The 144,179-nt window shown below is 43.7% G+C and overlaps 1 protein-coding gene across 5 annotated transcripts; it reads right to left on the bottom strand.

Annotated features, from left to right (window-relative positions):
- Positions 1-35,316: 35,316 nt before the first annotated feature.
- Positions 35,317-104,177, bottom strand: gabrg2 (gamma-aminobutyric acid type A receptor subunit gamma2; the record flags this gene model as incomplete). Of its 5 annotated transcripts, none has more annotated exons than XM_079508473.1 (9): positions 104,078-104,177; positions 89,727-89,794; positions 82,524-82,744; positions 80,721-80,803; positions 76,143-76,280; positions 49,790-49,939; positions 41,902-42,107; positions 38,585-38,608; positions 35,317-35,595 (listed from the first exon to the last, which is right to left on the bottom strand). In XM_079508473.1, the coding sequence occupies exons 2-9, from the start codon at positions 89,766-89,768 to the stop codon at positions 35,317-35,319; spliced, it is 1,143 nt and encodes a 380-aa protein (XP_079364599.1). In that variant the 5' UTR covers positions 89,769-89,794; positions 104,078-104,177. The 5 variants fall into 5 exon arrangements, with proteins under 5 accessions (XP_079364599.1, XP_079364602.1, XP_079364601.1 ...); XM_079508476.1 differs by having other exon boundaries at positions 49,790-49,942; XM_079508475.1 differs by lacking the exon at positions 38,585-38,608.
- Between the last annotated feature and the right edge of the window lie 40,002 nt (positions 104,178-144,179).

Below are 144,179 nucleotides of genomic sequence, written 5' to 3' on the forward strand. Positions count from 1 at the left end.
GGTCGGGACTTCTGCCCGCCCTGGCATGATGATCACCCCTCCCCCCGAGGTGATAAGAGATCCCATCATGCCCTGCGGGTCATTCCATGTCAACCAGATTGGCTTCTGCTTAGTTAAGTCAGAAGGGTAGTCTTTCGGGCGATTCACCTCGCTCAGTCGTTTTAATAACTGGGGTTACTAAAGTAACCTATAGTTATTATAAACTCCTTCACTCAGTGAATCGCCCTATGGGGAAATATAAACTCCCGTATAGCTACCTACCAGTTGAACAAGTCCCAACCAACGTCACAGGTTTTCACCTGTGACGGCCAACCCAACCCACCTCTTACCTGGAAGCGACGTCTAAAACGGCATGAGCCATTGCAGACGGCACCACATCCAAGTTATAGTACGTGGCGAAGGTCGAAGGGGACGACCAGCTCGCCGCTGTACAGACATCCTGAATGGGGACACCCTTAGCGAGCGCCCAGGATGCAGACATACCCCTAGTAGAGTGGGCCCTCAAGCCCTCTGGGGGCTCCACCCCTCTCTCGGCGTATGCCAAACGAATGGCTTCCACAATCCACTGTGAAAGTCTCACCTTCGTTATCGGTTTCCCTTTACTTTGGGAAGCCCATGACACGAACAGCTGATCCCCATTCCTGAAAGGAGCAGTTCTGTCCACATAGTGTCTCAACGCCCTGACCGGGCAAAGGCAATTCAGCCTCCTATCCTCCACCGAGGAGAAAGGTGGCGGGTGAAATGCCGCCAGATCGACCGGGGCGCAGCCAGAGGGAAAATTCTTAGGCAAGAACGCGAGGCTCGGCCTAATAGAGACTCTAGAGTCGTTCCCGCTGAATCTCATGCAGCTCGGGTTGACCGAAAGTGCATGTATGTCGCTGGCCCGCTTTGCAGTCGTCAAGGCGACCAGCAGAGCAGTCTTTAGCGTGAGGAACTTCAAGTCCACTGTCCCTAGTGGCTCGAAGGGGCCCTTTGAAAGGGCGTCTAGTACCAGAGTCAGGTCCCAGGACGGGACCAGAGACCTGGAAACTGGACAGGCCCGCCTAACGCCCGCCATGAAACGACGGACTAGTAGGTGTTCACCTACAGTCTTACCGTCTATACCCACATGGTACGCCGAAATGGCCGCCAGGTTGACCTTCACTGAGGATTGGCCTAGGCCTCTGTCCAGGAATTCCTGCAAGAAGGTCAGAATGTGCCGCACCGAAGCCTGAAACGGGATAGCCCGTACAGGTCTGGCCGCACACCAACGTTCGAACACGGTCCAGGCCGTGTTGTATCGTTGTCTAGTCGACGGGGCTCTCGCCCCTAGAATCGTCGTGATGACGTTCGGGGGCAGGCCTTCGGCGTCCAGGTTCCGCCCCTCACGGGCCAGACCCAGAGGTCTAGGTCCTGTGGACGTGGATGGAAGATCTCCTGCCCCGCTTGAGTGAGCAGGTCCCTCCGTAGCGGGAGCTGCCAGGGCTGGTCGTACAAGAGTGGGACTATGTCCGACCTCCAAGACCCCCAAGCGGGGGCCACCAGTAGCATGCATAGGCCCTGAGTCCTTACCCTGGCTAGGGCGGGGGGGATCAGGGGCAGGGGAGGGAACGCGTAAAGTAGGCCCCTCGGCCAAGGGTGAGCTAACGCATCCATGCCCAGGGTCGGGGACCCTGTCAGGGAGAAGAAGTACCGACACTTCGTGTTCTCTTCTGACGCGAACAGGTCCGCCACCGGCACGCCGTACCTGGCCCATATCTGAGCTGCTACTTCCGTGTGCAGTGACCATTCGTGGTAGCGGAGTGGGCCTCTGGACAGCAGGTCGGCTCCTGCGTTCAGGAGTCCCGGGACATGACAGGCTGTGACTGACAGCAGATGCTCGTGGCACCATGTCAGGAGCCTGTGTGCCAACGTATGCAGGCGTAGGGATTTGAGCCCTCCCTGCTTGTTGATATAGCACATTGTCGTGGTGTTGTCGGTTCGAACCAGAACGTGGCACCCCTGGATAAACGGTTTGAAGTGCCGCAGGGCAAGGAAGACCGCCAGGAGCTCCAGATAGTTGATGTGTGCACGTCTCATGGCTCCGTGCCACACACCTCTGGCCGTCCTGCCGTCGTGGGTGGCCCCCCACCCCGACATGCTGGCATCCGTGGTGACGATCTTCCTGGTAAGGGTCAGTCCCAGGGGAACGCCCTCCATCAGGACGTATCTGTTCGACCACCACTTCAGGGCGAGTACACAGCCTGCAGACACTGTCACTCGCCGTGATAGGCACCTGGTGGGCACACCTAGGGACCTTATCCATCTCTGGAAAGGTCTCATGTGTAGCCTGCCCAGCCGTACTAGGGAGATGGCCGATGCCATGAGCCCGGCCATCCTTAGGCAGGTTCGGAAGGGGACTCTCTGTCCCGTCCTGAACAGCGCCACGCACTGTAGGAAAGCGTCCATCCTCGCTTGGCTCAGTCGAGCCGTGTAGGAGACTGAATCCAGTGCTATGCCTATGAAGTCTATCGACCTTGCGGGGACCAGAACACTCTTCTCGTGATTGATGGTGAACCCAAAGGAGGTCATGTGGAGCACCACTTGAGTGGTGTTCCGCGCTGCCTCCTGTGCAGAGTCTGCGCTCAGCAGCCAGTCGTCGATGTAGCTCGCTACGCGGAGACCCAGACGCCGCAGCGGGGCAATCGCCGCCTCGGTGCATTTCACAAAAACCCTGGGGCTCAGGGACATCCCAAAGGGAAGGACAGTGTACTCGTACACTCTCCCCTTGAAACCGAACCTCAGGAATTTCCTGTGAGGTGGGTAAATGGGGATGTGAAAATAGGCGTCTTTCAGGTCTATCGACGTGAACCAGTCGTTCGGACGTATGGAACGTACGAGGGACTTGGCCGTCAGCATTTTGAAGTTGAAGGTTTTGAGGTACCGATTGAGAGCCCGTAGGTCCAGGATCGGACGTAGCCCCCCCCCCTTTTTCTTGACCAGGAAGTAGCGGGAGTAAAAACCGCTGCGACTCTGAGTCAATGGTACCTCTCTGATGGCCTTCTTCTCCAGCAGGGACTGAACCTCGGTCTGGAGCACTTCCGCTGCTGGCCCACGAGCTTCGGAGAAGAGGACTTCTGCGAAAGCGGGGGGTCTCATAGCAAACTGGAGCCTGTAGCCCTTCGCTATGGTGCGTAGAACCCAAGGGGACGCTCCGCACAGTTCCCACTGCGGTCGGCATCGAGCTAGAGGGTTCTCCGCGGCCATGGGGGCCTCCACTGTGGCGGTGGAGCTCCCTGGACGAGAGACAAAACGGGCATGACCCGTCCGGCTCGTGACGAGTGTGCCCGTCGAGACGGGCGCACTCGGCACCGGAAACAGGTCCTGTCTCGTTGCGTTGGAAGACCCGGGGGTCTTCTTCCACAACGAGCTCATGCCCCCCCGATATTGATGTTGTTTTTGTTTGTCTTTTTTGGGCAAAGCCTTTATTGCAAAAACAGAACATTGTGCATTGTAAAAACAAAGTGCATTTGTGCGAACAACATTTTGAGGCATGTAGAGCCTCATCCGCTTCGGGGGCGGCCCGGGTGTGAGGTCCGAGACCACTACATCCTGGCGGGAGCCCGGAGCATAAGGGGGGCTGAGGAGACGGCTGGCCGCGTCTCCCCGAGGCCAGGCGTCGGTCACTTGCGCTGCCCAGAGCCGCGGCCACGCCCGCGCCCGCGGTTGGTAGCCGCCGGAGGGTCGTCACGGCGGCGATCCTCGCGCTTGTGGGGACGTGTCTTGTTGCGGCCTGAGGAGGGCTTGGAAGAGTCCTGTGGGGCGTCCCTGACCTGACGTGGTTTGAAGCCGGGGCGCTCGCTCGGTTTCCCGGGCGGACGCTGAGGCTGGCGTGGAGGCTGGCGTGGAGGTTGGCGTGGCGGAGGCTGACGTGTAGGCGGCTGCTGGATGTCCCTGAAGGCGTCAACCTTCTTCTGGCTGTCCGCCAGGAGAGCCAGCACCTCCATGTAGCCTTCGAAGAGGCCCCCCGGCAGGATGGCCAGCTTCCGGAGCTTGCCTCTCACCTCGTCTTGTAGGTCAGGTGAAGCGTTGAGCCATCTTTCGCGCTCCTGTAAGATGGCGGACGTCATGGCCCTCCCCACCTGCTGTGTGACAGCACGGTTGAGGAGCACAGATTCATTATGTAGGCGGCGAATCTCCGCCATCTGCTCTGCGTCGGGAGCATTTCCCACCTGTAGGAGCAGTGCCGTCATGGACCCCTGCAGCAGCGACCCTGCGTTAAGGTGCTTGCCAGCGCAAGCAAGGTTGGCAAACGCCTTCTCATCGAGCAGGGAGGCCTCCCTGTCGATCTTGAGGGGTAGAGCAGGGGTCTTGGTCAGCGGAGTGATGCGGGGCGCGTTCGGGTTGAGCAGGAAAGCGGCCAGGGTTTTGTCTATGACCGGCATCCCGGACAAAGCCACCGAGGCCATGTCCTCCGTCTCGAGGGACAGGCCCTCACGGCTCCGAGGCATCGGAACGGGCTTCAGCGGATCTTCCCACTGGGCTGTAAGGAAGGATTTAAAGCCTTTAGCTAGGGGGAGGATGGTACGAGGAGTAGGTTCTGGGGTGGTGTCCACCAGACCCTGCCACTTCTCGTCCTCGTCCACGGTGAGCTGTTGCTCTGCCGGCCAGGCGCGGTCGCACCTGATGCATGCCAGCTTGTAGATGGTGAGGAGGGAGGTTTCATCCATCTGCAGGGGAGGAGCATCGGCTGCTCTGGCCTGATCCGGGTTGCCCCCTGGGGCAGCCTGATCTCCATCCGTGAAGGTCACACGGAGGGGGGAGGACGCAAGGCGGGCGGACAGGTTGTCCACACGGCAGTCGCCCTCGCAGTCCAGCTCCGGGGAGTCGTCGTCGCACTCGTAGACGGCCTCCTCATAGACGACTTCATCGAGGACCATGTAGTCCGAAGGGGAGCCCTGGAGATTGAAGTCCAGCGGGTCCACGTCGTCCATGTCATCGGCCCAAGCGTCGTGCTGCCGTTCCAAGGAAGCCTCATAGTCAGGGTAGCAGTCGGTCCTGCTGGCCCTGGCTGCGGTGTAAGGTGCGGCAGGCTGGCGGAGCCTCGGAGGGGGTCGCTGGCCTGCTGCCGGTGGGGCTTCGTTGTAGCGGGCAGCTGAATAGGCAGGCCGGGCCTGTCTTGCGGCAGGCTGCGGCGCCGCACCGAAGGGGTTGAAGAAGGAGGCTGGAGCCCGTTTTTCAGCGGGCTTAGGAACCTTCTTAGGAGGAGCGTAGTTGTGCCCATCCCCCTGGCTCCAGGTGCAGGCTGCGGTCGGTCTGGTGGCGGTGGATGAAGGCTTAGGACGAGCCCCTGGCTGGGGGCGCTGGGTCAAAGCGGAGAATTGTGTTCTCAGATCAAAACCCGGGTCGTCCAAGTTGGCATCGCCGTCGGCGATGCGGGCCTCAACCCGCTGAAGACGCCGTTGCTTCCGCCGGAAGGAAAGGGGAAGACAGCATGGACAGAAGCCTGGAGCAAGGATGGCCTGGCGAAGATGTTCGGGGCCCAGGCAGAAAGCACAGCTTGTGTGGAGGTCATCTACAGCCAGAAGGTTGGAGCATGACCTGTGGAGACAGACCCTCTGTGGAGTAGCTACAAGGCTACTAGCCTTGGCGCTAGTGGGTGCTGGGTTCTTGTTAGTGGCCATGCTAACTAGAGTGGAGTTCTCACAGAACACTCAAGATAGCAGAAAAACAAAAACAAACCAGCAACAGGCTCTTGTTATCTAGAGTGGAGTTTTCACAGAGCACTCGAATTAACAGAGAAAGTACTGTAACCAAGGTTCTAGTAGTTAGAGAAAGTACTGTAACCAAGGTCCTAGCAGTTACTAGCCGCGGGTCGTCGTGTTGTGGGGTTATTGTTTACACTAATAAGCCCCGTGACGAGGCCTCGTCTTTCGGCGACGGCCTGTCAAAATGCGCTCCGGTTTTTTTACCGCGGGAACGTGTAAAAAGACCGGAGGTGGAGAGTAGCGTCAGCGGCGAGTTAGCTAGCGTCTTTCGGCGTCGAGTTAACAAGGCAGGCCGCGTCAGCGGTGTGTGTGTTAGCGGCGCGGAGCGTCAGCGGCGAGTTAGCTAGCGTCTTTCGGCGTCAAGCTAACGAGGCAAGGCCGCGTCTAAGGCTTGTTGTGTAAGCGAGCGCTAGCTAGCAGCAACCCGGTCTTACGGCGCGGGAGGAGGCTAACGTTGTATGTTAGCGAGGCTAAGTGGCGTCTCTCGGCGCGGCACCAGCGAGCTAAAGCTAGACGAAGAGGACCGCTAGCAAGAGCTAATAACCGGAGGGAAGAAGCTAGCTTAGCGGGCTAGCTTAGCGGGCTAACAAACTTTACACTTGCACAAAAACCTCGACGCTTTTCAGCAACCGGTAAACACTTACGTGATCTTTTGCAAGAGACGTGAAGAGGGCTACCAGAGAGTTTGCAGACGCTGTGAAATCTCTGAGTACAAGCCGAGGGCCCGTCTTGGTGAGATACAGGTTCAACAGGTACAATAACAAACACAGGTAGCGTGGCTTAACGTGCGTTCAGCAAGCAGAAGACAATCGGAATGACCCGCAGGGCATGATGGGATCTCTTATCACCTCGGGGGGAGGGGTGATCATCATGCCAGGGCGGGCAGAAGTCCCGACCAATGAATTGTTCGTGAAGTATATGGTTTAATTCTGTGTGTTCGTGCCAGAGATGGCACTCCCCATAGGGCGATTCACTGAGTGAAGGAGTTTATAATAACTCCTTATATGGTCAGCACACTCTATAGTAGGGAGAATTATCCAGAAAAAAAGAAAAAATAAGCTCCCAAACCCTTTTTCGACAACGTTTCGACCTTATATCTCATCAAAACGTTGCGCCATTAAATAAAGTTTTGGGAGCATTAAAGCAGTGTGCGGATGTTTTACCTTCTTCTTCTCTTTTCACACTAGCAGGAATTGTCTGGTTATCAAGGTGTTGATTTCAGATCAACGAATCCGTGAGGGATTGTTCGTCGTTTGAATGTCTCAAACGACCATTGCATTTGTATGAACCAGGCTACTCCTGTGGTTGTGGCACACATTTGGATCGGAAAATGTGAGCAGGGTGACTACTGTATGTTTTTTCCAATACTTACCTCGTCATTGGTTGTGTGTGTGTGTGTGTGTGGGGTGTCGTACATGCGCCCACTTAAGCCTGATTTATACTTAAGTCATGTGAGAGTGTCCGATGTTAGAAATAAATAGCAGATCTACAAGCAGATGTGTTACGCATTGTGAGCTTGTAGATCTGCAATCTTCTTCAGAGGACACCTTCAAATACGACACAGTATAAATTAGACATTACAGTCGTCACGCGTTTGGTTCCTCCATATCAGTGTTTATCCCTTCGCTGACTGCGCTAATGGGCCTAGGGGGCCTATAATCACAACTATGATTGGAATCCTGACGTCGGAGAAGGGGAAAAGCAAGAATATGGTGGTGTGACAGCATTTGATCATTCTTGGTTTCTTGTTTGTCATTCTTTAACAAATCAAGCAAAAACTGTGAGACAAACAGCAGGCACAGAACGCTTCAGCCCGTCTGTCTAATCTAACAAGGTATAGGTCACTGATTACATTAAATAAATGTTGACAGTACGCTAACAGAATATCTTGTTTGTTGAGCGAAGTGATTTCAGGCTACTGTGACGTTCAGTTGGACCGTATTCAACATTTTATGGACACAAAGTTCCTATTTCGATCACAATGGTATGAGCGCTATACTGTAGCTATTTTCATCTCCACAGTTGCCCTGATCTTTTGTTCACTCTTTGCAAGGCCACTCGCTATGTTGGCAAAATGTATACAGTAATTACACTCGGGGGCAACTTTCTTCATCTGCAACACTTGACCATCGAGAGAGAGGGAGAGAAACAACAGAATGTAATTTTCCCTCTGCAAGCTATGACACGTAGGGCTGTAAACAACCAGAAGATGAATTGTGTGTGACTAAAAGTGAACAGATTAATTCAGTACAGAGCATGACGGCAGCTTCAATGCCATTCTGTGTTCTTCATTTCTACCACATGGCGAGCATTCTATAGGAGGATCGGCCTGTGTGTGAATGTGTCAGCCTGTCAGTTGTAATTGGAGCTAATATAGCAAACCGCCGAACTGATCAGCACCAAAGCTCTTGTGCACACCGCCAGTAGGCCAACTTAATACTGCCACGTGTCGTTTCTGTCACGTTAAACATTTTTAGCTTATATTAATGGTAGTCAGTTGGGCTCAAATCAGGCTGAAACATTGCCCAAATTTAGAGTCATACTTCACAGATATGTCATAGGCATCATCACAGGCTAGCCACATGAAGTCTGACAACAACATGAAGCCACTGTTCCCATGTGGATCTGGAGATCCATTACCTTTTTCAGACCATTTTCCAAAGTATATATATTGTGGTGACTGGTACACACACCCAGGAGACAGAAGGACGTTTGCCTATTCCAAGGCTTTTAATCACAGAATTCAGTTAACAGAATAGTACTTTCAGATTCACTTGCATGGCATGTCACAGTAGGGAGTTACAACACAGATACTTCAGTTCCTTTGTTCGCCCACTTGATGGTGCTGGCGGGGCGCCACTGGACCTCGTCTCGGGACTGCGATCAAAGGTGCGTATATGACTTCACACAGGTTGGCATGACATTTACTCTCTCGGCAAGGAATGTGAATGGGTGAGTACAACTTAGGCCAGACACGCTCTCCGCAGAGCTGCCGGTTGCAAACGGGAACGCAGTTACGTGATCAAACAGTCTGTGCAGCTCTCGGCCTCTATATATAAGCACGGGAAGTATAGTGGATACTCAGCATTGGATGAGTGCGTCACTCCGCTTCCTCTGCTGTGTACTAAGGGGTTTACTCCGGTTCCATCCCGTGCATGTTTAGGTATGTGCTGTACTAAGGGATTTACTCCGTTTCCATCCTTATGTGCTCCTCTTTCCTCGTCCTCTTCACCAGTCAGTAAGGGGACTGTCCGTCAGATAGGCGCTCACTGAGTGCGCCGTAGAAGCCTATAGTCGGACACAGGACAGGACACAATCAGTATAATATCTATTCACGTTTACACACAGAATGGGTAGTGAATCGTGGTGCTCGACTTACCGCCCAACTCGCCCGATAGCGTGCTGCTTCACCCCTGGAGACTGGATCTGTACTGAGGCAGAGAGAGCTGCCTTTTGTACTGTCCCGCCCTTCTGACAGAACGCAGGTGACGCGCATTCCAGCTGATCGAGAATGTGACGCGGGACATACCTGCCCTCTAGGACCCGCCCTAGAGGTTGGTGCGCTCTTCTCTCTCTCTGCCTCTGCTGGCCTCCAGGGGTGCGCTTACCTGTTGGGCGGTGTTCTGCCATCGAGACACCACATATCCCCCCCCTTAAGCGCTTGGCTGGTGCGGGTCCCCCCCCCCCGTCCTCCTCGTACCGTCTAGACAGGGCGTCGGCGTGGGGGATGCTCCGCCCTGGCTTGTGTTCCACCTTGAACTTGTAAGCCTGTAGTTCAAGGAACCAGCGCGTTACGCGAGCGTTAGTGTCTTTGTTGGTGGACATCCATCTGAGGGGGGCGTGGTCGGTGAAGAGTGTGAAGGTCCTTCCCCAGAGATAGTATTTTAAGTGGTGCACTGCCCACTTCACAGCTAGACACTCTTTCTCTACGGTTGCGTAATTTTTCTCGTGGGGTAGGAGTTTACGGCTTATGAACGTGATCGGGTGCTCCTCGCCGTTAAAGTCTTGCGCAAGGACAGCCCCGAGCCCTGTCCCCGACGCGTCAGTGTGCAGGAGGAAGGGTTTTGTGAAGTCTGGCGCTTTTAAGACCGGCTCCGCACACAGAGCGGCTTTAAGCTGTTGGAACGCCTCCTCCGTCTCGGGCGTCCACTTCACAGTGTTAGGGAAATTTTTCCGTGTCAGCTCATGGAGTGGCCCTGCGATAGTAGAAAAGTTGTCAATAAACTTTTGGTAGTATGCCATCAAACCAAGAAACGACTTCACCTGTTTCTTGTTGGTGGGGCGGGGCCAGTCACGTATCCTCTCCACTTTCTTGTGCTGTGGCTTAATATAGCCGCGACCGATGGTGTGGCCGAGATAGTCAGTCTCGGTCAGTCCAACCTGGCATTTTTTTGCATTCGCGGTGAGCGCCGCTTTGCGCAGGGCACCTAGGACTGCCTCCAGATGCTCGAGGTGTTGGCCCCAGGTCTCGCTGTGGATGATGATGTCATCCAAGTAGGCGGCGCTATACTCACGGTGGGGTCTCAGTACCCTGTCCATGAGCCGCTGAAAGGTGGCCGGGGCTCCGTGGACACCAAAGGGAAGCACGGTGTATTGAAATAATCCGTCCGGCGTGGAGAAAGCGGTTTTCGCTTTGGTGCGGTCTGTGAGTCTCACTTGCCAGTATCCTTTGGTCAGATCCAGCGTTGAGACGAACCGGGCCGGCCCCAGCCGTTCCACCAACTCGTCGGACCGCGGCATGGGATACGTGTCGAAGAGGGAGACGTCATTCAGCTTCCTAAAGTCATTGCAGAACCGGAGCGAGCCGTCCGGTTTGGGCACGATGACGATAGGGCTAGACCACGGGCTATGGGATTCTTCGATCACTCCGAGCGTCAGCATCTTCTTGACCTCGTCTCTAATCGCCAGCCGGCGGGCCTCTGGTATGCGATACGGCCGCTGTCGAATCACCTTCCCCGGCTCGGTGATGATGTCGTGGCGGATCACATTCGTGCGGCCGGGGATCTCTGAGAAACGATCTCGATAGCGAGCCAGGAGCTCCTTCACATCCTGGATCTGGTTGGGGGACAAATCCCCCCCGATCGGTACCTCCTCCACATTCTGAGGGGAGACAATAGTTAGTAGAGCAGAGGGGGGGGCGGCTTCGGGCTGGTGCCACCGCTTTAATAGGTTCACATGATAAATAACCTCATTCTTGCGGCGTCCGGGTCGGCACACCTTGTAGTTGACCGGGCCAATCTTTTCCACAATTTCATATGGCCCCTGCCACTTGGCCAGGAATTTACATTCAACGGTGGGGATCAGAACCAGCACTTTGTCACCCACCTGGAATTCTCTCGGCGTGGCTCGTCGATTATAGACCCGGCTCTGCTCTTGTTGTGCCTTTTCCATGTGCTCACGGACGAGCGGCCATATCCTCCTGGCGCGCGCTTGCATCTGTTCCACATGATCTATTACGCTCCGATGTGGAGAAGGCTCGCTCTCCCAGGCCTCTCGAGCCAGGTCCAACAGGCCGCGCGGCTGCCGTCCATAGAGCAGCTCGAAGGGGGAGAAACCTGTGGATGCCTGGGGGACTTCACGGATAGCGAACATCACATAGGGAATCAAGCGGTCCCAATCCTTTCCATCAATATCAGGCAACTTTTTTAGCATCTTTTTGAGCGTCTGATTAAACCGCTCGACGAGCCCGTCAGTCTCAGGATGATACACCGAGGTTTTAATCCTTTTGATATTTAGCCACTTGTACAGGAGCGTGATCACTTGCGCCATAAAGCAAGTGCCCTGATCCGAAATCGCCGCATCTGGAATTCCCACCCGGCTGACTAACATGAGTAGCTCATGCGCCACTGCTTTGGCTGTTGCAGCGCGCAGGGGAATGGCCTCGGGGTATCGGGTGGCGTAATCTACAATTACGAGAATATATCTGTGTCCCCGATTAGTTTTGGGCAAGGGTCCCACCACATCCATGGCGATGCGTGAGAATGGAATGTCAATAATGGGCAGGGGGATGAGTGGGTTGCGTTGGAACGGGCGGGGCGCCACTAGCTGGCACTCTGGGCAGCTTCTACAAAAATCCTCTATCGCTTTTTTTGCTCCCGGCCAATAGAACCGTGCCATCACTCGCTCGTATGTTTTCTGGACCCCCAAGTGGGCTCCCAACTGGTGGGTGTGTGCCAGGAATAGGACGCGGCTCACATACTGCTTCGGCACAAGCAGCTGTTCTACAATCTCCCCGCCTCGATTTTTTGTTCCCCGGTATAACATTCCTCGTTTTACACAAAAGTAAGGATAGTGTAGCTCACTCACCCCCTCCTCGAGCTGGCCATCGATAGCTGTCACTTGTCCGCGGGCGCCGCGGAGGTTCGAGTCCTCCCACTGTAGGGTGGCAAACTCGCCACGGGTCGCCGCCTCTCGGGGCTCGGCGTCCGGGAACTCGGCGAAGGGGTCCGGGCTCTCCGAGGCCGGGGGTCCGCGCGTCGGCACATCTGGCTCCTCTGCGAGGCTGTCAGGCGGGCTTGAGCCAGAGGAGGGGGAAGGCGCTCGATCGTCCTCTCTGGCCGAGCCGCCGCTGGGGTTCTATCTGCCGCGGCCGCGGAATGCCGGGTAGGCGGGCCGTGCTGCGGTGGTTTGGCGGCGGCGGCGGGGTCTGTGTGAGCGGCGGGGCCGCGCCGCTCGTTGGCCGGGTTTCCAGTAGCGCTCGAAGAGAGCGCAGTCATAGCCTAATAGGAGAGGCACCGGTAGGTCGGGGACGACGCCGGCGGCCACCGTCGTGTCGCCGCGGGGCGTCTGTACCCGCACGTTGGCCGTGGGGTAGTGGCGTACGTCTCCATGGACACAGGTGACCGGGATGGTGACAGAGGAGAGCGCTCCCGCCAGGTCGGCGCGCACGAGCGTGACCGCGCTGCCTGAGTCCAGTATGGCCTGGGCGTCTGTGCCGTCGATTTTCACCGGTATAGAGAATTGTTGTCCTGGTTCGCTCTGGGTGTGCAGAGCGGTACGGGGGGCCTCTGACGTCACGCTCGCCATGGAAGCATCCCGGTCTCTCTCTGGGCAGGCCCAAGCGATATGGTCTATTTTTCCGCACACATAGCATTTGCGGGGTTTCTCTCCGCCTCGGGAGGAGCGCTCCGAGCCCCCGTCTCGGCGCTCGGTCTGCTGCTGCTGCTGGCCTCGGTTCGAGCGCCGGTCACGGCTGGGACGTTCTTCGGTGGCCGGTTTGCTGGAGGTCTCCCCGCGGGGAGTCTTCATCAGGTCGCAGGTGACCTGCCAGTTGTCGATCAGATCAATCAGTCTATCAACGGAGCCGGGGCTCACTTGTGAGGCGTACCTCCGTGCTTCGGCCGGCAGCGCACGGATACACTTGTCGATGACCACTCTCTCCACGGGTGGCACGTCTCCTTCTCCGAGTAGCCAGCTGCCCGTGAGACGCATCAGCGAGGCGACCTGGCTCCGGGCGGGCTGGCTGGCGGCGAAGGACCAGTTGTGGAACTTTTGGGCACGCGCCGGCAGGCTGTTGCCCTGGCTGGCGAGTATGGCGGCTTTTAATCTCTGGTAGTCACGGGATTCGGCGATGGAGAGGTCGCTGCACACTTGTTGGGGCTCGCCGGTCAGGAATCCGGATAGTATGGTCCCCCAGTCCATGACCGGCCACCTCTCTCGGGCTGCGATCCGCTCAAACAGCTCGAGATAGGCCACGATATTGTCGTGGGGCGTCAGTTTGGAGAGGACATCCCCCGGCGGCCGAGACGCTGCATGGTCCCGTCTTAGGCTCCGTGCCATCTCTTGCACCGCTGCCTGTAGCTCGGCCTGATTCTGTATCAGCGCGGCGATGGCGTTATTCTGCTCCATCATGCTTGGGTTTTATTTAGCGTGGACCAGTCAATGCCCGGATTCTCCACCAATTGTGGTGACTGGTACACACACCCAGGAGACAGAAGGACGTTTGCCTATTCCAAGGCTTTTAATCACAGAATTCAGTTAACAGAATAGTACTTTCAGATTCACTTGCATGGCATGTCACAGTAGGGAGTTACAACACAGATACTTCAGTTCCTTTGTTCGCCCACTTGATGGTGCTGGCGGGGCGCCACTGGACCTCGTCTCGGGACTGCGATCAAAGGTGCGTATATGACTTCACACAGGTTGGCATGACATTTACTCTCTCGGCAAGGAATGTGAATGGGTGAGTACAACTTAGGCCAGACACGCTCTCCGCAGAGCTGCCGGTTGCAAACGGGAACGCAGGTACGTGATCAAACAGTCTGTGCAGCTCTCGGCCTCTATATATAAGCACGGGAAGTATAGTGGATACTCAGCATTGGATGAGTGCGTCACTCCGCTTCCTCTGCTGTGTACTAAGGGGTTTACTCCGGTTCCATCCCGTGCATGTTTAGGTATGTGCTGTACTAAGGGATTTACTCCGTTTCCATCCTTATGTGCTCCTCTTTCCTCGTCCTCTTCACCAGTCAGTAAGGGGACTGTCCGTCAGATAGGCGCTCACTGAGTGCGCCGTAGAAGCCTATAGTCGGACACAGGACAGGACACAATCAGTATAATATCTATTCACGTTTACACATAGAATGGGTAGTGAATCGTGGTGCTCGACTTACCGCCCAACTCGCCCGATAGCGTGCTGCTTCACCCCTGGAGACTGGATCTGTACTGAGGCAGAGAGAGCTGCCTTTTGTACTGTCCCGCCCTTCTGACAGAACGCAGGTGACGCGCATTCCAGCTGATCGAGAATGTGACGCGGGACATACCTGCCCTCTAGGACCCGCCCTAGAGGTTGGTGCGCTCTTCTCTCTCTCTGCCTCTGCTGGCCTCCAGGGGTGCGCTTACCTGTTGGGCGGTGTTCTGCCATCGAGACACCACAATATATATATATATATTTTTTTTTTACATTTTAGAACAAATGTCCATTTAACAATGAGGTGCCCACTCTTCCAGTTACCCTGTCACCCATTACTTTGAGTTCTAGCTACGACAGATTGTGCACAGGCTGTGGCCGGTTGGCATGTTCCCTTCAACATTCAGTTGAACTCCGTTTCTGGCAGTAGAAACAGAGTGGAGATCCTGCATCAAGCTCAATGCCAAGTAAACCAAAGTATTGGCATTTAACATGGAGCACAAAACCATTGCCACTGCCAACGGGACGCAGTGCGGAAGGTAATCAAGGACTTCAAATACGACTTTGCCTCGACTGCTTCGCAGGATGTTCGAAGGTCCGGAGGGCATTTGCCTGGAATGCCTTGCACAGGATGAGAATAGTGTGGAAATCTGTCATGGGAGATGTCCTCAGGAGGTGGCTGTTCGTGGCTACAGAGTTGTCAGTAGGGTTTGTGGCATAGACGTTCACAACACAATATTTCTTTTTTTTGTCATTTGTTTTTGTTTTTTATCTGCAAGCAGCTTTAGGTGAAAGATGTTTCTCCTAGTTAAAGACAGCATAAATTCATAAAATAACAAAATAGGGAGTGCAAAAATGCTCTATAAATGCATCCTAAATCCTAGAGGAATTCATGTCATAAAAATAAGCATAACCAGATACTGTAAGAAGAGTTCATCTCATGTATTTTGATGCATAGGAATGCATGCCTCCCCAAGTGCATATACTATCTACTACTAGGAAGACTGTAGTTCAAAAGTCTGATTGCCTGGGGAAAGAAACTGTTCTGCATGCTTTGCGTCCTGCCACTGATGCTCCTGTATCGTTTCCCAGACGGCATAAGAGAGATTAGGCTGAGAGGGCGGGTGGGCGGTATCCTTAATAGTCACTCTCCTCATGCATCGTTGTTGGTAATTGTCTGCCAGGGATGTCAGCGAGGTGACCAATGATCTTTGTCTGATCCTTCAGACAACTTTTTGTGATTTGGCAATACAATACAATTTAATTGAATTATCTGTATTTTTTTAACATTATTATAAAATGTCATTACATTTTCACATACAGTAGGCCTACACTCGCTGTACACCACCAGCCCCTACATATGAATTATGTCTGTCCAACGTACGTACACATCTCCTATCCCTGTACGAGGTACAGTAATCAGGATGCAAACATATCCTCGTGTCACTGCTGGCCCTGTGCTCCATCAATCTTGTCAAAGCTCATCATCACCATACTGTAGTTTATCGCGAAGCCAAACTGTGAAATTACCATCGCCTCAACTTCTCAGCCTTTGATTATCTCCGATAGTCACTCTACACCGAGCGTGAAATGATGCACGGAGCCTCAGCTTTCACTCAGCCTGATTTCATTACTCATAAATATCAATGAGACATGAATAGTATAGGACCACAACGCACGGTGAAGGCAGGCAAACAGTTTTGTATGGATGCTACCTCATGCCACCTGATTCCAAGTGCAGAGGTATGGAAATCAATGAGAAACTGAAGAGCTCATTTCCAAAATCTCAAGTATGCACACATAAAAAAAAGCATCATTCCGACAGAGAATTTACCCATAATTTTCCAAAAGGTTGTAAGGGTATCTTGTTTTTTGCATGATTTTTGTATGACAAAGTGTCACTTTCAAAAATGTATTTCAAAGCAAAGCAATTCAGATTCATAGATGACAGCCATCCAATCTTTTCTCAACATCACAAAGAAGATGCACCCTGATGTCTCATCATCTGGAAGAAAGTTTCCCAAAAGGTTTCTTTGGCAAGCTTTAGTCACCAATTAACTAACTTCACCTCTTTTGCAAATCTTATTTTAATGATGTTTAGGACACAACACTTTCCTGGGGTTTTTAAGTGTGTAATATGTGTTTTTAGATATTTTTGTCATGACGCCATGTTCATTACCAAAATGTGGTCTCACTTCCTTCCTAGACTTCAAGTCACACATCCACGCAGCTTACCCCCTCTCCACAAGAAGGAGTTGTGTACCAAAAGCATTATGGTCATTGTAGGAATTCAGCAATCCAGTCAAACCCTAGGCAAACACACAGATTTACTACATACTATTAACATTGAGTGACTGCAGTTCAGTTTCTTCCAGCAGTGAAATGTCCCTTTTAGCTGACCTACAGTACCGTACATCCTTATCTACTGTATGGTTACCTAAAGCAACAGTGTTCTCTAATTTTCTATATAGTCACAGTGGAGAAGTCAGTCAGTCTGAGAGATTATAGAGATTAACACATCTTTATACCTGGGGCTGTGTCCCCTTGAGGGGCCAGCCTACGAATGGGGAACCAAAAATGCTTGTGTGTCCATGCATGGTGTTCTGCTAGGACATGGAGGAAACAGGGATTATCCCTCTTAAGAATGTTCGATAACTATCACCAAGTTTCAAAGTCCAGGCTAGTCGGCTCTGGAAAGACAACAGTGAACACTAATAGGAGAGTACTGGAGGTACACTAGGAGGCACTGCCAGTTTAGTTTTCCTCAAAGCAATACCGGTTCCTTATTCGCAGAGAGCTGTGATCCTGAGCCTTTAATGTACATGTACAGTAGCTGGCAGCTTATCAATGCATCCTATTTTGAATCAAGAGCCTATATACTGTAGCTCTCTTCTTTATTCTCAAAAGGGATTGTCTGTGTCTCTGTCTCCTTTGAGTGAAGGGAGGTTTAGCATGCTGGGAAGTCTCAATGTTCTCTAACCTTCTGTCAAAGCTGCTGTAAAATGATGAGTAATGTCTGCAGTGTGAAACTTAAAATGAATGTGGGGAAGAAACACCCTGTTTTCACTTTGTAATGAATGAATGGAGTGGATCTAATAAGTGATTAGCAACCTATGAGTCAACTGACTTATATAATTATAGGTACTAGACCTGTACGTGCCCGTCGGCTACCGGCCTACTTGAGAACGATGCAACTTGGCCTGTGTGTGAAGAGGGCAAACTGACTGACTGTGACTGTGGTTAAGTAAGCTAATCAATTCACCCCTTTGTCAGCCTTCTGATTGGTCCCTGACTGACTAACCAGCAGGCTCTTTCTGCCTGGTTCCGCCTTGTTTATGTTGTATTTGGTAAAACATTCTTGGAAAAAACTAAAAACAAACATGATATGCCCAGACACCAAGTGTAAAATAAGAATTGAACGCACATAATATCAATACGAAGCAACTGAAAAACACCTTATTTCAATGATAGTGGATGGAGAGACTCGAGTCCGGGCACTGCACTCCTTGCGGGGGTGTGGAACGTGTGTGTCGAATATGAAGTCGGTGGGGCAAACAGTTCTCGAGTTACGTGCATTACAACCGTACATACACGCACGCACGCACGCACGCACGCAGAGACGTGGCGCATTTATAGTAGGATTATAGTGGCATATAGGGTAGCAATGTCAGTTGGTCCAATTATTTTTCTCCCGCACAACATTTCTTGAAACTCTGGATTGCCATGGGATTTGCTGACTTGTTGTGCATCTTCATAGGATTTTGGTGAAACCATGTGGCTTCATAGCACTCACTACCCTTAGGCCACTTGCACACAAGCTATATATCTCACAATCTAATGGACAACTTGCTGTGGAATCTGCAACTCATGCTCCCCAGATGAACCAGGAGGAATCATTTGACTCTGTGACCTTTCATCTAGCACCACCCTTGGGCCAAAATATTTTACAAGATATCTTATATAATCCAATAGGCAGACTGCAGGATGAACCCTAGGGATTTTGGTGACCCCATGACCTCTTCTCCTTCAACACACTTTGCCCAATTCCCACTTCACAATTCTGCTCCAATTGAGAGTTGTGTCCTCTAAGCCTGCATATATTCTTTGATACATTTTTTGTTTGATAGCTACATCAAACAAAAATCATTGACAGCTTCTCTTATTTGGCTCAAGGTGACTTCATAGATGACCTGTTGGACCAATAGAACAAAAGAAAAATGTTGGTACTGCTGCCATGCAGGATTCAGGCATACGAAGAACATAATACCAACACCCCAAACATCAACAGTTAGTGATCAACATAATACCCAACACCCCAAACATCAACAGTTAGTGATCAACATAATACCCAACACCCCAAGCATCAACAGTTAGTGATCAACATAATACCCAACACCCCAAGCATCAACAGTTAGTGATCAACATAATACCCAACACCCCAAGCATCAACAGTTAGTGATCAACATAATACCCAACACCCCAAACATCAACAGTTAGTGATCAACATAATACCCAACACCCCAAGCATCAACAGTTAGTGATCAACATAATACCCAACACCCCAAACATCAACAGTTAGTGATCAACATAATACCCAACACCCCAAGCATCAACAGTTAGTGATCAACATAATACCCAACACCCCAAACATCAACAGTTAGTGATCAACATAATACCCAACACCCCAAGCATCAACAGTTAGTGATCAACATAATACCCAACACCCCAAGCATCAACAGTTAGTGATCAACATAATACCAACACCCCAAACATCAACAGTTAGTGATCAACATAATACCCAACACCCCAAACATCAACAGTTAGTGATCAACATAATACCCAACACCCCAAGCATCAACAGTTAGTGATCAACATAATACCCAACACCCCAAGCATCAACAGTTAGTGATCAACATAATACCCAACACCCCAAGCATCAACAGTTAGTGATCAACATAATACCCAACACCCCAAGCATCAACAGTTAGTGATCAACATAATACCCAACACACCAAGCATCAACAGTTAGTGATCAACATAATACCCAACACCCCAAGCATCAACAGTTGACTTCACTGACTGATGTCATGTTGTAGAAGATACAAAATAATGTGTCCTTGGAGATAATTAACTTCCACTTGAGGAGGAATCTGCAGTGGTAGTCATTGTCAATGAGCTTTGGTGGCAGCAGGCAGCAGCTATGTTTGAAACAACACTCACAACACAAAAGCAGTGGCTTAAAGGTTAAAGGTGTGTCCGGCTTGTGGATGACTGCCAGTGTGATCTGCTGGCCTGGCTGGATAGAAAAGTGAATGATCAATAACCACCATTGAACTGCCCTTGAGCAAGTCACTTAACCCCAACTGCTCCATTGGACCTGCTCCAGTGGTCAATAATGGTGGAAAAATACATTTTTGTCTCGAGAAATTCACCAAGCTTTAGCAAGGTCGACACAAATCACATTCAGTGCGTGCTTGCGTGCGTCACCCTTTTATCCAGAATGGGTTATTGTGAATGAGCAGATGCAATTATGGTGCATTGTCAAAAGGACACGTTGAGGGGCCACTGGGCTGTTGTGAGCCTGAAACCCAGTTATAGTATAACTTTGAAAGAAACAAGACAGCCCTGCCATTTGTAAACATGAGTCTATGTACAGCCAGACAAGTATAAACTTCTAACCATCAAGATTCACTGAACCTTTTCATATCTTGTACACTCTCATGGGCTATGTCTGCAATTTAGTTTTTTGGCAAAAAAGGGGGAAAAAAACTGTCCAGCATGCTAAACTCAGACTTTCTTAAACACGCATATGTAAGCTACTTGTATTTCAGTGGCATTTCTGATAGGTGCAAGTGCACAGAATCTGAATTCGCTAATCTTGCTATTATTGAACCTGAGCCACTGGAGATTCAATTAACTGCAAAAAATGAAAGGCTTTTTCAACCCGAGCGGCGGCACAGCATTTCTCTTTGAACTTTCCGCATGAAAAATGCTAATTGTGCAGGAAAAAAAAACACATGTAAATTGAGCATCATAATCATGATATCTAGCACATAGATTCTATTTTACTATACTGTACAAAGAACCTGCACGTCACAGAGACCGCTTTGTGCTCTATGCACCCAAAAAGCTGGTCCCAGCAGAGGTGCAGAGTCTGCAGACTGACATGTTTGATGTGGATGCATTAAACCGTGCCAAATAAATAAACATTCACATCCATCACCACCGCCCAAGCAAGTGGTAAAAGTTGTGATGTATACCAATGCATAATTCAGTCTTTGGGATCATTTTCAAGAAACAAGGCAGAACGTGACCTGAATGCGGGAACTTGCAGGGTGTTGAAAGCAGCTGTGAGCGTTAAAGCTGCGTGGCAAATAGATGTCAGTGATCCCCAAAGACACTAAAGTCTCTGCTAATTACTGAAGTTATTTCTCTGTGTGAATTCACCATTTATTTATTTTTTGTACAGTACGTCATTCTCTTTGTCCATTTCTTTTGCTTTTATTTCATTAAATTCATCTGTAATGTCACTACTTACTAACCAAAGTTTGTTTGGTTAAATGAGGTGTTAACTAAGCATAAACTTGTGTTTCATATTCCAAAAACACATTTAACCCATTTAGACCTGACCTCGAAATTTAAAAAGTTTCACGATTTTTAAAAAATAGCAGATCTACAAGCTCATAGCGCGCCACCGAGTGGCGCGCTATGAGCTTGTAGATCTGCTATTTTTCAATAGCTAAATTACAACATAATGTTTAAAACACCAAAAGGGGTTCCCGCCCAAAATGGGTTAAGAGCAAATAATATAAGCATTGTTTAACACTTTAACCATGTCGGGCATGTTGTTGTAGGCAAAGATTAGATTCTCTTACATGTACAGTATAAGTCCATTATGTTATCTATGCATCGTACGTACCAGTGTTTTTCAGCAGAACTAACATGTCATGATGTTTTTCACGCTGGTAGGTCTGCAATTTGACACGAATGTTCTCCCCGGAATAGGAACGCTACGGTTAAATATTCAGTGAGAGCTTTTCAGATATGAGTTTTCACAGCTAGAGGGGGAAGCGTTTTCGTGATTGTGTGCGGTTTCTCACCATTACCAGCTTTCACAAAGCCCCCAACAGACAATCCCCACCCGCACCCCACTACCCCCAAAAGCCAGATGATTTCAGTTTCAACATCAGATTCCTATCTATGTTGTCAAGCACGGCAGACAACAGGTTCCATTTAGCGTCACTAAATGATGCTAACTTAACAGATACCTCCACAGAAGGGGTCTTCAATGTTTTTCAGGCCAAGGACCCCTTAGCTGAGAGAGAGAGATGAAGCAAGGACCCCCATTACATATTGTATCCAATTTTGCTGCAGAATATACTTTTTCATAAATGTAATAGATAGCTTCATAGACTTATATGTTGGATTCACATTCATGTGTATTTTCAGAGAGTTAACCTTTTTAGCCCTCAATATTTAGTCAACTTGACTGTTGGCTCTGCACTTGGTCTGCTCAGCTCTTTTTAATCCCTCTACATAAACTCTCCCAAAATAGCTGTTCTACTGTACAAGCTCACAGGGAGGCGCTGTGAGCTTGTAGATCTAATGTTCCCCATTATACAAAGATTTGGGAACCCCTGTAGTTACTCTGACAACCCCTAGGGCCTAGAGGTCCCGGACCCAGTGTTGAAGACCCCTGATCTACAGTGCCATCCTTTGTGGTTTTCTTATGTTCATGGTATGCCTTCATAGGTCATGGCTGACATTTGAAAAGTGGAATCATGGATTGAGAAGTTCAAACGCCATTATTTAACACCAATGAAGACATTGAAAAAAATGTTCAACCCTTAATTGGTTGTTTGAAAGCAATTCCTGCCAAGAATAGCTTGTAAGATCACACAATTCAGTTTGACTTTTCATCAATTTACAGTACAGTTCACTTTTATGTGGCTTAAATGTATCATACTGTACATGAATGCCAGGCCATTAATGTCTCACTGGAGTATTTCCAGTTGTCAGTTGCTGTAGCGTGGAGCGTTTTGCGAGGAGCTGTTGCCTGTTGTTTGACAGGCAGCCAGTGGAGGTTGTTGGGGGGCATACGTTAGTCCGACATACGATTAGCTGCATTCAACCCCCCTACCCATGTGATTTGTGATTTTTTTTTATTGATTTCTTCTGTTGTTGTTGTGATTTTGTGCATTATTGACAATGTATTTTATTCTATTGTGTGCTTCCTTGCTATGTCTTTATATATGTTTCTCTGTTAAAGCACTTTGTGACTGGTTCTTAAAAGGTGCTATACAATTAATAAAGCTTTATTATTATTATTATTATTATGGCTCAGACATGCATTGCCGGTTAAGATACATATGTGGCTAGTTAAGACTCACCCGTGACTTCCGTGTGTGGTTAGGGTTTTGGGTATAGGGTGTTGGGCTATTGCTGGTTGGTACATCGGACCAAGGATATGCACCTGAGGTCGTGAAGGACTGGTGTGATGTGATGTGATCTCTACAGCGAGTGGTGGTGAGCAGGCGGGAAGCTGAGTTTTGAACAAGTATATTGAGGGTTTTGGAGGTGATGCCATGGACGATGCTGTTGCAGTAGTTTAACCAGGATGAAATGAAGGCGCCGATGGGGTTTCGGCAGCAGAGGGTGTCACGGAGAGCCGGAGACGGGCAATTCTCCTACGGTGAAAGAATACTGTTTTGGTGATGTGGTTTATGTGGGGGAGGAATGAGAGAGTAGGGACGGAAATTACACCTAGGTTGTGGATGTGGGTGGAGGTTGTGACAAGGGTCCTGGGTGGAGCGAGTGAGGGAGTTTGAAAACTTTTTTACTAGTTATTTTGTAGATTTTGATTATTATTATTACAAAACATACATTCACCACTTCAACCCTATATACATTTCAGCCATGACGCATTGTGAGCTTGTAGATCTGCTATTTCCAAACGATTTTTATACAATGTATACATTGTATAAAAACTAGTTCATTATGAACAATGTTGTGGTAACTAAGGTATTTGAAGAGGGATATACTGTATATATTTGAGTCATGGCCCCTGTGTCTCTCAGCCTGCTACACAACGGGTGCTTTAAGCTGGCCGGTTTAGATGAACTCAGTGGGGAACCAGGTGCCCTTCCCGCATCGGAGACAGATGTTCAGAGACAGAGACCCATGCAACTATGGCGAGTTTTATCATTTCGATGAAGAAGCATAAATACAAACTATACTTCACATGAACAATATTGTGTAACTAAAAGAAAGTGGGTGAAGCCGGGAAGGGCACCTGGTTCCCCACTGAGTTCATCTAAACCGGCCAGCTTAAAGCACCCGTTGTGTAGCAGGCTGAGAGACACCGGGGCCATGACTCAAATATATACAGTATATCCCTCTTCAAATACCTTAGTTACCACAACATTGTTCATAATGAACTAGTTTGTTTGTGCTTATTCATTGTAATGATCGCCCTGGTTGTCCGCGCAGCCACACTGCTCTGCAGGGTTGAAACATGAAGTCTAGCCATCAGAATGTGAGCCTCTGTCCCTGCAGTGGCTGCTCTCACAGCCCCCGCATCGGAGACAGATGTTCAGAGACAGAGACCCATGCAACTATGGCGAGTTTTATCATTTCGATGAAGAAGCATAAATACAAACTATACTTCACATGAACAATATTGTGTAACTAAAAGATTTGGCGGGGGATATAATCAAGTTTGCGCCAGCCAGCCCCTGCATTTCTCCGTCTTGACATGCCTTTTCTCCCGGGCAGAATCCAGGCTTACACCCCGGGGACACCTGGCGCTAAATAGCGATAGTGAGTCTCATAATTGCAATAAACAAACTATTTCACATGAACAATGTTCATGAAACTACAATATTTGAGTGGAAATATATATTTCATATGCACAGAGTTAGAAATAAAGGGCATTTTCATGTAAAGTCAATTCCTGGTTTAGTGCAAGGATAGTAGTGCGGGGCTGTGAGCTAGGGGAGACCAGTCATTTCATTGGTCAGATTTGCATTCCCAAAGTTACATCATCAAAATATTAGCTCATCAGATAGCCGGAAGGATTACACCCCTTGCATATCATATAGCCACTTTAAATGCAAGAAAGCTTGACAGGATGTCAACATACTCAACCAGGCACCGTGTCTAGCATTACATTAGAGTGCTCACTCAGGCAGCTTTTCTATTTTTTCAATCAATGAGGCCATAACTATACAACCTAATAGGCCCAATTTGTTACAGGTTATGAAATGTAACTTCAACAGTAATAGCCATTCACATCTAAGTTCGAAAATGATTTCATGTATCATCTCTGTTCAAGGACACATCAACAACGCTATGACAGCCATTGCCTGAATGCTAACACACCGTAGCCAAAAAAGCAAGCCATGTGCAGACTGCATTATTAATACAGGGCACCTTGTACTTCCAACTCCCCACTCTCTGAAGCCTGTACACCTCAGCAGATGAAAGGGCTAGCTTTGATGGCGTGACGTTGCGCTATGTTTCAGATGGTTGTGTAATAATCGGAGGGTTTCACACAGCCATTTCTGTCCCTTGGCAGCTGCCACCCTGCACAGTGGAGCGAAAGGGGCCAGGTGCCAGGTAAAGGGTCTGTGTCAGCCAACTGCTACACTGTAGCGAGTACCCTGCTGGAGCAGAGATAGTTACAATTGAATCATTGACCTGTCAAACGATCCTAAAAGCTGTACACGACAAACTTCTTTCAAGCAAAAATGTGATTTATACCATGCTCCAGTGGTAGAATTGTATCTGGCCTAATAGTAATGTACTGGGCAGGTTTCCCAGAAGGCCCTTAGCATTGAATTCAACTGTTTTTACCTCCTTCCCTTCCTCTTATTACACAACTGAACTGAGATGTTATACAACTGATCATACTGCTCCTCTGTGTGCTCTAAGCTCCATCACAGTCTTCTCTTACATCCACAGCACGTATCATCACTTATCCATACATATTATATACAGTAACACACGGCAATATATTATTATCACCTCAAATCATACACATCAAATTCCGTGCTCCGCAAGTGCTCTCTTTCTGTCTCTCTCTCTCTCTCTCTCTCTCTCTCTCTCTCTCTCTCTCTCTCTCTCTCTCTCTCTCTCTCTCTCTCTTGCACACATGTCACAGACATTTTCAAAGGAGAGGGCGATACACGGCAAAATTAATTGGCACATACTGCGAGAAGTTCTGCGTGGAACCGTTTACTGCAGAACTGAATGTACTTCTTCAAAAGCATGTGCATTTGAATACGAAGCAAACAGCTGTCCGTGACTCGTGTCACATGAGGTTGCGTCATGAAAACATGAGGTTAGTGATGGATAAGATGGATACATACAGTAGAGGAGCTGTCAGGTTAATTGTTGTTGACCCCATCATGAAACTACACTCCAGACTCCATAATATATCAAGAAAACCTACAAGCAAAAAGGTTTAATTCAGATCTTAATGAGGTTAAGGCTACAGTGGTGGAGATAGTAACTTCATAGTTAAGTGATATTGTCTCACACGCTGACACTTCCGGTTCCTGCTTGAGAAAATAATATCCAGATATCCCTCTGCATGTAGTGGTTACTGTAGGTGTTTAAGCTGGGGAAAGGTTTTGGATAGTTTTCTACTGTAGGTGTTTAAGCTGTGGAAAGGTTTTGGATAGTTTTCTAGGCTACTTTTATGCTTGTCTTATTGGCTGAAAAAGACCAAGACTATCCAGTTTAGGACAATACTTTTTACAGGTTTCTGGGCAAGCTGTTTGCGAGCTTTTGACAACAAGCTTTTAAAGAAACATTGCTTCCTCCACTTACCAGTACTTCAGACATGTATGGAAGCATTAGCCTGGCTAATAAGCCAGACCGAATCAGCCTGCCGGCGGATTACGGTCTGGAGAGGCTCAATTGTACGCCCATTTCCTACACCAGAGAACTGGTGTGGCCAATCGGGACACGGTATGCAATATGGGCGGGCTTTGGTACAGTGACGTTCAATGCTTGAGACCTTTGACTGACAGTAGCTCTGACCAATTGCGTCAAAGAGAAAAGGTTTGAACCCGCCCCCCGGGAAACAAGATCCATACACAGCATCTCCAGACTCAAATACCACACGACAGTGTGATTTGAGTCTGGCTTATTAGCCAGGCTATGGAAGCATAGACACTGCTGAAATATGCAAATGCTTAGCAAAATTAAATCGCATTTCACAAGACAATCCGGGGATGTATGGAACTACTAGAGGTTCAGGCTGCTATGCTGCCCTCACACCTACTCTGCACCACCGATCCGACTAATATAACCATATATGGAGATCTCTGTATGGTATGGAACTACTAGAGGTCGAGGCTGCTATGCAGCCCTCACACCTACTCTGCACCACCGATCCCACTAATATCACCATATATGGAGATCTATGTATGGTATGGAACTACTAGAGGTCCAGGCTGCTATGCAGCCCTCACACCTACTCTGCACCACCGATCCCACTAATATCACCATATATGGAGATCTCTGTATCAGTCCTTGTCCATTTTATCTAGGAACCCAGGACTACAGTTATGCACAGACTGCAGCCTATACAGATATCACTCTTTCAAACACCTACTCTGCAACTAAAGCATACAACTTCGTGGGACCACCGCATTTAGCTCGGGTATACAGGCAATTTCTCCAAATCCAACTTTAATCATGAAACAGAAAGGCAATTTGTTATGATTAGGTGTGTTTTTTGCAAAACTTAAGCAGGAGTTAAATGAATAATAGATGACTCGGCGAGTGTTCACGATATTACCGGTACTCCCAAAGTGGAAAAAGTGGGCAACATAATTTGGACCAGTGCTTTGCTATTAGTAATTAATTCTGTTTATTGTGCTGCAAGCCAAAAGTTAAATTAAACGAACGCACCGTCCCCTTCCAGAAGCACAACTTCTGTCCTCAGTCAGCATAACCATTGGCTTTGACTCAAAAGAAGACCAATAAACACTGACAAGGACATATACCCTGTGTGTGTGTGTGTGTGTGTGTGTGTGTGTGTGTGTGTGTGTGTGTGTGTGTGTGTGTGTGTGTGTGTGTGTGTGTGTGTGTGTGTGTGTGTGTGTGTGTGTGTGTGTGTGTGTGTGTGTGTGTGTGTGTGTGTGTGTGTGTGTGTGTGTGTGTGTGTGTGTGACGTGACGTGACGTGACGTGACGTGTATATATATCCATCTCCAACCGCTTATCTGGAGTCGGGTCCTAACCCTAACCCTATATGCGCTACACACACGCATGTTTAAATTAAGAAAACAGACATCAAATATATAAGCCCAAACATTGGACAAAAACATTGTCAACATTCTCAAGCCTTCCAGTCCCCCTAATACTCTTGCACTTTATACATAGGATACGTTTTCCGTACTGCCTTTTAACTGCTCTTAACGTCTCTCTTGTCTATGCATTGTTTTTTATTATTTTATTATTTATTATTTTTGTATTGTTTCACTGATGTATTGTATTGCACTGTATCGTATTGTTTTTCTTTGACCTGTGAAGCACTTTGGTACGATGAGAGTCGTTTTTAAATGTGCTATACAAATAAAATTGATTTGATTTGATTTGATTATATGAAATGATTAAGTTACAAATAGAGTATAGGCTTTATTCAGAAAGTGAACAGTACAGAATGTGGGCAGACTGCTGCTGCAATAAATCAGAGAATAGTAAACATACCGCCCATTTTATGTATCTCCCTAACTGGCACTTCTGTGATTACATTATTTAAGTTAATCAAAAGAGGAGCAATGGATGATAAATCTGTAATGCCTGCAACACTATTAGCTGAAATGTATCACCCTGACGGGATAGATTTATCTTTGACTGACTTGTATGTTCAGGTAGGTACTGTATGGTATGCACCTCAGTATAAATGTGCAGTACAGTCAACTGCATATCTCTGAAATGGCAAAATTTCATTGCACAGTTGGATGTTTGAATTTCTGCAGGGTCTATTTCTATATTCTTTATTTCTAACAAGAAATAACCGCACAATTACATATATTGTGTTGAGAGCAAGTTCGAGGACTGCAATGCAGTACTGAAATATCAGAATATCAAACAAACCTTTAGAATGCTTTGAAAAGTGGTTTGGCAGTATACAGAGTCAAAGTTAACCCATTCTGGACGGGAACCCCTTTTGGTGTTTCAAGCATTATGTTTTACTTTAGCTATTGAAAAATAAATCTATTTTAGAAAAATCCTGAAAATGCGGCGCAAATCTTTGAATATATATTCTTTCAGAGCGAACGTTTTTAACTCAAAACTTTGCTTCTGGGGGTCCCTGGAACTACATATTTTCAGATGGGGGTTGGCGGCCGATTACATATGATTTCTGGGGTCCTTGACATAGAATCACTGACATAGAAACAGGTTTTCCAGAAAACTGTCATGATTTAGAAGCCATTTTGTTGAATCTTCATGGTCAGTCCTAAATGGGTTCAAAGGTCTCCTGAGCCTGAGCCAACACAAACCACAACGCATGCTGAGGAAGCTCAGCCTGATTGATGCCAAGTGTCCCAACAAGTGGAAAGAGAAAACAAACGAGTCGTGTTTTGTTTTCCAACGTGTGACATTTTGCTTGACGTTCGATGTGGGTGTTTTCCGTGTATTACATAATTTGTGTCAATCCAAATTCAATATGTGACAGTGTTGATTTCGTCGACTAAAACTATGACGAAAAATGTTCATCGACTACCTTTTTCCGCAGCGCGACGCGTTGTGTGCTTGTAGATCTGCTATTTTCAGCAAGTGTAAATTCAGTCATTACGACGGCATCAGGCACAGGTACATGATGACTACAGGCACATGATGACCTCGCACGGCGAACACCGCGGCTGGGACATGTACGAGCTCTGCATGGGCGGCGGCGACGGACCCCAGCATAGAGCGCATGGCCTCGGAGGCGAACTGCTAGGCTGTGAAGGAGCAAATGCAAATGGATGCATATTGAACAAAATTATGTTTCTATCACTGCAGGCTTACACTTACTGTAGGTGGATGGAAAGGAAAATACTGTGCATCTGAATAATCATTTCGATCTCTGTTTATTAAAGATGGAGTGCCGTGATTTTTGTACTTTTTCTGTTTTGAACTCTAATAGACCCCAAGGTGTGGTTATAATAATCAAATGTCTTCCCTGTGTATTTTTGGCTTCTTCCTAAAAGCTGAAAGGCCCAATCGAAAGCACATCATAACCCTCCCCCATTATCATACAACAGCTGTGGGCGAGGCTTAAAGCTGCTATAAGCAATAATATGTCCAAATTTAAATGACCTTTTTAATTTTATTTTTTTGGTATTCAGACAGCCAGCAATGGGTAAAAACGTTCCCAAAATTTTTTTGTCTCTGTGACACATCTAGGGGACACAATCTGCATTCAAAGATTTTCCTAGAAGCTTTGTCATTGGTCAATTTGCCTCTCTACTTCCTGATTGGTTAGTCATTTCGACCAGTTTTTTTTCCGACCAATGACAAAGCTTCTAGGAACATCTTTGAATGCAGATTGCGACCCCTAGATGTGTCACAGAGACTACATTTTTTTGGAGCGTTTTACTCATTGCTGGCTGTCTTAAAAGTTTGACATATTATTGTTTATAGCAGCTTTAAGTTCAGGTGGGTGGTGCTAAGGTGAAAAGCTTAAAAGCTTTATGTGTGACTTTATGTGTGACCACATAAAAAACATAATTTTAACACTTTCTGTACACCTTTTTGAAAAAGGTCTTCCTCTCAGTTTCACGGTTATGGTACCCCAGGCTATAAGATCTGTAGCTGCCGTCATCTTCGGAGCACGCACGCACGCACGCACGCACGCACGCACGCACGCACGCACGCACGCACGCACGCACGCACGCACTCACGCACGCACGCACGCACGCACACACACACACACACACACACACACACACACACACACACACACACACACACACACACACACCGATGTGCCCGCCAGTCGCCAGAGAAAGGCTGCAGGACAGAGAGACCTGGCTCAGTGTTACATATAGTTATAAAGGACTTTGATTTATGAGCCGTGTTCACAGACAGCATTTTATGAGTGATGGGGGATCATGGGGCGCTTTATGTCCAAAGGGCTCGTACACAGTGTTTATTGACACTGGCAACAGTTGGACCGATCAACCATGGCTGTGTCATCAAAGACGTGTCATCTGTGTTATTAGCACAACACATGATGTAGGCCTATACGGTTGGTTTGTATGGTTGTGGTTTGTATGATATTCAACGTCGGGTGACTCGGGTCGTAAATGACCGGGTTGCCAGATACAGCCAGGATCAAAGTAGCAAAAGTTATGCCTGCACATACGTTCTACTTTGCATGTGCACATTCCTTGGTGTGGACTAGTTGAAATATAGAAACACAAAACACAGTTGAATGCAATCATTTTATTGTAAAATACCACAGCTGTGTGCAATTCCCTTATGAAAAGGACTTTTTTTTTTTTCCAGTACATGTATAATATATTATGCAGACCCTAACGGAATTCATCAGTTCCCCTTTCATACAATACTGAAGAAATACAGTAGGTATACTGTATGTTTAGATGGCAAACCACTAACATGTCTATGGTAACCAGATGAGATTTTTTTTTGTTTTGTGAAACAAGTACATGGCTCCGCAAATACATCATGGTATGTTTTCTGCAGTCTGACAAAATATATAATAATAGAAATTATTTACATGTGCTCTTCACATAATAGGTCTCATTTGTGGGTCCCCGAATAAATAATAGAGGCGCTTTCTGGAAAATAAATACAGTACAATAATGGATCGAGGCAAAGGCCTGAGGGCAGTTGAGCTAAATCTTAGATTAGTCCAGATTCCTTGAGCTATCTGAAGTTCCTCTCTGTACACAGACAAATCCAGAGGGCTCATTTAACTATGAGCGTTAAATAGCCCCTGTGGACTTTACTAGTTGACCTATTTGTGCTATGCACATTTTAGTGATGATCAGCACCGTTCAGCTTCACTTGTGACCTTCATATAGGTTTGCCGTTATATTGGAGTACAGTATGTGAAAAGACACAAAACATTGATAATACTAGCTTTCTCCATAACTATCATGGAAAATAAAATATAATATAATGTATTTTATTTTATTTTTTTCAAAATCATCCTTTACAGACATGACATGCTAGGCTCTCTGCACTAGGTATATGGGCATGTAAACATTCTGAGCTTGACTTGCATAACGTGTCTGGCCTGATTACCATCCAAATGAGCAAAACAAAACTCTAAAAGATTTGTAATACCTTACCTTTAACTTTTTGCAGTCTTTTTTTTATTTTAAGTGACTCGATGTGCATGTAACATTATCTTATGGTTCAGTATGACATATGAGAAAATAGCATGTTTCAAGCATCTGAAAATTATATTATCTCCATTATGTGCCAATCAATAATAAACATGGGATTGTACAGCATTCTCTCTGAGAACACAAATATTTCATTGCATTTCATTTCATCCACAAAGTACTGTATATCTACAGTATAACTGTATAGGATGAACCAGGAATCATACTGTATTGATATTTTGTATGACGGGTGTGGCTAATGTTGGCACTTAAACACATTTTTTTCCATTCCATATTTCTGTAAACTAAAATAATATTAACGGTGACCAATGTACATTTACTATTGACATATCATTTCCTTCAGATGTGAAAGATATGTGCACACAAATGCCTAACTTATACTCCGTAGTACGGCGGTGATTCAAACTGTTTTAGCTTGTAAATCAGTTGTCAGCAAGAAACACCATGGTGCATTGGAGTATAAATTCAGCTTTAAGACAAGTCAAGAATACTAAGCGTAAGCTTTGCAACACAAGAAAACAACTATTGAATACAAAAAGGATAGAGGTCTCTAGGACATGTATGATTACTGTCATTGGTGAGGGCAAATGAACATTCAAACCATGGGGGTGGCTTGCAGATGAAAGTGGCAGTGTACAAATAAATAATCACAAAATTAAACAAACGTCTCGTTGCCGCCTCAAGAATTAACACCGCAGTAGAGTGTCTATTTTTTTCTTTTCTTTTTCAGAAAACGGTTGAGTCTAAAATGTAGAAGCTGCACAGGTAACGGGTAACTGGAACTATTTGATGGATAAAATACGTTTGAGGGCCTATTTTGAGCCCAAAGCATGTAATTCACAACATAGAAAATACACAGATCAACAAGATCAAACTCCATTACCACATAGAACAAAAAAATATATATAAATCAATTCAAATGTGTGTCTCCCTCTCTCATTTCAACATTAGCATTCTGTTTCTCTTCAGGGGCTATATCAACATAAAACACAATTAATTGTCAATTAAATAAATAGATAAATAAATACCCCGCCCATGATATATTTTATAGAGTCAGCCCAGCATAATACAATAAATCTAATATAGAATGATGTATTGTTGGAATGCTGAAATTAACAAATATAGTATATACATTTACAAAAATTATATGGGTTTGATATATGGTGCCCCCCATTTAAATGTATAAAGCAATGGGATTTACACCTGCTTATGAGATAACAAGTCAGGTAGAAACACCTGCCATATGTTCTTCACCAAAGTTAAATTGTGAGGATATACAGTACTTAACAGTGAAGGATATTATGTTAAACATTCACAACTGTTACTCTATCTGTGTTTGTTCTCAACTCATTTTGATACTGTGATGTAAAATAAAAATCACACCCGTGTGAACTGAGTGGTGCAAGGTCTTATATAGCCTGATCAGCTGTGGTCTGACGTAATGTCAGTGACCATAGTAACCATGCTCATTCTTTTGGGCACAAACACACACGGGTACAAACAAAGCCAGTTGTTGGAGTGGTTTGCACCACTCAAAAAAATAAATACAAAAAAATTCCTTGAACATCTTCCAGACCTTTTGATCATTTTGTCAAAGTCAGATAATGTACAACTCCACAGTGTCTTTAAAGAGACAGCCAGATACAGAGAAGAGTGTTAATAAGGCCTATCTGGTCTCAGATGACATTTTATTTTGATGTTTTACCTGTACTTGTACTTTACTAATATTTCACACGTTGTTTTTGTTTCCCATTGCCTTTAAAGGTATATTCAGTGATTTCACTTTTTTTTCCTTTTTTTTTTTGGATAATCCTCCCTACTATAGAGGTGCTGACCATATAAGGAGTTCCTCCCTGTCCCCAGTGAGCCCCTGGGGTCAAAAAACCCTAGTTTCAGTTTTGGTGGCGGGTGGCAAAGCCTTCATCCAATCAGGATGAGAAGGGCCTTCCTCCAATCATGATCGAGTGGGGGCGGGCCTTGGTGCACATGCTGTTGGCCTGTTGCACTTCACCCCACTGTAGAGCGTGTGCATGTGCACATTTTGTTACCGGGGCGGACTGGGTGGTTTTCCAAATCACCCAAATCACTGAATGCTCCTTTAAATACTCAAATGATTACCTGACTTATTATTTGCATTAGAATAGTAATGCTAATGCATTCTTGAAGTCATATACTTGGGAGAAGATACAGCCTTTTGAAAATACACTTTCATTGATAATACTTACACTGAATAAATTGATATGTTATTTGTACACAGAAAATCCTCAAAGTTACATTAACAGAGGACTGTACTGTGTAGGAACCCAATATGCATCCTTCTATTTGTTGCTAAGCATAATGTCTTTATGCCGTTTCCCTGTATGCTCAGAAAACCAGTATGCGAGCCACCAGTGTCATATTATGTATATACTTTTAAGTCATTTTAATACGAGACTTTTTCAGAGAGTTCATTACAGCCTAAATTCAATAAGCTAAGGTTAGGCTTTTATTCTGATAGCAGAATAAAATTCTTAACTGATCTTGCTTGGAGATTAAGATAATTCTCAATTTGGAGAAATAAAGAAACAAAAAGAGATAAAAACAATGTTTTTTGTTTTTCCCACTTTTCCTTGCAAGAAAATATAATGAGATTCTGAATGATAACCAACAGTGCTCTTTTGTTTTGTTTTTTAGCATCCAGCCAACAATATAAGACCTTAAAATGTGTTGATTTATTTTTGGCCTGAAAGGTGCATGCAATAAATGTAAAACACTACGCAATAATAAAATATATACAGGGTCTGTACAGCTGACCATTGATCATAAATAGCATCATCTAACTCAGTGAAACCTCACATGAAAACAAAAAAGAATGTTTACTTGTACCAGATAGCAGAATACATTTTATCAAAGTGAATCTCAAAAATCACACTCACTGTCCAACATTGCTCTATTAAAGTGCTTCAGATTTAGCTTTTTTTGTACGTTAGATGGATTTAAATAAAATTGTAGTAATGCTGTACGGGTTGAGGTCGTAACCTACTGTAACACCGCTCAGAAAATGCTGTACAGATGACCAATTGTAATATCAGTAGGTTAGTGTCATCTCAGGAGAGGGAGAATGCGATCATTGCTTGTAGACCTTCACTGTTCATAGATATCCTACAAAGCAATCAATGCTGCGCCCAGAGAACTGAGAGAAGAGAGAAGTACGTTTGAAAGGAAAGCATCCTTGTGTAACAGCAGGGAATCTGTTAAAGCCTACTGTAGGCATGCAAAAATAATGGAACTTAGAGTTTGGCTATCCCTTAGCACAATCATTGTTTCACTAAACATCATCAGACGCCTTCATGCCAGTTAGTTATAATGCTACAACTTTTGCATTGTTGTTATTGTAAACACATAACTAATACTGGAGAGAGAGTAAAAGTCATGAATACAAATTTCATCATCCAGGAAAAAAAAGAAGAGAGAATGTCAAATCAAAACGTTGTGGATTTCAGTTGGTGTCCTCCTTGAAAATGTTTTTTTTTTCCCCCCGCTGGAGCAGAGGATGGATGGGTGTAATGTGATGAACTGTATGATAAGGCTGGCTACACAACAGAACCTTAGAGATAGAGATATGAGACCCAGTAGACAAGGTTGAAGAGGCCAAATGCAGTGGGGAAGCCGATGCGCGCGTACGAGTCTATCTTTGCGACGCGAATGTGCAACCTGCCGTGCCGCCACGCTCCAGAGCGGCAGTCCTCGAAGCAGCAGAAGAAGCTGGTGCAGTCCTTTCCGTCCAGACACTCGTAGCCGTACTCCTCGTCCCTCTCCTGCATGTGTGAGGCGTTGTTCATCTGGATGGCAGTGGCCGAACGTGGACGAATGTCCACCGTGGGTGTCTGCTTTTGAACAGGACAAAGAATTACGCAGTTAGCCGCCAGAGTCACCGCAAGCACTCCAATTTAACAGCATTGTGCAACACAACACCAAGGGACCTCATTCGTTTTATGTCAGTAGTCAGCAAAATGTAATGTGCACCTTCAACTTGCCAGCGGATCCTTTTGAAGGAAATGCCATGGTAATACAAATGGGCCCATATCTAGCACCTGTGGTTGTAATTAGGGGTGTTTAGGCCTATACATTAGCTGACAATGGGTCAGTCCCTGTGGAACTCATGATGCAAATTACACCTTTGGGTAAACTCTGGGATAGAGCTGGCTTGCTGAGGTTTCCTTTTTCATATCATTATTTTTCAGATTGATGATGCTAGTGCTGGGCAATTCCATTCCACTTTTAATGGTATTGACGCTATACTGTCGCTGTACAAAAGAAATCAACATACAGTACTGTGAAATAAAATTGGCAAATGAAAGCATCAAGTCTTGTTGGTGTGTAATGACTCACTGAAATTACATAAATTAGTTTCTGTGTGGATGACATTGGGGGAGCTTCACTGGAAGAAATGCAGGACACTTGGCTTATGATGCATCAGGGATCTAAGCTGAGAGATACGGAGTGTTTTGTTGGAAGATGTATATCGCATCTTTCCAGCCCACTCTTCCTCCTGCCACTTTAATGTGTTGAAATAAACTCCATTTCAAGCTGCGCTCACTGCTGGAGGGCACACATGCAGGCCTTCATTTATGAAAGACTCCCAAAATAGGACAGTGACATCAGCACGTCTTTGCCCTGTCACTTGAAAGGGAGACAATTAGTATTCAAATAGTGAGTTTTCATCACGATTTATCTCAAAATGCCATGCCACCTTTGCGCAAATTGGAATTCTGGTTCTTTGGAAGATTAACTGCTCAATCCCTCCTCTTGGCAGCCGAAGTTTCCCTGACCTTGCAGATAAACTCTGGCGTTGACCTCAACGTTAAAAAATACAGTACATTGTGAGCTTGCAGACGTCAAAGGCCAACCGCCACAAATTTATCGCCACTGCACATTTCACAGAACTGCTATTTGCTGTCACTTAAAAGCTTTTTCGTGTCTTGCTTTTGAAATGTAGTATAAGTATAAGTATAGCCTACATAAAATAACCGCACAACTGTAACATCATTATAGTCTACCAGGTGTATTTACATTGGGCACCGTAAAACATGCTTCATGCTGACTGACATTTATTGTTAGATACCGGTATATTTACAATGGACAAGAGGGGTTTACTTGTCACTCACTCACAAATAGCGAAATGTTGTTAAGCATTATGTGGTAGAGTAGTATCCACATGGACTGCCATTACTGGCGGCTTCACATTTTGCCCAGCACTAGTGTACACAAGGGTGGCTGTCATCCCCTTGAAAACGATACATAACCATGGACAAAAGTATGTTTGTTTCGACAAACCCCCCCCTCCCTTTTTCCTGAATTAACAGATAGCCTGTAGTTCGGCAATGATGGAATGATTAGCACAGCAGGTTATGTGAGTCAGTTCTCAAAGGGGATTGGAAGGAAGCGTGGTGGAAGCTCAAGCAGAAGGAAGGAGCACAGACGGCATCCCGTCGTACGGCAGTGGTGGGGCCATGAAGGCCCCGGGGCCACAGGGGTTAGCAAAGAAAAATACAATACAGCACAGTGCCATCTGCAACTTTAACTGGCTGAAGGTAGACAACCTCATGGATGACCCAAATCAAGCATGCAGTTTATGCTTAGTTGCATGTCTGTGTCGCTCTGCTCTGCAAAAACTGGACTTCTAGCTGCTAAAAGTGTCAATGATTCGTGACAATGAAAATAAATAACTAGATAAAATAAATGGTGTATCTAATGCGTTTGTTTATTGTTTGCCACGGAGTATATGGCTCAGCCTTCAGAATACTTGCCTAATATATGTAAGTTTAGCAACAAATTCGCCTTTCACAAAAGTTACCTGCTGAAATAGGTGATTTGTGAATCATTCTAAAGACTATTAAAATGATTTTATGATTGACAAAAATTGGTTGCAAAACCGTGTGATAAAAATAATAATATATATATATATATCTTTGGTAAAATACTAGAGGTTATTTCCTCTCTACTTGCATTGCGTTAAATTTAGCTCCTCGCTGGCGCCCACCCACCTGGTGTGCATTTTCTGGGTATTTAGAGATTACGTTGCGTTAATCCACTGAACGGACCCAAGCTCTAATTAGACTTAACACAGTGTCGGGGTTGTCTATTTCAGTCTGTTAAGGCTCTGCTGACTCTGTAGGAAGCGTCAGGGTTTAGAAGCCCAACAAACACGGTTATAGATTTACTGGCAGGAGATGGAGGAAGAAGAAGAAGAAGAAGAAGAAGAAGAATCAGAAGAAGAAGAAGAAGAAGAAGAAGAAGAAGAAGAAACTAGCTTGCCATAGTTACAATTGAGCGAAGAGTAAAGCCTGATTCATACTTCGCGACAGTATCATACGCCGAGAATATCAGTCCTACAAGCTCACAGCACGTCAGGCATCCGACGCGTTGTGAGCTTGTAGATCTTCTATTCTCGGCATGCGACACCATCACGTGCGACAGAGCATAAATCAGGCTTGACACAGGACAGGACAGAGGGAGCCAGAATGCTGTCATACAGGCCCCTAGGGCTGATACAATAGTTTTCTCATGTACACACTGTACGTGTGTCTGATGGTTATTTGAGATTCCAAACAAACCACATTAAGTAGAGTATGCGTCTGGCTAGCTGGCTGCCTCCGCACTGTGCATGGAGCCCAGGTTTGGTGTTATTTCTTTGATTGTGCTACCCAGGAACTCAAGTGGGAGTACATTGACAATACAGGTAGTCAGAGACAGGATACGCTTTAAGGAGAGGCAGTACTGGTCAAAGCAGTGAAGTGCTAGGGGCCCCAAGGAGCCATAATGCAGCAAACACATGCAGTCAGTATGGGGTAAACTCAGACACAGGCAGTATACCTTTGACGAAAAGAGTCGGAGGAGCTTTTGTCCGGACAGGAAACAAAGAACATGTGGATTTTTTAAAAAGAGAGTACTGAAGTAAACAGACAGCTAAACAGCTAAACAGAGATAATCAAACAAACACATACAGAAGAGAGACATGTACAGTAGGTTACAGTACACAGCAAAATCCTGAGTGTTAAAATGGACCTGGGGTTCATTTTAACATGCTCGGAGTTAGAATAACACTCAGGTTTTGGCGGTGTACTATAAAAGAGACATACTTATTACACAATAGACAAGGGGGGATATGCATCGTAGGCTACAACATACAGTATCACAGGTGGCGGTGCCACATAAGCCCTATTTAAAGTTTTCAAAAATATCCAATATACAAGCATTGCAACATGTCGTGAGCTTGTAGAATGGCTAATTTTGAAATAAGGATAAGTAAATAAATTATAACAAAATAATAATGTATGACTGACACAAGAGAGATGAATTAAAGAGAGAGCATAATACAATGGTTAAATAGTGCCTGCAGTACATGGTTTATGAGTATTGTGGTACATTGGTACAATGTGGTAACGTTGGCACTTTAAACTGAGTTATGCATAAGTAATCGTATCTAAGCCATTGGAGAATGTTTCACATATTTAGTTTATTTTTATTCGTTTATTTCAATGTTCTTTATTAGCTGCCTGTCTCATGTGGTACACATCAAAAGATTGTTTGCATCTCATTGATCAGACAGTAAGCCCTGGAGCTCAGATATGTGTGTTATCAGATCTAGTGCATACATTTTCAGAGTGATTAAAGATAAAATACTGGTGGCTGTGCATATTACAGTATTTTGGGAGAGAAATTAACCCAAAACAAAACATAACAGCTCTGAAATAGTGGACACTGTTAGTATCTCTAGAAGAGAAATCTAAGAGAAGACACTTATACGGAACACAGCTTAAAGGAAATCAAAAGTAGTTTTTGTTCTTCTGCTTTATATTTAATGTCTGCAATCTCCTTTTCTTTTTAGAGCATATATATTTTACAACTTTTCATAAAGATCAAAACACATACGCACACCCTTGGCAAGCCGAGCCAGAACATCCCCTCTGAGATGGTAAACTGGAATTCCACCTTCCCGTTCATTATTCATTCATTCATCCAGTTGCTTTAGAGACCGCGGCAGAACCTTAGTTACAGCGATGGAAAGTAGAGCGCTCCAGTTCGCCTCGATGTTAAATTAATGTTTCTGCTCTGACTGGATTGACAAAATGTTAGTTAGTGCAGTCACAGTCATGCTCGTGTTGTTTCATGTTTGTTATTTATTTATTCTCCCCCAAACTACTCTTTCTCCTCCTTCATGCTTTCACATAGAAAGTTATTTCAGACTTTTAAATGTTTGGCTTCATGGGCTTCCATACAACTTTTAATTTACGGTAACTGTTTACAGTATACAAAAAAATAAAAAAATAACACTGGCCATAGACTTTTTTTTTATAGCAAGCTTTCGGTCATAGACCTTCTTTGAGTGTGCGGAGATTGCCATTTATTGTTCAAATGTTTTATACATAAAATTAACTGTAATATTTAACTTTTTGAAACGTTATACTGGTAGTCAATGGCGAGGCAAATATGGAGCTACGTGGAACGCCATTTTATGTGGACGATCTGTTATGAGAGGATAACTATGTGAAGAATGACAGGAGAGATGAGAACATAGAGACAGATAGTCAGAGGGACCACCTATAATCAGACTTCTGCCTCAATAACAGTATACTGTAGACTAGCACCACAGTTCTCAAAGTGGGGTCTGTGACGCATAGCCAGGGGGTCCGCGCAATAATTCACTTGGAAAACATTGGGCCAAAAAACAAGGTTTGAGAAGCTCTAGTGGAAGCCACTATGCCAGCGATTCTCAACCTGGGGCCCACTGGTGGGCCGTCAACAAAAGTAAGCCGACATAATTAGAAAAACACTAAGGTTTTGTAATATAAAAAACATTTTCATTAACCTTTCATTTACCTATAAAAAGATCAATACAATAATCACGCTCTGAAAATACACGTGGCCCACACACCCCGATCAAATGGGTGGGCCTTTGCATGTTGGGGCCATGAAACTTTGGGAATTTTAAAGTGGGCCCTGATCCACTGCTTATAGAGGAAGCTACTGTGCTGTGCGAGATCCGAGGCTCCTGCAGTATGAGAGACTCACTCCTGTTATGGTATGGGACTAGATTACAGATGTGTGATGTGCTGTGACAGATGTGTTGCATAGATTAAGGACAGGTTGACTGATCCTCCAGCACCACTACCCCTGTGCGTGACATGAGGTCGTGGCCTCTGGGGAGATGCTCCCTTAGGGAAACAGCAGCACAGGGTAAGAGATGTCCCGAAGGCTTATCCTGATGTGCTCTATAATACACTAGGGGTGATTGGGTGCATGGGAAAGGAGGAGATCTATAAATAATAAGTAAGGGCTAAACTCTTTGACCCTTCACCTACAGTATACTGTAGGACCTTGACAACACTCTTTGCATGGTGATTCTCAACCCTTTTAACGTTCAGGAACCCCCCCAGTTTGGTGTGCCACAGACCCCCATTTGATAAAATTATTTAAATATCTAGGACCACGATCTACACTGTCAAATAATCACCGTTAATTTAACTCTGAGAGTGTACAGATGGATGGAATCAAATGGAAAGGTCTACTTCCGTATGTACACTGGTTACATAACTTACATTTGGTTTCAAACTACAGTATATGAATCATTTAACTCAGTGGGGACCCCCTGGAATCCCCTCAAGCAGGCCCAGCTAGTGTTTTTGGTCGTCCAACAGTTTCTTAACCACTCGGTGGGAGGAGACTCAAAAGTAGCAGATCCAGCGTCGGGGAACAGCCTTATAACTCTATGGGAGCATTGCATGGGGATAGTGCTGGCGGTGCACTGCCACTGAACGCACACGTGTTCATTCACTGGGCACGCAAACGTGAAAAGTGTCGTTCTTGATTGTGTTATGCACACGCAAATCACTTTGCACTCGTGCATGGGGCCTTTTGATTTGGTGTAGCGCCAGGGCCCTTGGAGGGGTTGATTCGCCTCAAGGAAACCACATTCATATCCAGTTTTAGAAACTATAAAGTCATACTTAACATCGAAATAATGCCTTGAACTTCACCAAGCAGTTTCTTACTTTCTGCTGAACACAATACCTGAAATCGACACTCTCCTGTGTAGCTTGCGTGAAGAACTTTCACGGTAAAAAATAATAAAAGAAAAAATAACTAACGGTCACCCTTGCTTGTGTTTTGTGTTTTGGAAAGATGCTCACCGGATTTTTCTTCTTCTTGTCTTTTTTAGCGCTGGGCTTCCTGTTGCTGACGAAGTAGTGTAGCGTGCCGTACTCTATCAGCGCGGCGAAGACGAAGATGAAGCACACGGAGACAAACAGGTCCATGGCAGTCACATAGGACACTTTGGGGAGAGACTTCCTGGCGATGGTACTCAACGTGGTCATGGTCAGCACAGTGGTGATTCCTGGCAATGGGAGCATATCAGTCAGTGAGAGGAAGAGAAACTGCAGAAGCAGACAACCCGCAACACTCCAAATTAGAAGAGTATTCTTATAGGTGCAAGGCTCAAAGGTACAAATGGAAACAAAGGAATAGCCAGCACACAGTAAATGTCCTTTTTCACATGGTATATTACCTCTGACGAACAACCAAGTACCAACGGACGGATGGGCCTTCCTCAGTCCATTGGTTGTTCGTCAGAGGTAATAAACCATGTGAAAAGAACATTTATTGTGTGCTGGCTATTCCTTTGTTTCCAAACAACCGGTACGTGTACAACAGAACAAACATACGGTACGTGTACAACAGAACAAACATACGGTACGTGTACAACAGAACAAACATACGGTACGTGTACAACAGAACAAACATACGGTACGTGTACAACAGAACAAACATACGGTACGTGTACAACAGAACAAACATACGGTACGTGTACAACAGAACAAACATACGGTACGTGTACAACAGAACAAACATACGGTACGTGTACAACAGAACAAACATACGGTACGTGTACAACAGAACAAACATACGGTATGTGTACACCAGTGATTCAAACATACGGTACGTGTACAACAGAACAAACATACGGTACGTGTACAACAGAACAAACATACGGTACGTGTACAACAGAACAAACATACGGTACGTGTACAACAGAACAAACATACGGTACTGTACAACAGAACAAACATACGGTACGTGTACCAACAGAACAAACATACGGTACGTGTACAACAGAACAAACATACGGTACGTGTACAACAGAACAAACATACTGTACGTGTACAACAGAACAAACATACTGTACGTGTACAACAGTGATTCCCAAACGTTTTTAACCCATTTACTGTAGGCCTGACGTAGACATTTAAAAAATGTCCTCATGTTTCTGTATCAGTGGTGCTCAAAAGATTTGAGGCACATTTTCACGATTTTTCAAAAATAGCAGACCTACAAGCTCATAGCGCGCCACTCGGTGGCGCGCTATGAGCTTGTAGATCTGCTATTTTTCAATAGCTAAAGCACAACATAATGCTAACACCAAAAGGGGTTCCCGCCCAAAATGGGTTAATTTCAAGGACCCCCATAACTCAGAGTATTCAAGTGGAACCATACAGACTCGTGAGGGTGATTCCTTTTGCCTACGTTCAGAATTGCAGACCTCTGGTATAGAGCGTCGCAGTCCCGCCCCCTACCATGGACCAGGAAATTAATCCCAATGCATTTTTCCCATAGACATTTCTCAAGTATTTATTTAAAGACGGTTACGCCGCGGACAAAGCCAACTCGAGTCATGACAACTCATGACAACACAAACAATATTTTGGACCAAACAAATAATTACAAAGAAGAAAAACAACAAAAAAAGTGTTGTAACCTGCCGTTTTTTTCTTCTTTCTAATTATTTGTTCGGCCCAAAAAATTGTGTTTGTTGTCATGATTTGTCACGACTCGAGTTGGCTTTGTCCGCGGCGTAAACGTCTTTAAATAAATACTTTCTGAAATGTCTATGGGGAAAATGAACGGAGAATCATTTCCTGGTCCAGGGTAGGGGGCGGGACTGCAACGCTCTATAGGCTATACTATACACCACAAAATCCTGAGTGTTCATGTATCTCTGTAGAGAATTGTGCTGTGTCCTTTGTGTGGTATCAGAAGACAACGCAAACAAGAACAGCATTGTCTTATGAAAATTAAAGCCAAGAAGACCATGGATTATGTAGATTTGATGTTGTCAAGATGCCTAGATATTATGTATTATGAAACTGCTATGAACTGACATAGAGGACACAGATAATAAAGGGTTGTATAATCAGAGTTGTCCCAACATTTATGGGAAATAAGTTGCACTTTAAAAGATGTGTTTGTTTAACTACAAACATAAATCCTGTTATCCTTGGAAAAAGATGTCACCGTAGAGCTTTGGATCTTAGGATCAAAGGAGCTGAAATCAAAATGTATTTGCAGAAATGACTTCTCTGATGGGGTTATAGCAAAGGGTGACATATGCCAGTTGCTGTAATTCAAACAGACAGATGCCACTGATTGCTGTGCCTTTAATGTAGGCTACTGGATTCACCAAGGTATACATTTTGCGAAGATGTCTGTGAAAGAGACCAACAAGCGAAAGGCTCGCCTTGCGTAATGAATGTGGGTCATTCTCTTACAAAACTGTTTTGATAGAGTGTATTTGACTGCTTAAACCAAACAAAAAACAACTAGTGATAACTAGAGGACTAATGACTCTGGCTTCCCTTCCACCCCTGCCTCCTAGTGACACCGGCACTTTAAACACCGGCAACATTGATGCACTATGAACTATAACCCTACACTTTATATTTATTTCCCTGCACAGTGTTGTCTTGTGTCTGTTGGTATTTGTGAAAAAATTATTGAATGCACTCATGTTAATGTCAAAGCAAATTCCTATGTGTGTATACAAAATGGCAAATAAAGGTATCTGAATCAGAAGCACACACATACATTACATCACATGACATTACATCTGCTTTCGTCAATACTTGACTGGATCTGTTCTAGCTGTGCTTACTTTATGATGAAGGTGTATTGGTTATGATTAGGTAATGGAAGAAAGAGCACACCTTGTTTATCCATGAGGCACGGGTAGAGGAACACTAAATACAAATAAACTCTACACAAACTGGCCCTTTTGTGAAGGTTATAATTACTTTAACAATATTTTGGCTCTGGTCTTCGTCTGTGTCTTGAAACGACCATGTTGGTCAAATAAATAGTCATTTTCATCTAGGTTGTTTATATATATTTTTTTTTTAAAGTTTATGTCAATGAGGTTATTTTTACAGAGCTGACTTAGTAACAAACAATAGTGTCCATAAAAGGTCACACTGACATAAGATGACGACGAACACAAACGATTAACGACATTCGGTCACTCTTATTCGGAGATATTTTCAGCCCAGAAATAAATCTTACGAACCGAAGGTTTCTGGGTATCGGGTAGCCTACTCATATAAATGCCCTAATCAATTAATCTCATAAATACAACAAGCTTTAACTTCTATTTTCAATTGTTTTGGCATGGAATCAAAATATGATATTATACTATTATGTACTATTCATAATATTTCTTAAAGTTAACAATTATTGATGTCAAATTATTTATAGGGACAATTGTATTTGGCTAAGATAAACACCAGTAGCTTATTTTCATGACAAAGTTTCTCATTTAACGCTTAAATAATTCAGATATTTTTGTTATCTAAACTATTTTATTTACCGGTATGTTTTAACTTCATGGAACCGTAACAGGGAATCGATAAGAACCGGAATCGGCGAGCAGAATCAGAACCGGAATCGGAATCACTAACATCCTAATTACAATTACAATTTCACCCTAATTACCCATCCCTAATTACAAAGCACAGTGAATAGGCCCACATGCCATTTAATATTACAATATTACACAATAGGGTGTGCTTTAACGCCTTTAAGGCACGCCTGCGATGCTGCAGGAAAGGCAGCGCAGAAGTCCTGCTGTATAATTGCAGACACTTGGTAGTCAGACAGTGTGCCACTTAAACCATATAGCCATCAGCGACGGTGACCCACTGTTTGGCTGAGCTCTTGATCCATATACCGTAGTTTCACGATCTGCCGACACTGGCTGTATGCACCATCTGGTGCTCTCTCTCTCTCTCTCTCTCTCTCTCTCTCTCTCTCTCTCTCTCTCTCTCTCTCTCTCTCTCTGATGATGTGGATGGAGGTGGGGGGTTAGGGGCACACGACGCTGACCCCAGTTTAACAAGAACAAGATTACTGCTGACAGTAGAAGTGCTCTCCCCCCCCCCCCCCCCCCCCAACGCACGCACGCACGCACGCACGCACGCACGCACGCACGCACGCACGCACACACACACACACACACACACACACACACACACACACACACACACACACACACACACACACACACACACACACACACACACACACACACACACACACACACACACACACACACACACACACAAAACCCTAAGCACGCAGACCACCACTCAACACATCAACCACCCAGCCCGCTAGCCTAATAGGCCACAGGGGGGGAGTTTTCTGCAGTCTGTGATTTGTGTCTGTTTCTCACGTGGAACGAGGGACATGGTTGTGGGTTCAAGTTTAATATTGCAGTGTTCTGAGCCATTTTGATATTTTGCCGGATGGCATTGAAGGATTACGAACTATGTCATCGCCATTAATCCCCCCCCCCCCTCCCCAAAACCCACAAGCTTGCATTCACCTCTCCTGTTATCTTTGCAGGGGGGAAATTAAGACATTTTGACTCTGAGCCAATATCCACTGGGCAATTAACAACGCAGTCGTGTTTATGCGGATTCATGTGAAGAGCGGCAGCGAAACGTGTAATAATCCAGCCTGCAACAGAGACGAAAACAAAGCAGCCTATTTTTAGAGTAACTAATAACGAAAGGAATGATTGCGGTATAAGGCTGCACAAAGCCTCCTGCCCAATATAAACGCAACGATGTGGTTGGGATTTCAGAGCCCATGGATCGCTTTAACATTCAGCCACTAATGATCACACGGCGAAGACAGGAGGTCAGGGTTTAGAGCCTTCAGGGGAGGTGGTGGGGTGCTTGTGGGGGGCAGCAGCTGACAAAGGAATATGCAACGGCACCGCGTATGATCTCCACTCTTTACATCCTCTGAGGATGATGCCCTACACTCGGGATAAACCAAGGGCAAGTTCAAAAGCTGATGAATCTTCCTCGAAATTCTTGCCTGTCCGCTCTCAACTTTTTTCTGTGTGTGTGTTTTCTTGCCTTCGGTGGAGGAGCCGCCACCTGCATTATTATTATTACGCTGAGGCGGCATCTTTGCATCTCTTCCCCCTCTGCATTGCATAATTAATGCCTCATTAACCCATTCAGGCCTGACGTCGAAATTAAAAAATAAATGTTTTCTAAATCATGACAATTTTCGGAAAGATTTGAGGCACATTTTAACGATTTTTCAAAAATAGCAGACCTACAAGTTCATAGCGCGCCACTCGGTGGCGCGCTATGAGCTTGTAGATCTGCTATTTTTCAATAGCTAAATTATAACATAATGTTTAAAACACCAAAAGGGGTTAATGGTTAATGTGGTTAAACGCTAACGTGACATGGATGCGTTCCAGGTCTCAATGGATTAAGACATGCATAAAAACATATGTGCCGGGATAGGCCCTTCTAATCAAGATGGACTAGATTCCTGAGCAGATGCCCCTGGTCTCTGAGGAGCTGGGGCAGGGCGAGGAGACCCTTACAGGATCTATGAAGGAGTGAAAACGATCTGGTCTATGCAGTTTCTTAGCATACTTTTCTTAAAAGGATCCCTGGCTAATAAACCTTGTATGCCTCAATACGTCATACTTGCCCTCTACTGTATAACTACATTTTTTAATTAAAAATACCTTAAATATTTTATTGTTTTAGAATTAGTTAATCTTTCACTCAATAGGGACAACTCCCGTCGCAACTTTATGATGTAATTTGTGCATGTGTGGTCCAGCCCATTGGATTGTGCTGAAATGTGTTAATACAAAGTATTTAAAATATTGCTTTGATGCTCATATTAACCTTACATTGATTTTTTTTATTGCTCATATTAACTCATATTAACTTAGGAATATAGGAAGTATTACATTGTTTTTTTAATTAACACATACATTCCATACAGTCCATATAGGGCTGGACCACTCATAGACAAATTACATCATCGACTTGTGAATAAATTAAATATTTAAGGTGTTTTTCATTTCAAAGTATAATGTATTAACTCATGAACTAAAAACATAAATAATATCACTAGTCCCCATATATGGGGGACATGGGGAGAGCAACGGACTTGAACTCATGCTTCCTTCATGCGTGAGTGTCCAAGTTGCTCCTTTGCACCTGACAGGGGGGAGTTTCCCTGGTTGGACGTAGCGCGTGGAAGGAACACGTTATTCCAACCAGTTCCTTTCCCCTCCATCAGGCGCCCCGGCTGGCCAGGGGGAGGCAGTTTAGAGACCAGGATTACTGCATGTTTTTTGTGAGGGTACCTACCCTAGGGGACATGGGGAGAACATGCAAACTCCACACAGAGAGGCCCTTTCGCCAGCCCCGCCTCGGGTATGGGCACCGATGACACGGAGGAGGAGACACGCCACCAGCACCCACGGCGTCCCGAGCGGGAATCGAACCCAGGACCTTCTAGCTGTGAGGCGACAGCACTACCAACTGTGCCACTGTGCCCCCCCAAAAAATATCACTTTAATAAGGGACACGTGTTTTAGTTTGCAAATGAGGGACAATTTCTTATTTCAAGGGATGGTGGTTGGCAACCCGATTTGCGAACCTTTCTGTTTTAAATTGAATCCTGCGTCATAAAAGTTATGGATTGCAGATGTGCAGCTTTAATGAATTTAGAGAGCAAGGGGTGGAGAGTAATTAAGGACAGGACTGACTGCTAATGAACTTCATTGGTATGACTGCAGCATATGTGTGTTTGGGCTAGGTTGACTGATTATGAAAATGAATCCAAGCATAGACGTTTTTTTTCTCTCACAGGCTCACTGAGCAATTACACAAAGCAAAGGGATTAAAAAAAGGAGACAGCATTCATGCCTCTCGCATTGTAATTTTGTAAACTAAGCAGTTTTCCGCTGTGTATACATAAAGTATGCTACCAAATTAAGTTTGGACTAGTTCAGAAACAACACACGACTTCTGAGAATACATATTTGCAACTATTTACATATTTATACTGAAAGAACAACCGCAATTGCCCAAATTCCAAAATATTATGAACTATTTATATTCAATAGTTTGTTCTCTTTTCTGGAATACTTTTTCTTGCTGCATTTTCAGTCACTCGTGCCCTTATTAAAGTAAACAAAAGCCTTTGTGTTAATTTAACTTTGAAGAGTGTACAAGTCCCTCTTCTGAGTTAAATTAAAGCTACACTATGTATCTGCATGGTAAAATTATCTAACACAACCGGAATGGTTGTATTTGGTGCTCTTCTATTGACATAAATTTAGATCATGTGGTCTAGTGGGACCACTGCTAGTTGACAAGTGGTACCGTCAAAAAGCAGTGTCTCCTCTGAGCGAGCAGGTGTGCTCTATTGGCTCAGTGGTAAAAAAAAACCCCAACAACAACAAAAAAAAGCACTCACAAGGGGGGACCCGTGCTCGAATCCCGGCCCGGTAGTACATGAAAGTTACCTGGTGCAGCTTTAACAGGAAATGGGAGTATGACCCACCTGCCACCATCATCACCTTGATATGATATATGATATAGTACTTTATTGTCAGTTCACATTGAAATTTGTCTTGCGACACAGCAGCCAAGTATGCAGAACACATATACACACATTTGACATAACACAAAGAACAAGACAATTTACATACATAAAGACATGAAGGCAAGAGCAATATCTACTGCCTAGATCATCCTGTGGCTACAACGACTCCTGATTAAGCCTCAGGGTCGACTGGTGGACAAAGGACCTCTTTAGTCTGACCTTATTGTGTATGCTGGTACACCATATCTCCTTCCTGAAGGTAGCAACCTATATTCTCCATACAACACCTTGATGAGACTCTTATGAACGTACCTAATGATGTCCTGGCAGGCACAGCGTCTTTGTTGATCCAGAATGATACCCAGGAGAGAACCACGATGAGGGTGCAGGGGATATAGGTCTGGATGGTGAAGTAGCCCATCCTTCTGCTCAGGTCGAAGAACACCGTCAGCACTACGTAGTCTCCTGCACGCATGGGAAGAAAGGGGCAAACGGAGAGAGAGAATGGGGACAGGATATTACATATTGCAGAACAGAGGGGATCATGAGTAGATACTGTATGTCTGTGGATATCTACACAATAGTATAATATTGTGGATTGATTGATTGATTGATTGATTGATTGATTGATTCATTCATTCATTGATTGATTGATTGATTGTAAGGATAGCTTCCCCCGGCCCAACACAGGTGGGTATGATCACATGTAACATTTGAAGAGAATGCATAACTGAGTCACACTTATTTTGGAGCTAGCGGTCTTTTATTTTAGTTTTTATTTTTTTCTAAAATGTTTATCCCACAATTTTCACCCGGTGCAAATTGCCTAAGCTGTAATCCTCATGGGCACTAGTACTGCCATGCTTTCCTTCCATGCATGAGGAGTGAGCAGGCCGCTTCTTATCGGGGGGGGGTCCCCGGTAGGACGTACGGTAGCTCGTGGAAAGAACACGTTATTCCATGTTTTTCCACCTTGGTGTGGTTCTTTTCTTTGATAGTCCTTTGATAGTCATTCCTGTGGCTGAGCACCCACTGCTTCGGAGAGCATCCTGAGGAAGCGCACCTGCTAATGTTCCAGATATCTACGCAATGTACAGTATATATAGGTAAGTCTAGTTCATTAACAAAAAATATTTAATACTCAACTCTAAATCTTCTGTTATTCCAAAAATAAAGTTAATGTCCCAATGAGCTGCTGCTGGTGTATCCGCCAGCTTGACAAAAAAATACGCAAATCGGTGAAACGTAAGCAGCATAAGCTGTGATTGGTCCACCTTTGAGGGGACAGACATAGAGGCACAACAATGTGAAAGTGTAAAAAGTGAAGCTAAGCAAAGTTAAATTAAAAACTTCATTCCCTCGACAAGTCTATCTCTTGTTGCAGCCAGCTCTCACAGGATATGTAAGTGTTCAGCGGTAATTTAACGCCGGATTTGTGCGCCCCCTTAGGAGTACAAATTCTTAAAGCCATTTCAGTTGTCAACTGTGCCGCTCATCCTGTGTTGTGTTCTGTGCCATTCAAATGGTGGTTGGAGTTGGTGTGTGTAATGAGAATGAGAAGCCCTGGAGTGCAGGCAAAAAGCTGCTGTGCTGGCAGTAGTTAGCAGGCCATTAACAGCAGCATGATGAGCTATCCCTGCGCTGACCGGCCAACCCCGGCAGATGTTGGGGTGGAGGTTAGCCGTGCCTGGGTGGACCTGACCCTGACAATTTGGATCAGCAGGCTCTGTGTAAAACACGCACGCACGCACGCACGCACGCACGCACGCACGCACGCACACACACACACACACGATCTGGCAGCTAGTACTGTGATGTTGGATTTTGGGACCACTGCAAGTTGTTGTTTCGCTAGACCTGTCTGTCTGTCTGTCTGTCTGTCTGTCTGTCTGTCTGTCTGTCTGTCTGCTCACCAGTGGCCTGCAGCACACTGTTGTCTGCTAATTGATTAACATGAGTCAGCAGCGGTGTCGCACCCTCGATCCTGCCCTTCTGCTACGGCTCTGTAGCCTGCAGTGTCCACACTATCTGTCCTGTGTGTGTGTGTGTGTGTGTGTGTGTGTGTGTGTGTGTGTGTGTGTGTGTGTGTGTGTGTGTGTGTGTGTGTGTGTGTGTGTGTGTGTGTGTGTGTGTGTGTGTGTGTGTGTGTGTGTGTGTGTGTGTGTGTGTGTGTGTGTGTGTGTTGCAGGGACTCCTTAGCGGCTGTGAAAATAACAGCTGTTGTCCGTTAACGAACAGTGCTGAGTAATTTGGCAACTTGGTGAAGAGAAGGCCAAACACATGCTGTGTGGTTTGCTGTAAAACACCAAACATCTGTGTGTTTGTTTAATCACTTTCAACCTGGCAATAATTTTTGGGGCATTTCAAAAGTTACAAAAATAGACGATCTACCAGCTCAGCTTGTAGATAGGCTGTTTTTGAGCGGTGCCTCCGCTCCATTACGCAGCTATGTGTGTCCCTATACGTGTCCCCTGTGTCCGTCCGTCCAGCCGAAAGCTGCAACACGGTGACTCTGTCATTTCTCAACCGTTTCGGACGCGGGAAGGCTCGCTGAACCGGGCCTCCCCCCTGGGCGCGCTCCGGGGACTCCCCGGAGACACCCACACGGTAACTCCGAGTGCAAGTGTGTAGGTTGAGTGGCGAGAAGGCGGTTTCAAAAAGGGCCTTTGGGTCCACTTGTCATCTTAGAGGGGCGGCAGTGGCTCAGGGATAGGGTGACCGCATGGGAACCGCAAGGTTTCCAGTTCAAACCCGGGCTCCCCCAGAGTGTCCAACAAGACTCTGAATCCCTAATTGCTCCCAATGTGCAGTTTGGTGCCTTGCATGGTTTCCTCCGGCATCGGTGTGTGAATGTGTGTGTGAATGTAATGCCCAATCTCTGTAAAGTGCCTTGGATAAAGGCGCTATATAAATGCACCATTTACCAGGGCTCACTGCAAATTGATAGAAAGTTATTACCTTAATCCCATAATGAAACAATTCTATCCTGAGGGTTCACTGAATAGGCCTATCTCACAGCCCCCTTTCCACGCCCACTTCCGGTAGATAGTGGTGTCATTTAACATTAGGCATTTACACTTTTTTTCTCTGGAGAATCTAAGTACATTTCCTAATGTTAAAATGTCAAAGACCGATAATAATATGAAGAAAACACAATGGTATAACAACTCAAATAAGTAGAATAAACCTTACCTTTACAAAACGGTAGTTTGTGGCTTGTGAAAATACCTCTTTTAACATGGAAGCCTATGGACCACAAAAAAAAACACCACTATCTCCAAAAGGGGCGTAAAAAGGGGGTGGGGAAATGCTGTGAGATAGGCCTATTGTTTGGTGAGACTCATACTGAAGTCATAGCACAGGATATGCTATGACCTTTGCAGTCACCAGATATCAGTCATCAGAATGTTTGGACATGGACCAGGTCATGATCCATCCCAGCATGCACCTCAGTTCACCACAGTGCTGATACCATCATTAGTTGGACTAAGTGCATCAGGGACACTGGAATAACTGTTCATATCCCTTTGTGTGCTTTCTGCTGAGGCAGGCAGGTGTGCCGTAGATAGCAGTAGAAATGAAGCCATGCTCATCCACCCCCACCCCTTATGTTTTTTTTGTTTTTTTTATATTAACATTACATTAACGGGAGCCTGGAAGTTCCCTAGCCAAACACACCCACTGACAGCTGAGAAACTGCCAGTTAATACACTTACTTCCGCTCTCTCAGCAGTTTGAAAGCTGCGTCGCCTCCTTCTCTTTATGCTTACAGTCTTAATGATGGGATTTCGACCACAGCGGCTGGCTTACTGGCTCGTTGTGTACGGTAAGGCACTCCGGCCAAGCGTCCGGTAGTTTGTTTGCCATTTTGTTTCATTATGGCTTGGCAGACCTTGCCAGGTAGAGAGTGTGTGTGTGTGTGTGTGTGTGTGTGGGGATTTATCGACCGGCGCCTTCTTGGCAGACCAAAGTGTATCTGTATCAGTAAGTCCGCCATTACTGCTATGCGCTAATGTACCAGTTTTGTTAATGACTTCCTGATTCCCCACTCAAAAACAAAATGGTTTCCACTCCACTATTGTCTGTTTAAAACTTGGGCCATAGTTCCGGCTATTCCCTCATTGGGGGGAGGGGCTCCATTTACTCGCGCACAAAAAGCAGTCCAAATGTAATCAGCAGGCTGCAAATGCATATCAAATTACACCGTTATGGCCTGTGTGCAGAGGACTGATTGCACCGTATTGATTTTAATATGCATTTTTAATACTGGGGTGCAGTCAGCAAGGGAAAATATTAGGGGAGCGGACCGAAATTGGTTCTCGTCGCTGTGTGAAATTTGTGTTTTAAAAGGTATTTACAGTTTACACGCCTCACCGAGTAATGGAATAAGGTTTGATGTTCTTTCAATCACATTATCTTCTGTGTGTTTGTGTGACTGTGTGTGTGTTGTTTAAGTGTCTGTAGTCCACACACACCACAGCAATTATAACACCTGCATGATGTGTTTTTCTGCCTGTTATGCATTATGTGTTGTTTGCTTGGATGCACCTACGGGTGGGTGTCACAGCCACAATGGACAGCAGAAGGTAAATGTGTCAATACCAACGTTGCACGTTCACCTGTCGTACCTACTCTCACTCATGCAGCTACTGTACATACATGAAAGATGTTTGGTGAATGTGTTTGACGTGCCTTCCATGCGTGTTGCGCGAGGATGAGAAGACCCTACGTGGCTGCAGCTGGCACTTTGTATATCTAAGAGCCCTGTGCTTTGTCGCCTAGTTCGCAGTCCTAAAGCTACCACACTCCTTCTCTGTCAGAGCAGACAGATAGTGTAACAAATGGGCACAGGATGGAGAGAGAGAGAGAGAGAGAGAGAGAGAGAGAGAGAGAGAGAGAGAGAGAGAGAGAGAGAGAGAGAGAGAGAGAGAGAGAGAGAGAGAGAGAGAGAGAGAGAGAGAGAGAGAGAGAGAGAGAGAGAGAGAGAGAGAGAGAGAGAGAGAGAGATGCAAACACAGAAAGATGATCAAACTCTTGACTTTCGCCTTAGGTTTAACTTGGTCCTGAGAGAACAGAGAACCAACAGAGTGTGGTGGTTAATTACAATATATTGACCCAAGTATATGAACTATGAAGTATGAAACCCTTACTTAGACAGAAAAACAATGAAATTGGATTATTATTTGCTTTATGAAAGAGTTGGGCAAACTGAATTGGAGTGGGTTTGCCCGTCATACTTCATTCCTCCTCATATCCCTTTGCACAAGTTGAAAATATTCTAATCCCATTACGCTATTGCAGTAATTTCATTGCATTCAGTCTGATCTATGCGTCCCTGTTTACCACGCGGGGATGAAAAATGCTGATGGCTGCAGTGTGAGAAATCAGCCGTGCAAAGCAATGGCTTCACAAAACCTACAGCAGGCACGGCTTATATTAAGATATTGTTTGGAGTAGTTTTATTAGCATCACACATTTTCCCATAGGGGGCGATTTACCACGTACAGCTAGCAGATGTAATCTCCTCCTCTCCCCGTCTGAAGTGTTCCGGAACGCAATAATAACCTGATGCGGGTGGGTGATCATTCATCAGCAACCGGTGTCTGGCGGGTGTTAAATCTCCACAGGGAGAGCACGCCCAGGTGAAGTGCTTATAGCAAGTGCACTGAAAGACATGCATCCCACCCCAGTTACCCCACTAGCACGAGGAGCTGTCCAAATAACCATTTTTGCATAATTACATTCTAAGAAGTAAGATATGTTTGAATTTGAGAAATAAGTCTCAATGTTATTTGCTGAAGCAAGAACAGTGTATAACCTAACCTGGATTGGCGATGGCTTTATCACAGTAGTATGGGTTATGTGGTGAACTGATGGGGGAGAGATGAAGGATTGGTGTCACACGAGGATACCATTGTGCAGAGCAGCCAAGCTATAAATTGTCGTGAATAGAGAGAGAGAGAGAGAGAGAGAGAGAGAGAGAGAGAGAGAGACCTGAGGCACATGTTAGCGATGGTTCTCGGATGGTGGTGGAGGAGCAGCAGACACTTGTGTCATGAGCTGCTGACATACTATCCTGCTGCTGTCAGGGTTCATATGAGACGTGACAGTGGGCACTACTGCAAGTGACAAATGAGTGTGTGCATAATATACTGTATACTGTATTGTGTGTAGGTATATAGGCTATGTGCATGGGGTGTGCACATGTCAGTGCGTGCGTGCGTGCGTGCTGTGTAGTCAGCGGGAAACTCTGGTAATGACCAAGGTTGCACGCTATGGCAACTTTTCAGGGACAGCTTACAAGAGTCCCATATGAACTCACCTTTTCCACTGACATGTCCTGGGGCAAATCTTTCCACTACTTACTGCTGCAAGTTCAACTCCCAGCCAGACAGTGCGTGAGTGGAGGAGGGGCTGATGTACTTTTTTTTTTCTTTATGTTTCCACACAATTATATATATATTGCAACAAAGGCTGGATTGTCCTCAGTTCTCTAGTTGAGTGAACTGTTCAGAGACCGACTTGTGAGTCTAATGTCAGTATGTCACCCAGACAGTGAGCGGATAGGGCTGATGTCACAGCTAGGCTAAGAAGTGGCATTGTAGGAGAGTGCTGTATAAAGGTCGTTTCAGACAGGAAGCAAGTGACACAGGCGTTCTCGCTTGGATCAGCGGGGACGGCGTGCAGTCTCATGTACAGACACGTTGCGAAAAAAATAAAAATAAAAGCTGAATAGAATCCAGCTCTTGTCGCCCGCATGCACCAATGCCCCTAAACTTCTCTGCACGTCGAAAATAATCGCCGGCCTCTCATTGAAAATGAATTACCAAGGCCGTGTCAGTCTGAAACAACCTTAAGGCAGCAGCCTGTGATTAAACCGCAACACATGAACAACATTTGATTGCGCTCCTTGTTGTTGACTTTGTTGTTGGCTTTGTACACTTACTGAAGTTTATCAGTCTCTCTCAAGCATTAAACTAATGGAATAACTGTTAACAAACTGTACCGGATACAATGTAGTCAATAAGAATGAGTCCCCTAAGATTATTTGACAATTTCATTATATAAAATGTTAAACAAAACAAAATGATTTTCACTGAAGGGAGTTGAAAATGCAGCGTTACACTTTTTGTATCCCTATTCCTTTTCTAATGTTCTGCCATGATCTGACTGCAGAAATATATCTCACTTTAAACTAATGGAATAACTGTTAACAAACTGTACCGGATACAATGTAGTCAATAAGAATGAGTCCCCTAAGATTATTTGACAATTTCATTATATAAAATGTTAAACAAAACAAAATGATTTTCACTGAAGGGAGTTGAAAATGCAGCGTTACACTTTTTGTATCCCTATTCCTTTTCTAATGTTCTGCCATGATCTGACTGCAGAAATATATCTCACTTTAAACTAATGGAATAACTGTTAACAAACTGTACCGGATACAATGTAGTCAATAAGAATGAGTCCCCTAAGATTATTTGACAATTTCATTATATAAAATGTTAAACAAAACAAAATGATTTTCACTGAAGGGAGTTGAAAATGCAGCGTTACACTTTTTGTATCCCTATTCCTTTTCTAATGTTCTGCCATGATCTGACTGCAGAAATATATCTCACTGTTTCCAAGTGTCATATTTTCAATAAAGAATTACATAAAAAATGTAAATCCTTTTTGTTCTCCCTGGATTAATACACCTTATCCCGTCTATTTGCATGTAATTACATTTCCATTTCTATTCCTGTCAATACAGGATGGACAAAATGGATACAGAAATGCATTCCCATCTTTCTTCTCAGATAACCCAATGAACAAAGCGGTCTTACATCCAGTGGAATCCAGCATTCTCCCTCTTTCTCTCACAATGTTACATGTTCCTGGTTAGCCAGTCTAAAAATGGCCTCATTATTCCTTATTCGTATCACGTCGTGGAGATGATGTGATTCACACCCATTATGTAACCAACAAATTTAGCTCCCACACCCTCCTTCCTTCCCCCTGTTTAATACTTTACCCCTTCTCTATCTCTCCTGCTTTCATCTTTTCTGTTCTATCCATCTCAAGTGAACTGTATTTTTGACAGATGGTTACAAAGTTATATTCACTCGATGATTGGAGAGGCAACCCGAGGTAAACCCTCTAATCCCAGATGTGCTGCCGTTAAAGAAATATAAATAAATAAACATAGTCTGCAGTAAAAACAAAATAACAAACAAGATAAGATCTAATTGGGTAACAGTGAATGGGAGCAGTAAGGCAGTGGGGAATGGATTTTGCAGCAAATGGAACGCTGCCGTGTCACACTATTATTTTGGAACAGCCTTTCGGAGGCTTTTGAGAGGTGTCTGAAACAGAATGGTGGGGGTCTGTTCAGCTCGGGTAACAACAGCTATGGATAAGGCTGGAGAAAGAATTAACACATTATGATAAATGCTGCAGGCAGCCATACAGAAAGACAGCTGGACAAGACAGCCTGACGGGTCAAAATTGGTACAAAACCCATTTGGACAAAACAATTATCCCCTAGAACAGTTGAGAATGTTTTTATGAACATTCAGTGCAGTCTTGTACCGCTAAAAATACAACATAGCGGGTCATTCCAATACATAATGTAGTACTGGAGCCCATAATCAATGGCGGATTCAAGGGAACAGCTTCATGTTTGTGACAGATGGACCTCTGCTATGATGCTAATTTCAATGTCAACACTTAGAACATCATATAGTTTTGTATTAGTTTATTAGCAAATGTCCTTGCTTAGTTTTTATATTAGCCTTTTATTGGTCACTTTATTAGACTGTCCTGTTTCTCCAGCTTCTTAGGTATAGTGGGTACTGTGTATGAATGTTATATGTCTGTCCCTGTCTCCAGCTTCTTAGGTATAGTGGGTACTGTGTGTATTTGCCTCTTCTCTTGGCCAGTTCCCACTTGTAAAACTTCCCATCACAGTCAGAACTGCAGCCTCACTCCCAATCTTCCGCCGTAGTCTGAAAACCCACCTCTTCAGACTCCACCATGGCCCGTAGCACTTGCCCTAGCCTAGCCCCTTAGATAGCACATTATGTAGACTTAGATAGTATTTTAAACAGACTTATAGCTTGTTACGTAGACAGCTCTAGAATTGCACTTTATGTATTCATAGCACTTTATAGTACACATGTATAATATATTATATAGTATAGTATAGTATGTATAGTTTACATAGATACTCCACTGTTACGTTCTTAGTCTACGCATGATTCATGATAACTACTTTTTATATATGTGATGTATGCCATGCTTTTGTTATTGCTTAATGTAAATCGCTCTGGATTAAGAGCGTCTGCTAAATGCCTAAATTGTAAATTGTAAATTGTAAAAGAGACTTTAGACTATTAAATAAATACATAAATAAATATGTAATTCATTGTGTATGGGGTAACCCAGGTTATTTTGTTCCTGTGAAGGAACAAAGCTATTCAAATGAATTGATACCTTGAGTAAACATGCTCCATGGCCGTCTTTAACTAGACAGCCATGTCTTTCACTGTATTATTCTGGCATATTCTATGTCGGGGCTCTGTCATTTTCCGCAACTGAAACACTCATCCATGCTTTCATCACATCCCGCCTTGATTATTGCAACAGTATCCTCTACGTCTACTACGGCACCACCTCCCTGCGGGGGCAGTGTCTTGAGTGTACAGGGTTTGATGAGGGCCCAGGTAGGGCCCGGCCTAAATTTTCGGGCCTGTTGGGAACTCTAGTTTTCACCGGCTGCCGGGCGCGGCTGCACAAATAACTTTGGGCAGGCCCGTCTAGAGTTTAAATGATGACATACTGTATATGGGCTTAATTGCGACAGCAGGTCGCATTTACTATCAGCGATCTCCATACTATCAGGGATCTCCATCCCTGATGATGTCACGTGTTGTCACAAGATCTGGGCACCATATATGGGGCCTTTCCCCATGCATGGGGATTTTGAGGGATACAATGACGGGAAATTCACGATTCCATAGTTAACTGCGACCTTTGGTCGCAACAACCTGGCTCCCCATACCTCTGTGACCTCCTCAAACGTCATGTCCCCTCCCGCTCCCTCAGGTCTGGTGATGCAAACCTTCTTGACGTCCCCAAGACCAAACTCCGTACATGGGGCGACAGAGCTTTTGCCTTTGCTGCCCCAACCCTGTGGAATGCCTTCCCATAAAATACTCAGAGATGCCCCCACCCTCCAAACCTATAAAACCGCCCGCAAAACCCTTCAACATTGCTTACCCTAGCTAACTCTTTTCACTGCTTTTAATGTATATCCATTAGATTTTTGTGTTTATTTTTTTTCTCCTACGTTTTTCCTAAAGTTGTTTTCATTTTGTTGCTACCTCTGCCCATGTAAAGCATCTTACTCTTTGGGTACTCAGAAAAGTGCTATATAAGTTTGAGACGAATGACTGACGTATAGCCACTCTGTAGTCCTGCCCACCAAGGCACTGATTGGCTCGGTTCTTTCTCCAACCTGGAAAAAAGCTGTGGATGAGGGCAATGTAAGACCTCTAAATCGCTTTTAAACGTGGATATAACAGCAATCCAGAGGTCTGGAGTGGACCCATGATGCTAGCATGTCCGCACGGTTAATACTGTACATGATCCTGGCTATCCTGGGATGAACAGGAACAATATTTCATCTCGTAAAGATTCAGGGAGAGATTTATCTCGAGTAACATATTTGTTTGAAGGCCAGCTAATCCTCTTAAGTATTCAATGTCAGGGCTTTGGTGCCGAGGAACCCAGCGTTTACCACCCATTATGCTGATGTTAGCCTACATACCATAACCCTTCACTTTTGGCCGATGTATTATCTCCACATTACATGCACACACACACACACACACACACACACACACACACACACACACACACACACACACACAAAAGCGCGTATGTGCCGCACGCACGCACGCACGCACGCACGCACGCACGCACGCACACACACACACACACATACATCTTTGCATATTTACATATATTTTGCAGTTAATATATGCTTCACTACATCCGGTTGTCTCAGGTTCCATCAAATGCATAGAACCCATCACATTATGTAAAGGATTAATGTAGACATGACTGTATCCTAATACTATAAAGAAGTACAGTAAAACAGTACAAGAAAAAAGAAAAAGCCTGCAATGCATCATTTGCACCAGAGGATCCTTTTCTAGAATTAGAATGAGGTATAGGATGGTCAAATGGAGAGCAAAAACATGATAACTCTTCATAATTGTGTTCCAAAATCACACATTATCTATAGCTACGTATAGACAAACCTGGATCTCGGTGTCCTTATTTGAGGATGTTTAGCTCTGGGAACCTGGGTTCTGATACAATAGCATGCAAGGACAATTAGCCAAGTGAAAGGAGCCTCAAGGAGTGGAGTTTGATACCAATTTATTGAGCTGTGAGGACCTTGGCTAATACGACCCGACAAGAGTAGCATTATCTTTGAACTGGCTGCAGTTTGACTGTCTAGACAGGAGATACAACACAATTAGGTGGGTTTTGTGTGTGTGTGCGGGCGTGCGTGCGTGCGTGCGTGCGTGTGTGCGCGCGCCTGTGTGCATGTGAATCTTCAAGGCTGTACAGATGGCTCTTGCTCCATGTAACTTGGGCGAGTCATTCACTCTACACATCACTCAAAGGGCTGGGAAACTAACTTCATGAACTCATCCTGGCCCCCAGAGTGATGTGACCGTTAGCCTTAGACACTAAAAAAATGTTTGTCTAGCTCACATAACATACTGTACATCTCCCTGCCTCTTTTTATTACTACTAGACCTGTACGTGCCCGTCGCAGTCGGCCACCGGCCTACTTGGGAATGATGCAATTTGGGAACCTAATGATATACGTTGTCATAGCACCGTTTTAACTGTCAGCCGGTGTCCCACATGGAGATCTGTGTATGTGCCTGTGTGTGTGAAGACTGCAAACTGAAAAGTGTACAAACTGAAAAGTGTACTTGGCAATCAACTCGGCCCACTGGCAGAGCCTGATTGGTTGAGCCTCAATTGGCTGAGGCAGAGGCTGGAAATTGCACAGGTGAAAGGAGTTGGCCTCATTAGGCCCACTGGCAGAGCCTGGCCCAGGTGAAAGGAGTTGGCCTCATTAGGCCCACTGGCAGAGCCTGACCAGAGCCTTTTGTGGTGGTTCTGGAGAACCGTGGGTCTGACCGACTTGATACCTGGCACTGCACTCCCTGTAGGGGTGTGGAACGCGTGTGTTGAATGTGAAGTCGGTGGGTCAAACAGTTCTCGAGTTACGTGCATTACAACCGCACACGTACGTACGTATGTATGTACGTACGTACGCACGCACGCAGAGATGTGGCACATTTATAGTAGGATAGTAGACCTGTGTGTGCGTGTGCGTGTGCGTGTGCGTGTGCGTGTGCGTGTGCGTGTGTGCGTGCGCGTGTGTGTCTGTGTGTCTGTGTGTCTGTGTGTGCATGTGCTTGCGTGCGTGCGTGTGTGAGTGAGTACTGTACGTGTGTGCATGCATACATGGCTGAGGGCATAAGGATTAGGGCATCAGTGAGTTAGGATTAAGAATGGCCATACGTTGGCAATATGTCTTAGGAAAGCTGAGTTGGACATGTTAATGTGTACTTAAGGTTGGGGCACAACTTAAGTGGACATTGATGTACATATAAGATCATGTGCTGTATATTAACAAGGCACATTCTATATGAATGTGCTTTTTTTTTGTTTTGTTTTGGTTGGGATGACCATCACACAGTTGGGATGTTGGGATGACCATCACACATTTTGACCTCATCTCTCCTACTACCATGCTGTACCTTCTGTTCTCAGTTTCTTTTAATTTGACAAAGTTGCCTTCTCCTTCATCCCAACGTTATTGCCATTCTTCTATCACATTTTTCCGTATTATGGCTTTTGCCCAGTTTCGTCACTTATATTGGCTATTGGTTTGCGTGCAAAGATTAAAACAAAGATCCGCCAATCCATGAAGCTGACGGTTTGTGTTAGCCTATTTGGCCTATGATCAAGCATATAATCTCACGAACACACGAGAATTTGTGCGTCTTCCTCAGTCTTCCCCCCCAAGCTGACGGATACAGATATTCATGGTTTTTCAGTTCGCGGGAACCTCTGGACCGTTAAATTTGCTATTCAGCACTGCACACCACACGCACACGGTCAGAGAGACGCACGTTTGAGACCGTTCGGTCAGATGCATTTCCGAGTTAACGCCTGGGACAGAGTGACAATTAACAGAGATTGTATGATTTATTAGAAGGAAAAGAAAGGAAAGGATCACGGATCAATTGAATAAAATAAAAAGGCTGAAAATAAAAATTCCATCCCATTGTTAATATTGATTAATTTACGTTTGAGCAGTACCATTATCACACATAACTGCAGATTAAGTAAAGTAATTATGGATAAGCAGGGCGTCATGAGGGGTGGGTGCCTGACCTGCTCTGAATGTGATGATTATAATGATTATGGGAGAGAGACTACAGCGAAACTCTTACAATGTTGTACAATTATCACCAGCACAGTGCCATGCACTGATTTGTCAGATACAGCCAAAGACAACTACACTATAGACAGGATCCTAAACGGCCAGAAACAAGATAAATACAGTAGCAGTACATTTATTTGTATTTACTAATGCCAATTAAAAAGTGTACCACTTAAGCCCTATTTCATACTTTCATAGATTTTCAAAAAGAGCAAAACAAAATAACTGCAGATCTACAAGCTCACACATCCAAAATAGGAACGCCAGGTGGAAAGTGGTTAAAAAAAAGTTTTTTAGGGTAGACTTTGTCTCTGTATAGTGTAGGAAAATCGGTGCACACAAAGTACTGATACAGTGTCTTCTAAAGTCCATCAACCACTCACAAAATCATCAACCTGTACCTCTCCCCCTCATTCTCTTTCTCTCTGTTCTCTCTGCTATTTAATTTATGTCTACTACGTTGCTCTCGTGAAGGTGAGGAGTTTTCAGTTTTTCTGCCCGGTGCATTCCGGTGTGTCCTACTTTTAATCACTGTGGTGCTCACTGTGTTACAACCACACCTGCGCTGTGGCGAAGGCATGCCACCACTGACTGGGGACATGAAGATCAGGTCGCCAATGTTAACTGATCTTCAGGAGGGTGAAAGGAGAGTGGGCCTTTGCAGTTTTTATTTTGTATTCTTTTATCAGAGAATAAGCAGAACTACTCCTCCCGGCCATTCAGTTGCTCTTTGTTCTGTTGATTCCTTTTTGACTGTATATGCCTCTCTTTTCTTTTAATTTATCAAAGGGATGACAAGTGCAATCTAACAGAATAGACACTGTTGAAGGGAAAAGAGGGATAATTTGTTGTAGCCACCAGCCCCAACCCCCCCCCCCCTCTCTCTCTCCACAGTTTACCAGTCTTCGTTCGTCTAGCTCTATAATTCCTAGGACGTCTGTGGAGACGTCTTGGGCACAAATTGTGTTAATATGCAGGTGATGGTATATAGGAAGGAAAACAAGAGGCCTTTCCCCCCCTCCCAAAGCAATCTCTTTTTGTTTTGGCCTATTATGCAGAGACTCTCATTTCCAAATGTTAATTACTGGGTTAGGTTATTAGACGAGATAGAGGAAAGGGGGGGTACTGCGACACGGAAGTATACAGCACAAAATTAAAAAAGGGAGGAAAGAGAGCGAGAGGGAGCACAAATGGGGCTGGGGTGTGTGTGTGTGTGTGTGTGTGTGTGTGTGTGTGTGTGTGTGTGTGTGTGTGTGTGTGTGTGTGTGTGTGTGTGTGTGTGTGTGTGTGTGTGTGTGTGTGTGTGTGTGTGTGCGTGTGCGTGCGTGCGTGAGTGCGTCATTCAGAAGGATTTGCCCCTTCTTCTCCCACTCCTGCCCGTCACAACTTTCACGCTGAGAGAAGGAAGAAGAGATGAGAGAGCTGCTATTATGGTGGCAAGAGTGGAACCGCAGCTAATTTGTTGTTTCACACCGCAGGTGTTAACCTTCTGTTCTCCACCAAAGATGGGAGTCGAGATGGAAAGCGACAACATATTATTACTGCAATTAAATTACATTGTTTTTGTTGTACTGTGCACAATGAAATATGGAGTCCAGAGTTGAATTAACACTCCAGATTTGACTGTGCATGAGTTTTGTATGTTTGTGCATTAATAATATGTTTTGTGTGTAAGCAAATGTGCCAAACCAACATGAGTAGGCAAAACCATATACAGTAGCCCAGTGGTGTACTGTAAAGTAACCAAGTACATGTATTCAAGTACTGTACTTAAGTACAATTTTGAGGTATTTGTACTTTACTTGCATTGAGTATTTCCAATTTCCACTTTCTATTTTACTTCTACTTCACTACATATCAAAGGTACTTTTACTCCACTACAATTATTTCACTAATACTTTGTCGATTTTGATTATCACAAAACATATGAGGATATCTATGGGATAACAAATGGGTTAACTTATTCTGCATGAGAACTTTTACACATACCTTTACACATCGCTGCCTGGGGTGGTATGTTTATTTTTGGAACACACAGTTTTTATATGACGTGATCCAATACAAAACATGTGACCCAGGGGTAGTGGGAGTGATGCCAGAACTTGGGTACTCTATTGTACCCAAGTCTCTTGGGTACTCTATTGGGCCGAAGATACAGACTCCCTGTCATCTTATGTTCCTTCACAAGCCTAGATCCTCTACTGCTTGTTAGATATGCATAACCTTAACCCAAAAGAAAATTGGGATGCAGCTTTCTTCAGTTATGCTCCCAAATTATGGAACACCTTGCCTAAAGAGATTAGACTATAGGCTCTGTTGAAATTTCTAAACAACCTGCAAACAGACTTTCTATAGCACAGTTTCTCACCATTTTAAGGCACTTCATTTCACATTTTCAATTTAAACCATCTCGTTGTGCTTGAGGTTTTGTTTTTAAGTTTCATTGTGCACAGTACAACAAAAACAATGTAATTTAATTGCAGTAATAATATGTTGTCGCTTTCCATCTGGGAGCTGAGTAAAAACTGGACAGACAAGTGCAAGTTGACTGCAAGAGCTTAATTTCTGAATTATTTCTTTAACTGCCTGACCATAATGTCCAAATAGTTCTAAAATGACAGGTGTTGTGTTACTTAACAAGCAGTTATCGATTTAGAAAATACAGCACACAATTCCCCTTTCATGCCTTTATGCTTCCATTCTGCGGTTATTTAATTTGACCAGGGATAAATTACAGCCACGATGTATTCACATTTCGGCTTTATTGCACTACGTGTTTCCATCTCACACCAACTTTTCTTCATTAAAGTGACTGGCCAATGACAAGGCTCTGCGCATTCTTGTCTGCTCTGCATCATTTTCTCAAACAATTCAATAACACCATGCCTTAATTTGCTTTTTGATTTCTTCTCCGTTTGAGCGTGCGTTTGCTGGGCCCATTACAGCGCCTCCGCTGGGGAATTCCTCAAACCTCCTAACGTGGAGGGCTGGAGGCAATATTGCCTCCTGCCCGTCTTGTCTCCCCATAAGTACATTTCCTCGGAGGAATTGTCTCTAGTTGTGACTGCACTAGCACTATAGCATCCATTAACCACTTTCATTTGTTGATTCGTTGACAGGCGTTCCCCAGGGGTCCATACTTGTTCCCCTCCTTTTTCCCCCTTACAAAAAATCTCTTCAGCAAAAAAAGCTGATCCACAAGCTCACAACGCATCACAATTAGTTTTCAGAAAGGGTATAACATTTTAAATGCATAGATAAACATGTGCGGTACATACGACAGACCATCGCGACAAAAATAGTGTTTAGAGAAGTTGTTAAAAAACACATGTATGTGGAATGGTTATTCACAAAAATATACGAATGAATGAATGATCAAAAACAACTTTTGTTCAATTGAAAAAGTTACACTTAAATGACTTTAAGGCTGGGTGACTTTGTAAATTGCTTGCACTTTTCCCCCCAAAGTCCTACAATGTGCGTTACATACTGTACGTCCAATTCACAGACCAATCCGGCACCAACCTGCTGTGAGCAGTGAGAGGTTCAGTCTCTTGTTCAAGGACACTTCAACATGAAGCCATGCAGGAGGAGCTGCATGGCTCCTGATCCACTGTAGTGCCCTATACTACCCTGTTGTACAGTCAGTGTGTCGTTTGTGCATGCTGCACAAGCTGGCCTTTGAAACAGCACCTTAAGAACACCGTAGCCTACATACCGCTTCTTTCATGCTATGCACGCACCTGCATATGATGCTAATGTTTCTAAAATAACATGTACACACCTGCATGTGATGCTTCTAAAAGTCTAAATATAATGTGTACCTTCTTTAACGTACGCTTTATATCACTGTATATTATGTAACCTAGCTGTTTTCTATCTCTTTCCCCTTTGTCTCACTCTGCCTCTGTCTTCTCTTCTCACGGAATATTTTGGACAAAACGATGGAGCCCACCTCTTTCCACCTAAACTGTGATGTGACAAATAAAACTGATTCCGATTCTCTATTGTCTGGTTTCTGGGAAACGTGCATGTGGGAGTGTATGTGTGTGCATTTGATAGCTCTCGGTGGCAGCACTTAAATGCTATAGAGAAGAGAGCGATAATAGTGCACTCTTCCGTGCTACTATAGGAATCCATACCAAATGGCATATTAAGTGACAGCATGCTGTACTGTATATGCATGTGCATGTTACAGTATGTGCATCATTCTGTGCATGTACTGTTTGGCTCACTCGTTCCCTCGCTCGACCACTTCCTTTGGTCCTCGGTGCCCCCAGACATCTGGGGTCATCCGCATGCCGTGGAGCTCCATAATGGGGAGAAAGGCCTGTGATGTTTCCCGGGGCTTTTTCAACTCAAAGCGGATCACACAGGCCGACGCACACAGACAACACGGCAACGTGCCACACTGCATCTCGAAGGTCACTCCAAAAATAGCTCTCAATACAAAAAAAAAGAAGAAAAAGAAGAAAACACACGTGTGGACTCATGCTCGCAGAGGGGAACGCTCACTCGTGTTTATAGTACATGCGTGTGAGTGTGCGCACGCACGCACACGCACATGCAGTACAAACATATCTGAGAACACACACAGTCTCTGTCAAGCAGATACTGTAGAAAATTAGCCATCATAATGTTCTGCTTAAACCATCCCATGATTCATAGCAAGAGAGGCTGTTGCATAATATCGAGGCAGAGAGATAGCAAATGGCATTGATTCCCTTTACGCTTGGGAGGATTGCCTCGTGCCCTTCTAAATGTTGCTTTTTCAAATCATTTATTCAGTTAATGTGCTTGACAGATGGCCGATACAAACAGAGAGCTCCCCTCCAATAAGAATTGACATAAATGTTATTGGAGACATGAAATGACATCTGGGCACATTTTTCCTACAGTTTGCCAATGGAGTTGGAAAGAAAAACTGTGTGATTATCCATATATTGATAAATCACCTTGCTTCTACTACAGTACAGTATGTGCTATTCTTAAGCTCTTCCACTACTACTTTTTACTTTTAGTTGTGGCTTCCCATCGCAGCCTCCCAGTAGACACTAATCATTATGAGGTATATCTTTATGTTACCGAATAGAGACTCTCGTATAGATTATGTATTTAGTTCTGTGCATTGTGTCATTTACAGTATGTGGTGTCAGCGATAAATTAAATTTCCCACTGTGGGATCAATAAAGTGCTACTGTACTGAAATTCATACTTGTGCTATCGGCAACATCCTGCGTGTTATGTAACTGAAAGTGTAAAATAAAACCCTGGAGTCATGGCTCTTCCCCAGAGACTGGCGCAATGGAGCTGCATAATCACGAGCATTGTACAAATTAAGGTTGTCAAATTTAGGATGTTATATCCACATAATTAACATCCCAAATGTCTGCTTTCTTTGATTTAGATGAGTCGGTGTTCCCCATTAATTAACTAAATGCACCTGCATGTCATTTGCAGGGCCATCGCCACGACTTCCAAAATACTGACGTAATTCACTATATTGTTTGTCATAGGTTAGCATTTAATGCAGGGGTCTTCAACAGGGGGTCTGGGACCCCTAGGGGCCCTCAGAGTTACTACAAATTGTACAAGTTGTACAAATCTTTTTATTATTATTAATTTTACATTAACCACTTAAACCCTAGAATCAGTGGCGTAAATTAATTCTTTATGGGTTTTCAGATCTACAAGCTCACAATGCCGTGCGCTATTCAAACAAAGTATTTCTCTTTAGTTGTTATTTATCTAAAGTGTGCTTGCTTAACATCTGGGGGCAACATCCACAAGGGTAATATTATAGTCTTAAAAGAAGGAAAAATACATAGCAAAACACTGAATTGAGACATTAATAAGGTGTTATTGTCAGATAGAAAGTAGACACTGTGAATGCAGGTTATTGGTACACACTCCCTAACAGCAGGCTTCAGGCTGGTTTCCCCGCCCCCTTCCCCACCACACCTGCTGCAGTGCTGCAAACAGACAGGCAGTGTGTCACTCAAGTTATATATTATATTTGGAAGTAAAAGAGTGAAATAAACAGCTTATAAATAATACTGTTAAACCTCATTGAGTAGAGTTGTCAGGAGTGAAAAAGGATGAGTCACGTGTGTGTGACAGTTGAAAGAGAAGTTCAGAATTTATATTCATGGCAAACCAAACTCAAGGTGAGTTAGCCATCTATTGTTAGCTTAGCATCAACCCCCAGCATGCCTTCCCTATTCTAGGGGGAACAAAAATAGCAGATCTACAAGCTCACAACGACTTGAGTCATGTTGGGACACGTGTATATAAATAAAATACTGTATACTAGGCTGTATATTAATTGTGTATGTTGTGACAGGATACTATAATATGTATACTAGGCAGCTAGTGTATGTTGTGTTGTGGCTTATGTTGACTGTTGTGAGTTGTTGTGACAGCTGGTACACACACTATGATACATTATATATATTGTCTTTCTCTCTCTCTCCCGACGTATGATGTCCCTTGTCCCCCTCCAACCCCTGACCATATAGGAGCTATGTACACGGCGGTACAAGAGCCAGCTCTGAATAGCATGGCCATGGACCCTGAAGCAGCCTGTTCTACTACACCGCTGTGCTGTGTGCATCAACCAGGAGGAACATGTTACCAACAGATGTCGGAGTTATGGGCAGTCCCTTGGGGGGCAAGGGTGTGAGAAGATGGCAGCCGGGAGAATGACGCTGGTCGATGGAGATGCCGCTGGAGGGCTCATCCGAGGATGAACTAGAGAGAGGTGGGCTCTCTCTCTCTATCCATGACCATGGGTAGGAACCTTGTTTTTCTTTCATTTCTTTCTTTTTTTCTGTTTTCTTTTGCTGCTGCTTGTGTTGTATGTATGCTGTGTTCAAGCTGTTGTACCTTTGCTGTCATTTTGGAACCAAATTTGGCTGAGTGGCTGGCAATGAAGCATGTTCTGTCTCTGGAATTGAAGGCTGATGTGAATCTACAGTGTGAGTTGTGTTGTTTCTGATGTTGAAGGTAGTGAGTTTTAACGGTGACGTATAGTGTGTACCAAAATCTCCTGGAGGGGGCGTCAACATATGTGTCACGTGGTAGCGGCCACCATACTGTACTTGTTGGCTTGTCTGGTTTGTTTACATTGAGCGACTATCCGGTGTGCTTGTATACGTTCTTTTTTTAAACTGACCTCACAATGGTGCAGACTTGCTCAGTAAATAAGTGCCACAGCAGGTCACGTTGAGGGAATGAGCCAGAAAACGGAATTAGAATTTCAGCTTTCCAGCATGGAGACAGCATCAAGGAACCCAGATTGACGAGTTTACAAAAAGACATAGAATGGCTTGGATCTCGGCTGTATGGCGCACGGGCGCAGAGACATAACGTTCAACAAAGTATCTAAGCACAGCCTTTCCTTGTCCTTGTAATGTATTTGGGCCCGACGTTCTTTCTATCCATCCTGGTGTTGGTTCACTATGTTGTCGCCAAGAACGAGCTCAATATTTACAAAAACATACCACCGTCACTCTATTCTGAGTGATGTGGGCTAGAATTGAATGCCCACGAGAGGGCCGTCCCTAGCTTTTCAGACGCCGCCCTCCTCTTGGTGACGTACACGTTTTCACACGCTATAGCTCTTGGTCACCTCAATTAGCCTCAATGTGTGAGGTTGGGTATTTCCTTTAAAGTTCAAGCTAGATGTTTTTGGCTCTGACATAATGGCCATGAAATACACATTTGAAGACCGGTGTGGATCTTCAATTCATTATGCAGCAAGTGAAATGATTGTCATTTATTGACCCATGTTTGAGTGAAACAAATGGGGGTCACTAGCAAATGATTGAGGAACCTCGAGCCAAAGGGTCTGTAACTCATAGAGAATTGTACTGTCTCTTTCACTGAATGTGTTTTCAGTATCAAATTTCTAGCAGTTTTCTCCCCCTTTGATTCTTTAGTTTTTACTCTTCTACCTTCTTTATCCAAGTCCCTTCTTTCTGCCAATACCCCCCTCCCCCCCACCCCACCGCCCTTGTCTCTGATCCCTTCTGATCGCCAGGCTGACAGATGGGTGCTGGCCCGGCTTCTTACGCTAGCTTAACCCTGCCACTGAGGGGTTAACACCAAAAAATTCACATGAGTGTTAACCAGTGCTTGGATGCAATGGCTTCAACATCCTTTGTCCTGCTCTCTCTCTCTCTCTCTCTCTCTCTCTCTCTCTCTCTCTCTCTCTCTCTCTCTGGTCCTCTTGTGTCTCTCTCTCCTGTCTGCCAGTGTCCTTACAATACTCCTTACTTGTCATGCAGCAGGAAGTCTGGGGAAGAGGGGTCACTCTCAGGGTCACATAATGCTTGTGCGAGTGCATGCGTGTGTTTGTGTGCGTGCTGCGTGTGCATGTGCGCACACATGCGCAACTACTATTGTGTGTGTGTGTGTGTGTGTGTGTGTGTGTGTGTGTGTGTGTGTGTGTGTGTCAATTTGCATCAGTGTTGTGTGTATATTTATGTGACCTTCTCTTACAGTAGAAGTGTGTTCAAATGCAGGCAAAGGTTTCCAGGCATTGCTCGATGCCCTGATGAGAACTGACATGGCGGATCGAGAGAATGGAGAGAGAATTAACATCAAATAGAAACGGACATATACAAAGATAAAACAAAAGAAAACATGAACTACAGATGTCTTTCATTTGAAAACCTCTCTATTCTTTCGTGTACCGTCATGTACCGTTTCATGTACCTGTCCAAAGTTAAGAATGACGCGGGGAACACAAGTACAAGTAATGCAGAACACATTGTTATGATGTCACAAAACTGGACATGTGACAGGCCTGTGCTTCTCGTGCCAGGAAATCCATGGCTCTCCTGCCGCCATGGCCACCTCTGTCTGCATTAGGCCTGAGCACATACTCTCCTGTCTGTCCTCCTTTTTTTTTATACTATATCTGAGTCTCCCACTGTTGCCTTTACCTGACCCAGTTCAGCACAGTCTGTGGAATTAATTAATCACCCCAATGAGCAATGCTGAATTTCGTTTTCATTCACTTCTGACAATACGTGGCTCCCTGTATGTAACGCTATTTACTCTGGGAGGAAAAGTCACGGTGTGGCAGTTTTAATTAAGCTATCTCCGCACACACCTGTACAATGGTTCAGACCACAACATGACTCAATAACTGCAGTCATTCAACGCGCAGTAGCCCTCCCTATCATTCCCATGCAGTGCTGCTTCAAATCGTTGCAGTCGAATGAATCGTTTGGATGGACTGTGAGATTCTGGTAAAATACTACCCTAGTTAAGGTCCCTATAGTTACAGCTGTACGTATTAAGTGCAGCTTATCCAGCAGCTCTGCAAATTAGCGTGAAGCCTGACACTTTTTGCGTACCTCTTAGGATTGCGTCCCTGCTCCCTACAGTTTCCAGAGCTGTTTAAAACGACTCAAGGATTAAAAGGCCACCCACCTCCTCTCTCTGGCTGTTTCGCACACAGATGCTGTGTTCATAAGTCATGGAGGACACACCCGAAAGGACTGTATAGATTACAGCAATAGGTTCTCTCTAGTCTGATAAGTTTGTTTATGTAAACTAGTGCAGTTCTCCATCAGGGAGTGACCAGTCAAAGTGCATGCCTGTTCGGAGGCTGTTGATTGCTTTGCCCCCGGAAATGCTGTTTACAGCTGTACTGTAGAAAGGCTGATTGCATTATCAAGAAGCACTCATTCCATCGACGTTGTACTCAACACTGCACTCCATTGGGTCCTCAGTGTGAAGTCGATCGGATGAACGCTTCTCAAGATATGCAAATTCTGATTAATATGGCAAAGGGATTTAGGATGTGAAATAAGTGAAGAGAAATGGTCAAATATAATTTCCAAAGTTGGGTGGGCCACTAGGGATATTAAAAGCAAATTTATACATTACAAAATTATACATAGATTCTACTATACCCCTGTGAAACTGTTTAGGATGGGCTTGGTGGAAGACAAACGGTGTTGGAAATGTAAAGGGGAAAATGGTACATTTTTACATGCTTTTTGGGAATGTCCTGTGGTTATACCATTCTGGAAAGAGGTACTGGGGAAACTTGGAGAATGGATGGGGCTAATACTACCAGAATGCCCAAGGTCTCTTGGGAGATCGCACAGTGCTGCCACAGGGGGTCACCAAGGCACAACATGCATTAGTGATTGCAGGTCTTACTGCGGCCAGGTTGATATTGAGAAACTGGAAGAGCTCTGCTACGCCAGAGATCACAGACTGGACCCAACTTATGACGGAAACTGCATCTTTCGAATACTCAATTGCCAGGAGGAACAATGTCAAAGGGAAGTTCCATGAAATATGGGACTACTTTTATTTGTATATTAAAGGATGGTTGCATTAACAATTTGTAATTGGTAATACATTACAGATATAATCACTATTGTCAGCAACAGAATGTGGAGGGGTGTTGTCCATTGGGGTTTTTCTTTTTTGACTGCTAGTTGTGTTTTGTTTTTTGTTTGTTTTTCTTGTCTCTTTCTTTTGTGTAAGTCATGTGTATTTTGTATGCTTTATTGTAAAATCAATAAAACACTTTGATGACCAAAAAATAAAAAGATATGCAAATTCTAAACAGACAACTGTACAGTACATACAGAAACTCCTTGGACCAAAAGACGTGAACAAGCATTCTCTCCCTATATGATTTAGTCTTTCATGTTTTACACTTTCCTTGAGTTGATCAAAACACTGCAGATCCTGTGTGTGTGTGTGTGTGTGTGTGTGTGTGTGTGTGTGTGTGTGTGTGTGTGTGTGTGTGTGTGTGTGTGTGTGTGTGTGTGTGTGTGTGTGTGTGTGTGTGTGTGTGTGTGTGTGTGTGTGTGTGTGTGTGTGTGTGTGTGTGTGTGTGCGCGCGCGCGCATTGGTATGCATGTGCGTAATCTGCGTATGCATGCCCATGTGTCTTGTTTGTGGACATAGGCTTGTATTCTTTCCCAAAGGTGCGTGCGTCTGTGTGAGTGTGCTTATTTATGTGTGTATGAACGCTAAACAGCTGTCAAGGCAGCCGTGCATGACAGATGTGCCACAGTGCACGTGCATGAGAGAGCGCCTCGCTTTGTTAGCTGACAACTAAAATAAACAGAGCATTCTGCTCTATCAAACACTGCATTCCTGCGAAGGGGGGGGGGGGGGGGGGGGGGGGACTTTTTGCTAATTGTATGAAAACTGAATAATAAAATGGGTCATTATGTATGTGCACCACTCCTCTGTGTAGCTCCTCTATGTACTCCTGAGTGACTGCCATTGGATATTTTTTAATTTTCATTGTCATGAATCATAGCTTCAAATTGACATATTGGTTGTTCAGTTTGACCCACCAGTTTTGGAGATATGGCTTATAGAGTAATGTCTTGCAGAAAACAGCGAGTTGAGAAAACAAGCTTGAAAGGTTCACTTCTGTGGACTGACTGGACTCTTAACATTACACATCTCACACAATTTCCACTAACAAACGAAAATATGGCCATGTTTACTGTATGGAGGTAGTAGTAATAGCCCACATCTAAGGCAGCATTCCTTATGCTGTGAATATGCCTCTTGGGACTGTGGGCACATACATTCTAAAACGTCGGTGCATGTGTGCGAGTGATTAAACAATATAATTTACGAGGGAACATTTGATTTCGACAGGCATTCATTTCCCATTGTTGTGCCCTTCTGTCAGTTCCCCGTGGCAAACATAGCTGATCTGATGAAAATAAATCTTGTTTTGGCCAAAAGGTGTAAGTCTCTTTCTTGACAGACATGCCTTTCCACAGGCAACGGGGAGGGAGGTCCCAGATTACATAAAGCCTCATTTCCATATAATTGCACTGAACAACATTACATACATTAAGCGTGATTTATAGTTAACTGATCTGAACACATTGCAGCATGACGCGCTGTGAGTTCGTAGTGTTTGAGAAAGCAATACATTTCTGTCCGCTGCAAGTGCTAGGAAGTCGAGGAAAAGCAGCAATTTTCTCTTTTCTCACAAACATTCATATTCCTGTATACGTCATTAGCTGGTGGAGTCCAGCCAATAGACATCAGATTTTATTCTATTCTTCTCCTTCTTATTTATTGCACAGTACAGTCTTTTAATCCAGCAGCATGTACTCTTGCTAGGACATGCCAAGAATAAATACAGGGTATAATTAATTTGTGGAGGAAAGCACAGTAGAGTACGGAACTACGGACTAGTCTAGATTTCATTTAAATTGACTCTCTCTGGGTTTGATCACACCTACAGGTATAGGTTTTCTTTGATCAGCAATACCCCGGTTGCAAATCAAATCTAGCCTCGCATAGCCAGCCTTCATTTGCCTTTGCAATGCATATTGCCACAGGCAGATTAAGTCTGGCCCCTCTCAATTGTGGGGGGACTTCGGGGCCGAAGTGGTGACGAGCCAACCAGATTCGTCTAGAACCATACTATAACCATTAAAGGTATATTCAGTGATTTCACTTCATTCAAATGTCACTTTTTTCCCCTTTTTTTTGGGATAATCCTCCCTACCATAGAGTGTGCTGACCATATAAGGAGTTCCTCCATGTCCCCAGTGAGCCCCTGGGGTCAAAAAACCCTAGTTTCAGTTTTGGTGGCGGGTGGCAAAGCCTTCATCCAATCAGGATGAGAGGGACCTTCCTCCAATCATGATCGAGTGGGGGCACATGCTGGTGGCCTGTTGCACTTCCCCCCACTGTAGAGTGTGTGCATGTGCACATTTTGTTACCGGGGCGGACTGGGTGGTTTTCCAAATCACCCAAATCACTGAATGCTCCTTTAAGTATTCAAATATTTGAATACTGGGCATTGCAAAAAATAAAATATAATACATTATAATAATATAGGCTAAATCAAGCTGAACTACAGTATGCTGCTGTGATTTATCTTCTCTGGAGGCTTCCCAGAGTTAGTGTCGGAGTGTCCTTCATGAGCAAGACACTGAACCCCTATTTGCTCTTGATGTGCTGGTTGGTGCCGCCATCGGTGTATGACTGTGTGTGTGAATGGGTGAATGTTGTAATGCACAATCTATGTAAAGCGCCTTGGATAAAGGCGCTATATAAATGCACCATTTACCATTTATAGGCCTAATTTATGTAAGCCTGCAGTAGACCAGTAGATCTTACCTGAGACGGTCCTGACGATCTCTGTAGTGTTCCTCAGGCCAACGAAGGAGAACTGGTAGAGCCTCCAGGAGCGGATGTCTCCAACCTCCACAGAGCTCCTCTTCCACTTGTACACAATCTCCTCCCGGGGGTATCCATCTGGATGGATGAGACCAGTTAGAACACAATACAACAAGCAGAGCAGGACAGGACAGGATGTAACATGAACAAAAAATTAATATGAAAACTACTGTAAATAATGGTGGTGTCATATTTTTTTGTCAGGGGTTCAATCACCAGCCCGAGTCACACCAAAAGAAAAGTGATAGTTAATGCCTCTCTGCTTGGCACTCGGCATCAAGGGTTGGAATGGGTGTAATTCCAAGTCCCCAGACTAGCATCATGTCAACACACTATGGAAACAGGAGATAGGCTCTTGACCCATGGCCCACGTGGTTCAGAAGCAGTAGGTTCCCAATTGAAGGCTATTATTTACAGGACCACTGCATGAAAACAACATGAGACACTGGACAGACAGACATGATTTGGGCGCTCTGGTCACATCCCCTTCCCCTTCGTAATCTTCAGCGGGTTTGAGTAAATGGTGATGCCCCCATATTATTATAGTTTTACTGAGGTTAGGGTTTAGGGTTAGGCTGTCAATCACAGCGACTGGCCAATCACACGTCACCATTTACTCAAACCGGCTGAAGATTCCATGCTCGCTTTCACCAGTGGATTAGATTTAATTTACTTTGTTGAATACGATTACAGTAGGATAATGTGCAAATCACAGTGGCTGCGTTTACATGAACAAATTCATTCGGAATTAATGCATTTATTCCATCATCAAAGTGTAGGCTACAATATACCCTAGGTTATTCAATTATTGTGTTGTTCTTCTCAGCACATTCTGTTGCTAGAAACAGAAATTGGCAATTGGGTTAGTTATTACTACTAGTCCATACCGTTCGGGTATATGACATAACCAACGTATGTGCAGAGTTTCTCCCAACCTCTCTCTCCCTTCTCTCCCCCTCCCTCCCTCCCTACCTCTCTCTCTCGTCTCTCTCCCGACCTTTCTCTCCCCTTATATTGGCTCCTGTGGCACACCCGTTATGTGACGCTCAGCCAATCACGGCACAGAATGACACACCTTCCAGCCAATCACTGTGCGCATTATCTGAGGACGCATTCCATCCACACATTTCAAGTTTTCAACCTCACATTTCGTCCTTCTGGTCATCGGTTCGGACCTCGGCTCACCCATCTACGCATCAAAGTGTCCATTAAACCCTAACAGCTCCCCACAGAGCGCTCATCAAAAAGCCATCTCAGCAAGCCATCTGCTGGGTGAATGCAGAAAATGATCACCCCCCCACTCCCCTCCCCCCGGGGACGATACTATACTCACAGGGGTGCCCACACATTTATGACGTACTTTCAAAATGACCAGCTCAACAAGATCTACCCACTGAAAAAATAATTGTACCATTGCTGAAAATAGTTTAAATATATAATGTACCTGGGGGGGCTTTGGAATAGGGAGGGAGAAATTATGACAGGCAGTTTCTGCTGTCAAAATATGTCCCCCCCCGTATTTAACTTAAACGCCCAATGCATTCTCAATGGCAATAGCACAAACTTTGGCATGCTACTAGTCCTACATACTTACACCTAGAAACCCCATTCAAACCTATTTAGGTTCATCTTACGGTGGACATGTTTGCCTGAAAAGAAATGTTTGAAATGTTTCATAGTTTTTAGAAATATAGTGCTTTCAAATTTGAGAAATTCACAATGGGGCTCAATGGCAGATATTGGCACGTCAAAAAAGCACTTTCACCTAGAAACTCCATTCACACTTTTTATAATTCAGCTTACTGTGGAGACACATGCTGGAACTTTTTACTTTGAAATGATTTGTAGTTTCGGAGTTATTTAACTTAAACGCCCAATGCATTCTCAATGGCAATAGCACAAACTTTGGCATGCTACTAGTCCTACATACTATACTCCATTCCCCCTATTGTTTGCAACCAGAGCCAAGCGAGTTGGTAACATCAACTTTCCCTGTTGCACACTGTACTGTAATGTTTTGTTTGTTTCTTTGTTTTGTTTCTTTGTTTGCTTTTTAATTGAAGTGATGTCTTGGACCTCAGATGGGCATGTATCCCATGCCCATAGATGGGCATGTATCCCATGCCCATTACCTCAGATGGGCATGTATCCCATGCCCATTACCCACATTAAGCTTAGCTCGCCGGTGAGCCAATCCAGCATTCTGCCCTTTAATCTGCCATTGCGTCTAAAACACAGTGTCTTGATGTTCTTCTGTTAGAATTGTGCTGCTGCCAGGGAAACAGTGTGCTTAATTGTAATAGACAAAAAGGGACGTCTAATAGTTTGTGTAATCATGCAAAAAATGACCCAGGAGGAAGAGTCAACAATAAATGAAGCTATTCGCTGCTTTTGGAATATGTGAAGCGATTGTGGAGAGTCAGTCAGGGAATTGAATGTGTTTCCATCACAAAACAAACACAAGCATCCAGCCGTTCTGTCGTGAACTTCGTTCCAATGGTAACAGAGATGACTTCTCTGATGGTGTGCACAGACGCAGCAAGAGCTAAAGCCTTCGTGTGGAGTATTGTATTAAAAAGAGCCATCCTTTTGGGCATCAAGAGGTGCAATTCTTGGCATGTGCTGAGAAAATTATGTTAAATGGTGAATTGCTGCATCCTGCTGATCTCGGAGATTGAGCTCAACTGACACATAAACTGATTTTATGAGTGCTGAGAACATCTTTTCATCAATTTTTAAATGCCTTTCTCTGTCCTGTTTTTGAGCCCACAGTTCCCTTTCTCTTTGTAGTTACACTGCAGCTATTTAGGAAGCATTCTCTGGAGAATATCCAGTGGTGCCTTGCCCTGTAGCTTCTTGGCAAAGCTCATTAGCATAAATGAACCCTTTAATCCACTCCTCACAAGGAAGAAAGGCTCCCTGTGGGCTCTGTCACAGTCTTAAACAACTTCAGAATAATACTGGCCGAGCAGGAGGTATGGTGGATATGACTTTGACAAACAAACACATTCTCTTTTTTTCCCAATTTAGTGTAGCCAATGATTTATTTATTTTTCACTCCTTTTTTCCGCCCAATTTAGTCATCATACCAACAAATTCCTCCCCACACATGTCTGCGTTGTCACTGCTATTGTATCGTACATGCTCACCTGCCAGTGAGGAAAAAGCACCTCTGTCTTACTCATCCTAGCTGTTCAACATCCCCCTCTTGACAGGCGCCACCAAAGCCTCCCCGCCCTGCTTCCCTCCCCTGAACACGGCAGATTGTGTTGACGCTCAGTCAAACCGGATGCACATTTCACCGTGGTGAATTCCAACCCCTAGACTCGTAAACAAGACACTTTCACAAAATGGTTACAGCTGAATCAATTCGTTCGAGGTGATCTAATTGTTTCAGCTACACAATCTTCAATATCTCTGCCTGACAACCACCGATCTAACACTCAGGCCTTCGTGATGAACTAGCATACTCGCCCTACTAATTACCCAGTGCAGTGTTTTCTCTGCTCTCTCTTTCCACGCTTTACTAATGCGGCTGTATCGGTAATATTCTTCTGTTTATGTTTACTAATGACACTATATCTAAACATGGGGCGACTGTGGCTCAATAGGTAGAGCAGGACATCCAATGATCCATGTGTCCTTGGGCAAGACACTGAACCCCAAATTTCTCCCGATGTGCTGGTTGGTACCTTGCATGGCTTCCGCCGCAATCGGTGTATGAATGTGTGTGTGAATGGGTGAATGTAATGCACAATCTATGTAAAGCGCCTTGGATAAAGGCGCTATATAAATGCACCATTTACCATTTTAAACAGGACATGCATAATTAGTACGGTATTTCCTTTTCCCCTTTATTTGGAGAAACACAGTTGTAAATACTATACTGTGTAGGGTGCACAGACCGGTATTAAAATGCTGAAATAAGCATTAAAGGCCAGTGTTCTTGTGGCGAGTTGTCCCTTTTCATTAGGTTCAGCTTTTTAGTCCCTTAGTGGCAGCTTACTCATTCTGCTGCTGTTTCAAACCTCCAATAGTGGCAGCTTACTCATTCTGCTGCTGTTTCAAACCTCCAATAGTGGCAGCTTACTCATTCTGCTGCTGTTTCAAACCTCCAATAGTGGCAGCTTACTCATTCTGCTGCTGTTTCAAACCTCTGAACCCATCAATTGGACTGCCGATGATCATTACAGTTATACCACCCTCAAACTCAATCCGTTTGATTTGATGAAGACTTTAAGTGTGTGTAATTCCCTTTTAATATGATCCTGTTAAAAATCTCACTCCTTAGTACCTCAGTAGTGGGATTATGTTTGGGGGTATATTTTTGATTTAAATTGTCATTAAAAAAAAAAAGGAAAAAAAGTGAAGATTTAAATGATATTTAAATTTCCGCACGCGCGGGCATAATGTGGGATGGATGGATGGATGGATGGATGGATGGATGGATGGATGGATGGATGGATGGATGGATATGGAAGGAGAGAGGAGGTGTAATCAGCATATGGCGAGACTTACAGCTTGAAAACTCCAGGGGACATGAGTGCTCATCCATTGGGAAGTTGTTCAGTTTAAGCTGGCACTCGGCATCGATGGTCAGCCTGCAAATACAAAGACAATTCTGTAATTATTATTAACCACTTAAACCCTCTCCTCTTAGTGAAACGGACTTGAGTTACAAGTACTGCAGTCAGACCGCTTTGCCCCCGCCTACACCATATTATCTACACCAAAATAGCCATTTTGAGCCATTGGCTAATGGCTATTTTTGCCGAATGTTCTTGTTCCTCCCAAAGCTGAGGTTGAAGTGGTTAAATAACATAAAAATTCATGCAGTTACTATCTAACACGCAACATATATCCTAATCTATCTATGCTATTTGGGGGAGAAAAATCCATTAAGATTGATTGTTGCCTTACATTGCTCCACAGAGAATCAGCCCCCCTAGGACATGCATTATTAATTCATGTTCCAATTAATAGCGTTTTCTGTTTTCTCCAGGACTTGGAGTCATTAGACTCCCCCTTAATGAGAATGTGACCTTAACTGACTTTACCCGTCCGTGCGCTCGCTTCTGTCACGTATCATTGTGCTGTGAAACAAAGCGGCCATCCTAATTAACCGTTGGTTGGACTCCAAGTTCCTTAACGAACTAATGAAGATGTTTTGTGAGGGAGAACATCCATCAAGGCTTGATTGAGTCTCTAACAGTTCTCTACATTGTTATTATTGATGATACACTGTAATGCCTAATTTATATTTTGTCGTAGTGTGCTGTGTCGAAAATGGCAAACTAACAATGCATCATTCGCGACACACCGTACGACCTGAAATGTGGAACCCTTTACAACCTTGCCCTGGTTGAGGTCAAAGGACCTGAACCTTGAGGCAATTAGTATAATAGAGTTCTAATTGTCACTGGCCAGCAAAGAAATGCCAGTTGCTTCGGTCACAGGGACAAATCTCTGGCCACTAATAAATGCCAAAGCTATACATTTTAGAAATCTCAGGAGAAATCAGAAAGAGATGTGTATGTCCGTGTGCCGATACCTTTGTGTTTCTGTGGACCCTAAAAGGGCTAGCAGTCAGCATGACTAGTCACCTTGGCAGCTAATGGGGTTCCTAATGAAGATGATACATCTTGTGAGACGTTGCTAAATAGTCAAGTACCAAACCAATTGCATTAGCAATAGATTCAGGTCAGTGTCAATATCACTGTCTCTAACTCTAACCTTTATTTAACCTGGTTAACAGTTTAACACTGGTACAGTTGGAGGCCATCGATATTGTCCTTTTCTTTTTGCTGAGGTTTGCGTGATCTGCGCAAAAGGACAGTTAACACATTTTGGCCGGGAACCCCTTTTGGTGTTTTAAACATTGTTATAATTTAGCTATTGAAAAATAGCAGATCTACAAGCTCATAGCGCGCCACCGAGTGGCGCGCTACGAGCTTGTAGGTCTGCTATTTTTGAAAAATCGTGAAAATATTTATTTCAGAAAACTGGAGGATTTAGAAGGATTTTTTAAAATGTTGAGGTCAGGCCTAAATGGGTCAAATGATAAGGGACAATATCGGTGGCACCCAACTGTATACTGTCTGATACAGTATACCTACCTCAGCTTGTGTTCTAGTCTGTACTATATTGTATGTACAGGTGAAACGGATGTGGGCAAATTACATCCTATCCCATTTATTTCCTCCTTATTCTCACAGTTTCTGAAGTACGATAATTGTGTCTATTTCAGGGTATACAAATATATCTACGAGGCCTTGTGTTATACTCTGTATGCCAGGGCCTTAAGCATTCTTAATGTTTCACCTCAGCGTGTAGAGTATTCGGCCATCATTCCAAATACGGAGCATGCGGTTAGGTGTGGTGATCCAGTGGGCGTCTGCCTTTTTGGAGTTCCGGAAGAATGTGTCCGGAATCCAGATTTTGCCCACCATGTTGCTGTTTAGCCGTAGCACCTTCATCGTACTGTTGAACTTTAACCTTCTGTCGTACCAGGTCTGGGCAAAAAAGATGTCGATGGTGTACTCCTGATTGTGGAGAAAACAAACATTGTAGATGTAGCAATTAGTAGTTAAACTACAAGGCAAAACATCATTAACACAAGGTTAAACATAGCATTATCTCAAAACCTATGAGTACGATTTTAACCATATCATATATTTCGCTATCATATTTATATGCGGTATCCTTGTTGGTTTATGACACATTCATGTTAAATTGTGCCAATAACATGACACCACATTGCCGATTATAATACTACATAGGCCTAACACTCTTGCTCCTTTGAACTTATATGAAGACATAGAACTGTGAATCAACATTTCACCTCCCACTAACTTACTAAGACCACACTGTAAAATCATGAATGTTAATTTAACTCTGACATTTAGTTCCATGTGTACAATGGCAGAGTTAACCCATAAGACCCAATCTGGGTACCCATTGGCAATGAAAATCAGTGCCCTAGTCACAGTCTGTCTCGAGAGACTACATACCGTAAGACCTGAGGCTGATTCTACAAATGCCTTCTAAATCAGTAGTTCTCTGATGTATTTGGCTGTGGGTGTGGACCCCTCCACATCTGAAAATATGTTGTGCCAGGGACCCCCAGAAGAGATATCTTTAAAAAATGGCAGATGTACAAGCTTGCAGCTTGTGGATCTGCGATTTTTGAGAAGCACTCTTCTAAATCCTAAGAGTTAAAAAGAAAATCTAAAATGAATGAGCTCCCTCTCACACTGAGGGAGATCCCCACTTTCACAGCTTTTAAAGGACAATTGAAACAATGGTTAAAAAATAACCAGTCTTGTGATCATGTATGACGCTTAGTCCAAAATAGAGTAAACCTACCCTAATAATAGTTTAATCTTTTCTTAGTTTTTATTCTTACTAGTCTTATTACGTTTGAAATGTACTAGGTATATGTATGCTATGTCCTGTATGTCAGTCCTGTTTCTATTGTTTGATGTTTGATGTCTGGGGACTGCAGATGGAAATTAGCATGTTTTGCTAAATCTGGTATATTTACACTGCATCTTTAATGTAATGTGCATCAATATACACTGTCCCGACTAAATAAACGAATAAAGTAGAATAAAGTAATGGGGGGGCAGGGATATGATGTGTGCAGTACAGTGCAGGATATATACAGGCTGTAATAGGCAAAGACAAATCTTTGGACGGTGAGTGAACACCTTGAACAGTAGTGTGGCATGGTGGCATCACTATAGGGAAAATAATATGATGCTACAATGTTATAGTATAGTCTAAAGGGCAATGCTGTCTGAAGAAGGAAGGCACTGGAGCAAACTCAAACAATTAAAGCCTTTTAAACCCATTTTGGGCGGGAACCCCTCTTGGTGTTAGCATTATGTTATGCTTTAGCTATTGAAAAATAGCAGATCTACAAGCTCATAGCACGCCACCGAGTGGCGCGCTACGAGCTTGTAGGTCTGCTATTTTTGAAAAATCGAAGAACCACTGACAGAAACATAGCTTTTTCAGAAAACTGTCAGGATGTAGAAGACATTTTTAAAATCTGATCTCAGGTCAAAATAGGTTAATTACAGGCAAATAACGTGACGTTTCGATGTCAACACATCATCACCAGGTCATTGCCTTCCTTCTTCATACATACTGTACCAGTCCCGCACCTGAGATGCATCGGACCAGCCTGAGTTTTGGCTTGAGGTGCGGTGGTATGATCCCTTTGTTCCTCATGACATTCACAGTCTCTAGGTATCGCATGATACACATACTGGGCACTGTGGGCTAAAATGATGCACTAGTGGACCTCAGCACACGTCCACCTGGGCATGTCTGCGTGGAGGTTTGTCACTGCGCATTACTAGCACTCACATACCAACATGGTTTGGCATGACACTTCCAGTCCACATCTATTATACTATTGCAGTGTAAAGCTGTTTTCAGCTGTTCTCTTTAGATTTGGCAAATATTATGACCTTTTGTGTGCTTTCAGCGTGAGGGAACAACGCTATGCGGTTTATAGTAGCCATGACTCCAAATGGACATAGTGATCTTCTTGAAATTCACCAATAAGAACAAAACGATTTAGCAAGACCAAAGTTAGTATAAGTAAGAAGAGCTTTGCTGAAATCTAAGACATATGCTAAAAAATATATATTTTTTGACATGCATACGGTAGCCTATTATTACCAAGTACATTGTAACTTGGTATTTCAGTCTTTTGCAATTTACCAGTACCGGAATATCCCATGAGCCGGAGGGACAGGAGCACAGTAGTATAGATTGCATAAAGTGGATGGACAGCTTTCACCCATGGTTAGTTCCAGTCCATATAGCCTCTTGGGATGCATATCTCAAAAATACTAGTCTGCATGGAGTGACGATTGCTCTGTGATCATGAATTTACAAAAATTACATTATTTGGAAAATATTTAGTAAAGGCGCCCTTGCTCTGCTTGCAGTGTTCAGAAGAATGATACTTATCCGCCTATTAGTTTTGAGACTCTATAAGGACTCTGAGAGTGTTAAACAATCACTCGGCTATGAAAATGACTTAACAGACGACAAAGGAAACTGGACTATGAAATAATAATTCAGGGGCACTTTTTCCTCAGTCCACAGCTTTCCTCAGCTGTGAAATCCTTTTGTCCTTGCTAAAGAGCGTTAAAATGTAATTATTATTCAGGTGGGCAATTTGCTTGCTCCTATTGTTTGACTAAAGTATTATCTAACCTCACAACCCACCGTTGCCAGTGCTTTGCCCTCAGTCCAACAAAACCTCTCCTGTTCAGCCCCTCCCAAGAACTGTGTTGCAAAGCACATAAGAGGGATCAAAGTCTTGTCAACAGAGGCATGAGGTAACGGAGACGTGTGATGGAGTGTGTAGTGGGAGAAAGTCGGGAGGAGTGATAAGGATGGAGCCAGGGAAGAGAGAGAGTGAGAGCTGTCAGTCTTTCTTATATATTCTGTGGTATTTGTGGAATGCTTTGGCCTGGCGGCTCACAATGAAGAACAGGGGAAAGAGAAAGTCAGGTCAGGGGATTTGTATATGCGAGAGGACACAAGAGGACACATTAACTTCCTGGCAAAGCATACGGTATAGTCGAACGACAAAGCCAAAATCTGCACTAAAAACTCCTAAATGAGATTTGAAGGTTGAAATTTGATAATGCAACGCAGCGATGAGTGGGGATATCCTGCCAATGCTGCAGTATCACCCTATTTATCCCCTTCTGTCTCTTCCTTCCAGCCAAATCATCATCATAATGTTGCCATATATTGATTTCATGTAAGCTAAAATTTAAAAGAAAATCCCAACCGTGGGCAATGAGGTAGTTCACCTGGTAGAACACATATCTAGGCCTGTCGCAATTATTACATAATCACCTAATCACAATTATTTGAGATAATCACAATTATTTTTTTTAATAATCGCTATAATCGTCATAATAATTTCCATGTTAAAAATGTCAATACATTTTTCCAAAACTTCAAAAGGGTGGAAATGGCAGATCTACAAGCTCAAAATGTGTCGCAATGTGACATGTTTTGAGGTTGTAGATCGGCTATTTCCACTATTATGTTTATTTTGAAGTATTATGGCCTGTGCAACTTTTGTTTACGAAGGCTAAAAGCCAAACAGAAATGTAATTTTTATTCATAATGTTCCAATAATGTTCAATGACAGAAACACAATTAAATTGTTAATCGCAATTAATTGAGTGACAATTAATCATCAAGTAAAATGTCATAATCATGACAGCCCTTCATATCCCAAGAAGGCTAAGTCCTTCCCACAGCTGGCCCTGAGTTCATGAACCCCACTCTATCCTGCCTGTCCCATCTCCACTCGCTGTCACTAAAGTAGAACATGCCCAAAAAGATAATCTTAAAAAAAAGTAATAATTCCCAGTGGTGTTCATGCTTTGATGCACCCTAACCCACCCCGCTCCTCCGTCCAGCTCTGTCGTTCTATTCCAATATCCAATATAATCCCTTCCTCTTCAAAACAATCTGCCGTCCCCGGCCGCCGCATTTGTCATGTGTTTTAGCGTGAAAGCACCGGGACAGTGCCGCTGATTACGTCGGACAGCAGAGCAATCAATCAACCCTTCATGTGAGCAAACAGGCGTTGCAGCTAACGTAGAAACGTGCGGATCGTAGCGGGGACTCACTCACACGTACATGACATTCATACACATTCATACTGTACACTATGATGAATTCCTGTTCTGTTCTTTGACTATATAGAAGTGTCTATTTGTACGTCTCTAAATGTTTTGATGAATTGAACATGGTGGACCTAAACAAGTGTAATGCTTTATTGGGTCGTCCACTCACAGTTACCAGTCTTTGTATTGAGTTTGTGCTTGAAATGTACTGTAATTCTGCAAACTGTTAATAAATATTCCAATCAAAATCAATCAATCAAAAACACATTTACACGCATACGCACGCACGCGCACAGCCACACACACACACACACACACACACACACACACACACACACACACACACACACACACACACACACACACACACACACACACACACACACACACACACACACACACACAGCAGATTTTTCTTTAAAATTTAAATTTTTACTTAATCTGAGCAGATAATCTAATCTGATTTGAGCCTAACCCTAAACTCAAAATCGTGATCCCTCACCCCAAAACTAACCATATAACACCTAACCAGTCCAACCAGAACTAGGACCTTCGACCTTCGACCATGATAGTAAAACATGGTGCATACAATTCATGACCAGACAAAAATGTGTGTATACACATACTGTATAGTACAAGCCCACGCACGTCCTCTATCTGTATGGGTTGAATGTAATTACAGTAGAAGGATGCATGCAGATCACAACAACTGTCTTAACTCCACCAGACAGTCATTGACCGGAGAATATATATAAGGCAGCGCTTGTTTTTCTTTAAGTGACAAATTATTCCGTCCACCACATCTTGTCACCTCAGACAGCGTAATCATTGACATGCACAGCCATCGGCTGCTCCCCTTGGCGACTCACTTGCCTATAGCAGCTCTCGAGATATTTCAATTAAAAATAATAATCATTTGGGTAATTGTATCGACTACTCTGGCTTTTGTGAGCCCCGGACAGTTTTTAAGTTGCTCGACTCACTATTTAGATATTTGATATTCATTTTTTCAGACACGCCCCCTTCCTAAACAAACCCATTGTAACTTCTGAGTGGTGCAACTCAGTGTGGGGTTCCCCAGGGGGTCCCCGGAACATCCAGACCCCCAGGAACACGCCCAGGGGGCCGGGCTGCATGGTTCCAGCGAGGTGCCCCGCGTACAAAACGGTTGAGAAATGACAGAGTGTGGGGGTCCCCAGGGGGTCCCTCTACTGTCACTGTACTGTACTGTCACACCCGAAGTAAGTGTGTGTGCGTGTGCGTGGCTGTTTGTGGCTGTGTGTGGCTGTGCAACAGTGAGACTTGGTGGTAAAAACCAACCAAATGCTATTTTCGTGCACGGACGGACCCAGCCAGGGACACACATTGCTAGGCAATGGAGTGGCTGCACCACTCAATCATAAATGAAAATATTAAAACACAACCCCTCGCATATTAGGAGGGCAGTATGGGTGTTTTCGATTAATCTATCATGGTTAAAATGGAGTTTGAAGTTACAATGGGTTTGTATAGGAAGGGTCTGATAAAATGTATATCAAATATCTGAATCAAGCAACTTAAAACTGTCCGGGGTGTTCCCAAAAGCCTGAGTAGACGATAAAATGACCCAAAACATTTTTTAAAGTGAAATATCCCTTAGATCGACATACAGGAGTAACATTTTGGACTTGGTGTGCTGCCCTCGGGCACAAAAGGTTTGAAACCACTGCTGTATAGGTACAGCCTACTATTACAGTGAATTGCAATGTGATTGGAAATATCAGATAGCACTGTGTGAGACACTAAGACAGTAATAGAATACGGTGCGACCCTTCTGTGACGCACGTTGACTGCAGTGCTCGGTCTGTGTATTTCCCACTCACTCTCTCCTCTTTCTAATCTCGCTCCTCAACCACCACCCCTTATCCTAGACTTTTTTTTAGCGTCGATGCAGCTTAACTCCTCTACGCTAGCCTGTATTCTCGTCTTCAAAGTCTAGAAATAGCATAAGCCTTGTATGTAGTACAATGCGTTCATGAGGCTTCCATGTGAATGGCACCCCAGAGAACCAGGACAATAGAGCCTACTCCTCACCACTTGGCAGTGGTGGAACATCTAAGCACGTTTCCTCAAATACTGCAAGTATTTAATATTTTAGTATAAGTACAATTTTGAGGTAGTTTTACTTTACTTAAAAGTATTTCCATTGTATGGTACTGTATATTCTACTCCACTATATCTTATAAGCAAACATTGTGCAACAGCGCTTAAAACGTGTTAATTTTCAGCATTATTTGATTGATGGGCCGAGTACAATCACACTAACCACCCAAACTTGTACTTATAAGGACGTTGCATGGAACAATCAGTTAGTCTGGCATCGACTGGACAGCTCCAACTGGTTAAGTGCATGCTTAAGATACTGCGTAGTGCTTAGACTGTGTTGAGAGAAACAACCGTAACTTAAGGCAGCCTTCTTACCTTAGCCTTTGTAAGGACTGCACTGCACGTAACTCCCTAAGTAGGATCTCTTTGGGAAACGTGGCCATGACTCAGGAATGGGACTGAGGAGTCACTGATCAGGGCATTAGGTGGCTATTGGGTTGCCCACATATTACTCCAAAATAATAACAGACATTAAATATCTAAAGTGACAGCTATTTTTGTGTTTTGGCATCAGCTTTGAAAGAATAGCTATCCCTTTGTGGTAATTAACCACTTGAAAGACTCAATAATAGGATAATTAGGAGATACATACAATACTTCAAGAATCATCCTGATTTAAATATAACATGAAAGCAAATGATATAAGCCTCTAAACTGCAGTGTTGGTCTATGCAACATTCATTATTGTTAAGTCAGTGTTACTCACCATGTTGATGGCATTCACTGGCCCAATACTGTTGACAAACATATCCGTGTGTATCACCGTCGGCTTGACTGCAAAACAAAAGAGGAACAGAAGAGGACATTTTACAGATTAAGTAGTCTTAATTGTCATGCCATATCTGCTGCTTTATAGCTTATTGATTTTAGGGAGCTTATGTATTATTGCTGCTGCCGCAAAGATTAATTATCATCATTATCTGCATCGTTATCGCCATGATTGTCCTCATCACTAACAGCGTCACTATCAATAATGAGGAAAAAGCAGAAGAAGAATACAGATTCATGCATGAATATTTTCAGTACTAATATAATATTTTCAAACGACTTGCCCAAATTGGAACACCTGGTTGGATGTGGTTAAGTCTCACCACTAAGAACTACATTGGATGGAACACAGATCATTTTTTCCCATTTTTTCCCCCCTCGCTTTTACTGAACAGTAACAGTTTTGGACATAATAATAGCTCAGATTTATATAGTAGCCTACAGTAACGAAATGTAAACGATTCAGGTGAAAATGTCATGTCCTTGGGTTGCTGTGTTCTTTCCCTTGGGTTGCTGTGTTCTTTCCCTAGGGTGTTCTTTATACTATTGGGTCTGTGAACATTTTCGCTGGACAGCACCTTTCATGATTTATTAGTTCAGGAGGTCTTATGCTATAACTCTCATTCCTGAGGGAGGACGAATTACATGAGAGTGTAATTCCAGTGCAGTGGCTGCATCTCTCTCTAACTCATCTCAGGGCCACTGCCTAGGATAATGCAATCCATCTAGCTCAAACATAGAATTTACTTTAATTCAGTCACCTTACATTTACAGAACACTAGACATTTTGGGTCTTCATTTTATCTGACTGACATGTACCCAATTGTGACAAAGATAAATAATTTGGCTCTTTCTCCCCTGGTCTGTGAGGGAAGGGAATTTGAGCCAGATGGAGTCTGGAAAATGGATGTAATTAATACTAAAGAGAATTTGACAGGGCAGACTCACAGGGAACGGGTCTGAGACACGATCAAATTCATCCTATAATGTATTGACCTTCTAAGAAGGCAAACAAGGCTATAACTGTAGTGTAGAAGTGCAGTAGTTGTGTTGTCTCCAGGGACAGCCCAATACAAGACTCCGGATCAGCATCTCCTCTAGGGGCCAGCGCTTGGGCATAGAGCGTGTTACACCGCTAAAACACTAAGGTTATTTAAAGGCAGATGCGAGTGGACATGCCTGACTTCTTCATGCCACTTCTTCATGCCTTCCCTGCTTATACCCCCTAAATGCACTGTGACCTGTACTAAAGACACAGTTTACATCACATCAATTTTCCTCAGGATCTTCAGTGTGTGTAGGGCCTAAAATGTTCTAACTTTTTTTCTGCCTGAGAGACGAGGCTCCCCGGTGAGAAGAATTGTGAAGTCTATAGCCTAAGTTCATAGATATTTAACAAATAAATAACATGCAAACATCTAGATCTACAAACTCATCTAGATCTGCAAAGATCTACAAACTCAAAATGAGCTTGTAGATTGGCTATTTTTGTTACCTTTTGTGATACTGTACTGTAGTATGACTAAGTTACAAAATGTGGAGATATTTTTTGTTGGAAAAACAACAAATCTAGCGAGACATGATATCATTTAGTGCCTTAATGGCATTTGGTATGAAGGATTTTTTTTAAATGTTACGGTTAACTTTTGGTACTTTGTACCGCCTACCAGAGGAAAGTAGTTCGAACTCCCTGCAGAGTGGATGAGAGGGGTCGTTTTCTATCTTGACAGCTTTTTTACGAAGTACCTCCTTGTAGATACAACCTAATTGTTTCTGTCTCTTCCCAATGATTTTTGAGGCTAGGTTCACTATTCGCTGCAGCATGCTTCTTCCTTTTACATTTAGATTGCCATACCACATTGCCATGTTAAAAGTCAAGATTCCCTCTATCAGGTTTTTAATGATATGCTTGGTTACAGGTTTTAAAAATCTGGTCAGTATTTTCACTGAAATTGAGTTTGCTGTCAATATATGGGGCAACGGTGGCCTAAGGGTTAGAGGAGCGCCCTTGTAGCCGAAAGGTTGCCGGTTCGATTCCCCGGACGGGCAGGAAGAATCTGGGTGGGGAAGTGATTGTCATCACTCACCCAACACCGCTGAAGTGCCCTTGAGCAAGGCACTGAACCCCCAACTGCTCCCCCTGGAGCTGCTTAGTGGCCAACAGTATAAGACTGTGGTTGTACTGGTCAGCTCCCAGGTTTTAATGTGTGTCTGTCTGTGTGTTTCTATGTGCAGGGCGTTGCTAAAATGAGCACCTGTGCTCAGCTACCTCCCTGGGTAAATAAAGGATAAAAAAAACAATATGTGCCTAAGTATTTAAAATTGTCTACTACCTCCACTATTTGTCCACCAATTGTAATGGACTGCACAGGTTCCTTTTCATGAATGACAAGTTATTTTGTTTTTGTCACATTGATCCCTAAGGAGCTTTTATCGCACCAGTTCTGAAGAGATGACACATGTACTCTGTATGCTTCCTCCCCCGCTGTGTCCCCCTTCTTCAGTAAGGCAACCAGGGCCATACCATCCGCATATTTGAACAAATGAAACATATCCTGGTCTAACTGGAATTCATTTGTATATAAGGAGAAAAGTAAGGGGGATAAGATAGTCCCCTGGGGAGCACCGGTGTTAAGCACAGTGATGTCGGACATAGTATCATTAACACAGACCTGTTGAGGACGGTCAGAGAGGAAGTCTCTGACAAGATGGATAATACCTCCATTTACGCCTATGTCAATGAGTCTCTGCAGAAGGATGTGTATCTGCATGCTGTTGAAAGCAGAGGTAAAATCAATAAAAAGGACCCTGTCAAAGTGGGAGGGTACTTGGAGATGCTTTGACAGGGTGTTAAACAGGCTGATAGTTGCATCATCAGTTCCTCTCTGACTTTTATAAGCACATTGGAGATGATCTAAGCTGTTAGAAACCATCGCTGTGATTTGTCTGCTTATAACTCTTTCAAAACATTTTCCCAAAATGGAAGTAAGAGCAATGGGCCTGAAGTGTTTTAGTTCAGTGGCTCCAGGCTTCTTGGGGAGAGGCACAATACAAGACATTTTCCATAAATTGGGCATTGTTAGAGAGTCAAGCAAATACTGGAATAGCATCAACACAATACCTTTTAAGTTCATGAACATTTTCTTTCAACACTCTACCTCTAAGGCCATCAGGCCCAGGGGCTGAGTTGGGCTTAATACAGGAAAGGCTAGCTACAATTTCATTCTCACTGAGTGTGATAGGGACATACTCCGGAATGGACATACACACACTATCACGCTCAGCACTGAAGTCATTCTTATCAAAACGGCTGAAAAAGATATTTAGATCATTAGCAAAAGATGGAGAGGGGTGCGACAGGGGAGTACGCTTTTGCTTAGTTTCCCTGCCCATCATCACATTTAAACCTTCCCATGCTTTCTTGAAAAGTATTGGTACTCAACTTTATCTTTGTAATCTATTTTTGCTTGTCTCAGTTTAGATCTTAATTCACATCTTTTTTCTCTAACTAACTCAACATTACCATTTTTAAAAGCACGTTTTCTTCTCACGAATGCAACCCTTCAGATCACTAGACATCCATAAATTGTTATTAGGGAATATTTTGACAGATTTAGTTTGCATGATTTATTTTAAATCTGTCAAAATATTCCCTAATAACTATTATTTGTTACAACTAAATGTGCTTTTATTGCAGGCAGTTTAGTTTAGCAGGTGATTATCCATTGATCATATAAAGTCGAAACCGAATTTCAGTATTAAAGCCAGATTGCAATCTTAGCACTGCAGTTCGTTGTAGTAGACATGGTTATATGACCCAATAGCATAATGTGGAGGAAACCAGAGCAGATGATCAGTCCTACTAGAATTCCTTTTCAGCCGACCCAGTGCCCCTTCCTTTCTTAGTTAGAATTGTTATAGCAGTTTCAAGGGAGTGTGTCCTTTTGGTTTTCTTTTTTTTTTTAGCACAGAGGAAACAAGGTCCTCGCTAGAGGCTTCCGAGCAGCTGGAAAGCTGGGGGGAATGAGGTCAAAATCTTCATAGGATGTTGGGCCTTCAGCATTCACTCCAGATTCACCCTCATTTTACATTTTTGCTCTTATCTCTCCTAACAATCGCAGCCCCAAGGATTTTACTGTTGCAACACATCATACTCTGGTTCCATCGATAACATCACTTACATCAAACAGAATTGCATTTCACTTCAATCACTCCCCGGTGAATCGATTCCCTCTTGTGACTGAACTCATGAATGACTTCTTGTTTCTGTTTTAGCTGCAATATTTTTTCATTATTGAGAGGGATACTGTAGCTTGGAGATACATGTGTTCTTTTTTAATAGCTACCGGTATGTGCAAATGTACCTAGGCTACTCATTGTAGTTACGCAATAGTCTAGACACATTAATTACCATTTTTTCAAATGGTTTACTCCTTTAATTTGTATCTGTTGTTTTTCTGCTTTAACTCCAATGTTTTCCTAGTTCATTATTTATTTCTGAATTAACTGTGGTCATGGAGACAGACAGACTGTCTGTCTGTCTCCATGACCACAGTATTTGCCCTCCTTATTTCCCCTAAAGTAAGTGTGTGTGTGTGTGTGTGTGTGTGTGTGTGTGTGTGTGTGTGTGTGTGTGTGTGTGTGTGTGTGTGTGTGTGTGTGTGTGTGTGTGTGTGTGTGTGTGTGTGTGTGTGTGTGTGTGTGTGTTTGTACAGTATAGTGTGTTTATCCGTGCTGCATGCGCGTACTCCTCTGTGCAATACACGCTTGAGTGGTCCTAGGTGTACACTCGACTCTCTCACTGTGCGTGACAGCTCTTTGTGTCGAGCTGCCTTACTCTGGCCTGGTGACACGCATGGGGGGGGGGGGGGGGGGGTGTCAGGGGAAGTATGGCTGAAGGAAGTGGACAGCTTGGGTTGTCGAGAGGGACAGCCATGCTCTGTCATGTCCGTTGGGTCAGCCTGGATCAACCATCACACTTTAGCGTCTAATGTGTATGTTTATGGATGACTGGACGGTATATGTCTGTGAGTGGATGGCTGGGCCAAGACCCCACTGGCTTGATATGCGCTAGCCTATACTACGTGGCAGCTATAGTGACACGAAAGACTACGAGTCAGAGGGAGAGGGGGGGAGACGATGACTTTCATTTTTCATGCCATTCCCAGGCATATGGGAATACACACACAAATGCACACACATACACATGACATGAGCACCTTTAGATGCATTGCGCACGCACGCACGCACGCACGCACGCACGCACGCACGCACGCACTCACGCACGCACGCACGCACGCGCGCACGTACACGCGCACAAGGCTGCTGACAGGGTAGCAGTGCAGCTTCATTGCATTTAGTGCTTCTGTACTGTAAGTCCTGGAGGATGTACTTCTTAAACTCAAACTACTTTTGAGTTTAATTTTGGACATAACAATGACATGGTATTGAACCACACAATGTTCGGAAAGTGCACCATCTTGATCATGTGCCATGCAGACTAAATTGTGTACCTATAACACAATATTATTATATTATAACACAATTGGCCTGTTCATGTTTGGGGAAGCTGGGCGGGGAGGACTCTACCTTATGTCCTCCCGGTGCAGGCTCCTCACTGCTACAGAACAGAACATTGACAGTGAGAAAGGAGGGCATTTGCAATGGTGTTATTGCGACCGCAGATCGCATTTACTATGAAAACGTGCAATGCTCGTCAGTCAGTCAGTGTATCACTCAAAATCCCCATACATAAAGCCCCCATATATGGTGCCCAGGTCTCGTGACATCACTATGACATCTGATAAATGCGATCTGTTGTCGCAATTACGCCCATATATGAAGATCCCTGATGTCATCAATATTGGCCAGCAACTCTACATCTGACCTCAAACCCTTAGATCTCCATATATGGATATACAGTATGTCAGAAGCTGTTCTAACATTCCTTATGTTGACCCTTCCCTATCAATCGTTCCTCTTCGATGTCACCCTTTTGACTGATAACCTGTCCATCCAAACTCTAGACGGGCCTGCCCCAAAGTTATTAGTGCAGCCGCGCCCGGCAGCCGGCGAAAACTAGAGTCCTCAGCAGGCCTGAGAGTTAAGGCCTGGCCCTCATCAAACCCTGTACACTCAAGAGAATGTCCCCGCTACCACCCTTAGATATGGAGCTGACCTGTTCTGACATTCCATATGTTGATCTGACCTCATCAAACCCTGTACACTCAAGACATGCTCCTTAGATGGCCAGTACAGAATTCATTCCATATTGATCTGACCCCCCCATGCCAAAGCACCAGCGCTCGCCCAGCAGTCTGCCGTCAACGAGGCAGATGTGTGCACGTGACCTCGTCCTTTAGGGCGAGCTCGCTTCTCGTCCTTAGGCATCTTACTGGTGTAAATGCTATTCAGATTCAGACTATTTTCGGTAACAAGAGAGAAGAATTAGCAAGGCTAAATTAGTGAAATTATTTTTTGGAAAACAAGTATGTGATGGAATGGCACATCTGTAGGTGTATCAGTCGGATACAACAACAGTGACAACACAGCAAAAGACTACCGACAAAGATGAGAGGAAAAACGCCATGACTCAAGCAAAACTGTAATGATTTTATTTCGACTTTAGTAAATGTGTCTGCAACAGTGAAAAGTTTTTTGGTCTAATGCCGACTTTAGTCATTTATTATACCCTCTCTAGCACTTCCCCTCAGCACTTAGTACTGAACGTTGCTCCAAGTGGAAGCGGCCACTATAAGAGGGGGATTCAAGTGGAATACACTTGCCCTACAGGAGTATCAAGTGAAGTAATTATAGAACAATGAGTTAACATTATCACACATGTTGATTACCAACATAGGATTATGATAATTATTGTCTGTTTACTTCAAATTGTCAACGCGTGGAGGACTGAAAGGTCAATTCCATTAACGTTTGAAATTGAGTTCTAGCATAAATACAAAGCATATCAATGCTTAGAACATTTTCTCATACAGCTGAAGAGAGATAAATAACCAGGGCAACATCTGGAATCACAGTATTTGATGATTATGTCCAATTCCGGTGTATAGCACCATGTCATGGGGCTCACACATGAAAGGAGATTAATTCAAAATGCATTCTGGCCAAGTAAAGACACACCTCGGTCCTAGAAGCGTTGATCTCACAAAGTTGACTTTAGAGCAGAGAGATTAAGCACTACATATTGTATTAAATTGTGTTGCAGTTTATTCAATGTTTTTATAGATTTCATAGATGGACTTGTTTGACAGCATTATCATCAGTGTATGTTGGATTCATGTTAATGTGTATTTTCAGACATTTAACCACTTAAACCGCCAATACTTTGACCTTTCACTCAACAGAGTGTTGTGAGGCGTTGTGAGCTTGTAAATCTGTTATTTTGAGCTAAAGTTCTTCTCAGAAAAGGGACGCTAGGGTAGTAGTTAATGTCAAAAACATACATTGTCACACAAGGTTTGGCGGCCCCCCCTGTAGTAACTCTGAGGACCTCCTAGGGGTCCCGCCCCCCCTGTAGTAACTCTGAGGACCTCCTAGGGGTCCCGCTCCCCCTGTTGAAGACCAAGATGGTGTTGGGTAGAGCCCAAGGGGAGGTCAACGAGGGCTTTGCCATCATACTGTACTAGTTATGACATCACTCACTTGCATAACAGAAGTAAAAGAAAGTACAGATTTATATTCCATAGTCCAGCTATTAAATGTAAAATTAGTTGATAAGCACACACGATCTTTGAAAATACCTTGTGACATTAATGATCACACAATCTGATAATGTAACCAAAATGTGGTTACATTAATTTGTCAGTTACAATAAACTCACCAAACGTTATCGATGGATTTGGATCTGGTTTGTGTGATACAAAACAATCTGTTTTTCATTTTCCCCCTGCAAAATGATGACCTTGAATCGTATTTTTTGCCGCATCTCTCTCTCTCTCTCTCTCTCTGTCTCTGGTTTTCTCCATCTTCATACATAGACTGCAGGGGCATTAAAATTGAATGAGCCTCACAATGCACTTCAAAGGACTGTGGCATACAGTAGACTGCGATGAATCCAAACCCCCAGTAATTTAGCACCATGAGGAGACGCGTGTGCGTGCGTGTGTCCGTTTGTGCGTGCGTGCGTGTGTGCGTGCGGATCAAGGGAGGGTGGCTACTTTGCCTCAGTGTGGTTGGTTGCTCTGTTGGTCGTTCAGAGGCAGTGACAATAGTATAGAGATGGCTAATTATAACTGCACTGTATCTGTGTGACTTGGCAGCAGCTTGAAGGATGTGGGGGATGGGCGAGTTCATGGCCACGCTCAAAGAGAGAGGTTGAGAGGTTGAGAGGGTGGCAGCGGGAGGGGGGAAGGGGTGTTGCACTTCAAATTAGGTCTAAACTAAAGTGTGATTTATAGTTGTGTGCCAGTGTCGTGCATAGCTGATTTACAAGCTTGAGTGAGCGTGGGACGCCGCCATGCAAGTATTACGTTGCATGGCGGCGTTGTACTTCATTAATGTAATGTACGTGTAATGTACATTGATGCTGCGCTCTCTCTCACTCTCTCTCTCTCTCTCTCTCTCTCTCTCCCTCCCCCTCTCTCTCTCTCTCTCTCTCTCTCCCCCCTCTCTCTCTCCCCCTCTCTCTCTCTCTCTCTCTCTCTCTCTCTCTCTCTCTCTCTCTCTCTCTCTCTCTCCCCCTCTCTCTCTCTCTCTCTCCCTCTCTCTCTCTCTGCGAGTGCAGCTGCCTGTTCTCTTTTGTGTGACTATTTGATGATTTCACATTTTCTACTACACTTAGTTCATTGTCTAAGTGATAAAATGCTGCTTCACTTACGTTACAGTGTTTTTAGTTAATTAGTTGTTTGTAAAAATGGACATGACCAGTTGACGGACAATGCAGTCTACTTAAACCTGTCTCAGAGCTGTGGGTTTGAGGCCACATGGACCACGAGAATTCTCAGAGGCTGTTGATCCTCATACGCTGTTGACACATGATGACCAGAGTGTCCGCTCTGAGACTGGAAGGTCAGGGTTTGATCCCCGGCCGGGTCATACCAAAGTCTCTGAAAAATGGGACCCAGTGCCTGTGCCTCCCTGCCTGGCACTCAGCATCAAGGGTTTGATTAGGGGTAAGTCCCTGCGACATACTAGAGTCATGTCCAGGGGGTGTACTTGTGCATCATGTTCAGTGTGTGTACTTGTCTTGTACATCAAGCTGCCTCATGCTACAGAAACAGGAGATTGGCTCCTGCGTAATGGGCCTCATGGCTCGGCAACGGTTACATTCATCATGGTCAATGGAAGTTTTGTTAAAATCTCCAAAGCCCTAAGGAACTTCACCCAGTATGTGACCATAGCAGGAAAAAAAAGAGCAAAAATGTTGCCTCTTTCTTATATTATTAGAGCCGCAGGTTGAGAACCACTGCTCTACATCTCTGTCTTTTGCTTCAACTACTCAAGTACACTAAGTGCTAACTCTCATTCTCCGATGACTCATCCATTGTCATCTGTATCACGGGTGACGAGTACTGAGCTGTGGTGAATAACCTTGCAGGGTGCATGGTGTTTGACAACAATTCACTGCTGGAGATCAACATGGGCAGAAACAAGGAGCTGGTGGTTAACTCCCGGTGGAGTAAGAGGAGCTAGGCCCCCCCGGCTCCCATCACTATCCAAGGTGAGGTTGTCTACACCTACAAGTTCCTGGCAGTACAACACAAACAAACTGGACTGCAGTTCTTATCCTGACACTGAATTCACAGCAGCAGCGGCATTTCTCTTCCGCATTCTGAAACAAACAGCAAGATTCAACGCAGTGTCTATTTCAGGGAGCAAGTGTCAAGCTGAGGAAGGTTCACCTTTGCCACTCCTGCAGTGCATCAAGACAGAGAGGAGGCCAACCAGAACTGCACTGTGCTCTGAAGTAGGTGTGTGTGCAGAAACGGACTATACTGTGGAAGTACCAAATATTTAACATTTTAATAAATAAGCAATTCATGACAGCAGAGCTCTCGCTGGACCATATTTAGCTTATTTATATGTAGTACCTTTTATTAGAAGGATAAACCCCTTGAGATTCATCATCTTATTTTCGAGGGGGTCCTTATACAATAAAATACAATACAATACACAAACAACACAACAAAATACATCCATGCAGCCAGACAGACAACACATTACATTACATTACATTACAGTCATTTAGCAGACGCTTTTATCCAAAGCGACTTACAATAAGTGTATTCAACATAGGTAGGGAACAAAAACTACTAATCACCAGAAGTCTTTAGTGCATTTTCTGCAAAAACAAGCAACCAAGAGTATACCTAGCGCTAAGGTAAAAGTGCAATATATCAGCTACCTATTTCCTTAACCGGATGAGACAAAATAGCTAAATCAAATGAGCATGAGCTAAAACAATTAAGTGTATCGACTAAACAAGATCCAATAAACAATACAACAATAGAAAACAAACGTTCGTACAACTAGTTAACAACAAGTAGGTCAGGCAGAGAGGAAGGGTAGTGTTTCCTGAAGAGGTGGGTTTTCAACCTGCGGCGAAATATGGGCAGTGACTCTGCTGTCCTAACATCAGTGGGGAGTTCATTCCACCACTGTGGGGCCAGAACAGAAAAGAGTCGTGACCGTGTGGATCGGCCAGAAGGACCCTTGAGTGACAACACAACACAAGAGCTCTCCCAAAGCTAGATGCTCCCACCCAACCAGTTCAACCCCAACGTAGCAAAATGAAAGGGACATTTTACGGCCGAAAGAAACTGCAGTCACTCAATGTTAATAGTATTTGTAGTAGATAACAGTAGCACAATTTTAAATGTGCACCCTATGGCCAGAAAAATAATGTAGTCTGTGTATTTGACTAGGGTTTGTTTATTGACTGATATACTCTTAGTTGAGTGTGTTTTATTCTCACTGTTGTTGCTGCTATATCACCAGAATTTCCCTCAGGGGATCAATAACAATCTATCTTATCTTATGCTATCTCATTATAAAGTGCTTCACTCCCTGAAGGTGGAGGGCAGTTATAAAGGCCCTGCACTGTATGAATTCACAGCATCACAAAACAAAAACGCTTTTAGACAACCTTGTGAAAATGTACAGTATAATCCTATAAATAGAAATTGAATGAATTACATTCATTTTTTCTGTATTGTATTTAATCTCAACCATATGGCCTGTTGAACTGGCGAAAGCCTGCGGCCAAGATGACATCATTCTTAAGAGAGCAAGGTATTGTGGGTGCACCCTTGTTGAAGCAGGAAGCTGAAAGCCATAAAGAATGGCCTACTTGCCTCTCAGCTGCGGACCCACCCGCTCACTCTTTATTACTCGCCATTTCAGTGATATTAAAGTCAGTGCCCCACAGCGAAGGATATTGTCAGGAGATATGCCTTGCATAAAACGCTGTGAATAATTAGTGCCATTATGGAATTTGAAATGATGGATAGGTTAACATGACTTGGGTCATGAAGTCTATGTCAGCGTTGCTGTTCAAAGAAGAACATTTTAACTCTGTGCTTACACTTATATTCGGTAGAATATGAATGCATTGGGATTCAGCACATTATTATGCATGCTTGTAAAATGGCGGCGCTGCTGTAGTTTTAGTGCATACTGTATGTTCTCATTCTGTTTTCACAGTGCCTTTGATGTTACCAGCACTGTAGGAGCCTTAGGTGAATCACCATTACAGACACTGGTACCACTGTACCAGTATGTTTATAATGTTTTCTGTTGTTAATGGAATCAGAGGGATTTGCCATTTCTCTTGTTTTCCTTTTAGACTACAGTGCACAGCACAGCAGACAGACAGACAGACAGACAGACAGACAGACAGACAGCAATCCCTTAGATTTGTGTGTTTTGACACAACACCAGAATACATAAAAATTATGACAGTTATAATTTATTGATAGTACACAGTGAAGAGAGACAGAAAACGGAGAGAGAGAGTCGGGGAGTGACATGCAGCTGGAGGTTACTTCAGTAACCATGGTTCTTTAAAGTAAATGAGCGAAATAATTTACCTATGGGGACGCCAATCCTGGCAGGACTTGCCATAGGCAAATGATTTCACGAATTAAACTTAAAAGAACACAGTGACATTCCAGAGCTGCTATCCTATAATGACATATGCCCATTGTATATAATGATTGAAATATAAGTCTATATCCCAGCAGATTGAGCCAAAGTCTACTGTACAGCACTGCTACAGTATTTAGTAATTTGACAAAGGAAGCACTATACGTTGATTGTTTTGTTTTTTTAAGAACAGGAGCCACTTCTCACGTTTAGAAAATATCCATCTGCTCAATGCAAAAAACCTACTATTTATTCTAGGCCAAACACAGCACACATTTAGGGCCCATGTCTGGAGATGTGGGAGTGCAATACAGAGCAGCTTGACAGGCATGCAAAAAAAAAATGCAGGCCAATTATGAATGACAGACTGTGACTATATCCTTGGGAAACTGACCGATGAATCAGGAATTCAAGGCTTTAGCGCGTTCACTTCATTTCTCTGCTTTGCTATAGTGGTGCATGCTTGACAAGCTGCAGGATATATGCACTTCCCGCAGACACAGGACCCCTGCCCAGCTGTCTGTCAACGTGAAGGGAGAATGCTACTCCTCAGCTGGCTGGCTCTCTGTTTGTCTCCCCGCTTCATATTGACAGACAAGGCTAACAGGGGTGTGATGGATTACTGGCCTCCTAAACCCACCCACGCACGCACGGCACGCACGGCACGCACGCACGCACGCACGCACGCACGCACGCACGCACGCACGCACGCACGCACAAGTGTGCATGCAGAAGTGTGCATGCAGTACTGCATCTATACTGTACAGTATGTGTGTACGCGAACAAACATACGCACAGTGGTGTGCACACGCCGGCATAAACACACACACACACACACACACACACACACACACACACACACACACACTCACACAAAATGACATGCACACAGACACACGCATGCACACTCCTTCTGCTGTCCAACATGTCAATATGTCACTCGACTACATATTGTATGTTTAGTACAATGATGGAAAGTAACTAAATATATTTACTGTAAGTACTGTTACTGTACCTTAACCACATGTCCATTTTTTGATACTATACTCCATTACATTTCAGAGGTTAAATAAATACATAACATGTGTTTTAGTACCTACGGTATGTTGTGACAATAAAATGTTATTGATTGCCTGATTGTGGTTTTGTAAGTTAAGTAAAATGATTTCTTCCACCACTGGTTTAGTGTTACATCAAACTACTGTATGATCTTAGCAGATACACTACTGTATATGGTTGTGGTGTGATGCTATTGCACCGTTTCTTTTTAAATCAGTCATAATTATAATATCCAGGCATAAGTTATTCACTCTGTAACTTCACTTTTACTAGTCTGTCTGCTGCTTCTGTTTCCGACTGTGAAACTGTGTGTGTGTGTGTGTGTGTGTGTGTGTGTGTGTGTGTGTGTGTGTGTGTGTGTGTGTGTGTGTGTGTGTGTGTGTGTGTGTGTGTGTGTGTGTGTGTGTGTGTGTGTGTGTGTGTGTGTGTGTGTGTGTGTGTGTGTGTGTGTGTGTGTGTAACTTCACTTTTACTCTCTGTCTGCTGCTTCTGTTTCCGACTGTGAAGTAAGTGCGTGTGTGTGTGTGTGTGCGTGTCACTGTGCGTGCGCGCGCGGCATGGGGGCACTGACTTAGTGGGCACTGGAGTGCTCAGGCACACTTGGTAATTTCAAAGCACCCGTGACGTCCATTCACGCTAGACCAGTTTTGCTGGGGGCGGGGGGGTTTGAGCACCCTTGGCAGTGATAAGAAGTCAGCGCCCCTGTGTGCGTGCGGCCGTGCGTGCATGTCTGTGTGCATGTGTGGGGGGGTCTCAGCTTATGTCAAATATAAGAAGGGGGGCTCCAAGGAAAGAGAGGTTGGGAACCACTGTAGAATGTGTATTTGGGCCCTGGGAGTGGGCGTAACCCTTTTGTGACTCTGTGACTAATGGTTAACACCGCGGGAGAATAATAATCGATATTTTCTTTCAGATGTTTTCCATTTTTCAAATTACTATTTTATTCTATAGTATGCGGTGTCACTGAGCAGTATGGGTGGGAGGGTTGAGGGGTTTCTTTCTTTAATTTTTTGTTTTCTATAAAAGAACAATGTAATTCATATCACAATGTTTTATCTACAACAATTTCTAATCTGTTCTCAATTAAAAACCTATTTGACAAAAAAAAGAATAATAATCGATGCCTACCTCCGATGTCGGGCCGGAGTTTGTTGTCGTAGCCGTCCAGTAGGCTGTTGAGGATGTGCGTGACATCACTCTCGTACACTTTAGGAGTCAGCACCCATGTCTTGTTCGTCACCTCATCATGTTCATCTTCATCCGTCTGGAAGGAGCTGTGAGGGTGGAGAGAAGACGAGACATGCGATGACACCTTTGTTTGAGAGGCGAATCACAGATTCCCCTGTTTTACCTTCTTTTGCGGAAGGAAAGGACATAAGAGTGCAAGAGAGAGAGAGAGATTTGACTATTTTGGAAACCTTTTCCATACTTTACAATATAAAGTATATAATATATATATATATATATATATATATATATAGATATATATATATAGATAGATAGATAGATAGATAGATAGAGTTTTTATTAAAGTGTCCTACATCATACGATGCCCAGCCCGCACGGGCTTACAAGACACTCACAAAATTGTACATATATAATGATACATATACACAAATAGACAGTTACTCATGGATACATCGTTCTCCAACGTAACTGCCATGCCTTCTCTATGAATTTTCCAAAAACAAAAACGTCATTACTGAACAACCAATTTAACATAAAACACTCAGACATCCAGAACAGATCTGGGTTCTGGTAAGATATATAGTTATTGCATAATGCACAAAAGGTTGGTGCAAATTGACTGCCATCAAATGCCAACTATCGGTAATGTGGGTTGCAGAGTGTAAAGTGAAATCCAGTGACACATCATGCAGTGAAAATGTATTACATTTGAGTAGATTAAAGTGGGAATCAACTAAGCCACAAATCCACTGAAGCATATCAGACGTTTCCATGCAGAAAGCACTGCATTCATTCACACTCTCATGTTGTAAGATGAAGAGCCACTAGTCAGCCTAGAGTCACTCGCTATGCCTTTAGGAACCAATTGTTCAGCCTAAAAACAACCAGGAATTATGGGCCAAACGCTGCGTACACGGAGGACCGCTATCCGTTCGGCACAAGCTGTATCCTGCCTGCTGTTTTTTAAATCAAAGCGAGATGAAAGGACTCGCCGGTTGCTTCTGATCTCTTGGTTCTATCTGCCCTGCATGGAGATGACATCTGTAATGCTATCATAATCCTGTGGCTTGCAGTCTTTTTGATGCCGTGACATATATACACGAGATGCCGTGCTCTGACTCGCAACCGCTTGGGAAAAAAGTCAAAGGCAGCTGAAGCCGTCCGTGTATGCTTAGGATGAAGTGTTCAGTCAATAGCAAAGCATAAAGCACTGCTCTGGCCTACAGTATAAAGCCAGAGTGCAGTAACTACGAAAGAAAGTAAATCACTGATAAATGGGTTTAAAAGTGTTTTAACTGGTCAGCCAAATGATATATTGAAGTGATATACACTAATTGTATATCGGTTCTCGAGGTAATTGTTTACCCACAAAAATCACGAAGGCTAATTTGGCCTTTGGGATACACAAACAAGTCTGTGTCCAAAAACGTAGTTACTGCACTTGGGCTTCAGCTGGCCAATGATGTGCATGGATTGATTTTAAGAAGGGTAAACATCAGTGGCGTGCACAGACATTTAGAGGGGCAGGTGCTCAAGTTAAAAAAGGGCACCTTGTGCAGCGCGTGGAACCGGCCGGTTGCCTTAATCCATTTTGGGCGGGAACCCCTTTTGGTGTTAGCATTATGTTATGCTTTAGCTATTGAAAAATAGCAGATCTACAAGCTCATAGCGCGCCACCGAGTGGCGCGCTATGAGCTTGTAGGTCTGCTATTTTCGAAAAACCACTAGGGGGTGCTCTAGCACCCCCTAGTGTCTATCTGTGCATGCCACTGGTAAACATAATGCATCTCAGCTAAATGTACTGTTTCTTCTTGTTTGAATAATGACTTTTTGCCTTCAGTATCCCTTTCCGTGATTTCTGAATCCCCTTTAGCCGACTACATCAACTACCTATGTTTAAAATAAAACAGCAACATGTCAAACAAGTATTTCTATTCAATAACCGTTGTGCTAGTCAAGTTGATTTGGATTAGATTTAGTTTAACACTTCAGCAGGTTCAGATAAAGTCTGTCAATGTTTATCACAAAACATAACAGTATAATTATGTCCCCGTCCCCCGACCCTCCCCCATTTTCCACTTCCTCTTTCCCTGTAGTACGCACTGTACGACCACATACTTCCAGGGGAACAGGCGCACATTCCCATTTGAGAAACATGGCACTACAGATTAACTACACCATTCAGAATAACATTATATTACAAACCCTGGCCTACAGTTTCAATAGGGTACAAATAGACATTTTTAATCTTCACTGAGGTCCCCCAGAGCAGGTTTATAGCCTACTTGGTCCGTTCCTTTTTCCCCTACACCAAATCTCGTCACCGAAAACAGCAGATCTACAAGTTCACAACGTGTAGCAATGTGATACCTTTGGAACTTGTAGATCTACTATTTTTGCCGAATGCTTGCCCCAGACCAGGAACGCTGGGGTTCATGTGGTTAAAATTCAGCTGATGTGTTCAGCAGTTGCTTCCATTAACCTTTAGCATGCAGCAGTCACAGAAGGCGTAAAGTGTATAATTAAAAAAAAGCTAACCCATAGTTCTATATATCATACCATCATATCAGACTTTTTTATATTGATTGTGTCTCTCATGTAGACAACTCATGCGAACAATTCTTTGCAAACGGTCTTTGACACATTGTCCAGTCTGGACGAACCTTTTCATCACCAGCAGCGACAAAATAAATCAAATTTTGGCCCAGGCGGTGGCGTAACCGTCTGGGCACCCGACTGGTAATCCAGTCGCAGTGTGCCGCGGGTTCGACTCCCGAGCCCGACACGGCCTTTACTGCATGTCTTCCCCCATCTCTCTCCCGTTTCCTGTCAGCCTACTGTCTGTCCCTTCAAAAAACAATAAAAGGCGTAAGCCGCAAAAAAATATCTTGAAAAAAATAATAATAATAAATAAATCTAATTCTCTGTGAACCAATGATTCTCATGGAAATTATTAATTAGATACAGAGTGTTATGGTGGGAAAGCTATATTGTGTGTTATTCTGTTATTGATAATCGCTTGGGTAGATTAGACAGTTTTCCATAAAACAGCTCCCTCATCATGATAGATATCTGAAAATGACCCTGACTCACTGTGTGGAAGTGATCAGGGTAAATGTTATCCTTTCACTTCCACACTCTTCCACACAGACTATATATTAATTAAATAGAATGATTCTGGTGAATGCTTTATATTTATTATTTTACCCCAGTGTAGAGGACTGAATCAAAAGCTGTGTGTGTGTGTGTGTGTGTGTGTGTGTGTGTGTGTGTGTGTGTGTGTGTGTGTGTGTGTGTGTGTGTGTGTGTGTGTGTGTGTGTGTGTGTGTGTGTGTGTGTGTGTGTGTGTGTGTGTGTGTGTGTGTGTGTGTGTGTGTGTGTGTGTTCACATGCCTGTGTGCGCGTGCGCGCTTAAATTAATAATGGCCACAGATGAAGACTTGCTGAGAGCAACATAGTGCTGCCATGTAGCAAGAATATGTGAAGAGACTTGGAAACACAAAGTGTGTGTGTGTGTGTGTGTCAGAGAGAGAGACAAGAGAGTAAGGGAGATTAATAGTGTATCTACACTATGGATGGATGGATGGATGGATGGATGGATACTGCTGAAGGAAGAGACTCAGCGACCACAGTTCTGGGCCACTTCTATCACTCTGGTAACCATGGAATCAGATCAGGACGGTAGGCTGGGGAACTAAAGCACAACCTTGAACGGGTTGTGAGCCTTCAACAGGGCTTCACAGCGAGAGGAAAACCAAGGCTGCCAAGCCTTCAGATGAAAGCAAATATTCATAACAAAGGGGGAGAATGTATTTCCGTGGCACGAACAAAAAAGGAAAAGGAGCAGAAGTCTTAATAGCTTTCCCATGCTCTTACGGTTGATGTGAGACCTCGTGTTTGGAACGGCAGCCCTCCTCAGCATGCATTATGGGCCATTAAGTGCTATCTGTCTCCACCCTGAAACCACCGCCCGACACATCAAATGTTCATTATATTGCTCAGGTGGACCTTTTAAATCTGTCTTACTGGACGGAGTGAGTGGACATGTCCTGGAAAATCCTATTCAGCTATTCCACATGACAGCCAAGAGCAAAACGAATAGAGGCAGAGAGGCGTATGGAGACGTACAGAGAGATTATGAGAGGGGAAGTCCTTGAGAGTGAGATACAAGTTGGACATATAGATACAGATCCTAGTGTGGATGGATGGATTGATGGATGGATAGGACCACGTACAATGACAACAAGTCCCCAGGACTACTTTGTGTTACATACATACATACATACATACATACATACATACATACATACATACATAATATGTACAAAATCTTGAGAATCTCTCTCAGACTATATTATAGTCTGAGAGAGATTCTCAAGATTTTGTAAGGTGCTGCTGCAGTTCCTCATCTATATTCATCTGTGGGAGTAATGTCTCTGTGAATAGAAATACTCCCGAGACAAACAGATCAAAAGCAGAGCCATGAGTTATCCACCGCAGACAGATCTGAGGTTTTGCCTGCTAATTTGATACCGGAAGTCCACAGAGGGGCCTGTGTGCAATGGTAAACAGATTTAACACACTAGTAGTCAACAAGATTGAGGACAACCTGGTGCCTTAATTGTAGATAGAGTACACATTATTTCAACATCACCAAGAGAGCCATATAGTGTGCAGCACACAGAAAATATAAGCGGTAATCTATTAGTGTTAGTGTCATAGTATGTATGTAAAATGGAAACTCACTTGCATATTTGCTTTCTGCATTGCATTAATAATAATTATACATCATTTACACTTCCAATGCATATCTGTAAATGTGTGGAGAAACACCCCTGCAAGCAGTAGAGCTCATGCCAAAGTGGCTCATATTTTAATGGATTATGTATCCCACCAGCAGCGACTGGGCAGTGGGCACCCACTTTACCAGCCACTGGCGTGTCCCTTTAATGTGAAAACTGAGCCTGTGCAATTTTGAAATCTCATTTGTCCATTTCTGCTGAGCACCACCGAGTACAGTGTAAGGTCTCTGTACCAGATTGCAGAGAAGAGCCTTGTCCGTGAAGTTTTTATTGATTCATTACAAGGTCTAGGGAGGGCAATAATGGCAATATCAGTTATGGAAACCACTGTTTGTCTACTATTAGCATCCCCATCAAGTTCTCCTGTGCTGCCATCTCCCCATGTACTGCAAGTGCATAATTGCAGATAATGAAGGCACACGTCCTAATGAATATACTGCGGCCTGGTATCCGATATGAAAGCGGCTCTGTGCCCTATATGGCAACCATACAACAACACTTGTGCTTTGCCAACTAGTCACAAGAAGCAACATAAAAGCTTATCTCACAGGCCCTGTTCATTCCGGCACAAACAACAAAACGGACAATTTCATGGAGCTTGTTGTAGCATCTTCAGCAGCGCCACAATCTATTATTCTGAGTAGATACAAATTACCCTCCCTGGGGTGCTTTATCGTGGAGAAAGATGGAAACAGATTGGTTGTCACTTTGCAAATGGCTGTTCCCGGCTACCATATACCCTGAGGACACTCGTGGCAATTAGCAACATATCACCTGGCCTACGGTGGCCCACAAGGCTCCATTTAACGCAGTGGTTCCCCAAACTGAGGGTCGGGACCCCCAGGGGGGTCCCGTCACCAGATGATGATCTTAATGTGCAGCATTGTTTTCTCAATAACAGTAAACAAACCAACAGTCAAATATTACGTATAAGAAAGAGGCACACATTGTGAGAATGGTAAGTCCGACCACCCGTTAGTCCAACCTATATGTGGCCGGTTAAGACTGAGGTTAGGGTTAGCGACCTATGTGGCCGGTTAAGACTGAGGTTAGGGTTAGCGACCTACGTGGCCGGTTAAGACTGAGGTTAGGGTTAGCGACCTACGTGGCCGGTTAAGACTGAGGTTAGGGTTAGCGACCTACGTGGCCGGTTAAGACTGAGGTTAGGGTTAGCGACCTACGTGGCCGGTTAAGACTGAGGTTAGGGTTAGCGACCTATGTGGCCGGTTAAGACTGAGGTTAGGGTTAGCGACATACGTGGCCGGTTAAGACTGAGGTTAGGGTTAGCGACCTACGTGGCCGGTTAAGACTGAGGTTAGGGTTAGCGACCTATGTGGCCAGTTAAGACTGAGGTTAGGGTTAGCGACCTACGTGGCCGGTTAAGACTGAGGTTAGGGTTAGCGACCTACGTGGCCGGTTAAGACTGAGGTTAGGGTTAGCGACCTACGTGGCCGGTTAAGACTGAGGTTAGGGTTAGGGTTTGGGATAGTATTAGTTCGGAATTATGGAAGGTCGGGATATTGAGAGGTCGGAATAATGACATGGCACTGTGAGAATAGCCAAACTACAAGCTCCTATATTTTCACAATATTGATCACGTGGCACCCAGTCAAACTACTACAATTCCAAATGCTTGTCAGGGTGGGGGGTCCCCAGTTCAAATATGATTCTTTTGGGGGGTTGAGTCCTGAAAAGTTTGGGAACCCTTGATTTAACCAACCTCTCACAGTAAAGGCATGTATAGCGACGTATAGACTCTCAACAGGCCAACAGCCTACATCATTAAGTCAAGTACGTAAATTAATGCAAATGAGAAAACCTGAAAAGGTGGCTGAATTGGAAAGTGAAACCAGGTAACGATTCAACACCAAAAAGCTCTGACTTATTGAACAGAGAGGTGAATTACTGGAAAAGCTCTAGTTAAATGCGAAGCCTCCATGATTAGTGAGCATTCCTTATGAAAAAGCAGGGACTGTATTTTCCTGGAGTGGAGTGGGAAACAAAGGTGCCGTGGGGGGGTACATTTATTAACCTTTTAAATGTATCCCTGGCTCACCCATGCTATATCCCTGTGCCCTTTAGAAAGAAACCCATGCACACACTGTTTTGGATTAAGGAAAGCCTTGAGACCTATATTTATCCAGAGAGTCTCTCAGGATAAAGATAGGCTAGGTCTATTACCTGCAGGGCTAAGACAGCAGAGGTGTCCATGGTGAAATACTTTACTCTGAGCACTATCGTGCAGTGTACAGTGGAAGTGACAGCACTACATTATGATGGAAGTTGTAAATCCCCATGACCCTACTCTGGGATTATTGTAACACTCACCAGGGGCTGTTCTGAATGCCAATAATAATATCCCAAATATCTGGAAGCCCTCTAAGATCCCCACCCCGTGGGTGATGACTGTGACAGAATCTCAGCCAGTGGGGAGACATATAGCTACAGGCATGTGACAGTCAACTGTTCTGTCGAACTGTCTTCCACCAGGCAAAACATAGATTGACATCTGCACAGTATCAACGCCATTTCTTAAGGTGCAGTGGCATTCTAAAGAACGCTCTAGTCTGGGATGAATGAATATACATACAGTATACAGTTAACAGCCAGTAGTCCAAATGTTTCCAACAGATGAGGAGAGCACAAATGAGGACGCAAATTAGTTCAGTGGGTAAAAAAAAGATTAGTAGTTTGGAATTGAAACTGAGAGGAATAACACAGCAATTACATTTTTAGCCATATACGTACATTGTAAATACTTCCCGGGATGCAGGGATGGTCTTTTAGATGAGTCCCAGGGACATTTTATGAGTCCCACTTCAACGACTTCAACGACAACGAATTGCAGTATTTAACTCCAATTTCATTTTTATATGGTTATAATGTGGTTATATTCATGTAGAAAACAGAATAAATTATTATTAGAACTAAAGCTAGCAAAATAAACTAGAATACAAAACAGTACAGTAGTACAGTAATGCATCCGGTGGATGCAGAGGTCGTTGTTTTATTGCATCCCTTAACTATAAACTGCGTTTTGGGATGCAAAATGCACCCTATTTTAATCTCTGCTACACAGTAAAATCCTCAGTAAAGGTGCAGTAAGTGCAGCAAGTTTTTGTTTTTTTTCTTCAGGCATTGACAAATATATTAATAATTTGGTTTTTCAGTGTTTATGATAGAGGGTGCTCTTTTTCTCTGCTTTCTTGTTACTTGCGCAAGCAGAGCGCACCAGTACTGTTTTCGGCTGCGTATGTCGGTGCCTCGGCCAATCAGGGATTGTGAGTTTTTGGTGGTCCCCTTGGCCAATCAGGGATTGTGTAGTTTTGGTGGCGTCGCTCGAATGGTGGTCCCTTATTGGCTGTTGATGGTGACGTAACTAAGGTCGATTTCAAGGTTATTATTATAAGGTCAATAACGTTTTAGAACAGCAGTTGTAATAGAGCAGTACTTACAAGTAGCGCACGAGGGCAGACTGCAGAGAAACTCTGGCAGTTAATGAGTTTTAAATAGTTCTATATTCTCATCGCAATCATTGCTATAGTGTATTTGTTCAGTAACATTGGTCTCCCTGTCTCTCCAGCTCTTTAGTAAACAAAAACGAAATGTTCACATCAGGATAACAATTCACCAAAGAATATGACTTAGCACCTTTTAATTAAATAATTCTTACAGAGCAAAATACATCCAGATAGACATCAGGAATCCGCCCCTCAAATATCACATATTTAAATCCTAACATTTCTCTTATTCATCCACAAACTGATAACAATCAAAACAACAACGCCCTATTAAGACTGGTGGACAGTATCTGGTTGTTGTTGTAATATTCTGCATCTTGTTTTGCCAATACAAAACACACATGATCAACGAAAGAAAATCTAAATTTTCCTTCTCAAATTTCTCTTTGAATATACCATACATGCAAGATTCATAGTAATATTTTCGGTGGTGAGGTGACCACCGAACTACAACATGACGTCACTGAGCCGTGGTGAAGAGCAAACCACCGCTCTCCCCAGCCCTTCTCTCTGTTTTTACTCACCACCGCTCCACGTTATTTCAGCTCCGGTGGTCACCTCACCACCGGAGCGGTGGTCACCTCACCACCGAAAATCCAGACTATGAATAGGCCTTAACTGTGTTTTTACGCATGTTTACTTTTCATCCTCATTTAACCCTTCATATTGAATGCTTCCTCAGGTAGATAATGTTCACCATTTGGTTACATATGTTCGCTCTCTGAGTGCCAACTATGAAGTAAAATCCTCAGAGTTAAACTCTCTGAACTTCATAGTTGGGATGTACTGTAGCTGAGATGTGACTGGCTCATCATAGTTGCAAAACTCTTAAATAAAGTCCAGCCATAGAGTTTGACAACCATTGCAGAAACAAGCTAACTTTGGCATTGATAGTAATTGAATTCTAACAGAACTGCTTTCCTTTGACCCCCTAGGGGTCCGAAGACCCCTGCTCTTATTGGATGGATTTTACATCACAGACCAGTGTATATACAATTCTTATTTACTGTAACTGCGACCGTATAGGTCGCAGATTACTATGAAAACCTGAAAAAAACAGTCAGTCAGTCTGTCAGTCCGTCCGTCCATCACTCCTCGTGACATGCTCCATATATGGCCATCAGTCTGTCACGCCTCGTGACCACACTCCATATATGGCTGTCGGATCGTCACGCCTCGTGACATGCTCCTATGTCCGTCTATGAAGATCACAACACTGACCTCATCAAACCATGGATAGCCATACATGGAGAAGACTGGATCATCACCTACTGTATCTGCATATAGACTATGGAGCCGGCCAGCAACTCTACATCTGACCTCAAACCCTTAGATCTCCATATATGGAGCTGACCTGTTCTGACATTCCATATATTTGTTGATCCTCCCCACCCATCCTTCCTCTTCGATGTCTCCCTTTTGACTGATATCTGTCCATTCAAACTCTAGACGGGCCCATCTCAAAGTTATTAGCACAGCCGCGCCCAACAGCCAGTGAAACCAGTTCTCAACAGCCCCAAAAATGAAGGCCCGGCCCTACCTGGGCCTCGCCTGGCCTTACTAATTAGCACACATTGTACGCCCTACCCGGCCCGAAAACGTCATTTTTTTAATTTATTTTTTAAACGCCCTCAGGGCGTCTTACTGGTTTAAATGGAAGATTATAGTATACTTCATGTTTAACACAGCTGACTGGAAAGGAGCCAGCTTAGGTGGCTGGAAGGAGACCCCATGCAGGCAGACCAAGGATGAGTTGGAGGGTTTATATCTCCAAAATCTGACGGGAACGCCTAGGGATCCCCCAGAATGAAGTTACTAATTTTTCTGTGGAGAGTGAAGTCTAGAACTGCATGGAGCTCTCTGGTGGAGCTGTTGGCCCTGCGACCCGACTATGGATAAGCGGATGAATGGATGGATGGATGGACTGAATTATGATTATCACCCACCCCGTCGATTTAGACACTTTTTATTATGATGCATTATGCTTGACACTGTATAATTCGTTATTTCCGTGAGTGTGTTATGATACAGTACCACACACAGTAAGTCATTATACAATGATTTGTTATGGTGATTGTTATAGCTAGCCTATGAATATTCATGAGTTCCTTCAGACGTCATAGGCCCTATAGCATACCAACTGGTAATATGTCTGCATTCTTTGATGTATATAGGGCTAATTGGACTATCACGATCTTAATTAACACTTTGTGTAGTAGGCTACCATCCCTAAGGCACGCATAAGGCACATCACATAGCCTACACATATAGGGATGATAAGGTTGAGCAGTAGCCTATAGGCCAAGTCCCTGTTGTTGCATTTAACCGCACGTCGGTGATTGAGCTGCAGACTGATTTATCATCCTCCATTTTTCACCTTCTGGCAGCACAAGAGGGTGGAGGCTTTACGAGTCTGATGATCCAACCACCCACTTCCTCCGATCTATATATGCTCTTATACGTGTAATGCAAATTGCGTCATGAGGACGTCTTAAGACTATTTCCAGTGAGAGAGGGGGGGACAACAACCGAAATGACGTTCCGTCAGCCAGAGAATGCATGCGCAGACAGAGGGTCCATATGTGTTATCTTTATTGTGCCTTTACAGTTCTATTTTCTATGAATGTCTGCCATTTTGAAATATTTCCTCTGTTTCCCCCCCAAATACGGAGAAGATATCTTCAATCGGCTTATAAAAACGCCGGCTGATTATTATTTCCCCTACAAGAAAACATCGCTCGCTTTATTCAGAAAGAGGCTTTATCTTAATTGGAATAAATACATCGATCTTTGACACAGGCAGCTTAGTAGCCTATGCAACCTTACAGCTTCAGTCAACGTATAATAGGCTACTGGATTGCATTTCTGTCAGCACCACTGTATTTCTCATAAACCTTATACACAATGGCATGCTATAGGTATCTGTAAATATAGGCTATACCACTGTGTAGCTATCTATGGCCAGCCTGTTGCGATCGTTTTGCTTGTTCATTGTAAACAAATATTAGTTACTATATAAAAATCCCTTTAGCCTAATTTATACTCCGTAGTACGACGGTGTCGCTTGCCGAAAAGGCAAAATACAATCCAGTCTGTCTATAGGCCTGCATGAACGCAAAACGCAGCGACTTTAGTCAATGTAACATATTGGGGCTGTCAAAAGCTCTTTAGAAGGTGTGATATAGACTCCATGCCTTGACCCCCTCCTCTTTCCAAGCCCGTTGATCCGACATGATCCCTCGATCTCTAAACGCATATAAATTGAATATAAAATTGTAGCCTACAGATGCACAACCACCCAGACAGAAATATAGGCTACCTGCCTTTTGTCAAAAGCAGACCAACAAAGACTAACACAGTCTACGAGGTTCGGGGGAAGCTTTGCTTCTTACCTTGTAGGAAGATGACTGAATATGAACACCCACAGAAACAGCTTCACGGGGAAGGAATAAGGCTTCGCCATCGCTGCCGAGCATTTGGAGGCTACATTCGGTGAGCCCATCGTCAACGTCCCCGCGGTTCCTCTGTGCAGCAGATGAACGCGTCCCTCGTATTCTAGCCTACTGTGTTTCCTCCCTATCATACATTACGATGCACATAGCAGAGCGGGTCTGAACATTAGACCCGAGGTGGAGGGAACGGCGAAAAAACAAAACCGATGGGAGTCGATCAAGGCGTCTGAGATCTTTTCCTTTTTTTTCTTTCTTTTTTTTTTTTCTCCACGGCGAGATTATTTTTGTACGATCACCAAAGCGAAGCCTTCTCCTTCCGTACTATGGCCTAAACCCCCCCACCAGACTTGCCGAAGCCCCGTAACAGGCTATATATCTAAATATCCAGCTGCTGATAGAAGCATTGGAGCCTCGGTCTGAATGCAGATTACAACACTGGGGGTCAGAGAGAGTAGCTGCACGTTGCTGCAGCACGGCTCAACACATGCGTGGTTTCATCGAGCGGAAGCATAGCGGGAGAATAGGGGGATAAGCGTTAGCTCCGTGCCTAAAATAAGGACGGATCATTGGGGCGGGGGGGGGGGGGGGTGTTTGTTTTCTGTTGAGGATATAGGTGCATATGCATTTGACGTGAGGGGTGGGTACCGTGGGTATGAACCCAATCTTAATTCCAAATATTTTCCACAGCATAAAAAAACAGGTGACACTGGCCGTATGGCTGCGAAAGCGAGAATGTCAATGAAATTCTATCTGTTTTGTCTACACGACGTATAACAATTGAATTGGTTTGCCTATAGGCTTTCAGCACTAAGGACAGTTCCGTGATCAGCACCACGGATAGCGACCGTCAGAACTCTCCTGCTTTCGTCAGAGAGAACAGCTCTGACCATCATGGCCCATTTGCTGTGACGGAAATAAAGACGCTCACCCTCAAAATGGAGCCCTGAAATATTGATTGATTAAGGTTACATTTGAACGAGCACTTATATAAATGATGTAGGATGCACTTCTGTTACAAAAAACCTTGAAAAGAAAAGATGCACAACCACTAACAGACTGTTAAGTCAAGCATCTTCATTTCTATATTAAAAAAATCACACCCGTGTGAAATGAGGAGCGCTCTTCTCATCGTACATCAATTTATGTTATAGCGGACATTTGGCATTGCTACATACGGTTAGGCTACATACGGTGGTCCCTTACTGGTCAAGCCGCGCTCCACTAACATGTGATTGGTTAGCCGATTTGCTCGTTTACATATAAGTTTTCCCTTCAATGCCAATGGCATTTCATGTTTTGATGTTTAATTTCATATTTAGCGGAATTATCAGCTCTTATCATCATACATCATGCATCATCTCATACTGGCCAATCAGAATGCCTGTGATTGGTTGGCTGATTTGCTCGTTTACATATGACGTAAATATTCCCTTCAATGTCAATGGCGTTTAATATTTTGAATGATGTTTAATTTACGTCATCTGACGTAATTTCTCCGTTCATTGTCAATGGCAAATATTGAGACGGGCGGGGACAAGATTTAGCGGACATTTGACCGGAATTCCCCTTTCATTGTCAATGGCAAAATCTTGAGACACAGGTGTGGTGACAAAAGCTGTTTATAGAAGTTTATAGAAATCACACCCGTGTGAAGTGAGGGGTGCTCTTATCATCGTACATCATCATGACGTAAAGTAGACACTATGTCAATTTGCTCAGACACTATGACGTAACATTCTCCCTTCATTGTCCATGGGAATTTAATGTTTGTGTAGGACAGTCTGTGAACATGCACTCAAAGCTGGATATAGGAGGGCTTAACGCCCCTCAAAAATCACATCCGTGTGAAGTGAGGGGCGCTCTTATCATCATACATCACCATGACGTAAAATAGACATATGTCAATTTGCTCAGACACTACCTATGACGTAGAATTGTCCATTCATTGTCAATCGGAATTTGTTTGTGTAAGACAAAGTTTATGCACCCACACACCGTTGAGTCAAAACTCAGAAATGGACCAAAAATATGGTCAGCATGACATCTCAGACCTCAGAAACTACATCTCCCAGAGTGCAGCAGCAAGATGGCTGCATGCTCTTTACCTGATTAGGAGCACCTTAAAAGGAATGGAGCTTCAATCATTCTCAAAAACAAACACCAGATGCAAACAGCAAAGATACTCCTGGGTTCTACCTCCAAAGACGCCAATGGTCGGTGATATTCTATTGTTTTATTCACACTTATGTATGCAGCACTGTTTGATGTGGTTAAAATATGGCTTCAATGGGCTAATTTGTGTTTTAGTATGTTCAACTGCTTCATTTGAAGTAGGGAAAGAAAACATCAGTGTTGCCCTTTTTGTTTGGGAGTTGGGTTTAATTTATGTTTGAAAAGTATAAATTACAAAAGAATAAGACCAAGTTAGAAATGTTAAAATGATTTAAGAACAACTAATGATTCAACATGTTATAGGTTTAAAATGCCTAGTTGAAAAAGAGCTGATCTACAAGCTCAAGGATCGGCTATTTTTCTTTCTTTATTCTATTTAAATGGTTAATCTGAAATGTTTAATTTAAAATAACTAATAATTTGATTACAATTTTGACTTAAGAACACTAATTGTTTAAAAGACATTTGATTATTTATTTATACAAGAATGGTTAAAAAGTACTTATTGATTGGAAAATTGTTAGAAAAGATTATCATTTGATTGTTTGGCATTGTTGCTAATCTTTGTTTCTTTGTTTTCAAAGGTTTTCAACCTGACTAAAGACCGACCAATCAACAAATGAATGATGATGAAAAGTTGGAAAATAAAAAAGTTGGATTGAGTAGGAACTTGCAGTTGCGTCCTTTATGTCCTTTGGAGTGGAACAGAGTTGAACTTTACACACACCAAAAGCTGGATATAGGGGTGGCTAGCACCCCTCAAAAACACGAGTTGACTCAGCTTTCCAATTGAGAAATACAAAACAACACATGGCATCCATAACCCATGCATTGCATAATATTCACTTGAAGGTGAATGTGATTTAATAACAATAAAAAATACATTTCAAAATAAATATATTTATAAATAAATAAAATGATCTACATTTTTGGAAGATGTTGGCAATGTTCCTGCTTTGGTTCACCACAACTATTGGACAAATGTACGCAATAGTCAATTCTATTTGTTCATGAGCACAGCCCCATGAGCTCACCTGACTGACAGCATTTCTTTTTTTAAATGTTTTTTTTGTGACTTTCGCCTTTATTTTATGGAGGGACAGACAGTAGACTGACAGGAAATGGGGAGAGAGATGGGGGAGATGACATGCAGTAAAGGCCGTCGGGATCGGGAGTCGAACCCGCGGCACACTGCCATACTGGATTACCAGCCAAGGTGCTTGGACCACTGAGCCACGGCCCAGGCCTGACTGACAGCATTAACACACCATATGGTCTGTCTGTCTGACACAGACAGACACACACACACACAGACAGACACAGTATATAAATGAAATGATTAAAAATCATGCCTGTAGGGGTAGTGTTAATGACATCAGCAAAACGGGTCACATGTCAGTAGCATGATCCCTTGGTGATCCATGTGTTTTGACTGATCCCAGTTTCTGGGGGCTGCAGTCTGTACACGTCAGCCAGTCTGTACACGTCAGCCAAAATGAGACGCCCTACAGTTCCATTCCAAGCCCCTCTTACAGCATGCTCCACTTTAGTCCAGTGGTTCCAAAACAATTCAGGTCCAGACCCAAAAGAGAGATTAGAAGTCTGCCCGGGACCCAAACTAGTGGAGATAGCAGATCTACAAGCACACAACGGTTTGCTGTGCGCTGCGAGCTTGTAGATCTGCTAAAATGTATAAAACGTTGTATGTATGTATGTATGTATTTTTTATAATGTAGGAAAATAAAATGGGATTTTTACCTGACTCGTGACCCATAACAATTGGCCCGTGAGCCAACTGTTTGGGAAGCAGTGAACTATACTCTCTATGAATTAATGTAAGATGAAATCATCCCATAGAATCTATGTATTAGTTAGAATATGTTTGCCTCCGTGAGCTATATTATACAGTAGCATCCATGTGTCGAAAGAATGAGCTACAACAACATACTGAGAGGAATGTGCAGTCAAGATTTCAGTATATCCAACACTCTGCAGATGTAATGCTCACTGTGCTGGAAGGTTTGAACCATTCCCAAAAGCATGACTAGGAGACGAACAAAGTTGAAAGTAGAGTACAATTTACCGGGTCAGCTGGTAAGGGCAAACCTGGCAGATCAGTCACTCAGGCAAACAAATCTGACAAGAAACGGGGAGGAAATCCAAGGCCCAGGAAATTAAGTCAAGCAAAATAGGGAGATTGGGAACAGCTTGGCACACGACAATCTGGCATGGACTGGCATTCATGCGGGGGAAACTAATGACAGGATGAGCTGCAGGTGAGAAGATGACGAGGCGAATGAGGAGACATGAGGCAAGCATAGTGACTTTGGCATTAGTAGCATATAATAAACATCATACAAAGACACCTCAAGCTCTATTGCTGCTGTCACATGACAAATAATCGTAATTGAAACATATCAAAACAAATGCAATATAACAAACAATTTAATATAACAAAAGCAATTCAGACACATTGAGACAGACTGCAGATCCCTAAATCAGGCAAAGTTTGATTGCTGCTCTTGGTGCCTGATTGTGGTATTTATAACATATTAGTTGTAAACTCCATCTTGTTTTTTCAATAGCTCAAACCATTCACAAGTTACAACAGAGTGAATATTTAATTGAAATCTGATAAAATGTCATTTTCAAATAGCTTCAGACAAGATATAATTGATTTAAGTATTATCTTTGCTATTTTTTATCCGCGATGACGGGTAATAGATTAGAACTGTTCACAACTCTCTAGACTGTGTGATGCAGCAACGTTCACTCACTGATTCAGGAAACCATGAACTCAATTAAACAATATGACAGAGGGCGGAAATATTAGTATATTTCTTTGATTTATTTTTGTCTTCATTGTTTAATGTTTGCCAACATTTATGAAAAAGTTTTAATTGCCATAGGCTATTGTCTGAAATAGCAATTTGATTCCAAAATAGGAAAACTAATTGTCTCATTAGTCAACAACACAATTGACAGCATATCGCTAACACGCAACATTAGCATTGCCAAAACATATTTATAACACCCACCCTCCTCATGCAATGTAGCCATTCTCGTCCTCATTCTCAAATAGAAATCTGTCAAACCATCTCTAACCTTCTCACCCCCTCTTTTACATCCATTAGTCATTATTTTCTAGTTAAAAAGCCAGAGCAATGGGATTTCGGGGTTGGCTGGTCTTATGGACTGTCTGGGTTCAGTTGCCCTCAGGTCTACTGATATGGTCCCCATTGTATGTGCACGCAAGGACACACATGTGAGCACGCAAGTACGCACACACAGAGGCAAAGGCGGAAAGATGAACACACAAATGGACAGGTGACAGATACACATCCCATTCCCTGCACTCATACACGCACGTGCACAATGTCACCACGCATCCACGCTTGGTAATGTTGTCATTAGCCACATGAACCCTCCATATTCTAGGGCCAACATTAGGTAAAAATAGCAGATCTACAAGCTCACCACTGCGTCACAAAGATACATATCTCTGTAATTAACTCGGCATCATTATGTGTGAGTTCAAATTTTATACAATTTAAAATATTCCACAGACTGCACTATACTCCAACGAAAAATTGGCATAAATGTACTCATTGTATTCCACCGGATGCCCAATATGCCATCACACTCACAATTGCATTTGCTTCACTACTTATACCGTATCATTGGAAAGCAGAAAGCCCTCCTTTTGTTGTTCAATGGATTCAGGATGTGATGTCAATGTTAAAACTTGATAAAATCAGACAATATACGTGGTGCACGGGAAAATTTGACATAACTTGGTCTGTGTTTATCTCGTCAGAGACTTTAAATTCCCCTAATGTGCGTGGTGTAAGTGGGGGCTCGTGGGTCGGCGTAGTGCTCTGCCCCCCCAGCGGGGATCGGGGCTGAGTGGATCAGATTTGTGGGTGTGAGTCAGGCAGTAGTGGACAACACCTGGCGTTCTGAGCTTGTAGATTTGCTTTGTGATGAAGAGATTTGCTGTCGAGCCGGACCAGACCAGATACGTAGATGCTAATTAACAGGGCTAGCTATTGATATCAGTTAAGAAGATAACCAAACCCAGTAGATACATTTGACAGGGCCGAGCACTTTAATTGGGCCTCAAGAAGGCCATGGCCATTTTTTCAGCTTTTTTCAGATTATGAAAGTACAGAATGTAAGCTTTCAATTTAGGAATTTAGCAGATGCTCTTATCCAGATGGATTTAAAAAGGGAAAGATCAGAGTAAATCGCATGAATCTTAGTCAACAAACAGGATAGAGTGCAAAGAACATAGTTAGGCCTAAGTGCTACAAAGTATCTTGGATACAGGTAATTATCAAAGCTACTGTGGTGCAGTACATTACTGTAGTTGCGACCGAAGGTCGCAGTTAATTGCCACCGAAGGTCTCGTGAGTCGTGACATCACTATGACATCATCAGGGATGATAGTAAAATCCCCATACATGGACAAAGCCCCCATATATTGTGCCCATGTCTCGTGACATCACTATGACATCATCAGGGATGATTGTAAATCAGGGATCATATCATATAGTAAATGCGACCTGCTGTCGCAAACGGTTAAGCCCATATATGGAGATCCCTGATGTCATCAATATTAGTATATGGATATATGTCAGAGTCTGTTCTGACATTCCATATGTTGATCCTTCCCCATCCATCCTTCCTCTTCAATCTCTCCCTTTTGACTGATACCTGTCCATTTAAACTCTAGACGGGCCTGCCCCAAAGTTATTTGTGCAGCCGTGCCCGGCAGCCGACGAAAACTAGAGTTCTCAACAGGCCCGAAAATTTAGGCCCGGCCCTACCTGTGCCCTCATCAAACCCTGTACACTCAAGACATGCTCCATATATGGCCAGTCCTGCCCCCAGGTGTCTTACTGGTATAACTATTTTCATAACATTCTTAGCATTTGTGCTCAAGCTAAGAGTATAACCTATAGATAACATTTGAACAGTCATCTGCATAGTGTATGTCTATCAAAAATAGCTAACAAGACGTGATACAAGGAATGAGGAGTGCTAGGAGTAGGGGTGAGCTAGAGTCGAATACACGTTGAAACTGTATATTGTCTTGGTAGGGATAGGGCTGTTGTTGATGTCATGAGAAGAAATTAGACGACATACTGTAGGAATGGGGTGCTTTGTTTTATGCCGGGGGGACATGGAACTTGGCTTGAGGTTTACTCTGCAACGATTAATATGTTGTACTTAAGATTTAATAGGAGGACAGAAATCACTTGGTTTACTCCAGTCCAGGCCATGCAAGTTCATAAACAGAACAATAATGGACCACAGTTTAGTTACCTTTTCTCATGTGTGACATTGAACTCTCACTATCTCTCAATATCAATGTAACAATCCTTCTCTTTTTATTTCCCTCTCCGTATGTCTTTCTCTCTCTCTCTCTCTCTCTCTCTCTCTCTCTCTCTCTCTCTCTCTCTCTCTCTCTCTCTCTCTCTCTCTCATGCATCATCTCAAAGAATCATCATTTAAATTAAAATGCAATTGTTGTTGTGCCAGTTTGACCGACCTGGTATACCCCTAGTTTAATCATTGACAAGATTTTCAACGATGCAAAATGTGTCATACTGGATGTGTTGTGAACTTTTACAGTAGCCTATACATATACAGTATACAGTGTATATATATATATATTGTCTTTTCTTTTTTAAGCCATTTCGCAATATAATATGGAGCCACCTGCAGAGATTATGGCTACTTGGAAGTGCTTGAGTTGGAAAGGTTTGGGAAATGGGAACCCCTGTGCCATCTCAGGTGTTCATGGTGGGAGACGACATGGAGGCCTGGCTGGGCTCTCAGGCATTCACCTGCGTCTGTCTGTCTTGTCTGACTGACTGACTGACGGAGATAGGCCTACAGATAAATGTATGTTGTGTTAATATAGAAAAAAGCTTTTCATTTTCAAGAAATAAAAGTAGCTTCTTGATTTAGAGACACAATCTATGCAAGACGGCTGGCAAAATGAGTAAAAACATTTAGTGCAGACTGCGTTGTAAAACTGTCTTGATGTTGTATAAATGCCTCCTCGTTCTGAGGATGAAGAACTTGCACGGCGATAAAAAGAACAAAAGAAATGGACTTGATATATTCTTTATGACAGGATGCACACTGCCTACAAGATTTTGTGAAGCGAAAACCAAATTGGAAATCGTAAAACCACAAGGGAATGCTGGCTACCTCAGCAGTGTTGGTTTGACGCACAATACGTTAAAATAAACGATGGCACCCATCGATTCCAGTTCTATCTTACAATAACGAGAGTGCATTGATCCCAACACGAACTCCAGCCCAGTGTCAAAGTTATTGCCTAAAAGGGACAAAGGAACTATCCATGCATTTCTGTCATGGATGGGAGGTGTATTTCGATCGATAAGTCAAAGGGGTGGATGTAATGGAAGGTGTTTCAAACTGAACAGTGGCAGGCCTTTGATTTGTCATATCCCGACATGCTTTCACGTGGCTTATTGCTTTTATAAAATGGCTACAGATATGGCACCATGAAAGTCATAGATACGTCCTACTTTATAACAGTTCTTTTTTTTTATCACTTAGATTTTTATTTGTTTTTGAACAGACACACAATAGAAAAGGACAAACACAGCACAAACAAACATGAAAAACAAAAAATAAAAATACAATAAAGTCGACAATGCATATCAAATCTTTTTCAATACATCACATATTCCTAGACATATTCTGGTGTTCCTCATTCCCCCATGCCCTCATTGCTCATGATCAGGTCATTGAATATTGTCCATTTGGACCATTTGTCCTCCATTCGTTCCTCCTGCAGTCTCAGGCGATGTGTCAGTTTCTCCATGAGCTGTATCTCCTGAATCAACTCCTCCCATTGTCCCTGTGTTGGAGGCTCCTTCTGTCCCCATTTCCTTGTGATAGCCTTCTTTCCTGCCGCCAATAAAATGTTTTTTATAACAGTTCTTAATAGCAATTCACTATACAACCATTTTACTAGAAAGTAGTTCCCAGCTTCCAGCGGGTTTTATACACCTGTATTAAAAAAAGATACAGTCATCTATCATCTTCCGGTTTGCCGCTAGCGGCACCTCCCATGTTATGTTGATTGCATTGCCCCAAACTGCACCCTGCAGTCAGGGGCTTCTCGGCAGGTCTTCACTGAATCGGTGTAGAAACAAATAACGCACCTGTGACTGATACAAGCTGATCTAGAATAAATTGGGACAATCCGTTTTAAAATATAAAGCAATAAGCCTCTAGAGGTTGTGTTTTACTGTCAACTTTCAGCTAGGATCTTCCTGGTATGGAATGCACTTGGAACCCAACGTCAATGTTGCTTTTAATATACAAAATCTAAATAATGTAAACATAAAAAATAAATAAAAATAAAACATAAATGAGCAAGATAAAAAAAAGAAAATGCAGTTACACTTTAGAACTGGTTGTGCATTCAGTGCAATTCATGTGCAATGATTTATTCATAACCTGCTAATATTAATTTCATCTAGCATGGCATCTGATCTGCTGTCTTGCCAGACGAGGCTGGTAGTGGGAGCTGACCTGCAGATGATTAGATGAGAGCTGAGGGAGGCATGCACCTTCCATGAAGGCAGCATTCAAATAACTGATGCCCACTCACGCTGCCGTCCTGCTTTTCACAACCCACACATGTGCCCTCTGAGCCGATTGGTGTGAGCGTTTGCTTGTAGACAATTAGAATGATGCACTGAAAGCATTATTAGATATGCAAATATATGAATACATCGTTAAGTCCGGAAACCTAGCACCCTAGTACCCTATTCTGGGCGTGTTGTCGTAATAGACCTGTGCACATTAAGCACAAAATAGCCGATCTACAAGCTCACAGTGGATGTGATGAGCCTGAAGATTGGCTGTTTTTGGTGAGAGGGGAAAATTGTAGAACAAAGGGATATGCCAAAGAATCAGCCTGCAGCTGTCCATTTTTGGACCCACAAAGATACGTTTTTTTAATACTTTATGGTTTGGGCTATAGACAAAAGTAGAAACAGTATTTTTCCCTACCAAAAGCTTCTTGAGTGTGTGAACACAGGAAAGCACTCTTTCTGACATGACAAAAATCACTGAAGCACTCCAGTGCTCAGCGGACTGGACAGCTCCTGTATTCCACTAAGGCCATCTAAAATAGCTCTGGCATTATACCAATGTTAAACCTTTATTTTTTACAGCTGGTAGAACCGTTAGATTCAAGTCTTGTCATTGTGCCACTAACGCTTAATTTGTATTCCCTAGCTCATGGCTCATGCCAGTATTATAAAACAAGCTGGCATTTTTTGGTAAAGTAGACACTGACTGTAAGTCATGTAAATGCAAAGTCAAGTTTGCTGGTCGAAATAAGCACTGAAGTGGGAGTATAATTTGATAATTAATACATTAGTCATTTTAACCAGTGCATCCAGTGCCACAACTTTATCTCCTGCCTGCCCACAGTGATGTGTCATATTTCAGTGTTCAGGTCTCTAATGATGAAATATCCAGGGGGTTTGGTTTATGTCCTTCGTTAAGGGTAATGTAATAAAGTGTAGTTACTTACATACAGTGTTTCTGTCATGCTTTACATTTCAGGTTAACTAGGAGCAGCCCGAGGGGCTACTCAGCCACAGCTGTGATCACATTCACTGTTATCCACTGAGCAGTTGGGTGTTTAATGCTTTGCTCGGGGACACTTTATTGGTATAGGAGTGCAGAAAGCGTTCTTCTCATTCAGTTTTACCCAGCAAGGATTTTTATGGCGTGGATCCTAGTGGGCGAAGAGTGTGTGTGTGTGTGTGTGTGTGTGTGTGTGTGTGTGTGTGTGTGTGTGTGTGTGTGTGTGTGTGTGTGTGTGTGTGTGTGTGTGTGTGTGTGTGTGTGTGTGTGTGTGTGTGTGTGTGTGTGTGTGTGTGTGTGTGTGTGTGACAGAGATAGAGAGAGTCCTTAGTTAATCTCTCTAACCACGGACCGATCAGTGCCAAATCTCTTGTGCAGGCTGACAGTATAGGCCAAGAAGTAAAATCAACTGAGTATGTTTCACATTTTGCCAATATTATCTTTAGCTTTAATTTCTTTAACATTTTTAGCATTCATAATCTCAGATTCATCTCGCTGTCCCTCCATATTTGGGCAAGATTTTCAAGTGTGTCATAATCCAGAAAACGTTGTGAACTGCTGTTCTGTAGACATAGGCCCCTGGAGATGTGAACCAGTAACACTATAGCTATACTGAATCAATTGACAAGTTGACATTGAACACACTTACTGTAAGCACACAACGTGGTACGATGCGATGTGAGTTTGGAGATTGGCTATTTTTGCAGACTGTTAGCCCATTTTTTCTGAATGTCTGCCTATTATGAAATGCCCAGCATAGGGATGCTAGGGTTCATCTGTTTTATAACCCTTTATTATTATTGTCTTATGTAATGTTTGCACCTCAGGACGACTATAGCTCAGTCTTAATGATGCTGCTTAATAAATAACTGTAGCGTCCCCCCAGGAATAAAGACAGGGACTTGGGGGGGGGGGGGTTGGGGTTTCATGGGGGGAGGAGGAGGTGCCTAGTTCAGGTATGCAGTTATAGGTCAGGCTGAGAAGGGGTTAAACAGTTGAGAAAGGTGGTTGGTGAAGAGGAGAGCCTGCAAAGAGGAAGAAGGAAGTGGGCAGAGAGAGAGCCTAGACAGAGCAGCCTCTTTGTTATTTTTCGGCACCCTCCCAACCCAGTTCTAGCCTGTACTAAAAGGGCAATAAAACCCGGTACTCTTAAAACATCAATCCTATTTCCTTCCTTTATTTTCTAAGTTAGTGAGTCAGCCGTGAGGGACCGTAAACGCTACATAAACCGCTACACAAACCGTAAACTTGCTAATTAAGTTGCTGATAATACTGCTGTCAGATCTGGGATCTGATCTAGTTCCCTGCATTTCAAAGCCACATGACATGATATATCACATCTGTTGTGATTGTCATTGTCTTGAAAGTCAAATAATAGCAATATATGTATGTAATATATGTAACAATAATTCACATACATACAAATTACAATCTATGCTGCATTCACATGGGATCAGGCAAGCGGTAGACGGCAAACCGGAAGTCATTTTAATGGACGGGAGCAGGACGGTACCCGGAACGGTAACCCTTCATTTTACGGTACGGTAATTACCAGGTAACTACCAGGTAATTATCTGGTAATAATAGGTAAGTACCTGGTAACAACCAGGTAGTAGTTATAAGTATTTACCCATTAATTACCTGGTAATTACATGGTAACTTCCAGATACATTACTCAGTAATTACTCAGTAATTACCAAGTATTACCCAGTATGTATAACTATTTACTGTATAATCTCCTGGTAATTATATGGAACTTACCATGGTAAATGACACACTGGTTGCCAGGTAATTACCAAGTATGTTCCTGACAATTACCAGGTATTTATACGTTTTTAGTATGTAATTACCAGCTAACTACCCGGTATTTATAAGTATTTACTCTGCAACCAGGCACGATACCCTGGTTGCAGGTACTATAGGTATGTAGGTACTATAGGTATACCAAGTATTTTCAACAACTACCAGGTATTTACTCTGCTACCAGGCAAGTTACCCAGTAGGTACTAGGTCATTACCAAGTATTTTCCTGACAACTACCAGGTAATAACATGGTAACTGTATTCACTGTGTTTACATGGGTACTACCCATGAAACACGTGGGTAGTAGCCTACCAGGAAATGACCAGTTGTTACTAGGTCATTTCCTGACAACTACCATGTAATTACCTGATAGGTAACCAGTAAGGAAGGAGGAACTGTACTGTAAAAGGAAGCGTGCTCTATTTCCATGATATTACCATGTACCTACCTGGCAATTGTAGATTATAATCCTCCCCATTACCCATCAGGGTGTATTTTGAACTTTGAACTTTGAATTTTGAACTGGCAATAACTGTTAATAACCAGGTATTTACTGTGAAAATTAACAGGTGAAACCAAGCAAGTTACCGTGTAAGAAAGGTGGAATTGTACTGTGAAAGGAAGCGTGGTTTGTTACAGTGAAAGTACAGGGTAATATTATGGAAACAAACCACGCTTCCTTTCACAGTACAGTTCCACCTTTCTTACACGGTAACTTGCAAGGTTTTACCTGTTAATTTACACAGTAAATACCTGGTAATTAACAGTTATTGCCATGGGTAGTACCCATGTAAACGTATTTTTTGTATTTTGAACTTTGAATTTTGAACTGGCAATAACTGTTAATTACCAAGTATTTACTGTGTAAATTAACAGGTAAAACCAAGCAAGTTAACGTGTAAGAAAGGTGGAAATGTACTGTGAAAGGAAGCGTGGTTTGTTTCCATAATATTACCCTGTACTTTCACTGTAACAAACCACGCTTCCTTTCACAGTACAATTACACCTTTCTTACACGGTAACTTGCTTGGTTTTACCTGTTAATTTACACAGTAAATACCTGGTAATTAACAGTTATTGCCAGTTCAAAATTCAAAGTTCAAAGTTCAAAATTCAAAATACACCCTGATGGGTAATGGGGAGGATTATAATCTACAATTACCAGGTAGGTACATGGTAATATCATGGCAATAGAGCACACTTCCTTTCACAGTACAGTTCCTCCTTTCTTACTGGATACCTATCAGGTAATTACATGGTAGTTGTCAGGAAATTACCTAGTAACAACTGGTAATTTCCTGGTAGGCTACCCATGCGCCCATGTAAACACAGTGATTACAGTTACCATGTAATTACCTGGTAGTTGTCAGGAAAATTACCAGTTGTTACTAGGTAATTTCCTGACAACTACCATGTAATTACCTGATACGTATCCAGTAAGAAAGGAGGAACTGTACTGTGAAAGGAAGTGTGCTCTATTGCCATGATATTACCATGTACCTACCTGGTAATTGTAGATTATAATCCTCCCCATTACCCATGAGGGTGTATTTTGAATTTTGAACTTTGAATTTTGAACTGGCAATAACTGTTAATTACCAGGTATTTACTGTGTAAATTAACAGGTAAAACCTTGCAAGTTACCGTGTAAGAAAGGTGGAACTGTACTGTGAAAGGAAGCGTGGTTTGTTACAGTGAAAGTACAGGGTAATATTATGGAAACAAACCACGCTTCCTTTCACAGTACAGTTCCACCTTTCTTACACGTTAACTTGCTTGGTTTTACCTGTTAATTTACACAGTAAATACTTGGTAATTAACAGTTATTGCCAGTTCAAAATTCAAAGTTCAAAGTTCAAAATACAAAAAATATGTTTACATGGGTACTACCCATGGCAATAACTGTTAATTACCAGGTATTTACTGTGTAAATTAACAGGTAAAACCTTGCAAGTTACCGTGTAAGAAAGGTGGAACTGTACTGTGAAAGGAAGCGTGGTTTGTTTCCATAATATTACCCTGTACTTTCACTGTAACAAACCACGCTTCCTTTCACAGTACAATTACACCTTTCTTACACGGTAACTTGCTTGGTTTTACCTGTTAATTTACACAGTAAATACCTGGTAATTAACAGTTATTGCCAGTTCAAAATTCAAAGTTCAAAATACACCCTGATGGGTAATGGGGAGGATTATAATCTACAATTGCCAGGTAGGTACATGGTAATATCATGGAAATAGAGCACGCTTCCTTTTACAGTACAGTTCCTCCTTCCTTACTGGGTACCTATCAGGTAATTACATGGTAGTTGTCAGGAAATTACCTAGTACAACTGGTAATTTCCTGGTAGGCTACTACCCACGTGTTTCATGGGTAGTACCCATGTAAACACAGTGAATACAGTTACCATGTTATTACCTGGTAGTTGTCAGGAAAATACTTGGTAATGACCTAGTACCTACTGGGTAACTTGCCTGGTAGCAGAGTAAATACCTGGTAGTTGTTGAAAATACTTGGTATACCTATAGTACCTACATACCTATAGTACCTGCAACCAGGGTATCGTGCCTGGTTGCAGAGTAAATACCGGGTAGTTGGTAATTACATACTAAAAACGTATAAATACCTGGTAATTGTCAGGAACATACTTGGTAATTACCTGGCAACCAGTGTGTCATTTACCATGGTAAGTTCCAAATAATTACCAGGAGATTATACAGTAAATAGTTATACATACTGGGTAATACTTGGTAATTACATAGTAATTACTGAGTAATGTATCTGGAAGTTACCATGTAATTACCAGGTAATTAATGGGCAAATACTTATAACTACTACCTGGTTGTTACCAGGTAATACCAGGTACTTACCTATTATTACCAGGTAATTACCTGGTAGTTACCTGGTAATTACCGTACCGTAAAATGAAGGGTTACCAACGGAACAGGCCGGCACCCCTGATTAAAAAAACGAACCTTGACTCCTCTGTATTGTCTAATTATAGGCCCATCTCTAAACTTCCGTTTATCTCCACATTTCTAGAAAAAGCTGTACTTTTGCAACTCCAGTCGTTTTTAATTGCACATAATCTCCTTGAGGTCCAATCTGGTTTTAAAGCATTTCACAGCACAGAGTCTGCGCTTTTAAGAGTTTTTAATTACCTTTTAAGAACCACTGACTCTGGTGACCCTGCCATCCTCACAGCTGCATTCGACACTTTACAACCATAGACTGTAAAGTTTACAACACAATATTCTCCTCTCCCAACTAGAGTGTTGTGTGGGTATAGGAGGCACAGCGTTAAATTGGTTCCGATCCTATCTGTCAAACAGATCCTTCTCCGTGGCCCTAGGTGTCTCCACATCATCCTCTGCCCCTCTCCCATGTGTAGTCCCACAGGGCTCAATTTTGGGACCCATCCTTTTTTCTCTTTACCTCCTCCCTCTGGGTTTGATTTTTAAAAAGCATGGCATCCCCTACCACTTTTACGCAGACGACTCGCAAATCTACTTGCCCCTGAATAAAAAGGATCCCACCACCTCCCTGAACACTCTGCTGGAATGTCTTAAGGACATAAAAGCTTGGATGGCCCTGAACTTTCTTAATTTCAATGAAAGTAAAACAGAGGTCATGGTGTTCAGACCCAGCACTGCCTGTGACACCTCCTCTCTGGATTTGGGCCCCCTGCAACCATTTTTAAAACCGGTGGTCACAAACCTTGGTGTCAAATTGGACAGTGATTTTAAGTTGGACAAACAGATCAATTATGTGGTAAAATCCAGTTTTTATCAGTTGAGGCTTTTAGCGAAAGTCAAGTCTGCTGTAACTTTTAATGATTTCGAACGTCTTATTCATGCTTTTATTTCAACCCGACTTGACTACTGTAATGCACTGTATGTTGGTGTTACCCAAGCCTGTCTGTCACGACTACAGTTAGTCCAAAACGCGGCCGCTCGCCTCTTAACAGAGGCACAGAAGTATGACCACATCTCCCCGATCCTTGCCTCCCTACACTGGCTTCCTGTGCGTTACAGGATCCAGTTTAAGATTTTAATGTTTGCTTTTAAGTCTGTAAATGGGTTGGCACCAGTCTATATATCAGAACTTGTAGCTCCCAAAGTATCGACAAGGGCCCTGAGGTCGACTGACCAGTCACTTCTCAAGATCCCTAAATCAAAGCTGAAATCCCGGGCACCCACACTGTGGAATGAACTTCCACCTCATGTCAGAGCTTCTCAATCCTTGTCTCTGTTTAAATCACGTCTGAAAACTCACTTGTACTCCTTGGCATTTGAACATTCTGATTAAGAGTTGCTGCTTCCACTGCAGTGTCCTTATGTTGCCCTGTTTATGTACTGTTGTTGTTGTTGTTGCTTTTTTCTTGATATTTTTAGTATTTCTTTGTGTACAGCACTTTGTTTCAACCTTGTATAAAAATGTGCTTTATAAATAAAGTGGATTGGATTGGATTGGCACGGCAGCCCGGCAGCCAGAACCGGCGACGGTAACGGCAGACGGCATCAATGTTCAAATATTTATATATTTGTATATATCTGTACCAATGTAAAAGCCTAAAGGCTCATTCATAGTCTGGATTTTCGGTGGTAAGGTGACCACCGGAGCTGAAATAACGTTGAGTGGTGGTGAGTAAAAAACAGAGAGAAGGGCTGGGGCGGTGGCGGTGGTTTGCTCTTCACCGCGGCTCAGTGACGATGTTGTAGTTCGGTGGTTACCTCACCAATGAAAATCCAGACTATGAATAACGCTTAAGGTACATAAAGCAAATCACAGTGCATGCAACTCATGTATCGCCAATAGCCAGTACTATACTGATTCAGGTTAGATAGCCAACATATAGGCTTACCTATTTGGCACTAGTGCCGTTATATGTTCAATTATAAAGGTAAAATAAGTACCACCAAAAACCGAATACTCCAAAACAAAGGACACACAACCTACAAAAGACCCCATTAACCACTTAAAACATGTACTCTGTAACGTTCAATCTATTATACATTTGAAAAGGTGTGCCCAAAAGGAAAAGGGACCCAACCCAAAGTCACCAGCTACTACGTCACTCACACGCTGCAACACGCTGCAACACACACTGCAACAACACACTAAAACGACACAGCCTTACCCTCCGCGTCGATCGGCGGCTATCTCCTCATGTCGCGCCGCACGCCCACACTCAACACCATCCGCGTAAAAACTGTCATTGCACTGCCAATAAAGCCGCCTCCCGTCCACACTCACAAACAACATCAATATCAATAATAAACACAAACACGCCACAAGCACCGACACCCCCCGCCTAATTTGTTGCCATGTCTATGAAAACAAGCACAGACAAAATGCCATTCAACACGCTACTTACACACACTACCACTCGCTTACAATACGCGGACCTGGCAACACTACATTCCCTCTCCCATTTGCTCACAGCCCACCACGTGACCCACACAGGGAGGGAGACGATTGCATGATGCTTCTATGTACAGGATTCTATAGGTCACCACTTTTGGTGTGACACACACACGGCTTCTGTTTACTATGCGTTGTCAACACGTGCTGAGTTGACAAACATTGACAGATTTCGGAGAAGACTGATAGTTTATCCTTTAGTCATTAGGCTATGGAAGTATTCACACTAGGCAACTTTTGCATTTATTGGGATTGGCAATTTGGGGAGAAAAGGAGGAGGAGGAGGTGATCAAGCTCCACAACACCACATTGGTAGGTAGGCTCAAGGCTGCATTTATTTTCCTTCTTTTTCCTCTCGAGGGTGCATGGGATGATGTGAACCCCTCCAGCAGGCTAGGGAGCACCGCTCAGGTTAGCGGAAAATGACCGCGGGGTGCGGGTTGCCAGGTTTTTTTATAAGTAAAGTATTTACATTCAATGAAAAATATATATATATATAATACATTTTAATTTACGTCATATTTAGCGGCATTTCGACCTAATTTCTCTGTTCTTTGTCCATGGCAAATATTGAGACGTGTGGGGACTAAAGCTGTATATAGGAGGGCCCTCAAACACATTTTTTGATAACTTTTCATCGTGCTCCTAAAAAAAATTGTGTGCTACTAGCCGCGATTACATACACAGTTAAAATAATAAGAAATTTGCGCCATTGACTGCGTCGACACCTGGCGTGGAACAAACGGGACGAACCGAGGCGCATATATGGATAAGAACAACAACACTACACGCGCGCTGCAACACAAAACACCTGCATACAACGCGTGTCACTGTGCACTTCTGTATCTGTGGACTTCTGTATCGCAACGCGGGGCAACGCAACTCTGGGATGAGCGGGCCGAAGGCCCGCGAAATTCTAGTATCCTACATACGATTTGAACCTGGGTCTTCTGCACAAATGCAGAATTGTTTTTTATACCACAGGGCTAATAGAGCATGTCTGCTTGCTCAGGGGAGACATTGAAGTAGTGGTCCTTCCAGAGACCATGAGCAATGAGCCCAAATTCAACCACATAGGCTACAGTATATCAACAGCAACCTGGCTCATGATCTTGCAACACGGTAAAATTGTGAGTATTAATTTCGCGCTCACAATTACAAATGAAACCAAATGGACCCTTGCGGGTCCGTTGGGTTCAATTTGTTAGCTGTCTGAGTTAAAGTGCCGTTGGTTGGAACAGCCTCGGGGTCCTGAATGCTCACATCTCCATCAACATGCAGAGGTCATAACATCCACCTCACCAAATCCATCATCCCTATGGCATGACGACGGCACCTCTAAATGGTGTTTACCCTCCGGCTACTTGTGTTTAACCTCGTGAGCTATCTGGGTGGCGTGAGCCCACAGCTCGCTTCTCAACACAATCTATCTAAGAGCTTGGAAAGACAGAGAAGTACTGTGTGTGTGTGTGTGTGTGTGTGTGTGTGTGTGTGTGTGTGTGTGTGTGTGTGTGTGTGTGTGTGTGTGTGTGTGTGTGTGTGTGTGTGTGTGTGTAAGGGGGCACATGGACAGTCCCATTAACTTTGCAGATTAATCTTGAAGCGAAGTGCACCAGTTTAATTTGTGCTGAGAATTAAAAAGAATCACCAGCACCGCTGATGAATGGTGAATATTTGGCCTTTTAATTTACTAATGTAGATAGATATGGCTCGCCTCAGCAACATTTACTCTGTTGTACTGCCACCACTCGAGCTTCCAGGGGCCTTTAGCTGAAATTGGGGCCAAACGGTCCCTTAAAAGATTTAATGACTGTTTAGGGACCTTCTCCATACTGAGGGAAGCACACTACACTCAGTTTTTATCCGTTGTTTGGAATTAAAAGCGTCCCTCCTGCTAACTGAACCATTCATGCAATGCTCCGCTATGTTGCATTCTAGGCTAGAGGCTCTAGCTGTAACTTTACATGCAAATGCAAGTGTAGTGAGGATGGTTCAAAATCTGCTAGTGCTCAAGAACCACTATGGATGGACATTCATTTTCCCCATAGACATTTCAAAAAGTATTTATTTAAAGACCTTTTAAGGCTCGTACAAAGCCAACTCGAGTTGTGACAAATCATTACAACAAACACAATTTTTTGGGGCCGAACAAATAATTAGAAGAAAAAACGTTTTGCCCAAAATATTGTGTTTGTTGTCATGATGAAAAAATGAATCCAAAAATGAATCCAACGTTTTGGCGGTTAAGCCTTCCCTGATGAAGGCTTAACCGCCGAAACGTTGGATTCATTTTTGTCTTACCTGCTGTCCTAATACAATATTGGCACTCTGGCTATTGGCGTGTGCGGCCACCTTCTTGTTTTTTCAAGATTTCCTCTACAGTTTTCTCTTGCGTGCCGGCACCGCCACAAGGACTTTGGTGTGCGTATAGCTTCTTTGTACACACTATAGATAGATGGACATGGGTTTAGGACGTGGTCACTGTTTAGATGGATGGACGTATGGTCTCTATGGGAGATGGGCTGTTGAGCCAAAGCTCAGCCTTCATTGTGAGAAGACAGAGACAAAGCACACACACACACACACACACACACACACACACACACACACACACACACACACACGCACACAGAGTTTGTGAATGCCAGGGATAGCTTTGGGATGTATAAACTCGGCGTCGTCCATTTTTCCATCAAATGTAAATCTCCCTATCATTCCAGAACAGTTGCCGTGAAGATTATCCTATCTCCCAGTGCATCACTAATGCCGCACGCACGCACGCACGCACGCACGCACGCACGCACGCACGCACGCACGCACGCACGCACAGTAGTAAACTGTGATTTACACTTTACAGAATGTGACACACTTTTTTTTTTTTTTTTTTTTTTTAATAGTTTTTATTAGGCTTTTTGTATTATGACATAACTTAAGAAAATAATTGACAGATAATGAGTAATTAAGTGACATACAATACATAATAAAAAAGGTACATAAATGTGATAAAGAAAAAACAAAACAGTTAAACATTGACAAATGTGAACAGACAAACAAAATAAAGACAACAGGACAGACACTCTTGCTCTCAAACTCTCCCAACCCGACATTCTTCTTTTTAAATGAGAAAATAAAATAAGAAAAAACACACACTTTTTTTTTTTGAATATTTTTTAGTACGTTAACCCACATTCAAACCCACAGTAAAATATTCACGTGTTGTTGAATATTTGACTATAGGAATATCTATACTTTGACTAAAGTACTGGGTTTGAATACTTTGTCCACCACTGTCAAAGACCCATGGCTCTCTGTAAGTCAGAGCAGATTCATAGTGAATTATCTTGTTTCAACTGTCTTTCCTAACTTTTATTCAAGTTCTATGAAGTTTCCGAAGTCATAATTATCTTGTCAGTCATTTCTGGTGGGCAACTGGAACCGCTGTGAGGATTCATTTTCATTGCTGCTGGTGACAGAATGAAGCCTCAGTGTAGTCTAATGATCTTACATCGTAGTCTTAAGTAAAGGGCTTGATTGTTTTTCCCATGACTGCTAAATGGACAGCTCACGTTGCCTGAGGACACTTTACCGTCACATCAACCACCCACTAGAAACCCCCCCCCGCGCGCGCACACGCGCACACACACACACACACACACACACACACACACACGTCAAGTACACCTAAAGTACTGCACTGTAGGAGGCCCTTTGGCCATCTCCTCTGGCAACGGGACCCTACATTCAACATCACTTCAGACACAGAGCACGTCACCTAAGCCATTAGGATAGCAGCATGAGAATTGCCCCTCAAGGCGAGGATATTATTTGACTCATTGTGATAATAATAAATCTTTCTTAATGGTGCCCAAAGGCCTAGACTGAGACCAGTGTAGGGGTAAAAGAGTATAGGCTCCAATCCAGTATCTCTTAGTTTCTATGTGCACAGAAACGGAAGTGGATTAGACATGGATTTCGCATATTTTACGATACAATTTTACATATATAAGTGCACAGCGTTGCCGGGGTCATTGTGCTAATTCAGTGCGTTCACGTTTCTCTCTCTCTCCCTCAAATCTCTGTGTGCATCATACTGTACTTAAGTAATAGTTAGAGGTACTTTTCTGAGTTTTCTCCCATACTTTATACAGCACTTCTGCTCCACTATATATGTTTGTGTTACTCCACTACAAATATTTGATAGCTTTAGTTAGTTACTTTACACATTGATAATTATTACATACTAGACCAGTGCCCGACTGTCGAGCACTGAGTCAGTAACAATGGAAGTTGGAGATCCATGCCCCACCAGGCTATGCAATACCCGTTGTACCCGTGTCAGAGTACCCGTTCCACCCATCTGTCTGCATGTGTCCCTTTTATACCCTATATGGAGATTTCTGTATCTGTCTCTCTTTATTCCTATATATGGAGTTATGTATCAGGCATGCCCAAATATGGAGTGCATGATGTCAGAACAGGCCAGCTCCTTATATGGAGCCTGCGGGCAGGGGCCTTTTGTGGCGTTCTGGACAACCGCGGGTCCGACCGACTCGACACCGGGCACTGCACTCCCTGTGGGGTTGTGGAGCCCGTGAGTCGAATTTGAAGTCGGTGGGGCGAACGGTTCTCGAGTTACGTGCATTACAGACGTAAAGTACACACGCAGATATACAGAGACGTGGTGCATTTATAGATAGATTTAACTGATAAATAATGATGCATTTAAGGTGTAGGTTATTTTGCTGAACCAGTACATGAGCTGTATAGGCTGTCCAAGTGCTCCTCCTCTCCTCTTTGTGTGAAAATACAGAGGCGGGGGTCTTTCAACCCTGCTCATCTGACCAGTGGGGGGCCTGGTATAAGGTTAGCCCCGTTTTTGCTCTTGTACTACTCGGCAGCCATCAAAGGCCCCTGCTGAGAGCTTCATCACCAGCCCTGCTGGCTGTGTACACTGAAGGGCCGCAGGAATCCCTGGGCCTGGGGTATGTGTGGTATGCCTCTGCGGGGCTTGACTCCCCCTGGGCTCAACGCACACAAAGCAAAGGGGATGTAAGCTACATCACCATGGCGATGGCTGCACCCACACAAAGGACTGGAAGCTGACGGCTCATATCTGACAGATCTACTGTACAGAGAGTCCTTGAAAGAGTTGTACTACTGCACCCGGAGAGGATCTGAGGTATTAGGTATAGAGAGAAAGACAGAATCTGCACGGAGAAAGACATGCCATTGCTGTTGGGCAGAAACCTTTGCCATGTTTCCTCTTGTTATGGGGTTTCTCCCACACGTACAAGAGTGTTGCGTAAAAGTAGCGAAAATAGCTGAGCTTGTAGGTTAGGTATTTTGTTAGGGACGCTTTGTTATTAAGGTGAAAGTGGTTAAGTCCGTCCGTTGGTTTTATAAATATTTAACCAATGAAAAGTAAGAGTGTGTGTGTGTGTGTGTGTGTGTGTGTGTGTGTGTGTGTGTGTGTGTGTGTGTGTGTGTGTGTGTGTGTGTGTGTGTGTGTGTGTGTGTGTGTGTGTGTGTGTGTGTGTGTGTGTGTGTGTGTGTGTGTGTGTGTGTGTGTGTGTGTGTGTGTGTGGCAAACATCTATGAGGGAGGTGCAGTCAAAACTGCGTGCCATGCAGAATGAGTGGTGGATATCGAAGGCAGCTGAAATACAATCTCATGCCAACAAAAATGATATGCACAGCTGCTATGATGCAGTAAAAAACATCTATGGCCCAAGAAACTGCTCTGTCTCCCCGCTAAAGTCAAGTGATGGCACAACCTAGCCTGGTTAATAAACCAGACCGAATCAGCCGTTGGCAAAAATTGCCTGCCAGCGGATTAGGGTCTGGCGAGGCTCAGTAGCACGCCTCTTTCCTACAACCGAGAACAGGTCGGGCCAATCGGGACACGGTATGCAATATGGGCGGGCTTTGGTACAGTGACGTTCAATGCTTGAGACCTTTGACTGACAGTAGCTCTGACCAATTGCGTCAAAGAGAAAATGTTTGAACCCGCCCCCCGGGAAATGAAATCCAAGTGGAGCCAGCCCAGACTAATATACCGCGACAGTGTTGTGTGATATTAGTCTGGCTTATTAGCCAGGCTAGGCACAACCCTCATCAAAGACCAGAAGCTCATCACTAAAAGATGGGCAGAACATTTTGAAACGCTACTTAACCAGCCCTCCCCAACAGACTGCTCAGTTCTGGAGGAACTACCCGACCATGTCACCATCCAAGACCTCGACCTTCCACCAACCTTTGGAGAACTTCAGAGTGCAATAAGGTCTCTGAAAAACAACAAGACTCCTGGTCCTGATCTTAACCCATTCTGGACGGGAACCCCTTTTGGTGTTTCTAGCATTATGTTATACTTTAGCTATTGAAAAATAGCAGATCTACAAGCTCATAGCGCGGCACCGAGTGCCGCGCTACAAGCTTGTAGATCTGCTATTTTAGAAAAATCGTGAAAATGTGTTGCAAACTCAAATATTTGCTTCTGGGGGGTCCCTGGAACAACATATTTTCAGATGGGGGTCGGCGGCCAATTACAGATAATTTTTGGGGTCCTTGACATGAAATATTGAGCACCACTGATATAGGAACATGAGGTTTTTCTGAAAATTGGCATGATTTAAAAGACATTTTTTAAATTTTGACGACAGGCCTTAAAGCAGGGAGGCTACCTCTGCACCTTCTTCCTGTTCATCAGCCATGTGTGGAAGCATGAAACTCTCCCTCAGCAGTGGAAAGATGCCAATATCATCACCATCTACAAAGGCAAGAGGGACAAGCATTTCACTTCTGGCTGTTGCCGGTAAATCATGCTGCACAGACTGGTGAAGAACAAGACCAACTGCAGCAGTGTGGAGGCTACAGTCACCCAGCACCAACTTCGCTGGCTAGGCCACGTCATAAGAATGCCAGAAGAACGCCTACCACGTAAGTTGCTCTATGGCCAGCTCCACCTTGGTCGTCGCTTGGCAGGAGGCCCGAAAAAGCGCTACAAAGACCAACTAAAGACGGCCATGAGGAAATGCGGCCTGAACCCGACTCAGCTGGAGGTCACTGCAGCCCAAGCACCATCTGGCGGCAGCTCCAAGGAGTGTGCAAGTTTGAGGAGGACAGAGGTGATCGACGGACCAAGAAACGTCAAAGGAGACATGAAGCCAGAACCACACCCACACCCCCAGCCAGTGCTCTTCCCTGCCCTGTTTGTGGCAAAACGTGTGGATCACGGATTGGACTACTTGTCACATAAACACTCACAAGACATAGAGATGGATTGTCATCATCGGACACGATGGACAACCTTAAGCATGTGTGTGTGTGTGTGTGTGTGTGTGTGTGTGTGTGTGTGTGTGTGTGTGTGTGTGTGTGTGTGTGTGTGTGTGTGTGTGTGTGTGTGTGTGTGTGTGTGTGTGTGTGTGTGTGTGTGTGTGTGTGTGTGTGTGTGTGTGGCACATTTCCTGAAAAGTAACGGTTTTGGACATACTGAACGTTTTCCACCTGCATGACAGCGATGATATACATTAGCACTTTCAAACGTATAATGGATACTTTGATGCTTTTTCCATACGACATGTTTTAAAATTCATAAGATTCCATACATCAATAGAAGAGAAGAGTACCACATCTACAATTAGATTACAATTATTGTCAGTCTAGCCACAGCCTAAATGTGTTGCTTAAAAGAGAAGTATTACCTAAATAATTGTGCCCAACATAACAATTGGGAATTTTAATTGCATAAAAATGTAATAATTATATATATATAGTCCGTGCCATCAATAGTTATCAACTTTATCTCAGATAGAAAAAAATGTTATTGCTTTTTGTCAGGTTATTGAAATAAGTATTGAATAATTATGTATTTTTCACAGACCTAGAAAGACAGAGTAGAGAGAGGAACAAAAGTTTGTGTGTGTGTGCGTGTGCGCACACGTGTGTTTTTGTGTGTGCTCGCGCGCCCTCAAGACATGGAAAACATGAGTCTATATTTTGATTGAGTCGATGTCTCTTGGCGATGAGACATCATATCATGAACCAGCATTCACACTGCATTGTTGCAAAGTTTACTTGTTAGAGGCTTGCATTCAGTGCCTAACCAAGGGACCTTTGTGTTCACCTGGGGACCGAGAAAAGGTTTCTCTTCTAATTTAAGAAAAGAAACCGCCCAGGGTTGAAAACAAACTTCTTCATTGAATATTTAGTGTGTAGACTTCCTGAGACCCAAATTTGAGTTTGAGGATGTTGCACAATCCCCATGGTTATGTTTTGTTGTTGTTGCCATGATGATCAGGGGCCATGTTCAGGAAATCTTCTGAAGCAGTAGGAGTTTCCTCACAACTTTAGAAGTACATTTGAATAATACAGTTTGTGTTATTTCCACCCCGAGTTTATCTCTGAGTTATTCACAGTGAAAGTACACAGCGCCCGATCTACAAGTCACACCTTAACAAAAATCCATCATTATTATGTCTTATTCTTCTTCTTCTTCTGGATAATTCCCATTTAGGGTCGCCACAGCGGATCATCTAGCTGTTTCCTCCTCCTGTTTTTTGCATCTCACTCGGTCACTCCAGCATGTATCGCCTCTAACTGCATCGATTTCTTCTCCCATTCACCCCACAGTAGAACTGTTTGAACCCCCCCTCCTCCATACTCCTGGCCATGTTCCCCTTCCACAGTAGAACTGTTTGAACCCCCCCTCCTCCATACTCCTGGCCATGTTCCCCTTCCACAGTAGAACTGTTTGAACCCCCCCTCCTCCTCCATACTCCTGGCCATGTTCCCCTTCCACAGTAGAACTGTTTGAACCCCCCCTCCTCCATCCTCCTGGCCATGTTCCCCTCCCACCTGGTCTCTTGGATGCACTACCTTCCTTCTTTCCATCCTATCAGCTTGCTCTGCTCTCTCTCTCCTTGCCAGTCATATTGCCAGCATGTAAAGGTCCAACTTTCACCCCAACCAACTTACCATTCCGCTTCCCCTGCTGCCTACAAAACGGCCTTCTCCCTGCATGTCCTTCCCCTGCTGCCTACAAAACGGCCTTCTCCCTGCATGTCCTTCCCCTGCTGCCTACAAAACGGCCTTCTCCCTGCATGTCCTTCCCCTGCTGCCTACAAAACGGCCTTCTCCCTGCATGTCCTTCCCCTGCTGCCTACAAAACGGCCTTCTCCCTGCATGTCCTTCCCCTGCTGCCTACAAAACGGCCTTCTCCCTGCATGTCCTTCCCCTGCTGCCTACAAAACGGCCTTCTCCCTGCATGTCCTTCTAGTTTCCCTGCTGCCTACAAAACGGCCTTTTCCCTGCATGTCCTTCCCCTGCTGCCTACAAAACGGCCTTCTCCCTGCATGTCCTTCCCCTGCTGCCTACAAAACGGCCTTCTCCCTGCATGTCCTTCTAGTTTCCCCTGCTGCCTACAAAACGGCCTTCTCCCTGCATGTCCTTCCCCTGCTGCCTACAAAACGGCCTTCTCCCTTCATGTCCTTCTAGTTTCCCTGCTGCCTACAAAACGGCCTTCTCCCTGCATGTCCTTCTAGTTTCCCCTGCTGCCTACAAAACGGCCTTCTCCCTGCATGTCCTTCCCCTGCTGCCTACAAAACGGCCTTCTCCCTGCATGTCCTTCTAGTTTCCCCTGCTGCCTACAAAACGGCCTTCTCCCTGCATGTCCTTCTAGCTTCCCCTGCTGCCTACAAAACGGCCTTCTCCCTGCATGTCCTTCTAGTTTCCCCTGCTGCCTACAAAACGGCCTTCTCCCTGCATGTCCTTCTAGTTTCCCCTGCTGCCTACAAAACGGCCTTCTCCCTGCATGTCCTTCTAGTTTCCCCTGCTGCCTACAAAACGGCCTTCTCCCTGCATGTCCTTCCCCTGCTGCCTACAAAACGGCCTTCTCCCTGCATGTCCTTCCCCTGCTGCCTACAAAACGGCCTTCTCCCTGCATGTCCTTCCCCTGCTGCCTACAAAACGGCCTTCTCCCTGCATGTCCTTCTAGTTTCCGCCGGTATCCTGTAGTAGTCAACAGTTGGCAACGCAGGCCTCAACCATTCTGGTGTTTATTATTTGTACTAACTAAATATAGAATGTTGTAGTGGTACTCTGGTGCATTGCATTGGTACAAAATATGGTTTATCAAATGTTTTAGGAGCAGTGCACCCTCTGGTGCACTGCTCCTAAAACATTTGATAAACCATATTTTGTACCTCCTGACTTGTAAAAAA

This window comes from Electrona antarctica, assembly GCF_951216825.1.
Source record: "Electrona antarctica genome assembly, chromosome: 8".
Classification (NCBI taxonomy): domain Eukaryota; kingdom Metazoa; phylum Chordata; class Actinopteri; order Myctophiformes; family Myctophidae; genus Electrona; species Electrona antarctica.